This window comes from Cinclus cinclus, chromosome 7 (assembly GCF_963662255.1).
Source record: "Cinclus cinclus chromosome 7, bCinCin1.1, whole genome shotgun sequence".
Classification (NCBI taxonomy): domain Eukaryota; kingdom Metazoa; phylum Chordata; class Aves; order Passeriformes; family Cinclidae; genus Cinclus; species Cinclus cinclus.
Window position 1 is genome coordinate 17,969,100 of NC_085052.1, and position 144,179 is coordinate 18,113,278.

Genomic DNA, 144,179 nt, shown 5'->3' on the forward strand with positions numbered 1-144,179 from the left:
ACTGGTTATGGTCATGAGTGACAATAAGAGTTATGCTGCCTTCCTGCACTCTTCAAACACAAATACAGGAACAAACTCTAATACACTTCCACTCCCAGTTTAGTGGTATTTATTTAATTACCTTTGGAATTTTTTCTTAAAGGGAAACAGGCTGTTCAGATACTGAGCTCTTGTCTTTTTTTCTTTTGGCTTTTTTTTGGGTTTTTTTTGGGGGGGGGGGGGGGTTGTTGTTGTTGTTGTGTTTTTTTCTCTCTTTTTTTTCTTTTAAACTGAGCTTTGAGTTACAAATCAGATGTGATTCCCCCAAAGATACTGCTGTGAAATACCCCTGACAGCAAGGACCAGAACAAGAGCATAGACTCACCTCCCTGTTTTACTTTACTTGCTAAGCTAAATATAGATGACTGGACAAATTCCAATCTGCTTAGAAACCATGATGGAAATTAAACTTTATTTTGTACATTTGGTAGACATAGGAATGATGCATGGAAGTGCACTATCAGAAGTGGTTAGGGTCTGTTGTATGACTTGAAAAGATCCAAAACAAAAAGGGGGATTCCCTGATTTTTCTGAAAGCTCAGTCTGTGATCTGCTCCATGGGACTCCCAACTAAAACAAGTTAAAACTTAGCAGAAGCACTAGAAGTCTCTTTTTGACAGAAACCACAGGTCTGAACTGTGGTTGTAGTTTTGACAGCTTACTTGTACTGCCATCAACTGAGAAGTAAATAGTAATCTTCACCTTTATGTAAACTTTAAGAGCTTCCCACACTTCAGCTTCTGTGGGATAAAAAGGCATTAATGTCAGAGAATAATTGGATTCTAGCCATTGCCGGTTCTCAGAAAGCTGGAAGGAACATAAGGGAGATTCTAAGCCTCCATCTAGCAGTTCCTTCACTGGGGTAAATAGTCTTTCATCTTGTTAACCTTCTTTCATAGTGATCTAGTTACATAAACTTTGCTGCAATTACATTCATGTCACCTTTACACAGTGAGGATTCAATAGATGAACAGAAGGGCTTCAGCTGAAGCTCTCTTACTGTATATTTTGAGTTTATGAGTCTGAAATACTGCTTTGGTTCAAATCAGTAGGTTGTGAGTGATTTTCTAAAATGGCTTCTTTCAATGACTATTTAGAATAAAGAAGGAGCCATGGGTGAGAATTTGATCTTACAAATCTGGAACCGCTGCTTACACCAATAAAACTACAGGTCTGCAATTACATGTTTTCATGAGAAGAATCATCAAGTCTTTTCTTAAAGCAATAGAACATAAAGTCTTTAGGAACTTTGATTAGTTAATCAAATCAGCATTTCTACCTGCTTTAACAGGAGCATGTTCACACAACACATTATTTCTAGCAAAATGATTCAACAAGCCATACACTCTGTTAACTCTGCAAACAACATTATACACACACCAACTTAAATCAAATGTGGTAGCTACAAATGCATCACTAAAAATAACTTCCTATCTCCTCCCCACTCATTACCTGGGCAAGGAGCAGTCACAAACTTCTGTGTTGCTTTTGTCCTGCTAGTGTGATTGTATTGGACAATAAGCAAAATGCTTCCTGAGCTGCATCAATTCTCAGATTTTTTTTTTTCATTAATAGCCTTTTTGCTGATGTGTTGGTATGTGGATCCACAAATTCAAAAAATGAAGAGCAGTATCAGTCTAATGATCACAGAAATAGTTTCTTTTGCACAGTTGGTAAGGTTTATCAATACGTGTTGGTTTGCCAACTCCAGCATGTTCTGTTTGGGACATCTCAGACGTGAGACCTTTCTATCTAGTTTTATTCCTGCCTCCAGTCCTGTCAGACTGCCTGCCAGATCAGATTTACGACTTTTGGACCAAGCCAGATTTTATAAAAAATAGTTTTAGTTTGCTGCTACAAACTAAAGGGATCAGAGAAGGATATGAAAAGATGGGTGATGTACCCAGTGGGAGAATTCAGCAAAATATATGTTTTCTGTGACTTTTTGGATAAGGCAATATTGCACTTCCAAATGTCAAAAGAGAGGGATTTACAGCCATTGAGATAAAAAAACAAAAACCTGAATAAATTTTATTTTAAGATAAATAAAAAAGAGTATAGCATGTATACTTTCCTCAAAAGCCCACATCAACACTCGCACACTGGAAGGGCTGACCAAACTGAATGTGAAGGAAATACGAGACTGGTTTGTTCTGTTTTTCTTCTATGTTGAACTTAAATGACTAGTTGCATGAAGTTAGGCAATGAAAGAAATCCAGGATTTTCATTTTGACATGAACAGAGAAATCTACACTACAGTCATCTGTGAGATATTGCCATAAGGATTGTAGACAGAAATGCATTTGCAAATCCCATTGTTCAGGCACAAAATATAGGGAGAAGATTAAACAAATGAAGATTTGTGGATTTACACAAAAACTAAAAAAAAACAGAATTAAAGAGAAACAGAGCTGGGAAAAATGGAGGATAACTAATATGAGGAGCTTACTGAATAAGTCCAGTAGAGCTCTCTTCTGTTTTACTAAGGTTCTGTCCTCTTCATTATCATACAGCCAGCTCACAGCTGCCCTGCACCATCCCAGGAGCTCCCTCTGCCCTCTGAGCACAGCGGCACCTTGCTATAATTAACAAAATTTTTCAGTCTAGACAATATTAAAAAATGATCAAATTTCCTTCCTTCAGTTTTGAGATGGTTTATTTTCTTGCCAGGTAGACCCATCAAAATCTTATCTGCATTGTTTATTGAGTCTGAAGGATTTTGCTGCTGATAAAAGACACACTGACCCCTCAGACCATCAGCCTCTACTTTGGTTGTGCTGCTGTTCCCTGGATTGGCCAGGAGCTGAAAGTGACATCAGTCTATGGGGGTTTAGATCTAATGCTCCTGTGTGCGTCAGGTAATCCAATTGAGCCCTTGTAAGTCGACGGACCCAGAGATTTATACTGAGCCACTTCCTAAAAGCTGACTCTTATTACCTGGCAAGTGAACTACCAGGGAAAAAAAAATAAAAAGAAAAAAAAGAAAGAAAGAAAAATATATATTTAAAAGAAAGGAAGAAGTATAAACAGCCTTAGCAGACATGACGTTGCCCTCAACTTCAAACCAGGAGCTGCTAGGTTTGGCTTGCAAGTAAGAGAAGGAACCTCACTGTTTACTTGCTTAGCCACTTGCCAGACCACACAGTGCTTAGTTACAAGACACAAACAAAGCAATAGAAAGAGAGGAAGAAAGGGGGAAAGAAAGAGAGAAGACAGAAGGTAAGAAAGAGAAAGAGAGAAAAAAACAAGAAACAAAGAAGTCCAATCAAGACCTGAATATGTTTAATGTTATATTTACAACTAATATGGTCTAAACAATCATTATTGGGCAAAAATATAGAAGATTACAGACTATTCTGGATGCGGCATCTGTCCAACTTGTACAGGTAGGTTCTTACGTACTTCTCTTAATCTCATTATCAATTAAATAAGTATTAAATCACTCATCTTCTTGGCTTTGTGCAGCAGTATCTAATATTTACCTTGTTGTTTGGGTTTTTTACATTAAACCTCATTTCATTTCTCTTAAATCATTAGCTAATTCTGATTAGAAGGCTGCTTGTCTGTATGAGAAATGATAATACAGAGCTGGCTGGATTGTCATCCAGAATGTCTGTGCTCAGTCCCTCCTGTCTTCTTTGGGAGTTAGAAACATTCACCTACAACAGAATAGCACTGTTAAAAAATCAGGGGACTTCAGCTTAGTCTTGTTTTCTATTGAAGACAAAGAAGTAGAAGGCACTAAGATGTTCCTGCTCTTATGGCAGAAATAAATCTTCATTTGCATAACACAGTTGACATGATTCTGGTAAATGTCTTTGAGTGCATTTTTTCCTAATGGACTTGTACTATTATTTTGCAAAGAACACTGAACTCCAAACAGCAGAAAGATTGCCAGTGATTATAACCTGCAACTAAAGACTCTCAATTAAGAAACTGCTTTCCTAATTTCTTCTCTACTGCTCTCCACTGTTTTTAGCAAGTCCCTACATTACAGTTTGCAGTTTCTAAAATAAAAGCAACCTCATTTTATGGAAGTTTTGGCACAGGCTTCATAATCATTACTGATCTAGAAATTTATAGATGTAAATTCCAGAGGAATACAAATACTGATAATTTACTATTTACATCTAAAGTGTATTAATGATGGGAAACCGCATCATCCTCAATGATGTTGTAAAATAAGAGACTGAGTCTTACTCAAGTAACAGAACCAGCCAGCATGAAAATCAAGATTAGAAGCTTAGAAGAGAGATATCCATCTCTCCTCTGTAAGCAAAGGTGTGACTATGGCACTGTCAGAGCTCAAGAATTAGCTTTAACAATAAGCAAGACACAGCAGCATTGATTACAATAGGATTAGCTGTGAGAAGCTATGGAGAGACTTTGGGAAGGATGGACAATATAAGTTAAATCTTAGCTCTTCATATTTTTTTTAGGACTGCATTTGTCGTTGGTACCTTTAGAAGTTGGTGGACAGCCTGCTCAGGTTCTTTTACCCATGCTGTGGTGCTACCTATTAACCTCAGCATCAGCATATCATATGACCCTTCACTCCCTCATCTTATGTCTGGCACGAGGCTGTCTCATTTCAGAGAATTTTATAATGCCTTAGAAAGGACATAAATCAATAAATATAGAAGAGAAACATTACCATGGTGCTTGAGTTCTGCTGCCTGTTTCTGGCACTGCAGCAGCAGAGAGCATGGCTTTGAAGCTTCAATCTTTGAAGCACTAGAATCATGTAGATAATGCATTAGAAGGATTAGATTTAGCTCTGGGCCACCAGTCTGGTCTAATCTCATGCAGAATGAGCTTTTATGAAAGGTGCATGAAAAAAACCTAAGGAAAGTAGCACTAGCTACTTAAGAGGCAGTAGCTGTCTATCATAGACAGATATTCTATGAGATCCTTGGCATTTGGCATCAGCCAGGGCAGAGGAGAAAGGGCATATAAACTTAGCAAGAATGAACAGAGCACCACTTTCTTTTGATTGCAGTTATCCAGTGATATGTTTTTAGGCACTTCTATTGAAAGAATATCTAATTGTAAACTGACTGCAGACAGTGTAATACTTTCCTCTGAAATTCACTGGTAGGTTCCTTTTGAAGTAGAGAGGAAATAGGAATTTGGCCCTTTAAGTGTGATTTTGTAGGATGTTGGTTTTTTCTAAATTTTGTTTTGATATCAATAACATTTTGCGGCTTTAAGGAACAATATCCATAGATTTTGTAACAACATCAAACTTTTAGCACCCTTACCACCCAGCTCAAAAAATTCCCTACAGAGAGGCACATAACTACACTATTCAGGAGCTAGATTTCAACACTCTCCTTCAAAGATTAGACTTTTTATAGAGACTGACCCACCTCATGCAAAGTTTTTCTCCTAGAAAAGAAATCCATCTCTCAGTAGCAGTGAAATTTTATCTCCTGTGCTAAATAAATTGCAACAGTCTGGTTAATTCTCCTATTAAGTATATGTTTCTAGAGAGGAAAAATTAATTTACAATAGAGTGTGAAAAAATACCATAGAACGAAGGCTGTTTCACTTCAGCTATAATTTCTAGGACACAATCTTTCTAAGGCAAGATCATGCTTTTGCAAGAAGGCAACTCCTTCATTGACTTTTCATTGTTTGCAGATTTGGCTCTGCCTCTACTTTATTTGAACAGAAGTTTTTAAGTGTTTATTCCAATTATAAACCCATATATTTCAGAGAGTTAAATTTCATATTTAATGAGATTCATCTCTCTGGTATGAGGAATATATAGTGTATTCTCTCCAAAATTATAACAACAAGTTTACAGTGAGTCAGAGGATAAAATCTGTATTTGGAATACATGTGAATAAATGAGGTTATGACGTAAATTAATTTTAAACTATAATTTTAAACAAGTGTGCTCTTTTCAGTCTTTTCAAACTGTTCATGTAGTTAAAATTTGTTGTCTTTTGATAGGCAAGCAGTGGGTTGTACTTAAATAAGGAATCAGAAAATATTCAGCTTTTTTATCCAGTTACTATGCTTATGTATCCAGATAAAAACCATAATATCATGAAGGAGAGCATGTATCCAGAACTCTTTAAATATATAAAAGGGTTACTGGATTTGGTTCAACATGTATTATACACAGAAGAGGCTCTCAGAGTTTAATGTAGACATTTAAGAAAGTCTAAAGTACACAAGACAGGCACCTTCTGTCCTCAAAGTCTTTCCCTTTTCATTTCTCTAAAATATGCATACATTTATGATGGAGATACTTAAGATATTACATTTATTTTCAATACACTTTTTTTCTGTATTTCCTCTAAGATTATCAGTAACAATTTGGTGACATCAACAACCAACTGAATTACCTTAATCCAATTTGAACTATATTTAAATATATTTTAAGAATTTAGTTGGGTTTTTAATTTTACATGCTCTAGATTAATATTGTCTGTAAAGCAAATATATTTAATTGTCATTTCTTAGTAAATTATTTTTATAACTTTGATTTTTCTTATGGAAGAACACTGTTCTTCAAGAACAGAATACAACCTGAAGTATTAAATCTGAACAATCATCAACATAATAGATGTAATCATACCCTATTCAAAGCTCACAGTTACAGGCTGATGTGATCATCTTCTTTCCTCTTGCATGTTACAGTTTTGTAGGTTGTTGTGATTCAGATGAAAAACAAAAAAGATTTAGAGTTGTCACTTGAAGGCTGGTCACAGCTTTTATTGATTCTTCTGGATCTTCTAACTATCTGGTCCTAAATATTTGGGAGACCAACATCTCTCAGAATCTCAATAGAGTATTCAAATTTACAGGATTTGGGTTGGTTTTTTTTCAGTGACTGGGGGTTTTTTTAGAAGCAAAACACGAAGCCTTGAACAACAAAGAATTGTGATCCTCATGTGGAAACTGTTCATTCAATAATATTTCAGTGTAGACACTGGAGTGCGGCAAAATTATTTCACTGACCCCAAGCCGGCTGTGGAGACCCAGAATCAGATTAACACATATGTGGTGTGGAATAATCTTGTGCCATTGTAAAAAGAAAGTCATATCTTCCCATTTTAATTCAGAAATTATTATCTACATCAAACATTTAATCTGCATGTACACTAGGATAATTTTAAATTTCAAAATTGTCTCTACATTCCTATTTGTAACTATATGATTTTTAAGGGCACAAAGAAAATCAGTTAAGTATTTTCTTAGAGATACCTCCTACTGAATGGAGGCTCATGCCAAATGCTGTTCCTGCCATCATGACTCAGAGGAGTCAGAGGCATTGAGATTGATGCATCATTCCTTTTGGTGACCACATAAAAGCCTCAGGACAGGTTGTTCATAAATTCTGTAAATTTACTTTGAAATTACCACAGATTATTTCAAAACTATGGCTCAATCCCATTTTTATCCTATTTTTTATTCTCCCAATTTTGTATTCCAAATTTGATTTATTTTGCAGCCCGTCTTGAGACGGGCTGCAAGAACTTTTCTTAGAGTATTTGCAATATTAAACAATTATTTTTCTTCCCTTAGTGACATACTATTTGTGTTTTGATTTACATCTATTCCTCCATGAATTTTCAGCCCCTTTTGATGAAGTTTCTGAACTTTTGTGTCATAAAAATGTAAAGATACAAATTTATCCCTGCTCTGAAATATAAGGCACTTCAAAGCAATGTGTTACAGTCAGATATTAAACTTTGATGAGGAGAATCACAGAGAAAAAACAAGAGATAAGACACCCAGACTGATTTTATCTTGGTCGAGGTCCTCACCTGGGTATGGTCAGAAATTACATTACTTGATACGTAATTAACCAACTGTCCAGCACTCGGGTCAAGTAAAAGGATGCTGACTAAAATGCATTTTCTTTTTAACTTTTAATTTTAAAGAGATCTTTCAGAATTAGCAAGTCCATCTTCTTAATCTGTCTCTATGGACCCCATTTCAGTACTTCAAATCAGCCTATTAGCCCTCTCTCCAACATCCTAGAAAAGTGTCACTTCATGTTCCCATATTTCCTGGTATGGAAAGCAGATTGCTTGAAGTCTTGCAGCAGCTGAGGTCCTGTGGCTAATTCCCTTCTTTCAGAAAGTTTTCTTTTCCCCCACTGCATCTTGCTGCCACTAACACAAGAAGTTCTGCCTTTGGCTATTCTGAGGATTGGGGTTCCCTTGGTTTTGGTCATCCATTTACAGAAGGTGCTTTTAGACTATCAGGTAGCACCTGAGGCCTAAAAGGGACTGCTAACAGAGCTAAGAAATTGAAATGAAAGGGGTAGAAGAGTGAGGAAAATACTCAGAGAAAGATGCCTACAGACCATCTCTTTATAGACTTGCATGTAGTGTCCTTCAATGCCACACTAGAAGAAGCAATTCCATGTCTCTAAATTTGCCCCTGAAAATGACTGATGGATACTCAGGCATTGCAGGTAAATTAAGCAAAATCATTATTAGCCAACTCCATACATGTTCCAGGGTAGTGGATTTACACCTGCTTCCATGCACTGTTATGAGCAGAGAACTTTTCCCAGGTATAGGGGTGCAAATGGAGGAAGTTACACTCCAAGTCCCTCTCAATTTCTGTCAGTACACACCCACATTCTTTTAGTGACGTTAGCCACCTCTCAGGTCTTTCAGAGCAACTACTTAAGTGCCTCCTCTCTGGCTCACTCTTGTCAAAATCAATCTAACAGAGGGGCTGTGATAAACATGTATGTCCAAACCATAAATAGGCCTTCCCAGACAGAATTGTTTACAAAATTTTCCTTTATTTACATCTTCCAGCAAATAATGAGTTAATTAAGATTACAGATAGGTATTTTGCAATATGTGCACACAGAGCAATGAAGCAGAACTGGAAGTTCAGTCACATAAAAGACTAGACCTCTGCAAGAACAGCTTCCAGGCAGTACAAATTGAAGGGTCTTTCTTATTTGACAGAGGCCCTTCCTGTTCACAGAATGTTAGATTACCACCAAGGTTAATCCTTTGTTGTTGTTGTTGTTGCAATTGCTGTTTATATACAAATTTGTGTAATTATTTGCTGTAATTTGTGTTTATATACAAACATTTTTTCCAAAGTTCTCATTTCCAGTTGTTTTTCGGACGTCCAGGTGGGACAAATCTGCTCTTGCTTTTACAAGTAGACCAGAAACAAACTTGACTCCATATTTTTGAAAACTAAATGTGATTTCTCCTTCCTCATCATCTTCTTCAATGGTGTGTCCTATGATCTCCTTTCATCTTTTTTCACCATCATCCAGATAATGGATTGACTTTCATGCCATGAAACTTATTGTACAGCTGAACCCACTCCCCAGTATATTCCCTCTGATAAGTGGGCATGAAAAGAGCTGTCATGTAGTTAGAAATCCAGCTGACCCATTCCTCTTGAGGATATTTGATGTACTTGACTGTGATAAGGGAAGGTCAGCTTTCCTATGAAAGTAATAATTTTTAGCTCTTTTGTTTTCTTTACACAGTAAACAAAATAGCAAAAGTAAAGATGAAGATTGACCAAAGCCAAGTTGCTCCTTTGCATTTCACTAAATAAGACTGCCAAATCCAATAAAGTGACCTTGGCATATGAAATTACTGATGTGCAATTGTTGCTAAGTGTCAAATTCAGATGTAAAGCTGTAGTTCATTTACTTTCATGAAAAATTCAATTTCTTTCATTGACTCCAGCCTTCCATGAACAAAAATTTGCTCATATGATAAAACAAAAAGTACCAAAATTGAATAATTTAGAAAAAAATGTGATGAATAGGTGGATTTGCTGGCAAAATAATGGGTTAACCTCACCCAAATGCAACCTTTCATATCTATGCAAGAAGAGAGGGAAAAATCTGTTGACTTCAGAGAGCGACATAATGCATAAATGTGTTGCAAAGATTAGAACAGGGGTATATTTTAGGCTACTTTGGATGGTACTATCTTCTTCCACAGACATCAGCAAAATCAGCCTTTGACCTCAAAATGTGAATTGGCACTGGAAACTCTTTGCTATTTTTTCCAGTCACAAAAACATTAACCTCTATATCCTGGCCAAACTCCAAAGTGGGTGATTACATTCTGCTGCTCTAATTTTCCCCTGCAGGCTCAACCAGATACAGCATAATTTCTGATATGTAGTGTTACTGAAAAAAAGACCCTTTTTGCAAAGCTGCTGTCAATTTTTCCTTCTTGCCTTCTCATTTGTCTGCCTTGTCTTATGAGTCATAGGTTGTTTGAAGGCTAGAATTGTTCGGTTCTGGAACACAGGTTTTACTAAACTGAGGGACCATGAATATGGCCAGTGCTACAATGATAATAACATCTTTCCATCACTTTTACTCTCTTATAATACATATACTGTAGCCTGGTTATAGTTTTTTTCCCCAGGCACTCATGAAGTTAGATTTTTGTTAAATACCATATCATGTTGGTCTTGAAAATCAAAGTCAAAAATACAGCCTGAAGTTACAGGGAATTCTGAGTGTGTTTAAAAACCAGTTTCCAGTTTGCAAATAGCATGTTACTTAACTCCACATTCCTTTAAAGCAGTAATTTGCTTAAGAGATTATGATTTCCATGGCCATACAATCTAATATTTTTTCAAGAAGTTCGCACATTATTGATAGCAGAATTCATTTAATTCATAATTAGCATTGATCTGAGACATTACTTTTACTCTTAGAAAAAACATTCACTACAAAAGTTAAGCATCTCTGGTGTAACTGCTGATTCCACTTTGGTTCTATAAAGCTGTAACACCTGTACTTTGGGTAGTGCTTATTGAGTAACTTAAGATAGTTAGAAATATCAGCACTGAGATGACTTGGCATAAGCACTTCTATCTAAAAAGAGAGGATGCAGTGCTCCTTCCCCCAGCACAGTCTCAAATAAAACACAAAGTGCAATCTGGTGGATTACCTGTATGGAGAAGCCACACAGATTCTGCTCTGGGGATGTGAACTGATTGCTTTGTCCCAGTACCACAGGGTTAAGTGAAATGCTATCACAGTAATTTATTATTAAGAGAAATGGTGATGGCTTAGATTAAGAAGATTTGTCTGTCTCTTCTAATTAAGGTTAGGTTTGTAAGAAGCTTTACTGCCCTTTGAAGCTACAGAGACTAAAATTAGGACTCTGGTTCCGTTTAAAATGTCACTAGGTTGGTCTGTAATACTGTAGTGGTTGCACCAGGACAAGACCCCATGAAACAAAGTCTGAGCAGTCCATTAATCAGCAACAAGTTGGTCCCACAGGACACTGTAATGCTCTTGCAGTGACCCCTTGAAGACTCCACAATGAATGGGAAGCTGGCAAAGCAATCATCTGTAAGACACAAAGAGTTCTGTTTGCAGCAAATGGGGGCAGTAAGCAGGCTGTGTACAGAGAGTGAAGAAATCTGGGGGGGCAAGATCTGCCCTCAGGCTGTGAGTGAACTCATTTTACAGTGGTGTTTACAATCCTGTACAAGACAATAGCATCCAGGCTATGGTCCTCATTTGCTGGTCTACAGACAATGTCAAAACTTAAATCAATAAATGGATCACTTCTAACTTTTTTTATTATTCCCCTATTTACACAGCATCAAATGAACCTGTCTGTTACAGGAAAGGAATAGCAAAAGCTGTTCAAAAGTTTTTAGGAAATGTGAAGCTTGGATTCAGTATTCCTTACTGATGTGTAGAGCAGCTCTGACTAAATAAGCTACAGAAACGTAAAACTCATTAAATAGAAAGATCAGATACACTTATGAAGAGCAAAGCCTTCTCTGAGAATATTTAGCATGACGAAACATTTGAAGGAAAAGCAACCAAGGTGCTTCAAGTCACAAATCAGTTTCTGGTTGGCTGGGATTATGAAAATACTTTACCAGTAGGTAGGACATGGAATGATGATTCACTATAGAGTGCCTTTGTCTAAATGAACCTGATGCTAAGTTGCAACTGAGACAAAACATGATGAGTGTGTGGACCCACATTCTTCTGCAGTAGGCCAGGTCTTACGTACCTGTCAGATAGGACAATGTGCTGGGAGCCCCTAAATTTCTATTCAGCAGTTCAAAAAAAGAGTAATATTTTAATTTGATTTAGTGAAACAAAGCAAGTTTATATGTATATTGGAAGGGATAAACTGCAAGCACTGAGTCTCAGATATGTCAGCAAGAAAATCTCTCATCAATTAATTCAGTAAGTCTATGAGCTTTTACTGATCAATCTGCTGAGCAATCAATGAAATTTAATTGCTCTGTTGCACTGTTCATAAACTTTTCATGTTACAGGGCATATCTTTTGCATTGTATTCTTTTTTCTTAGATAAACCCTGTCATTGTTTTATAGACAGCAACATCCAATTAAGCAGCAAAATCAATCACCTGTCATTCAAATAACCACTCACAAACCCTGAACAGCACATATTCATGAAGGACCTCCTGAGTAAAAACTATTTGCTCCACAGAATCTTATGACTGGTTTCATATGATGAGTAAAAGGGCTCAAAAAGATTACAGGAAGTCACTTAGTTCAGTCCCCTTTATTTACTCAGATTAAAACAGGGATAAACAATACTTACCTATTCTGAACAACAACAACAAAAAAATACACAAAAAACAAAACAAAACAAAACAAACAAAAAACAAACAAACAAACAAACAAAAAAACAACTAACCAGGGTGGTTCACAAAGTGTTTCTTACTGTGAGAGAAGGGTACAGCTATTATCAGTAGGGCTTGTCTTGAGAAGTTTAGTCTACTTTAGTGTGTCCAAAACCCAGCATCTACTGCAGCAGGCATGAACAGTTCCTGTGTGACATTGGCCGAAGTCCTGTGGGCAAAAGAAAGCCCTCTGGAGGAAGAAGAAATATGGGCACTCCTGTACCTGTCCACAATACAGCTTCTGGAGGATCTTCACAAAGGTGAGGTGAAAAGTATCTTACTGTTGGAAATTAATTCTTGAGTTATTTTGATTCTTTTGAGTTTGTTTTGTTTGTTTGTGGGGGTGGGGTAGAGACAAAAATCTAATGGCACTAACAGCATATTGCTAATAAAAGTGAGAAACCTTTCAGCGCTGCCAGGATTACTCTACCTACAGATTGCTCTGCCTACATAGAAGGTCTTCACACAGTTTTGGCTTGTTTTTTTTCAAATTAAACATCAGGTAGTAATTAATCTAAGTACAACTATATGCAAACAGAAGAGTCATTCCTAAAGTCTGAATAACATGCACCCAGAGAATGTGCAGTGCTGGCTAGGTTCATGTCCTTCATGGACTGATAGAGAAGGACAGGAAAATCCACATGGCTCTCCATTCAGATAGTAAGAGACTTTTATCCTTGATGGCAATCATGTGACTTATCATTATGATTTGCCAATCAGGCCAGCTTGAGAGAGCACAGAGCACAGCTAAACAACCTGTCACATTTTGAGAACTGTTTATGTGAATGGGTATTCCTTTTGAGGGGAGAATGGATGACACATGTTCTTACCTCATAAGCATGTAGAATCAAAATACAAATACTATAGCTGGAGGAGCCAGCTAGTTTTTAACAGCCTGGAACACTACAGCAGGTTGACTATACCATCAGTTCTCTATTAATTGGTGTAACAAGGGGACAGAATAGCCCAGGAAATACAAGCACCAGAAATGTGCAAAGGAGTGAAGCACAGAGATACCCACCTGGATAGGTTCAGCCCAGGTCCATCTATTGACTCTGCCAGACACTGAGCTGACACTATGCTCTTCTGATTGCTGACTCAGCAAAACAAAATTTTAAAAAATGCCTGTGTTCCCTACGCTGCACCAGATAAATTTAGGGTATCAGAACATGAAATCTAAACCAAGAAGAAGTAGGGATGTACAACCAAACTGGATTATAGACCAAGTGCAAGGCTGCTAAAACTTGTCTTTAAAGAGCACATGTCCAGAAGTGATGCCAAGCTGGAGTCATTCTGAAGCTGAATCCAGAGTGCTCCAGTTTCTTGGAGCACAGGGAAGGTTATCTGCCTCTGCATAGCATCATCCCAGTTGAGTAAGGCATATCTCTCAATTACAGCTACATTGTTTCTGGAATCAGCTTATTTTCAAGGCTAATACTACCACATTACCTGCATCGTGCATGATGCAATAAATCATGCCAGATCACATGATGGCCTGCACCACTTGCTATAGAATATTCCAGAGGTGCTGGGGCACTGCCAGGTTAGGCAGGAATGCCACTTGTTGGCTGGCCAGCACTACAGAAGGCCAGGCATTCTCCACTACAAGCTGGCTGGCTGTTCCTAAAACAGACAAGCTTCCCAGCATGTATGACTTGTATTTGCATACAACACTACAGAAAGGAACAAAAGAGAATTCTGGCTGAAGGTAACCATGGTCAGAGAGCACAGCAAGCACCAGGCAAAGCCACGGTGACAAGGCAAGTCTGAGGTCAGGCTGGGAAGTTAGTGTGTGGGTCAAGACCAGCAAGGTCCCCAGTCAGGCAAGTCATTCTAGGTACATCTCCAGTGATGAGTTTGGTTATACTGATGAGATGCCAGAAATATGATTTTCTGAGTGCAGTGAATTCAACACTAAGATCTCCATTATCTACTTCAACATTTTTCAGACCCTGACACCTGTGTGATTTGCCCATGGTCAGTACTACTGTCTGCTGAAGGAAATTTGTTCTTCCAAAACAATGCATCTCAGACAGAAGCTGCCCCTTTCAGTCCACCAGAATTGCTTCACCGCCCAAGTAAAAACCAGCACTTTGGACTAACAAAGGTGAGGTACATTGCAAAGTGCATCTTGATAGCACCTCATGAAGACAAGCTTGTGGGTTTTAATGCAACATACCAGGCACCTACTGTCACATCCCATTAAACTAATCAAATCAGGCTATAGTTAGAAAGATTTACATGTATCTTGCAGCTTTTGCCATTAGCATGTATGTCAACATCAAAATCAGTTTTGAACATCAGTCCCACAGGCCTGCAGAAATGTTATTATTTGTAAAGGCCCACAGAAAGGAAGAATATTTCTATGAAACGGTGTTCAAGCAGATATGGTAATTGTAATCCCAGAAGCAGCAGGATGGCAGCATCTGTACAATCAGAGGGTGAAAGCAGTCCCAGGAAGCCAGAAATATGTTCAGCTTTGTTAACAATTTATTTTTCTTCTCTCTGACCGATGAGTCTCTCTGGAAAGACAGTAGATACAACATTCAGGTATCTAAAAGATTTAAATACCACTCAGACCATATACTCCCCTCAGGCAGAACACAGTATGTTCAGATTCCCACATAACTGACTACTTAGACACTAGGCAGAAAAATGAAGCTGTGGAATAGGCAGCCTTATTCCATTAATTATTTTCCTGCACATAACAGCTAGTCAGTCCCACCAGTAGGGGAGAATTTTAATAAGCAATGGAAGAGCTTCAAAATTAAGAACGGAGCTCAGATTTCTTTCCCTTCTCCTGGCATCCTTGAACAGAGGGCAGCCTGGCTCAGCCCCTCCAGCTGAACAGTACTAATGAAGCCAGGATGATTTGTTGCCTTTTCTTTGATGTACCTTTTATATAACTTTTATGTATCCTCAGTATTCTTAGCAAGCATACTTGTAATTCCTTAAGTCTGATTACTTAGCATAGTCCTATTTTGTTGGGCCAGGAGACCAAACATCCTAAAGACCTTGTAGTAGGAGGCTGGAAAACCCTACACTGTCTTTGGAAACCAAGGTCCTCTCTAGAACATATCCTGTAACCTAGAGATTTGGCCCATCCAGGGGGAATTCCTCAGATGGGGGAATATCACACTATCCATCCAGGCCTCCCATTGGGGCATCCTTGGTAGATATGCTGATTTGTAAGGTCTATAAATTGTACACGTGATCTATCAGGGGTGTGCATTGTGGTGCATCCCACCTTGGCAAAGTGGTGCACCATAAGGATCCTTATTAAATACTGAGGTAAAAACCCCTTATCCCTTAACCGTGTCTGGCTCTCAATTTTTTAATACCAGGAAAAGGCATCACTAATTGCATGCAATCTAGTCCATAAACTGTGAGTCACTATTTTACTTTTAGATACATTTAGTCTAATTTTTTTTAAAAAAAATCATCTGTGTGACTTCTGCTATTTTGTGACCAAAGACACAAAAAGATGGTGTGTCTAATATGAGGCTTTTCTGTACTAAGTATTGATTTCACACAGGGTTTCCTTTCCTATTTTGACAGATGCTGGTGTATTCCTTGGGAATGACCCTCTATTGGTCAGCAGATTACCAGGTTCCTCCAAATCAGGCCAGTAACACAAATATTTTTGTTTTCTTTTATTCTGGGAGGTTCAAAGAATGAGAGGCATGGTCTAAAGTACCACTGAAAGGGGCTTTGTATTTTAAACCACCAGAAAAGAATTTAAGAGCTTGTGTCAAGGTCCAAGCTTCACAAAAAATATCAGTTTGCACAAATCAAGGAATATAGTTGGAGCTCATCTGTTCCTTTCCTTTCCTTTCCTTTCCTTTCCTTTCCTTTCCTTTCCTTTCCTTTCCTTTCCTTTCCTTTCCTTTCCTTTCCTTTCCTTTCCTTTCCTTTCCTTTCCTTTCCTTTCCTTTCCTTTCCTTTCCTTTCCTTTCCTTTCCTTTCCTTTCCTTTCCTTTCCTTTCCTTTCCTTTCCTTTCCTTTCCTTTCCTTTCCTTTCCTTTCCTTTCCTTTCCTTTCCTTTCCTTTCCTTTCCCTCCATTTTTTTTTCCTTCTGTTTCTTCAAAAAACAGAATTTCTCTTATTAAGATGAATTGTACCTTGATTTTAAGGGTGAATATTATTTATTCCAAGACAATTAGGAACAAGCTACCCAGGGAAGTGGTTGAATCTCATCCCTGGAGGTATTTAAGAGATGTGTAGTTGTGGCAGTTAGGGACATGATTTAGTGGTGGACTTGCCAGTGTTAGTTTTAATATAGCACTCAATGATATTAAAGGTCTTTTTCAAACTAAATTATTCTATGATTCTATTATTCTAAGATAGTCAGGACTAAAACAAAAACACATCATGTTGGCATGATTGTGGTGCTGTGCACATTTATGTGTTTTTTCAAAAAAGGGATGGAAGAATAAAACTAAATAACTCCCTTATTTCTGAGCAAATTCTATCAGTATCTCTGCTAGCCAAAATTATAAATCTCTTGCTTACCCAGAATCCTTTCAAAAACTTGTAACTTTGCTTCATTTCTATATTGATGCTTTTGGTTGCTTGTTCTCAATTTGGAGAGCACAGGCTTCTGGTAGATTTTACCTCCCATTCACATTCTAAGAGAAAAAGCTTTATAAGCTAAATGGCCTTAAAACGTAAGTATCTGGTCTCTGTGACAACAGTTGTGGCTGGTACAACTCCTCACCTTTTTGAAGCTAATGCTACCACATATCTTACTTCCATGAATCTTTGATTCACGGCCTAATTAACAAAGCTCTGGAGCAAACTGAATTGTCTGTCACCAAGAAGCCCCTAATTGGGTTGATGATCATTCTTGGAGATGTTACTTCCCTCCAGGGGTATCCTGGATGCCACTAGAGGTTCATTCAATCCTGTTATGCTGCTTGTCTGGAATTTTCCCAAAGTCTAAAGAAATTCAGTGAATGTTTCTCACCCAGAGTGGAAGGCTTACAGAAATTCCTGGTCTCAGTTTACACAGGATTTCAGTCCCCTGGGAGATGTCATTTAACAGCACCTCTATTTTGATTCAGTCCCTCCAGCTGAGTGACCAACTTCATACACTCTTGCTAACACTGTGTGAAGATCTGCCACACAGAAGACTTTCTCCCGAATCCATTCTGGAAGCATGCGAAGCACATCAGAAGGAATCTGCTTCCTTACCAGCAAAATTCTACATAAAGAAAATGGTTCAGCTTGCAGTGGGAAGTGTTAGCGAGGTAGGTACTACTCTCATACTCCAGTCATATCCTTTTCTGTGTGAGAGAGGTGCACAGCAACACAGGACACAGGCGAGTGACTGCCAGAATTAATGTCTGTATGGATTAAGGAAGTGAGATTCGGTTCTAAACTTCTAGGCAGGAAATTGTGTGGGCATGTGTACAAGCAAATAAAGCAATGATGCGATCTCACACACCACTCTACACTCCTGGGAAGTGATTGAGCTTTTGTACTTACACTATCTTAATTTCTTCAGTTAGTACTGAAGCAGTCATAACCTTTAAAGAGACCTCATACTAGCCAAAGTAAAGGACTTTACATAACAGCAAAGATTTCTCCATTGCCACTCTGGTTTCAGGCTTTCTTCATGAAGTTTAAAGAAATCTCATTAAAATTATGTTAGGAAATTTATTCACTGTCCTTGAGTGGGACTGAGTATTTGCTATGCAACCAAGCCTGACCACATCAGATCTTTAATAAATGAGCACATAAGTTTTTTCAAAATTTGAAATATCAAAACCCGTTTTTGTTGACATGCTGACTGACAATGGAAGAAAACACACCAGATTTTTTTTTGTTTACAACCAGTATTCATTAAGATTCTGAGAATAATTTTTCCCTTGCACTCTTTCTTACTCTCTTTGCTACTGTAACAGAGGGTACCCCCTCTTAAAGTTAGAGGATAGAGCCAACATACTCAGTCCCGCCTTGTGTTAATCTGGGAAAATGAAGTTGCTAATACAAAGCAAATCAGCAGCCTCTGACAGCCAGAGGGCAAGGATCACTTCACTATGAGAGTCTGAAGTTCACATATCATATGACAGTGGCTTTCAATATTACTGCCTTCTAGACAGAGCAGGTGGTCACTGAAGACAGCACAGCGTCTCAGCTGAACAGAAGTCATGTAATAAGGAAAAGACTGCACGAAAAAATATCGGACACCTCAGCACAGTCATCTCAGATGAATTTTCACCAAGGTAAAGAAAGATTGATAATCTGAACTCTTTAATAAGGATACAGATAGCCTTTTCTGTGTCTTTCCCAAGGTAGATGGATTGTTCAATTTCATGCTGTATTGATTACATGTAGTGTCGGATAGGATAGTTATTGCTTTACATATAAATTACTTCGTAATGGAAAGACTCAGAGGCAAGTCAGTGAGGTTTCTTCTCTGTATTTCTACAAAGGACAGTAGTCTCAGGGCTTATCACTGAAGCAATGATAACAGATCAGCTTGCACAGATTTGACTCTTAAAGCACTTTGCATAAAACCTGTGCGTATAAAACTCCTTTACTTTCAAAACTGCTTTTGTATTTTGTATACTCCAGTGTATTTTTGAAGGTGGGATTCTGTGAGGTTATCCTCCTGCTGTTAAGGAATATATATTCATCTTTCCTATTTGATTACTCAAGCAAAGATTTGTAGTTTCTTTTTTGATTTTAATTTTCTATTCAGAAGATGTTTTACAAATTCACGCATGAATTTCTGGAGTGATTTCAAGACAAAGCTAAATCCTGCTCACTATATAAATAAACCAGTATATACCAATTTTTAGTTTCATTTGACTAAGACCAAGATTTATTATCCCACAGAGTAATTTTGTAATTGTATCCTTTTTCTGGTGTCTACACTGTACTGTTCACTTTGACAGAGATCTCTGATTTTGTGGCAAGGGGAAAGCTGGCCCAAGCTATACAGGATTTTTTTTGGCTATGCTCAACATCAGGCATATGAGCAATAAAATTCCTATTCAGCAAATCACACATATGCTTCATGAAATCAGCCTGAATCAAACAATCTGGAATATTTCTATTAGGTATTATTGGTTATAAGAAAAGGGGATTCTTCTGGAAACATACAAAGTACTCCTCAAGCCATATTGGTTCACTTACTCAAGAACTGAGCTTGTCGATTCACATGTGCAAAAGTAGGGAGAAATTCTGCTGCTGCCAAAACTGATGGTCCCATCTTCAACCCCATATTAGCCACAAATTCCTGCCAGTTTCCTTACACTGGTTCTAGGCATTATGTATCTGGTGTGATCTCTGTGTTTGCCAATGATTCAGGTCACTTGACTTTCACTTGCCAAAGGACTTCAATTAATTAAGGTGTCAATTGCATTGAAAATGTGTGAGCCACACTTTACAAGACAGCATTCCTTTTCTTCTTCCTTGTTTTTTAATTAAAAATTACACTTCAGAGATTCTGTAAGAGGACAAGAGAGAATTCAAACAAAGTAAAGTCAGTGTGCAAGAAAAATATGTACATCCTAATGAATTAGTATGACCCCTTAATGGAATTTCTGCATCTGACTCTGGAGGGGATTCTGTCTGGGCATTGTCCACCCTGTACATAGAAAGAAGAAGCTATAGCTCAAGTTTTTTGACATCAGAGTAGAAAGAATAAGAACTTTGCAGGTTATCTGCACTTTGCAACCTTTCAGTTAAAGCTATAGTACAGAATTAATGTATTAGATTTGTTTTATATGGAATAGTTGAGAACTATAAAAACCAATTTTGGTTAGAATAAGATTATGAAAGTAATAGAATGAAGCTACCAAGCTGTCCTTAGTCTTTAAGGAATTGGAGTCAGGGTTAGAAGACAAAAGGTTGAAGACTATATAAAAATTAGCTGACCCAAATGTTATTTACATTAACATGCAAATATAATGACTTACAATCCAAGTTTATGATTCACCACATTTCCTTTCTGTTTCCAGACAAAGGGCCCAGATTAATGAACTACAGTCAGTCAACAGAAGATTACAGACAACTCTCTGTGGATTATAGTGACTCTAATAGTATTTCTGAAAGTACATCTTTGATACTGTCTAACCGAGGACACAGGAGAGGTAAGACTTGTATAAAAGATTAAGTTTGTGAATTATGTATTCCTCTCTTTTTTCCCCTGAAGTGTGGGACTGACCACGCACCATATGATAGATACTCCTATACAACTTTTGGTTATGTGACTTTGGAGGTATACTTGTGCAAAGTTGTAGAGAAGAAAGATACTTTTACATTAGATTCTTTTTCACTTGTGTTGTCCAGTAAAGCTATATATTCCCTGGTTACCATGTAGTCCCACCACCTCTTCCTTGATGCATGTCCCCTTTGCCAGGTAAAGCTGTTCAGCCAACCACAAAGCCTGACATTATGCTTTTAGCACATGGGTCTTGACACAGAAAAGGTGGGGCTATCCCACAGATGCGTATGGTGAGCAATGTCAAGATGTCAGCTCCGAAATCAATTGAAGCTATAAATAATACCTAAGAGTGAGTGTTCTATGAGGACATAATTCAGAGAGAAATTAAGCACATCCTGGGAAAATAACCCATCATGTCATAGCCTCTCAGCCCTAAGCCCTCAGCCCAAGAATGAGGAAAGTGAGGTTACTCATGTTAAAGCTCTCCTCCTGCAAGGCACTTTTCTGAAGCTCCAGAATTGCAATCAATACCAGCAGCAATAAAAATGAGACTGCAGCTGCTCCCTGAGTGACACATATGTGTCAGTCACATACACAGTCACACACAGTGAAGGGAAACTCAGAACAGAAGTCTAATTTGTAAGCAGTTTTAAAAACATTTTGGTCATAAACTTGACAAAGGCTCATTCCAGTTACTTTGTGCATGTCTCAGTCTCGACTGAAACACTGGTAGCTGTTCATACTCAGGATTTTATAAGACAGGATTCTAAAAATACATGAGTAAGCACAGAATGTGAGAGCTTGTTTGTCACAGGCATTCTTGCATGAAATAATATGTTTTAGAAAAAAGCATTCTTCTCTGAAAGAAATATTACCAACTAGTAGAGTGCCATCATCAAAGGAGATCAATATTTCTATCAAGACTATACATTAGAAGCTAATTTAACATACAGTAAATACACAGCATCAACTTCTTTGAAGAATACATGTTATTTTAATGTCAGGTCTGGCCACTGAAAGTAGCCAAGTTGTCCCACTGCTGTAACAGCTGATACAGAAAGACTAAGGGGAATTTTATGTGCTTGTCAAAATATATTTATAAAATTATATGAAAACCACAGTACAAGCAGAGAATTTTGCAAGGTTTTCTCATTAAAAAGCATGTTGTTTTGGAACACAGGATTGAATCTTAACTTTGGTAACGAGATTATCTTAAATCTCACATTTTGTCACTACCATCTGCAGCTTGAAAAATTCCCACATGTTTATGCTTATTTTAGCAATGCGACTGTAGATTTCCTAGGTTTTAAAATTGCAGTTGATTGGTTGGTACACTAGAATTCAGTGTCACATTTTCATGTTGGAATTCAAAGTGAAGTCTCAGGGTGTAGTGCATGAATGTTTTATCTACATGATTGCTTTCACACACCTTATCTTACCACCTCTATCATCCTACTTATGCAATAGTTTGATATTAAATTCTTCAAATAAGATCAATTAAATTATCCAAGTGAAGAAAAATTTAACCTTCTCATCCTTTCCTAAAGATTTCAAACATCTCTGCTGATGCAAAAACACTCACAGAACTTCCAAAGGCATAACCTTCTCTGGTTCTGCCTCTAAATTTCAACCTTCATGTATTTGGACAAAGCAACACCTGTCCATTCAGTAGCAACAGAGATGATTGCAGTCCTTATTTTCTAAGGACCCACAAACCATCCACTACTCCCACTATGTTTTTATGATGGAAAAACATTCACAATATATTTAACATAGCAATTAACCAGTGGAATAGATACAAGCATTTTCATTTAATTGATTTTATATTCTACTCTGATTAAGCCAGAGAAGTTTCATGGCTTTTTCTGCCCATTTTATGCCTGAAAATAGAAGAACAAAAATTGGGCATAATTTCTGAAGAGAAGAAGCTGTTTCACAAATTACCCCCATACAGATGCAAATGATAATCATTGTACCTACACAGCTGTTTTCCAAATTACATTCACATAAAGGGTTATGAAGAGGAAGTAACAATAACTAGGGAACTGGGAATACTGCTGGTGTATATTCATTAACCTTATTAAATAGCCATTTATCATGTCCAAGCAAGGACACAAGAGAGGAAGTTGCCAGTCTAAATTTCTTCCCTGTTGTAATTGTCCCGACATCTGATGCTGAGTGCTGCTACTATTGTTTGAATTTTGAAATTTCCTTTATTTATTGCAGGAAGAGTTCCAGAGACACACAGATCATGTGATACCACACTTAGTGGGTCAAGGACACAAAGTAGCTACAAGCTGTTCATAAACAGGTAAGCTCAATTCAGATTTTTACAAGATGGAAGATGTTTTATAACAAAGTGAAGCCAGCAACTAGTGTGGCAATGCCAGTATCAGAAAATGCTCGAATTGCCATCTGGGCCTGTTTTGACAATAGATACTATTTATGTAGAATAAATAACTTAATAAATGCATAATACTCTATTATGTAGAATAAATAAATAATGTTCACCTAGACTTGCTTTGGTTCCAAGTGGAACAGTCCAAAAGCTCTAGTGAAATGGAATTTGGGCCCTGAACAATTCATACAAAACAAGCAAATTCAGGATTTCCACTTTTACTCTGTACCACTGTGTCCTGCCAGATGCCACAGGCCTCCCAGAACAGCTGCCCCCAGCTGTGTCTCCACCAGGCAGGGAAGCAACACTGGCCCTCTGTGACTGAAACAACTGGAACATGCTCCACAGAGACTGTGGAAGGATGGATTTGATGATCTTAGAGGTCTTTTGTAACCTTAATAATTATATAACTTTATGAAGGGAAAAATCTGTTGAAAAGGTAAAAATCTGTTGAAAAGGTATGAATAGTCATTGCTTTCCCCATCAAGGCATGCTGTCAGTCCTTATTTGTCCACATTCAGATTTTGGATGTGGCCTTTCCCTATTGTCACATTAAAGTACTGTCACACCTTACATGCTCTGGAGTGGTTATGTCAGACCACATATATAATGCATAATTTCCATTTGCATTGCCACCTCAGTCCTTAGATTGATTTTCCTCACTTGTGTCAGTCATATCCAGCCCTGCACTGCTACGTTACTGGAGAGTTACAAGTAATCCAGGGACACAAGCAGTAAAGACCTCTGCTTTGTCATGAGGATTAGCCTATTTTCAGCCATGGCATGGACAGAAGCCCTGTAGAAATTGTACCACTGATACTAACTCCTTTTCAAAAGCCTGGGTACCACCGCTGCTGCCAAACAAGTTTTCTGGACTAGGTGTTAACACAGTGCAGCTATAATCATGGGTGTTTCCAAACAAAGAAGAGATGTAAGTACTGTCAGCTCTAGGCATCACAAAGACCAGAATCCCATAGTTAAGCACCATGTAATCCCTACAGACATCCCATTTAAATTGGGTTCTTGACCCAGTTAAACAGGAGTTTCTTCTTTTAACCATGTACACAAGTAATTCAGACCCACAGGAAATGCTCAGTTTAGATCAACTCCCAATTAAATGTGTCCCAAGTAAACAGTTTGAACTTCCTGATAAATCAGCCATGATAATCTGGGCAATATGAGGTGTCCTAGTATACCTGTAAAACTGCAACAAGAGAGATCTACAAGCAGATTGCAGGATAGTGGCTGCTTTCATCAAGAAAGAAGTGTCTGTCTACTTGTCTAACTACACACATATACATTTATATGTGTGTTCACAGACATCTATATATGCATCATATATCTAGCAGTTACATGAGTAACAGAGGATTTATTTACTGAGTACTTCAGAGCAATTGCCATGCTTCTGAATAACAACCTGGATATGATCTTAATATGCTTGATCTAAAACCATGCTGCCAAGAGTAAATTCCCCTCTGCTGAAAGACTAACTCTGTTCCCCAAATTTCCAGCAAGCTGTTTCCCATAGAACTTCAAGGACTGCAAACTGCACTCCTGGTTGTAAGCATTTGCAACTGAATTTCTACCAGTCACCATCCTAGTGCAAGTACCATGACAGCAGTGGAGTTGAAATTACTTTGGAAATCAACAGTTTCCCATGTAGGAGTACAACCAACACAAAAATTATTGATGGGTTTTCTATCTATAAAGCTTACTAATATCATCATGCTCATTCTGTAAGCAGCCCATTTAATATAATTTACATCTCACAAAGTGACACTTGTAAACAAGGCTCTGGTCTGTATCTAAAGAAGACACAATGTCAGATCTGGCATCTCTCATCTAACAGGAGTAATAACATGAAGTGTTTTTATACTTTCTGAAGGGACTAGTAAGGAAAAGAAAGCCTTCTTAATAAAGAATCTTGGCTTTTGAGCTAGTAATATTTTTATGAGAAGAGAAAAGAGAAGAGAAGAGAAGAGAAGAGAAGAGAAGAGAAGAGAAGAGAAGAGAAGAGAAGAGAAGAGAAGAGAAGAGAAGAGAAGAGAAGAGAAGAGAAGAGAAGAGAAGAGAAGAGAAGAGAGAAGACTCAATAATCATCTAGTCCAACTACCTGACCACTTCAGGTCTGACCAAAAGTTAAAGCATGTTTATTAAGAGCATCTCCAAATGCCTCTTAAAAACTGATGGGTTTGGACCAGTGACCATCTCTTTATGAAGCCTGTTCCAGTGTTTGGCCCCTTTCTAAGTAAAGAAATGGTTCCTAACATCATCCCTGAACCCCACCTACTGCAGGTTTGAACCACTCCCATGTTCCCTATTATTGGATACTATATATCAGAATAGAAGTCAGAAGTCAGAAGAGATGAGAAACTACTCCAGTTAAATTGTTAAAAAGTTTTAGAAATTTGTTGAATAGTTTCCTGCTGCATGCAAAAGAAAAGGATGAAACTTTGGGATAATAGAAAAGTTTCCATGTTTAGCATTTGTTGAAAAAATGTAATTACCACAAATCCACCTTAATTGAACCCCTCCTTCTGAACCACATAATCATTATTTGTTCATTGAGTACATAGTATATTTGAAGTTTATTCTAAAGATACACATGTGCTCACATGGAAAACACTATTACTTTCTACATTAAAACTATAGAACAGAAACAGCTTTCTGTTTTGAGATTTCACACACCTTTTTCTTAATTAAACTGAAAATTCCCTCAGTTCCCCAGGACATTATCTTAATGAATTGGTATTTAAATAATTTAATTCCAAATCCTTGAAAATTTGGAGTAATGTAACAACAAATGTTAAGGCTTTCTGAAGCTTTTTTTCTTGAGAAAATAATAAATGAGGAATTTGCTTCTTCTTGTAGAATTCCCAGAAGGGAATGGGGCTACACTCTGCCTGTTGGCTTCACCAAACTTAAACCAGCTGGATGTGGCTCACCAAATGAAAAAAAAAAGAAACAAACCTGACTCTATTGAATCAAAGAGTTTAGATTTATTTATAAAGGGCACCAGTAATATTACTCCTGTTAACTTATTTCTCTTTTTCAGCAAAGTAACATTAAGGATCTTATAACAGAAATTACCCTGGGCTTCACAGTATTCCAGTAGCTCTCTGTCCCCAAACTGGTGTGTTGATTGCATGTTATATATTTTTCTGGCTATGACATTTCCTTTGAAGGTCGGTGAGCGCTGTAGAAGAAATCCCAGGTGGAATACAGAAGAACAACCGACAGAACCTGCTAAGCTTGGGCTCCACCTTCTCTGTGTCAACAAAGGACTACTCAGCAGCTGCTGCATCACAGAAATGTTTGTTCCACAGAAAGGAAAAGGTGAATGATGAAAAACATATAAGCTGATTTCAAAATGTTAATATCACTAAAGATAAGCCTCTCGTCTAATTTTTGTTTGACAGTGATGTTCATATTAGCTACTGAGTCATCTTATTAGATGAGTATTCCAAATTGACCAACTCCAAATTAGGCAAGATCCAGTTGTGCTGTCAGAACTGAAGGCAGTGAAAGCAATTGTCCATAAAGACTATGCAAAAGCTCATAATTGAACACTCTCTGACCTACATATGTGATTTCTGTAAGCATCAAACACCATATGGACTGTTTTTACCAACCACTTTGACAGCAGCTACAGAGCAACAAAAAATTTACACAGACATTTAACCCAAATGTTTTCAAGCTAAAGGTGCTCAGAGGACTTTTTTTTTTTTTTTACAGTGCAAATCTGAACAGAAAGCATAGGCTGGCAGTGAATGTGCCCAGACCATAGTTCTCCTAATTATTTCTAGTTGCCAAGTTGTGGTAGGACTCTATTAAATGAAAAGGATATTATTTCTTTAAAAGTTGGATTGCAAAAATTCAGAAATAACTAAATCACAGAAAACTCCACCATGATTCTTCATATGGAGTTTTCTGTTGTGGAACAAGAAGGGACAGGTTCCAGGCTGATTAGCCCTTTTACCTCTTCCCAGTTCAGAAGTTCAGCAGTGACCAGTGACAAATATTTGGTCAAGAGCTTCAGTAAGACACTTTGGAAGATCATCTTTTCTCATACAGATTTTGTTTTAAATTTTATTATTATGATTTTTGTGGGGATAATAATGGCCTTTCACAGGAGTTAAGCAACTGTTACAGCAGTTGTAGCCTAGTACACGGTGTAGTGCTAGTCCCTCTTTAATGTGGTACAAAACTGCATTGTCTGTTGGGAGGATCATATTTTCATTATTATTATTATTATTATTATTATTATTATTATTATTATTAAATAATTTATTTTTTTTAAGTATCTAAATGGGTCAAGTTACTAAGTCGTGGTAGTTGGAAGGATTCACATCTTATTATTTGAAGACATTTAATTATTTCTGTCTGCTTAAGAGATCTAAAAGCATAGATGTATCTGATGAAAACCTAATATATAACATTTGTTGAGGTGGATGCTCAGCAAGAAAAAAAGACCTTAAAAATGTTGAAGTTATTTGAAGTTAAAACAAACGAATACAATGCTGACTAATAAGAACCATCAGTCAGCCTTTATTACTGGGGAAGAAAGCAGCTCTGCATTTCAGTCTAGTTCCTAGGGAAGCTGGGCTCATGCAATCACAGGGGTACGAGTATGTATGTGTCTACATGTGACTGTCCTCAGAGTAATTTGGGAATCAAATGAGAAAAGGTCTCAGAATAAAGTAAGTTTCTGTAAGTGTCATGAAAACAGGCACCTTTCAAAGGAAATGGATCCTTTGGATCAAAAGGAAATGATTAAGTGCCTTTACAGAAGAAAAGGCTTCAGCATGAACTTACCCCTACCCCTGCTTAAACTAGAGACTCTACACAGGAGAGACCCCAAACAGAGAGAAGTCATCAGTCAGCATCTGCACCTTATTAGATGCTGAAGTCAATTAAGTCCAGCATACAGATCAATAGAAATGGGTTTCATTGATACTTGTGTTTGGGATCTTCATTCCATTGAGAAGACTTACTAAATTTCTAAACTGTCTCCTTGCAGTTTTCAGGTCCAGAATTTATTATTTTGTCTAGTGAACCACCAGTGACCTTACAGCTCCCTGGTTCAATTGTGGTAAGTATGAACACTAAGAGTTTTGAAGTAATCCAGTGACAATTTAGTCATGCTCTTTGTAAGTGGCATCTGAGTCTCAATGCAGTATTCTTTCCATGTTCTCCTCTCAAAACAAGTTAGAGTTCCTGCAGAGGTACTGAGACTTGAAATTATGTGTTTTAATTCTTAGTGTTATTTAGTTATTTCTGTTGGTGCAAAAAAAGCTTAACTTATTCTTCTCAGCTAAGAATGCTCACTCTAGCCCTAGACCTTTGAGAAAAAGTACAGCAAATCTGCAATATGACATCCAGTTCCAATGTACAGGACTTCTCCAGCTTGCACGCACATGCTTTACCTTTCATTAAGATAAGGTAGAAAATTGACAGCAGACAACAGTAAAAAGGAGAGCAAAGCAAATTTGGAATTAGGTCCAAATCTAAAATAACCCTGGTGACTGGAGAATTTCAGTATGCTCAGCTGTTTTGTTTTGATTCTCTACATTTAAAAAAAAAAAATAGAAATGTTTGTGATGTTAATTTATAAGAAGGAGGGCAGAGACTAGCATGGTGCTGTAACCAGTTCCATCAGGTTGTATAGGGACAGGCTACTAGTGGGCCTCAGTAATAAAATGCTGTGGAACTTGCATTGCTTGTACTTGGCACTCATTCTTCATTCTTTCTTGCGTGTTCTTAGACTAAAAAAGGGAAATCCTATTTGTCCCAAAGGGATCTCAATGTGATTCTACTCAATGGCCAGTGCCTTGAGGTGCAATGTGACATCAAGACCAAGGCAAGAGACGTTTTCAACACTGTGGTGGCATATGCAAACTTGGTGGAACATTTCTACTTTGGCTTGGCTTACCTGAAAGGTAATGAGAAGTTAAGTGACAGTGACATCTCTGTCCCTCAGTGCCTCTGTAGTCACTTTATTATGAATTCCAGTAAGATCCTTTAAGATCTTTAGGTAGAAGCAGATACAAAGCTTGTGCACAGGTATGTTTTAAACTGCACTGCACTGATGTAAAGCATGTCTGCCCTAGGACTGTGCATCAGCACAGCCATACAACATTTACTGGCTGATATTCCCAGGCAGAAAAGGCTGTGTCCCAGCCTTGCACTCAAATAATACTGAGCCATGCAGCTCCAGCAGAAATTCCAGGAAACACTGCACAGGGTAAGGCTACCTCTGTTTTTCTCCTAGATACAAGGGGGAGTACAAGTTCAGCTGTCATCTACCAGGCCCACATGTCCCTAGTCACCTTCTGATAGCAGGCACAGCTGAGAAACTGGGAAAGAGCACAACTTGTGTGTAGGGAATAGGGATTACAAAGGGGTGCAGAACCTGAATGGTGAGAAGAATGCAAGCCCCATGAACCCTTGAGAGATTTCTCAGATACTATACTAATCCAGCATCTAACATTTGTAATCCAAAATTACATACTAAGTTCTCCATCAAAGGAGCAATAATTTAAATCATGACACAGAGAAGTAAATCTCAGCTGACATCCCAAATCTATTTTATTTTTTATTGCTAGTGATGCACTCTATGAAGACAGCAGAACTTTAAGCTGCTGGAGTATATCCAGGTTTATTACAGAACCCAAAATTGTCATTTCAGGTAAAGAATTCTTCTTTTTGGATGAGGAGACCAAACTCTACAAAGTGGCCCCAGATGGCTGGAATGACCAACCCAAGAAGAAAATGTCCATCATTAATTTCACACTCTTTCTAAGGATAAAATTCTTTGTCAACCACTTTAATGTTATTCAGTAAGTGCACAATTCTGCTGACTGAAGGAAAGCCAGTAGCATTCAGGGATACCATTCAAAGTCCCTCCTGAGCTCCTAAACCTTTTTCTATTCCAGGCACGGCTTGACAAGGCATCAGTTTTACCTGCAGCTTCGTAAAGATATTTTGGAGGAGCGATTATATTGCAGTGATGAGACTGCCCTGAAACTCGGCGCTTTGGCTTTACAGGCAGAGCTTGGAAATTATGCTTCTGAGGTGTGGAGAAATAGTATTTCTCAGAGGTCTCTCTCTACAACTTTTGCAGCTTTTGTTTGTCACGTAGTGTTTAAAGATGAAATGTGAATAGCAGAGAGCTTCAGTTAAGTCCTCAGATAAATCCTTTAGACTTAATTTTAGAAATTACAAAATTTTCCTGGTTATAGAGTAGCAATGAGGCAGGTGAATTTTCCAGGAAATATGGCAAAATGATGAGAGTCTAGTTCCTTCATAATTGAAAATACATCCTAGAAACTCCAGAAAATCTGCAGAAAGTTTCCAACACAGGCCCAGCTTGGATGTGCAGAGGGGCTTAAAGAGATCAGTAAATAGGGAAGAGTAAAGAAAATTAACCCTTCAGAATTCACAGCTATTTTATGTGTAGGCTCAGATCCACAAGCTGCAAAGACAGGGAGGTCTCTGTACATCTGAACTAGCTGTCCTAGTTTTCAGGTGTATAGAAAACACCCATTTATGTTGTCTTCCATACTTTCAGCCATGTAAATCAGTGTAGCTCTGTTAATTGAGCTCTGAGTGGTCTGATCCACGTGGTCAGATCTGTCATGGCAGCGGGTTCCCCACTGTAGGTTGTACTGATGCAGCTGTAGCTGTCAGCTCTAAATGCAGGACACACCTGTAGGCCCAGCTCCTTTCCCCTCTCTGCCCAAAGAAGTGGTTTGTGCTTTGAGGACAGGGGCAAGAGGCAATCTGGCTCTCAGGACGCTGTGTGCTATTCTCACTTTCCTTTGGGAAATGGCAACAGGGTGACTTCTGCATATGGGTCACCCTGAAAATGAAATGCAATGAATAAGAAAAGTCAAGAAAGAACAAAAGGCTCCTGTCCCTTTGTTTTTTCAATTTTTTTCCCCCACAGATGCATGGAAAGAGCTATTTCCGTGTTGAAGACTACGTTCCAGCAAGTCGAATAGAGAAAATGACCCTGGCATATGTACAGCGAGAGCTTGCTAAATTACATCGTATGAATCGCTCCCTGTTTGAGGACGAAGCTGAACTAGAATTTTTAAAGGTAACTTGCCATAACCCCAAACACTATTTATTAATTTTGAGGTAGAAAGCCCCTCTCTATTTACCATTGTCTATTTTCTTCTTGCCTGATACAGTGGATTTAGGTATGATAAAAAATTCTGAATAGTCAACAAAAACCTCCAAATTTCATTCTGCTGTAGATGCTGTCACTTACCACTGAGAGTTTTTATAAACTCACAGTTTTGGTGTATTTGCAGCATTCCAAGGCTTGATCTAAATTTTTGGTAATTTGTTACCAACATGTCTGGGCTCCAGAGGATTATAAAACATGAGAACAAGCACATTTTTTGCTTCTGAAATTACAGCAGCTATTCAGCCATTTTCTAAACATATAGTGATTGTTTGTTTAAAAGTATCTGTGAATGCTGGAAGTGAGGAAGGAGTTACCTGAAGTATTTTCTCACTTGACTATTTCTTTAGTGCTCTAAAGTGTCACGATGATGTGGGATTTAACTTTTTCCTGCTAATTTCTCCTTCTCCCCAAACCTCTCTGCTTTCCATCAAATGGAAAATATCAGGGATTAGATAATGGATAAATACCAGTAGTCATTTTGCTGCAGTGCCACATGCTGTTATTTATAGCATCATTTTAGTTCAGTTGCTATTTAATTATATTAGTTTCTCATTTAACACTGTCAGTGCAATTGAAGAAATAGATTGAAGCTTAGCCTTAATGACAGTCCCATCATGTGTGGCAAATCCAATGGAGAAAAGCAGCTTTGTTAGTATCTGTTTCAGTGAATGAGTCTGTAGAAGGAGCCACCACATCATAGAAAGTGAGAAAGACCCCATGGCAAGAACATGTAAATTCCAAATATGACAGAGATTAAAAATTAAAACCCAGATTCAGCTAGTGATTATAGATGCCCCAGTTTTCAGGATCTGAGCATTTGTACTATGGTTACTTTCTGAAAAAACAGATCTTCTTAAAGTGTTTCATTTTGGTCACTGAAAATCTCTGTTCACAATTGAAAAGCCATTTAAGGATTCTACAGTAGCTTCCCAGAAAGAAAATATAAGGATTTAGGATAAACTCATATTGGTCTGCATATCAGACAGTAAAGCCTAGTCATATTCCATAGCTCTGGAAAGTGTCTGAGTCACATTTTATCACTTTCGTGGCCAAGTACAGGAGGTAGAAAGACAAGCATGATTACCCAGAACCTTTGGGTGAGTTCCTCAGAATATCCCCTGCATGGTTGGATGGCAGGGGCAGACACTGGCTCCTCAGACAGTCAGAAGTAATTTCTCCTCCATCTACCTAACTGTTCTTCCCATGAATCTTTTTGAGTAAGGCATGGTAAAAGCACTTTTTCTCTACAAGGTGACTCAGCAGCTTCCTGAATATGGAGTGTTATTCTATCGCGTGTCCCAAGAGAAGAAAGGGACAGAAGGGGACATAATCCTGGGAATCTGTGCCAAAGGCATCATTGTCTATGAGAATAAAAATCACACAAGAATTGCCAGTTTAAGATTCCAGTGGCGTGAAACAGAGAGAATTTCAGCTCATGTGAGTTAGAACTAATTGAATCTCTACTCTACTACTTTACTGCCTTTCTTCCTGTCGCTTTAATAAATTTACTTCACTTAGAACAAGAATTAGAGTCACTCTATATAGGCAAGTCCTTTCTGAGAAGAGTTTAAAATCAAAGCTGGATCTGGATGTGGATATGAAGATACTGAGTTCTTTGTGAAGTATAGATCTGCAGTATTTATGCCAAGGCCAAAGACAAATTACTATAAAACTGAATAATCTGGTGCTGAATATTAAAGAGACTATGCCAAATCTCTCTAAGGCATATTCCATATTAATTCCTCTTTTGTCTTTACTGCTATTCTGTTTTTCTGCCTACATTGGGTCATGGGATCATGTCTTCCATTTTCCAGATCTCATTACTCCCATTCTCATCTCTTCATATATTGACTTCTGCTAACAAACTAGTATTGGTGACAAGATTGTGACCCATTCCTAAACGGGATTTTGACATTAGAGGTATATCAATGTACTGTTGTACAGTTCAGGCATCAAACTGAATCACACATTTCCCAGCCTGTTTGCCCTCCAAAGACGGTTCTTCTCCCGCTTGAAGATATGTTCCTTTTCATATTAAATTTGTTTAGTAACTTTAACATCTGTAGAGCCAAATTTTGCAGTTTTAGCAACCTGCTATCAATGCATTCAATGTCTTAATGTTCTTGACTTTCAACATAGAAGAGTTATGATCCCAATGACAGAGATCTGGTTTACAAGTGCTGAATTTACAAAAGGCATTCACTGCACGCAAAAGAGATGCAGTCAGGCATAAATACAACTGAACAAACCAACAAGTCTATATAAATGAACTGTCAGTGCCTCAGTGAAATGACTGATATATGAAGCAACTGGTGCTTTTTTCTCCCCTTCAGAGAAAAAAATTCATGATTGAAAGCAGCTTCAGTGGCAAGAAACACACCTTCATTACTGATACAGTGAAGACATGTAAATACCTACTGGATCTCTGCTCTGCCCAGCACAAATTCAATGCACAGATGAATTCTAGGCAACTTCGGCAAACTTCATCAGGTGAGGTATAATTGCACTTTTGTTACTGGGACCATAGGACAAGGTTATGTTTTAGGTAAGGTACATTCACCAAATCTGAGAATTAGAACCTGCCACCTCAGTTTCACTCTGCTCCAGTTAGAAAATAAAGTCTCCTACTACATGGAAAGTTAGAAGAATCTAATTTGTCTGATTAAGTCTAATTTGGCATGTGCATGTGAGTAGGCATGTGGAAGGGGTGAAGAGGGGTTCTCTGATGATAACAACAACTATGTAGCTAAACTCAGATTTAAAAAATAAATAAGCATGATTTAATTTCCTTTCAGGAGACTTCTGCTTGTGATAATTCTGCAGAAATATACCAAACCTACTTCAAATGTAACCTGAAAAATGTTTAATAATGCCCAGACATGCTGGAGCTGAACTTAGTTATTTTCCATAAGACAGGGATGCAACCCAATGATTCACTCCCAGGACAAAGCCACTAAACCACTAAAGGCACATGAGTCATACCCACTTAACTGTATAGCTGATAGCAGTTCTTATCTTAGATTTTGCCATGTCTGTGGAAGAGATGAATAGTGCCTCTTCAGATCTTCCATAGTTTCTGACACAAGGTTCTGCTCCATCCAGAGCAGGTACATGTTATCAGCACATTCTGTAAAGATGGGCAAGGAATATCATGGGGAAACTGAGGCACATAAGAAATAAGAGCCTAAGTTGACAACTGTCATCACTCTTGACTTCAGTGGAGCAACATGAGTTTTTCACTAGCTCATCCACTGCCTTGATCAGAACCATGATCATTTACAACCCCTGAGTGTTTGACCTGGTGAGTCACTGCAAGAGAATCAAGTCTCATGCCTTACCTGCTAGGATGGTCCTTTCTGTAATAAAACCATAACAGTGTTGGCAACAAATACTACCATGGCATGTGACAGAATGACTGATATATTTCCTCCTTACAACTAAAATTATTGCATGAAAGGTGAAATTTTTGCACAAAATTGTTACCATGGAAAAAGGCCCTAGGATGGCATTTAGGTTCAAGGCATCTTGAACCTAAATCTTTGTTGCTTAACATCTCCAGCTTCTGCGTAATTTAGTTGGACTGTACTTTATTGCATTCAAATGAGTGCTAATAGTGCATCGTGTCACATTTGTGTTTCCTGTATCACATTTCCTAGTAGCAATTTATCTCAAAAATTATTACGTTCCACATATAATGGAGTAAAATTATTGAGAACTAAGAAAATCATTACCCAAGTGCTGATTGCAAGTACCAAATCACTGAAACAAGCCAGACTTACACAAGCCATGTGACCACAGGTTCTGGGGTTCAGTGTGTGCTTGCTGTCCCAGGAAAAAAGCCTAGTGAGGCAGTGACATGCAGTAGTTCAAAATTCTGCCTTTACCCCCCCTCCCCAGGGAGGCTGTAAGAGATTATGAGGCTCCTTCTGCACGCTTCTGATGTACAGTTCAGATATATAAGTCACCATCACTTCAAAACTCAAAGCATCCCTCTACTTGTGAATCACCGCGGCAGCTCCCAGGCTGAGCTAATACTCTTCTTAAGCCTTCTGATGCCTTAAGAAATGCCTCTGATCAAAGGCACTGAGGAAAGAGGGAACCTAGATTTAGTGCTGCAGAATAGTGTTCTAGAAAGTTGTATTCAGGCTACCATTTGTTAGGAAAACACACGGGAGTTTAGCTGTCATGTACAAGCAAAAGTTAAGCTCATGTTTATGTTAGCCTGTATCAAGCCGAGTTTTTGTTTTACTTTCCAGTGTGTCTGCAATTGCCTGCTGTCTCTCTGTCCTCCATGTCCCCTCTCCAGCCCACCCACTGAGAACCTAAATAAATTAATGTCTCCTTCAGCACCACCTTGTTTCAGGAAAATGAAATCTTTTGAGAGGACGGATTGGTATATAGCAGAGCCCAGGTGTCATTAAGCAAGTAGTAGATTTCACAGAACGGTAGAAAACTGGATAGCAAGTCTTGCCAGGATGGTCCCCATTTGACTTCACTTGTGCAAATGACTCAGTTCCTTGGTGTCTCTCTGAACTTTGGAGAGTGTGTGTTCTTAGAGTTCCTGTCTTCTCAGATATAAATCTACTGGAATGGAATGCCTGTGAATGATGAGAAACTACCAACCTGGATAACTCAGAGAGACAGATGTTTCTCATACACCAGTCATTTACAAAATACACCACACAGAAATATTCCAGTTTAAATTATATGGGGTTGTACATTTCACCTGTCTTTGTGGAAAGTGCATTTGTAATGTAATTCACAAATTCAGCATATACTTTTTATGAAAGAAAACTCCTTCTACTCACCCCAAGGCCTAGGTATCCTCAAGGCTAAAAGAACAAATATTATCTGTAATGTCAATATTTTTTTCTGGCATATTCAAAAGATTTTATTTAAAGTTCATTTGAGCTTAAAAATATGTGATAATATCAGTGGATTTATCTGTTTCTTCCTCTCTCTTGCTTCTTCTTCAGAGGACAGTAAATTTGTGGAAATAGACAAATCAAATTCTGCATATGCAGCTCAGCGAGAACACCTTGCCCTTATTCAGAGACTGTCTCGCTCAGAGAACGTGCTCTATGGAGCAAATCTGGAAAGCCTTTCTGCTGGGATGATGAGCAAGTCTTGCGATAACCTCAGTGTGGAAACCAACAACAGGACTAGAGAAAAAAGCAATCTTGGCAGGTAGATTTGATTTTTCTCTCCGAATGTATGTAAGAAGACTCAGACATAAACTATTTTTCTTTTTTAAATTCTTATTGTAATCCCACCAAAAGGTCTGGGGCTCCATGGTGCCAGCAGTAGTGCAAATGCAGGCAGGAGTTAATACACTAACAAAGGAGAACTTGAAAAAGAGTGACATTTAAATATGTACCAGACTCAAGAAGAAACCACTAATTAGGTCATAGGGAAGTATAGAAATGAGGGAGAATTAATGTAAAATTAATGTCTGTGTATCTTCACTGGAAATTACAGTTTGTGAACTAAAAATTCAGCAGAAGCTGGTTTTGATCAGGAATGCAGAGATCATGATGTGGTTGATTCCTCCATGTCCAAACGTGCAAATCATAGGGAACAATGCAAGAAATTCTCCCTCTTTGTTTTGATGCATTCACCTGTGTAGGTGGTTACTATAACTGCACAGCTTCAAGGCCTTTGATGAATTCTAAGAGTTAGAATAGAGTCAAGGAGAATATGAAGTACCAGAAAAATTTTCAGACATGGTTTGGACAGCAGGGCTAAAAGAATCACGGCAAAGCTATGCTGTGTTTTCCTGATACCCGCAGTCAGCTCACAACAAAACACAGGTGGAATCAGTCATGGTATGAGTAGTCTAATGACAGCTGTTGTTTGGAAGCAAATGCTGGCAAGGATAAACCACCCCTCCCCTAAAATGAAATATGTTCCAGAAATCAGAATACTCATTGAAAGGCTATAAACCTGTGTGTTCCCAATTTGGCTCTGACAGACTAATGACAATGAAGAGTGCTAAATACCATTCCTGATTTTTTATGATAACATGGTCTTCCTTTCCTGCCATGCAGATCTGTATCAGGGCTATCCCAGTCGGAAATGCACATCAATTTGAATGGAAAACAAAGGAGTTATGACTTCCTCTCTATCCATTCAACTCAAAACACAATTAGTGGTGAGTATAATAATCATAAAGAGAAGCAGTATTCTTCCATGTTTACTGTCTCAATAGACAGAGAACAACATATATTTTACTTACAGATTAAAGACTACCCTTTTTTACTTCCAGTCCTGGAAGTAAAATCCAGAGTTTAGCAAGACCAGCTGTTTTCTTCCCCTTCTTCTTTGCATCAGGTTCAGTGGTAAGGGACTTCATGATAAAATGAATCTATAATGGTGCCTGATGCTCTGCAGAGCTGCAGTTCAGCACACCCAGGGACTCTTAGATGGGGCAATATCCCTGTGGTCAGAGGTCATTGTTTGGTTCAAAACTCAATGCATGGGAGAGCATAGGCTCCAGGTCTTTCCTCTGCTCTTGCACTTGCATGACACTTTCTGGAATAAGGACTGGATATCTCATTTTCCATCAGAAGCCAGGTTCCGTGCACATGGGGAGCCAATCAATGGAATATGAAGCTATGCTTATCTGGTTAGTCTATTTAAAAATTAGAACAGTACTTTAAAAACACTGTGGCAACTGCTCAATGTTAAGCAGTCACCATTGCAATCAGTGTTGGTTGGATTGCACCTTTGGAGCCAAAAGGGCCCACAAGACATAAGGCTAGAGCCCACAGGAAATTTTGTATTCAAATCACCTTCAAATGCAATGAGCACTACATTACATGCCTGACTCTAAATGTTCTAATCTTAATAAAAAACATTGCAGAAAAATGTATATTCTCCAGAAAGGAACATTGTAGGAAGAGCTTGCACATCTCTGTACAAAGTTATTTTAAAGAATGAAAACTTCTGAATACTTGTTTGAGCTTCCTTCCAGAATTGTATTGATTTAAAAGTAACAGTAATGTTGAAATCAAGGATAAAATATATATTGATTTTTGAAACTTCAGTCTTGCATAATATACAAATATACTGTCTCCCTGCATTAATCTACATTTATTCTAGCTGTTTTGTTTCTGCAGCACCTGGATCACCAGCTATCCAAAAGGAAGTTTTGCTAAGTGGTTTAGAAAGAGAAATCATTTGTGTCAGCCTAAAACGTGACCCTAAGAATGGATTTGGTAAGTAAGGAACATAAATATTATGTTTATTACTGGGACTATCAGATGCTGGTGCTAACACTGATGCTTGCTGACTCAGGCTGGGCAAGAGTGTAAACTCCTTTAGTCCATTTATTCTTCTTATAGAGTAAGAGTACCAATATTTGTGAAGGACTCAGAATTTCCAGGACTAAGCACATAAATCAAGACCATTATATTTTCAGAGGATTAACTAAAGCCACAGAAACCAAAGGAATCAAGTGCTTAGAGCAGAATGAAAGAAACATGGTTTTAGTTTGTATCTGAAATGCACTTGTACTGATTTTATTTATCTTAGACCTTACAGGGGGTGCCTGTGGGAGTGCAAAACGTTTACAAAAATTTAACATGAATGTTTCTCAACTTTTGTATTGTTATTTGGATAATATTTTTGTTATCTAATACCTTAATCACACTGTATAAAGTTCTTGTGGATGAGTTCAGACTATCAGGTTTCACAAATGACCATTAATAAAATTAAAAATCAAATTTATAAATGTTGCACGTCTGTGTGTAATATCCTAATCCCAAACCCAACTAATGTAGCAGTAAAAGAATATATTTCAATAGTCAGGATAGTGAAACTGGACTACTGAACAACAGATTTAATGTTCTTAGATCTCTTGCATTAGAAGTTTACATTCAGGTTGAATTCGGAAACACTTCAGATGTCCCAGCTGCATGATGTAAAATGATGTTCACATTTATCTAATGAGCTTTTAGACCATTTTCTTCCTGCAGGTGTTAAATGCTGCAGGTGCACCTAGTTCATGACTCATGCAAGAAAGTAGTTAGTGTCTGTAAAAGTACCAAGCCAAGAAAACATTGTTACTGGTAAATTATATCTAAACAGTGACCAAAGTCACCAGCACACTTTAATTATAATGTAAGTTTAAAGCTCTCCCAGGTCAGGACCTTGATGCCCTGTAAATCAAAGCTCCCCATCCTTCAGATCACGTAGAAAACTTATGCCATTGGAGTAAGAGTCTTTTGTGCTCCTAAGGTTAATCTTTTTTAATACTGACAATGTTTGCATTCTCATGCTATCTCGTTTTTGCAGGTTTTGTAATTATTGGAGGAGAAAATGTAGGAAAATTAGACCTTGGTATCTTTATCGCTTCAATTATCCCTGGGGGACCTGCAGACAGAGCTGGAAATATGAAACCAGGTCATTTTCTGTAGTTTTTAATTAGAATTAAAATACTTGCATAGTTTAAAGTTAGCTACTCTGGATTTATTTCCTTATTTAGACGTGCTTTCTCTTGCTTTTATCTTTTTCTTTTTAAGGAGGACGACTCATCTCTGTGAATAATATTAGTCTTGAGGGTGTTTCATTTAATACTGCAGTTAAAATCATACAGAACTGTCCCGATGAAGTGGAGCTCATAATCTCTCAACCTAAAGGTATAAAGGCAAATGCCCCCGCTGGCTCTGGGATGCTAATAGTTAACTCGGGACACTCATATTTCTTAGGCACTGGGAGGTAGTACTGTGTTCCTGCTCCTGACTGCCAGTTAGAACAACCATACACTAAAAATGCCAACTTCTAGTAGGTATCATGTGATGTCTCTGCTACATCAGTGTGAAAAAATTTATTATGGGCTTCCCTGCTGAACAACAAAGGAATTTGGCATTTCTTTCTCTGACAGAGAGTCACAGTCCTCTGTAGTGAGGAAGCAAACACATTTCTGAGCACTTATAATAGCAGTGCTCCATTTTACATTGACTAACTCATTTTATAGATCTGATTTCACAACCAGTTGAAATAAGAAGTTACTGTGTCCTCTTGTGCTGGGTTATAACATTTTTCTTCAAGTTTACTTCCTATTTGCATTCCACAATATATTATTTTGGTATGGCTTTGCAGACATTTATGAAGAAGGATTAAATGAAGAAAAGAATCTATCAAGAGGAAACAGCACTAGTGGATCTGAGATCTCTTGTGTAGACAGTGGGAGAAAAAAGATTCAGGATTGTCATACGGCTCTCCCCAAAGAACAGGACACAAATACAGATGAACTTGAGAAGACTATCTCTTGGAATTTAACATCAAAATTGGGCCCTAGGATTCCAGTTCCTTCAGCTGATAGCCTGGATATAGAGGTAACTGAGATTTTGATGCTGCTCAGTAATGTTACACTCAGCACACAACATTTAACAACATACTAGATACATGTAGAAAGGAAACTATGAAGGAAAGGAGATAGAAAACCTTGAAATAAATTACACTGGAAATTACAAAATGATATACATGTCTGGAATATATTTATAAATGGGGAAACTATTCTACAAAATGTTTTATGAATTCTCCTTCCTTTTCCAGAGGAGGGACAAAATTTTGATTATTTTCTTGCAATCTTTTAAGTTTTCAAGCCAGTCACAGAACATGCCATGCCTAATTTCCTACGTTCTGACATCCTCCCTATATATACTCAGGTTTTGTGCATTTAGACAGATTGCATTTTGAGTAGCATTAGCTTAAGCTTCCAATAATATCAGGGATATAAATGGTATTGCTCCAGGTTTACAGTGACAGCAGGATAAAACCTTTTACATCTTCTGGAAATACTCTCTTCCTTTTTTAAAATTCCTTCTCTCCCCCCACTCCCTCCCCCCTTATTTTTAAACCAAGATGCTGTAATCTCATTAAAGTTTTTATTTTTGAGACAGGCAGCTGATTCTTCCCACTTACCATCTCCATCAGGATCCAACTCAAAGGAAATCTACATGGTGGAGCTTATTAAAGAAGATGGGACTTTTGGAATCAGCGTGACTGCAAGTGTTACTGTTAATCTTTATTTGCCTGTCAAATTGTTAACTGACCAAGAACAAAGACAGAAGATAGGCTGATAACAGAAACTGTTAGCATGGCACATTTTAAACCTAAGTGTCCAACTGATTGACATAGAATGCTTGAAGTACTGTCTCTGCTCATTCCCTGGTTCTTACCCACACCATCTCTGAAAGAAGCATAAAACATGTGGCAGTACAAACACCTTTTGTCCTTACTCAATCTGAGAACAAGATCTACCACTGAAAGCAGTTTAGTCAGGGAGGACTAGAGAAGGCAGCAGTGAAAACAGCCTGCCACATTTGGACAGCATGTCCTTGTCCTAGCTATTTAAGCTGAATTTACCCCTCCAGGCTGAGATGTCTTTACAGTCCCTGCTGAAATGGAATGTGAAGCAACAGCCATTTAATTTCCTGCAGAAGAAATTAAGGACCATTTTTTTCATCTGAATTAGGCATGGGATGTAGATGGACAGAACATGATTCTTAGGTTAATCTGGAGTTTCTCTGAGTGCCCAAATTCAGGTCCATGCTTGATATATTGTTTGAAAGATTAATAACTGAAGAACGGATATTGCACAGCTTAGAAGCTGGGCTAAAGGATAACTGAAAGACGCAAGACCACTTTTTGTCAGCATAGGGAAAAAATTATGATCATTTAGTTAATATTTTTTACATAGAAATACATTGCATTTTTCTGAGAAAATAAAATAAGATTACTGCCTATGGAAGTATATTACAACTAGATGGGGTTTTGGAGTAATATCCTCTTTCCCTTTTTTTCCATTATTTAAAGAAGAAAGTAATTCCTGAAGCAGTTACTTTGCAATGCACATGTAAGTTGATTTGATTTTTACCAAAGGAAGAATATATGAAGACTCTAATCTGTGGACATGTTTTGCAGGGTGGAATCAACACCAGTGTGCTTCATGGTGGGATATATGTGAAGTCAATAATTCCTAGGGGACCAGCAGATAAGGATGGACAAATAAAGATAGGTAACACATGTGACAATAAAACCCTGGGCTGCAGAACTCACTGCTAGTGTGGAAAATGAAACACATTTGGGATTGGAGGTGTTACAGCTGGGAAATGTAACCTGTGGTCCATCATTCTTCAGCCTGTCCCTGTACTACATGTAGGGATCCCACTGAAAAAACAGAAGCCTCACATCAACACTGTAGAGTTACCCTCTGCAGCTGCCATCAGGCTAGTGACTGTGATCATTGTTACTGTGATAACCAGATGCTATCACTCCATTTACTTACACAACACCCTGGAATGTTTCAGCTGCTAGTTATAGAATGAAGTACAGCAAGCAGTATTGCTTTCCTATGAATTAATATTGATTTGACACGTGTAAGCACAAAGATCTATTGTAACATGCCTCAAGGTTTACACCCTCTGAACCTGAAGATCAAAGTAGCTCTTTTCTTCACCTCAGGTGATCGTCTGCTGGAAGTAGATGGCATCAGCCTCTGTGGCATCACCCACAAACAGGCTGTGGAACACCTTAAGAAATCTGGCCAGGTTAGTAGAACAGCAGAGATCAATAAGATATCCAGTAAACTAAACTGGACTAAGTATGAAGGACAGTAGCCAAGCTTGGCCAAAAGAATCATCCCCCCTCTGCTCCAACCCCATTCCTCTAAAAATAAAAGTAAAAAGACTTATGGCTCACAGTGTCCTGTGTAACTGGTACCTGTTCATCACTGTTTTAGATTGCCAAACTGGTTCTAGAAAGGGGAAACTACCAATTGGCAGAGCCATGTCCAGCTGCTAATGACAGAAAGGAGGACCAATGTGTAGTTGTTTCTGTGGCAACATCCCTCACAGATGGTACCGAGGACTGCTGCTTTTTGACAGATGGTAAGTGATAAAGAAGGAACTCAGGGTGACTTCCAACAATGTGCAGGAAAGGAATGAATGAAAATAATTCTATGAGATTTCTGTGGGTTGGAAGGAAAACTGTATACTGAATAAAATGATACTATTCCATATTAATGACATTATCAAAAATCAATTCTGAACCAAGTACTTCTCATGTTCATAGAGTTATAGTGGCTAGATATAGCTGAATTTATCCTAGGCATAAATACTGTATCTCTCAGCCTTTGTGAGACTGGGCTGGCAAGGGGACTCCCCTGTCTGTACTCCACAGCACTCTCGGGCAGGAAGCAGCTGTGTCAATGTGACCAGGGAGAGCCTCACCAGCACAACTGCTGATGCTGTGACCGTGATGAAGCTGGAGTGAACTGCAGACTGCCACCACTTCATTTCTTAAAAGCAGAAGACCTAGAGAACGCTTACACAGAATTTAGTCAACAAATCAATGCTGTGTCTCTTACTGAAATTTGTCCAATAAACACTAAGTCTGACCCATACTTCTCCATTAGGCAGTTACTCCTCTACACTGGAATTCAGCTATAAGCATGGTGTTTGGGAAAGGCCTGACCTCTCATTCTTGACTGAAAAGAGCAGTAGCTCCAATTCTAGCTTATGCTGTGCAAGACCTAAACAAACACTGGGCAGCTATAGAAGAGCAAAATCTATGCAACACTTACAGAAGAAGGTCAGAAAAAGATAGCATGTGAATCTCTTTATGTTGGTATGAAAAGCTTTTTCCTTTATGGGCTTGTACCAGACTGTGAACACATGGTGGAACAGATTCCAGTTCTCCCTATTATGACTGTGAGATTTCAAAGACTTCCATAAGATAAATGAACACCTTAACTTTCTTTTGACTTTAGTGTCAGTAGATCTACCTCTGCAGCACACAGGGAAAAACGTATTTTGAGAGTATAGTTTATACTGGCTCCTCAGGGGGTATATATGCCATGGTTCCCACTTTTTTCTGATTTCTGATTTGAGCAGATAACACATTTGAAGTGAAATTAACCAAGAATTCTGGAGGCCTTGGATTTAGTGTTCTGCAGATGGAAGGAGATGCTTGTGAACACCTTGGAGGAGCTATTGTCAGGATCAAAAGACTGTTTCCGGGGCAGCCAGCTGAAGAGAGTGGAGAAATTGAAGTTGGAGATGTCATTTTAGCTGTGAATGGGAAACCTCTCAAAGGGCTCCTGTATCAGGTAGCAGGAGGAATTATCACTGGGGCTCCATCTGGGTAACAGGTTAACTACCACAATGGATTTAAACTTCATTATCACCAGAGGGAGGCAGAATTTGCATATAAATAATCTCATTTCTGTGTAGGACTCTTCTCTAGAATTCCTGTGTAGAATTTCCTTTCTAAATGAATTCTGACAGTGAATTTCTTCTGCCATTTAATTTATAAGTTTCTACCACTAATGTATGAATTCTTTTGTTAGATGCACACCAGTTGTTAATTAGTTGGAATCTTTGTTGTTGTTATGCATGATTGGAACAATTTTCCCCCTGTGGTCATCTGTGCTTTGTAATGTCACGCTAAATATAATGCCCCAGATTCAAATTTCTACCAAGAGTGGTAAGTCCTATGTAAGTTTTTAACCTGGAATGAAAAATTAAATTTAACTCAATGAAGAAATTAAATGGTAATGGCCTACAAGTGGATTTATTTTTTTCATTGAATGTGGCAGTTTGTGGAGCTATGCTGAAATAATTGACCAAAGATGTGTTACTGCCACATGTGGTTTGAATGAGTTTGCCTAAAAACTCTGTTTACTTCAAAAAAAGAAAATTATTTAACCTAAACCTATGTGTCTGATGTTGAAACAGAAATTTGTAAACAGATCTGACTTTAGCTACATGTTCACATATAAACTATGGTCTATTTGTATAACAATCCTGCAGTAGTGAATATTGGCCCTCAGACACTGCTGAGAGGCACAAATACCAGAAATGTAGCATTCACAATAAAAATTTTCTCCATCTCAGTTGGTAAAATGACATGTAACATATATCGTGTTCCATCAGAAATATGATATTCCTTCTTCCTGTTTAGGATGTCCTGCATTTGTTAAGAGGGGCTCCTCGAGAAGTTACACTGCTACTTTGCAGACCACCAAAAGGTGCTCTTCCAGAAATAGAGCAGATTCCATTGGTAAGGCAAAGCTTCTGACAGAAACTTGCTTCTGTCAGAAGACACTACTACATTTTCTATCCAGTCTTTAACAAGGCAACTTTTCCTTTTCTCCAAAGCCCTCTATTCAATTTCTTTCCCTTCCTGGTTTCAACTCAACTTGCAGAGTTCAACTGATAATTTCTTAGTAACCAAAATAATATAAATGTGGCAGACATGAAACATATTTTTCCCAGTCCAACAACTTTTGAGTTGCTGTACTACCAGTGGAGTCAAACAGCACATACCCAAGTAGGTCTTCTAGTGATGCTTCTAAAAATGCTCTACCAGATCCCCAGCCAGAAACTGCAGATATTCTCAAATGCATCTGTTTTAACTCTCCAAAGTGAGAAGAAAATAAAGAACTTTTCCTATCCAGACTCTCTCTTAATGAAGTTAAACAAATGAAAACTCTCTCTTAATGAAGTTAAACAAATGCAATAATGGTTTCAACAGGTTATTCAGGTTCTTATTGATAGTTAACAGAATCTGCAGAGGGAAAAACAAAACACAAACAAACAAAAAATACCCCCAAACTGTAGACACTGCAGAAACTAAATCATTGCCACTGCATGTGCTAGCATTATTACTCCTGCTTCTTGAACACAATTCATGGACACGTAACAAGTACTCTTATAAGGAATATGCATTTGCACTACTCTTGCTCCATTCAGCATGGCTCACTCATGGTTGTCATCCCACTAAGATTTATAGCCACCCTCAGGCAGACAGAAATCACAGTCAGAACCATCTCCAGATAACAAACTGACTCCTGCTACTCTGCTGCAGTGTGCCCTTGGCTGACTTCTACAGTCAAATCTGGAAAATATCTTTATAGAATGGAGACAATATAGACAAAACATTGAAGCATGATATGAACAGAAATATTAAAAAATAATCTCTAGCATTCATTGATGAATGTGATCTGATGTAGTAGTTTTGATTGGAACTCTTATAGAACATAAAAAATAAGCATTAAGACAAAAGAGTTATTTGGTGAGAGAGTACCTTCTTCCATGTTTTCTCCTTCCTTCCAGCTACCATTTGGTATTTTCCCATTCAGAAGCTTGTTAATATTGCTTTTTCAAAATACTTTGCTCTTGAAAGAAAAAATGATCGGAGATTAAAAAGGAGCCAGACTAACTTTTCTGGTTTTTTTTAGACTCCAGCACCATCTCCACTTAAGGACTTGGTGGCAGAAGTGCCAGGCAGCACAGAGGCAGGAAACAGTATGGATCAATCTACCAGTGATGGAGGTAGCACCTCTCCAGACCTCGAAGACTGCCTCGATTCTCCAGTGGGAGAAGATTTCAGTGAGCCTCCTGAGGATGACAGCTCAGCTTATGAAGAGCAGGAAGCTGAGTTTGAAGAGAAACCCAAAGAGAAACTCCCAGTTTCCAGAGAGAGTTTCTATAAGCATCTCTGGAAGATTCATCAAGAAGCTTCCAGGTGTGAAGTCTTCCACTCTCTAGAGGAGGAAGTGAAGCAGAACTGCTATTCACCATGTGAACACCATGGACAGGCCAAAAGGTAAGGAATTCTGAAATCTGTTCTGCAGCCTTTCCTTTGACTCTTGGAACTTTGAAAGTTAATTGCTTAGGTTTAAGTACAGGGCACTCTGCTTCTAATCACTCCTGATTACTGAAGATTTTATCATCTTATTCTGACTGGCCTAATCCGATTTCCCTATTTACTCTCACCTTAGAATTTTGCATAAGTCTGCATTGCAAGATACTTGTTAAGAGTTCTGCACCACTGTAATTATTTATGCTGTTCAGCTGAAGGTGGTTGCCATTTGAAACAAGTGGAAAGCCTCCTGTTGACCTAAATAGGAAACAAATACTTTTTAATTGATTATATGATCTTTTACTTTCATTCTTTTTTCAGAGTTGATTTAAATAGGCACACATTTTTTTTTCTTACTGTGTGATTAATTTCCAATTCTTTCATAGGAAATAAAAACACCTCAGAAGACAAACTGTAATAAAGGAGAAAAAATTAGGTTTTTTTATGTTTTCTGGTCCTCAGAAGCCAATAGAGCCCCTGAGCCAGAGGAATCATACAATAAAATATTGCGCAAATGGACTCAGTCTCCTTTTACACTCCTTTGGATATATCAGACCCTGTCACACAGAAGACAATCCATTCCACATTCATCATCTTTCTCATTGTAAAAAGTAAAAACTATCAGAACAGAAAGGATTGATACAAAGACAAATTGAGTCTTCTAGAAGCCTTTGACTTAGAGCTTTAGTAATTTTATTCTCTTTCTCCACATAGTCACTTGAAATAATTTTGTTACTTTTGACACTCATCAAGCACAGCCCCAGACAGTCCATTGTCTGGGGAGTCAGCCCTACCTGACACTGCCAAGTCAAGTGAGATCATAATGGCAGTTCATCATTTTAGCTTCTCTTTGTCAAGTGGAGAAGCTTCACTGGATTAATGAATGAAGCTCCTGTTTAATTATCTCCTTCTCTAGTTCTTAGAGTAAAACCAGCAGAAATATGTCTGCAGAAAACATATTTGCCAAGAGATGATACAGATTCAACAAAACTAAGTTTATTGTGAGGAAAATATGAATTCCAAGAAAAGTTTTGGATTCTTCCCAAGAAGAAAGTTCTGAAATAAATATTTCTGTTTGATACATTTCCAGTATCATTTAGTATCAGATTTTGCATTTTTAAAAGGCAGCCAGAGAAGTTTGGGATGCCATGCATTTTAAACAATATTTTAAACATAATCTCAATTTAAATCCTTCCAGCTAAAGCCACACAAAATCCCCAGAAGGAAATATGAATTAATAAAGGAATTCCTTTTGATTAATGAAGACATTTCTCCAGGTTGCTCAAAATATTTCATGCAAATATATAAATTTTCTGACATGAATTTTACAGAGATCTGTGATTTCATGCAGGACATGCAAATTTTTTTCATTGTAGTTGTGTATGTTTGCTTGGGAGATGACAGACAGTTCAGTTCTACCAAAGAGCAAAATATCCCCACTGACTCAGACATGAATATGCCATTTTAGGTGTTTTTAAGATGAATGAGGTTTAGCAATATTTCAATAAGGATTGATATGAAGAAAACATTCTTTAAAAAAAAAATTGTTTCCAGCATTTAATGAGCTTTAATGGTAAATTTTTGGGATATAATGCCACAGTTGTCTACTAGGGTTCATGAAGAACAACAACTAAAGCTATTAAACACAGCATGTATGATTACAGTCTGGGCTTGAACATCAAAAGTGATGAATACTTTGTCTGCAATATAGTGGAATAGAATCAATAATAATTTAAATTCAATTAATTTACTAAGTCCATTGGTGCTTTTTGGGCAACTCATATGCTTCAAGGCAAGCATAAAGCTTACAAAGAGGAGTAAGGATTTCTACTTCCCATGAAGAAAGAGGAACCACTTCATACTTCATGTTTCTTGTCTGTGCCCAGTTGCCGAGGAAAGACCTGCAGAAGCCAGAAGTGTGGCTGGCTTCCATTTTCCAGAAAAATGCTAATATAAAAGAGTAGTGGTATTTTAATGTCCATACTGCTTACCAGAAAAGCTTCCATCTTTATGGAAGATGAAATAATTAATGGTCTGGGCTTTGTCCAATTTTTCTTTTCAAGAAGCAACCAAAGTACTAATTAATGCCTAAAAAAATTAGAAGATTTAAAGATTTTGCAAAGGTAAATAATAAAAGCTTTTTAATCTTTCAAAGAGCTTTGCAAAATATTGATTAATTATTTGTTTTTATACTACCATTGGAGGGTTCAGACAGCAATTCAATACCATAACTAGTAATTCAGTTAAAATGAAAATAAGGTAATGCATGAGCACTAGACTTTTCAGTGGCCATCTAATAAAGCATATGGAGGAAACCCCTAGCACTGCAATATTTTTATTTTCCAGACGCGTATTTAATAAGAGTCATGATGACCTATCGAACACAAAATGTATGCCTGAAACTTTCTCTCTAACCCCTATTGATGAAGAGTATCTCACTGTCAGCTCAATGTCTGTGACCTCACTTCCACGAGGAGGAAGCTCCGAGACAGTCTCTGCAACCACTGCGACCCCACAGCCGCGTGTCTGTGGTCCCTCATCGTCATCCCTGCCTGCCAGAGAGACACATGACAGTGACAATGAATGGGAAGACTTGGAGGAACCAGAGGAAGAGAAGGAAGAAAATCAAGACTGCACTCAGGTATGTGATGGGCACCAAATTACCAACAGGAGGAATACACGGGAAAAGAAATAATTTGAAGAATGTTACTGTCTTAAACATTAATTTTAACTAATTTTCTATGCTATTTCCATGTCTTTTTTTGTTTTGTTTTTTGTTTTTACTTTCCTGAATATCCACAATCTTCAAATAAAGCAGACTTTCCACTATGCCTGGCTCTCCAGAAATCTTAACCATTTGCCTTAAGGCTATTTCTTTTTTCTTGACATCTTACTATTTCTTCAACTTTCCAAAGTTCTGCATTATTCTCAGTGTAGGAAGGCCTAAAAGCTCTCTAGTATCTTCTAAAATTAATTGGAGTCAGCTACTTGGGGTTTTTTTTGCCATGTTTCAAGGCCAAGCAGAAAATCACTTTGTTACAGTGATACTGCTGTAATGTCCTGATAAGAAAATATGATCCTTGTGCTAATTACTATTCAAAATATAAGGCTCAGTCCTGCCAAATGCTGAACATCTTGCATTCCTACAACACTAATGAGCTCTGAATTACTACTAATTTAGGAGCACTGTGGACAAAATTTAGCTGCAGGCATTTCCTTCAGTGGGACAGCAATAGCACTGACAACAGTAATCTTTGCACCCTGCTATCGCAATTCTCATCAGCTCAGAGGACTCCAAGCCTTTCTTTACACATTCCAAATGCTTAATCCCAGGTTCCGGTGGCATTCTCTGTTTATTAGGCCCTATAAATCAATCAACATGAACCTCCACAATTCTGGGATATGGCAGAACACCTTTTGCATACTCTTGTACCACCTGAGGATCTGACTCCTACCTGGGTATAAAAATTATGGAAGATGTTACTGAAGCAACAGAAAAGCCTACAACAAACATACCCTGTGCTTGTTTTAATAGGAAATGGAGATCTTTGTGACTTTGACGAAGTCAGAGAACAATGGTTATGGATTCTCTGTAGTTCTTAACAAAATGGACACCTGCCTGTATGTTGATGAAATCTTGAATGATCCTGCCCTTTCTGATGGAAGATTGAGAAGGGGAGACAGAATCATTATGGTACAGTAATCATTTGAGTTTATGCAGAGGAGAAAATATTTGCACATCAATGTCATTTAGCTCTGGCATTCTTTGTTTGGCATCACCCATTTATCACATATTTCAGTATGTAAATTAATAATATAATAAATTTAATTCTGCTGACCTCAGCTGGATAAATTTTTTTAATAGATTGTATGACCAGGCAAATAACATGAATTTAGGAGCAATTTGAGATAAGTGAGACATTAAATGCCTTCCCAGTTAAATGAACATAAACTGAATTAATGCAATAAGGTGATAGGTGACACACAAATGATGCAGGAATTATGTCCTTTCTAATGTAAGACTAAAGCCTTTTTTCAGTCTGGTTCATCTTAATTTTTTTTTGCATAAGGCCCTCTTCCTTGTTTTTTGCACTAAGATCTTGAGTTTCAATGGGAAAAAAGCTACTTTTATTAAAGGTCTGGATTGAGAAAAATAAAAGTTCAGAAAATAAATATTACTGCAATCTTAACTGTTTAACTTATTGACATTAAATACCACAGCAAAGCAATAACAAGAAAGTAAAAACTAATTTAAGTTCATATGCAAAATTCAGAGTAGAGGGAGAAGTAAATGATGGTCAATGAGATCTTTGACATGATTTTACTGATTTGTCATTTAGGTGAATGGAATTGATGTTACATCTTTGCCATGCAATGAAGTCCTGACTTTACTGCAGAGCTCTCCTCCAGATCTGCACCTTGTGGTTGGTCGTGCTGACAGTGACCCACGTCCTTCAATTAGGCCAGATGAGATTCCTGAAATTACTCTCACAAAGGGTGCCAATGGACAGCTAGGTGTGTAGTAAATGCTGTATTTGTTATTTTGGACAGGAGTGACAGCTTAAGATAATCATAACCAAATGTGGTCTCAGATCAGTATGATCCAACCTGACCTTGACACATTTACACTCTTCACGATCACCCATGACCAAGGAATGAGAGTTTTATTTTGGGCAATACCTAGGAGGGAAGACTAATCTATATTATTAGACTAATGAAGACAGCTGGAAAAATGGTCTTTGCATTATCACCCTATTAACTGAAGTTTCTGGCAGATTTCCAGTCTCATATTTTTATGTTACTGATATACATAATTTTTGGGTAGTTGGATAATAATGTCTACAACCTGCAGAGACACATAAAGGGGGAAAAAAATTGAAGAAAAGATAAAGTTTAAGAAGGATGAGTGACAGGTTGAGACTACAGTTTGCTTTTCAAAAAATATCTTCACTTGAATCCTTGATTCACCACAGACACCAGGGTTTATCTACATTGTGCAATGCAAACGATTAAAGAAATCCCCACAATGTGAGTATGTTGATATTTCTGTAGCATGGTATGAGTACTGCACACAGATAAAACTGTAGACTCAGGAAAGAGTCTGGCTATATTTGCTCATGTACAACATCCTGTTTCCAGGTAGGAAGTAGCTTGTTCAGAGATTCCTTGAATGTTGTTTGCACTGTGTAGGTACCTCCTCAGCTGTCACAGGTCTCCATTCCCCAAGGCACCCTAAAGACTGCAAGGCATTTAAATGTGCTGGTAATGAGGGGGCTGCTGCTATGCAGCTCAGTGTCCTATTGCAATGACTACTGAACATCAGATAAAATAAAGCACTCCAGCAGCACTGAAACAGAGATGGACACCACCATTTGAGTTTTTCCATACTTGTTTTAACATCTAACAGCATTTCACTCTTTCAGTCCAGCTTATACACCCCATCTTACCGGACCAAGACTGTTATTTATAGTGCCAGTGATTTCTTCAGCATATCTTTCAATGACTCACATTTATTCCACTTTAAGTCACTGAGAGTGAAATTCAAAACACTCTGCCACAAAAGATGCTTTCTCTGCATTATTCTAGGCTTGAAGCTGACAGGAGGAGCTGGAAGCAAGTTACAAGGTATTTATGTGCTAGAGATAGTGCCTGGCTCTCCTGCCAGTGTGGAAGGCAGTTTGCAGCCACGAGATCAGATTGTTTACATCTGTGGAATGTGCACTGAGGGCATTAGCCTGGATGATGCAGTGAGAGTGTGTGAAGCTGCCACCCAGAATATTCGAATCAAAGCCACAAGGTAAATCTGAGCATATTTGATCCTAATGCTAAAGCAAGTTTCTAAATTTTACATCAACAAGTCAGACAACAAAAAACAGAAAAATGCTTAATCTCAAAGGTCTGAATGTTGCAACCTGATAAATAACATTTATAAGATATCTTAACTCCTTGTAATTACAACTAACATAGTGAGTACAAGTAGATTCATACAACACAAATGAGAACTCTTCAAATTTTATCATCCAAAACTAAATGTGAAGCCTTTAACTGTCAGGCTGAGCACCATTTTCATATGTCTTTTTCCCTAGGGAAAATCTTTGTATTTCCATCACTAGTGTCAACTTTCCCCTTACAATCTCAGATTCAGAACAAGAAACTACCTCTTACCAGAAATTCTGAGATAATTCCAACAGCCAAACGTTTTAGAAAGGTACTAAACATGCAGCATTTAACCTGCAGCATGACCAGAAAGTATATCCAGGCCTGAAAAATAACTGGCTGTAAAGGATTTCAGTCATCAGTTCACGGCTGTACTAGATTCATTGTGTTCCACAGTCTGATACCACATCAGCTCAGGTCCTGGACTGATGCAGAAATAGCTTCCAAAGATCTCAGAGGAACAGCAAAATATTAACCCAAAGCATGTGAGTAACTGAGTTACATAACCAGAGAGTGTGACAGAACAGCTGCCACAGCTGTCTTAACATTGTTCAAACTTTTATCACTGCTTTATTAACTTGTGCTTATCTAACAGAAGAACTGCTGCCTCATTATACATCTTGCAGTACAACAAGTTAGTAGACAGCACATCCTGATTGTCAGAATTTACAAACTAAGGAGGTAAACAGGAATAGGGTAAAGGAATGCTCATACAAAAGAGCATTCCCTCTTTATATAGGGGGGAGCCAAAGCTGAATTCAAAATGGACCCGAAAGCAGTTTTGTATTGGGCCAGGTGCTTTAACATGCTTATTATTTTCCCCAAAACATTTCAATAAAATGTTTCACTATAGTAAAATATTTTCATATACTGATATAAATTCTCTTTAGAAAAGCACCACTAACAAAATCATAGAGGGACAACTACTATTTAAACAACTGAATTTCTAAAAATAATTTTCATATGTGCTTTACAAAGCATGCAGCACTTAATGGCTCACATATTTCACTTTTTCTGCCCCCAGAAATGGAAATCCAGTGGTTCCTATAGAGCAGGAAAATAGTAAGTAAGGATAATATTTTTGGGTTTTAGTTCAAAACTTGCTTCTGGTTTTGAAAATAAGCATAAGGTATTTATTCATTGCACATAAAAGTTATTAACAAACTGTAACTTGGCATTCAATATTTCTGTTATGGCCATTTTAAGGGTCTGAAGAAAATTTCATAGCTGTTTAAAGACAGAAATAAAATCTATAGTTCTCTGTTAAAGAAAGTAATTTTTTGCATATTCAATTTCATTTTTTTAAAATTTGTTATTAAATAGGAATTTTATGTGGTCGTATTTCAATATCTGTTTTGACTGAAACTATTCTCTAATGAGTTTTCCAGCACTTCTTGAGCCACTACTTAATATGAGCCACTACTTCATCATCTAGACCACCTTCTAAAACTGCTATTAATAAATCATATAAAATCAGCAGGCAGCACTAATATCTGTTAGTTAATATAAAAGCATTCCTATCAGAGGAGATATTTGGTACTCTAACTGATACAAAACTTCAGTAATCATCTGCATTATAAAGATTTGACCAGAATTGCTCTAGCAGCAGAAGGAATCTCAACAAGCACAGGCTGCACCTGCACCCTCAGGTGGAAGGAGAGGTATCACATCTAGGTCAGCACATAAAAAGGCTGTTAGTTGTGCAAGTAGTGCTTTCCAATGCACACTTGGCTGCAGCATTAAGTCAAGCCTAACCCCAGTTTCATTTACCTGACTGAATATCCCTTTTTTTTTTTTTTTTCTTAAATCATGCAAAGATGACCTCAAAAAATAACCCTGGACTACAACTGTTCACATGCGTACACTCATCTGAATACTGGCATATGGTTACCTGATGAACTTATTCCAAGTCAAGTTAGTTACAGATTTCCTACTTTACCACATGTTGCCACATGTTTCTTTTTATAAACTGTAACGATTTTCTACAATATACTGATAAAGTTATGTGTCCTCTCAGTTAACAGGACAGAACTAAAGCGCAGCAAATGTATATCCTGGCAGGACTTTGTTTACACAGCCTTGTGTGAGCTTTGCAGATTCCACGATTTCTCAAGACACTTTCAGATAGGTAACCAGACCTGATACACCTCTGACAGAGGTGGATCTATGAGCTCTATAAACAAGATGTGTAAGGTCCTGCTCATGGATCGCAGCAATCCCAAGCATAAACACAGGTGGGGCAGAGAATGGATTGAGAGCAGCCCTGAGAAGGACTTAAGGGTGTTGGTTGATGAGAAGCTAAACATGACTGAGCAATGTGCAACCACAGCCCAAAAATTATATCCTTGGCTGTACCAAAAGCAGTGTGGCCACCAAGTTGAGGGAGGGAATTCTGCCCACTGTTCTGTGAGACCCTGCCTGGAGTGCTGCATGCAGCTCTGCAGTCCCCAGCATAAGAAGTACATGGACACAATGTTGGAGCAATTTAAAAAGGAGGCCATAAAGATGGTCAGAGGGCTGGAGCACCTCTCCTATGAAGACAGGCTGGGAGAGCTGGAGTTGTTCAGCCTGGACAGGAGGAGACTCTGGGGAGACCTTACAGCACCCTCCAGTTCCTAAAGGGGTACTGGAGGGGGACTTTTGACAAAGGCATGTAGTGATAGGACAAGGGAGAATGGCATCAAACTGAAAGAGAGCAGGTTTAGATTAGACAGTAGGGAGAAATTCTTTACTGTGAGGGTGATGCTGGAACAGGCTGCCAGAGAAGCTGGGGACAGCTCATCCTTGAAAATCTTCAGGTCCAGGCTGGATGGGGCTTTGAGCAACCTAGTCTAGTGAAAGGTGTCCCTGATCATGGCAGAGGGTAGGAATTAGATGATCTTTAAGGTCCTTTCCAACCCAAACTGCTCCATGATACTATAATTCTTCCCTTTTACAGGAACTTTGAAAAACCTATAGTAATTTTGTATTTGGTGTTCCATTTGCTATCATCACTGATAGATTTATAGATAAATCTGTAATAATTTGATATTAAGAAAGAAAGCCATCATTTTTATAGGCTTAGTTACAAGAACACATAGTAAAACTGCAATTGCAAGAGGTAACTTTTTTTAAACTACAGGACATTGATTAGTTTCCACAATTCACACATTAAGAGTACTTTGTGGAAGATAGCTATCTTCCAGATCACCAAAATACAATAAAGCAAAAACTCAAAACTGGGGGTTCTGGGTAGATGTGGGAGTGTTCCTTCATCTGCTTGATCATTGCCACATGTCTAGAGTGACTCAGTCTGGTCTTTGCTGTTACAATTTTTAAGATAACAATGGCTAAGATGCAGTAGTTCTGCAATTCATTACTGAAATGTTTATATCTCTGTGCAAATTGGCAAACTTAATCATGCAGTGGTCTCACACTGCTTCACACACTATCAATATTGGATATTGATGCTTTGTTTAATCTCCTAAGCACAGAGTTCACATTCCATGAGTACATGAAGTTTAGCAGGAAGCCTGTCAGAACAAACATATGCGTATGTTTTTAGGGCCACCGACTGAAACAGAGAAAGCCAATATTTCTTTGTCAAATGAAAGCCTGAACTCCCAGGAACAGCATCTGCTGCATCAACATGGTAAGGAACTTTGCATTTTACAATTAAGGTTAGTAAAATTGTGTGCCTTCTCTTTGAAAGAAAATAAGTCTATAGGTGATAATGGCATCACCTGGGAAACATTAACTCTTCATTAAAAAAACCTGCCTCCCTCAGAGTTTCAGAGAACATTTGTACATTACTGTTGTCCATCTGGTGTCTGTAGCACGCAGTTCTTGAAGCTTGTTTTGGAACCTGCTCACAGGGAGGTAAAAAGGTCACAGTGTGGTTCACATCTGAGGAGTTTTAGGCTGCATAAATCCACAGGACTGATTTCATATTCACATATGAAATATAAAATGTTTTATTATGTCTCTGAATGAGATTTTGAGTGTTGTACTGTAGAATATTTTACCAGGGCAGCTATCTAAAAATTGTTGTTGCTTTTTCACAGAGAAACATTTGGAGGAAACAAACTGTGATGCTCAGCAGAACACTCCTGATTCTCCAGAATGCAAAGTAAGTGACACTCTGAAGTGTGAGGTGGTTCACCAAGTGAAGAGAGCTGTATGGAGAGAGGTTTTTTTCAATAGTGGTATTTAACTTATTTTCTTCCTCTCTTTGAAAATGTGAATATAATACACTTGGGAAGTGTCTGGTAAGTGTTGAATTGTATTCAGCATTCACAGAGTAGAATGCACTGGGCACTTCCTGGGGACAAACTCTTCTGTTGCTGTTTTGCAATGCTTAGAAAGAAAGCAGCACAGGAAAAAGACATGTCACAGCATGGGATTCTGGGGAAAATATGTGCAATTGTGAAACATTTTCCACAACAATCTTTGAAAGCAGATTAATATGTTTCATTCTGCAATTTTCAGATGGACATTTGAAAAGAGAGTAAAATTAGCCCAACCTTCTCAGTGTTATGAGCACTGGTATAGAACAATAGGGTTTGAATTCGGCAAGAGTTTTGAATTTTTAAATTTATTTATTGTGAATTCCTGAATACACAGGAATGTTGTTGTCGGGGGGAAAAAGTAATTTCTATGCTCAGCATACAGTGCTTGAAAATTCTTACAAGTGCAAACATCACTTCTGTTGGTGCAAACATATGAAAATAATTTTAATTGAAATTATCTAAATTGGAACTGATATTTCATGTGAACAGATTAACTAATTTTCTCTTGATTGTGTTTTTGGTTTTTTTGGATTTTTTTTTAATCTAAATCTTGTTAAAATTAGACCTCCAACCTGGCAAAAAAAATTGGAATAATTTTTTCACTTTCGATTATGTCATCACCATTACTGCTTCTTCTGCATGATTTAATCCGTGATGGTTTGTCTGTTCAACCTGCAAAAACAATTTCCAAGGCTGATATTTGTGGCATTGGAACTAGTCATGCTGCAAGTCATAAACATTTCTAGCTTGCTGCTATTTCTGACATAGCACTTGACCCTAAAAAAGCAGCTGATTTTAAAAGCAAATGAAGTGCTAAAGTAAAAGAGATGGGAATGTTGGGCTTACACGATTAAGATCTAAATTATAGAAAAATAGAATAAACTATGTACTGCATTACTGTCATGTGGGAGATATGAATGCCTTATTGGTCAGTTAAGGTGATTTATTTGATATATTATAAAATGATTGCAGAAGTACATGTTTCTTTGCTCTTAAGGGGTTATTTTCCCCAGCAGCAATTATTAAAAAGAGTATGAAAACAAGTATGTACTATTTTCATTCTGATACATACATGCAGCTGTTTTCTTGATCCCTGTAAACTCTCTAGAGCTTCTAGCTTCTTCTAGCTTCTCAAGAGTGGGATATATCCCATAATTCACATCAGGCAGTGAGGACTGTGGGAATAATGGGAATTTTCAGGAATAAAAATGCAAACAGAATACAGCCCTGAATAAACTCCACTTTAGACTGCATCCTTGTCTATTGCAGGACTTCATTATTAAGATTGAGCTGGAAAAAGCAGAAAATGGAAGCCTAGGATTTGCCCTGGTAGGTGGAAAAAATGGCAGGGCTATTCTAATAAAAGCCATCAGCCCAGAGAGCAGTGCAGATCTAGATGGGAGACTTCAAGTTGGTGACATCTTACTTAAGGTAATGTTTGTTTTTCATTGCTTTGGCTTACAGTTTCTCTACTTTATAATCAGCTCAATAGCTCAGTGAGTTCAATGTAAAAGTGGTGTGGATTGGAAATCCGATGCTGCTTTGCACAATAACACCCAGAAGGTGGTGTCATCCCTCAGCTCCTGGTGGTCAGAGGGCTGTCCTGGGGCACCTGTGTCTTCCCTGGAGTTCACCTCCAGTGGGACTGGGCTCCCCAGGGCTCGTAGTTGGACACAGCAGCAGAGGCAGACCCAGAATCACAGGGCAAGCAGCCAACTGCACCTACTCCTGACTGTAATTGTGCCTGGTGAGGATTCCAGAGAAAGTTCAGGGGAACCAGAGTTAACTGGCCAAGCATGCAGGTCACAGCTAACCAGGAGGCTCCTGGGTATTACCAAGACAAACGAAAAGCACGGGAATTAGGGCTTTTGAGTCTTTATTTAAAATCTTACTATCCTAACCACCCTGCTACCTTTTGATAAAATTATCATTTTTGTTACCCCTAATTATTTTTTCTTCTCCCTCCATGAGTTTCAAAATAGTTTGACTTTCTGGTTTTCATTTACTTCCATTTCTCCTTCATCTTCTCACTGAAGAATGGCGGAAAGCCCACTTACTATCTCAGATGATAATTTTGTGACGACCTGCTGTCTATAAAGATATAGAGATGAAGGATCAAGGGAGTTAAGAGAGAATGAGAACTCTGTCCTGCAAATGGGAGAAAATGATGACACATTTGAAGTTTAAAAGAAATTATATAAAGATTTTCCAGTGCTAGGCTATGTGATTTTAAAAAGGCTTTGTGTTACAGGAATCTGTAAGTACACATGTACATGTACAATGTATTTTTCAGGTGAATGAGACTTTTGTGTCTGGTCTTCCACGCCAAACAGTTACAGATTTGCTGCGCAAGGCTCAAGGCACTGTTCAGCTCACTGTCTGCCGAAGCGTGGCTTTGCACTGGGCTTATTCAGGCAACCAGAGCAACACAGCTTCCACTCCAAACACAAAAGCAGAGCATGGTAAGCAGCTACATCCACTCACCATAGGATAGAAGTGGGATTATGTGTTGCCTGAATTCAACTTTGGTATCAACAAAACAAGTCAGTTTTACAGTTAGTCCTGTTTCATAGCTGTAGGTGCAAACACATTCTTCACCCTGATTTGTAGCTCTGGCTAAACTGCTCAAGACATAGGACCTAAAGGTAGGAATGCCCAAGTGTGATTTTTTTAAGTCTAGGAACAAAGCTGTAAGACCCTCAAAGATGCTTTAACTCTGCTTAAGTTTTTAAAGTTGGTCTGATTTTACCCCATTTTATGCAATTCACTGATGGAATCACATCCTGGTTTTGGTTCAGTTGCTAAAATACTTCTCCCACAAACTTCACATCCCATCACTCCTACTTATCTCCTGAAAGCACTACAACTCCTGTTCTGTCTGGCAGGCAGATCCTCTCTCTCTCCTGCTCCTGTTCATGCTCAAATCCAGAAGCCTCTGCTCCCAGGTCTATTGTTGTTTGTTTGAGAGCACACCCATCTGGCATAGGGCAGTACTTTCAGGCATGATTAACTCTGTGGAAGAACTTTGTGCTCTATGCTCTGCTCTACTGAATATTCAAAAATTAAATACTAATTGAAGCTGGGGGTGGAAGCAAGGATATAAAATCACCGATAGATCATATACTTAGCTCTCAACTTTTTGTACCTAAATACTGAAACATTTCCTACAATGGAGAAACCTATATGGGAAGGATATAGAACTCTTCCTTCTGGCTTGCTGGTTACAAATTGGAGGCTTAATTTCAAGTATTCTTAGTCAAGAAGATGCTGCCTTTGCCATTTCTTATTACATGACATTGGTGAATTACATAGTTTCTGGGAAGTTTAAACTGTTTTCCTACAAAACAAAATGGTATTATAGAAGTACTGGAAGCAAGGTTAATCTGTGGTAGTTTCCCCTTAGCAATGTGAAGGAATGAGCTGGGTTAGGGAGGGCAGATTTAAATTTTTTTATAGCTGGTCTTGATACAGAGCTTTACTGTATTTTCTGGCAGTCTGAATTTTGCTGGCTTCTTCAGTGGTGACATTTGGCATTTGTGCTCTACTAACCCTCCCAGGCATTCACAAGAGGGAGATTCCATGCCAGTTTAAGACACTGTCTCCGTGCTCCATCTGAAGCCCAAGTTCTTTGGTCTAAGCAGCAGAAAAGAAATGAACCTGTATTTTCATGCATTTGATTTTGTTTTTGTTTTCTGATATTCAGCAAGTGGCGGGGAAAACCTGCAAGCTCAGCCTGTTTTCAGTTTCAAGGAAGAAGGCTCCAACCAAACGTACAATAAGGTAAAATAGGAGAAGTTTTCAGAATTTATCAGACCATGTACTCATCTGTTTGTTTACAGCATGGGTTTGCTGTAATGTGGGCAAGAACCACACCTTCTTAATGAAAAAAGTGTAATGTGACGGAAGTGTGCTCCCATGACTGGAGCTGCTAACATTTGAGTGAGTCAGGATGCCACTGAGATAAGAGCATATGATAAGTATAGTACATATGCTAAAAGGGTGGAGGGAAGAAAGGTTGTATATGCAAGTCTTGTTCTGGTTCTTTATAATACTGAAATTAATAACTGATTAATTTTACCATTATTTCAGTATTTCTAAACCAGATACATTAAAAGACTTCTATTCAGCTACCTCCACTGCTATTCATAATTCAGATGCATCTAAATTTCTTCAAACATAGCTATAATTTTGAATCTTAGTAAGTCCTGCAAGACATTCCACATTAAATTTCAGAATATCTATTATTTCTAAATTTAAAACTGTAAAACTCCTCAGTAAATATGAGAAATTCTTATCCTCCAGAAAATAAACAAAAACCCCAAACCCTGATTCAAGTAATATAATTGAACTAGAAAAAGAAAAATTGTAAGAATCAGTGACATAAATAAGCTGAGAAAACCCTGAAGAGGAATTTGTTTGTGGAATTTTAAGCATGCTGCTGGAACGGGTGTTGGAACTAAACTTTAAAGACTGGTGAAATGTTGTATCAAAATAAGGTCATATCTAGGATCTGACACAGAAGTACACCCAACAAATAATATCAGTGAGAGGTAAGAGACAGTAGTAAGGTTACAGGTTACCTCTCAGATCCCCCCGGTGGCAAGGTATTAAGGGAAACATTTAGTTTTAAGAAATGTGGTTAATTCTATCTAGTTCAGCAAAGCACACGCCTACATTTAAGCATGTGCTTAGTGTTTTCCCTGAATTGGTTCCATTAACCTCTCTCTTCTTCATTATTTCCAGCTTGCCTTTAGTTGTCTCTTTTGAATAGAAACTTTCTGCCTTACTTTATAGAACACAGCTGCCATCTACTCCAGAGATAGCAACTTTGAGGATGACAAGCTACTAAATAAAAAAAAAGTAAAAATGAAGCAGCAAAACATATTTTCTTCACAAATAGAAAACAAAATCAATACAGCAGTCTCTGATCTATGTAATCAGTGGTTGCAGAAACTGGGTAGATTAATTCAGGCTTAAATCGGCAACTATAAACATCCCTATTCTAATGGGGAAATATATGCACAAAATTAAGAAAATAAAGTACAAGTGGGACATGCCATTAAGATTCTCTGGGCCATTCAGTATGTGAAGTATGCAGTATGCCAGGGTGCTTTCTGAGTGCATCTGAAACATTAAGTAGTGAAAGAAGAGACATCAATCTGAACTAAAAATTTTAAATAATTATTTATCAAGTGTTACAGCTGAGAAGAAGCTACTTTCACATACTAACAGCAGATATCCTGCATCACTATTTAAGTGCAGTTATTACTCTTTAGGATGGAAAAGCAGCCACCAATACTATTGCTTCTATTGCATATGGCAGGTCATCAAGGGTCTGCCTTCTCTGTTAGTTGAGCGCTTCTTCAGCAGAGCAGCTTCACGCTGCTTCTGCTGTTGGCATCATTGTCTAAGACAAAAACAAGGAAATTATTAACATTTCATCTCAGATGTAGGTGCTTCCTGCTGCCAAGAACTGAGAGGGGAGGAGTGTGACTCATGACTCCTGTGTCTGCATTTTCTTTCTGAGATCAGAGAGGATATAATAAACTTGTCATGTAGAGCTGTCTCTAGTCTGTATTGTTCTATTGTCCAGAAACTTACAAATGCAGCTGATAAGGCTTTTTACTCCAACTACTTACTGCAATACACACTTTCTTCTGAAAGTGGAAACTATTCTATTTTCTCTTTCCTTCTCCAGCAAAGGACACACTTCTGTCAAAAATAAGAAAGAATGTTGATGAAAGTAACTACATTCTTGATGTTTCTCTGTATTGATTTTTCACAGCTTTTTCTTATTTGAAACCTGCAGGATGCAGAGAGAAGAGACAAATCTCTGGAAAGTCAGCTGGCTGGACAAGACTATAAGGATATCATCAGTAACATTTTGGACAGGTAAGTCTTTCAAATTAAGTAAAACTATTAAAATAAATAGAATTAATTAATTATTCTTATATTTCCAGCTCTGCCCTAATAGCAAAATGAAAATGACAAAACACGGGTCTGTTTGTTGGAATGCAGCTCCATCTGCAGGACGAGCCACTAAACAGCTTCCACACAACTACTAAGACAAGAGAATTGAAGCTTCCAGGTGTTAGGGCTAACAGTTGAAAAATGTCATACATGAAAATGGTCTCTAGCTCTGAGAAACCTTACTCCCAGTCGTTTTTGAGTAGCTTTTTTTATCCAGAATATGTTATTACCTCTAAAAAAAAAAAAACAAACAACAAAACCGCATACCTGCAATAGTATTTTTCAGTAGCTATGTTTGCAAGCAATACTCCAGAAAAAATACTACTACAACTCCTTGAACTTATGATTTTCAGAGTTCTGAATAATTCTTGAAAATTGTTGCTCAAGGAAGTTAAAAGTGAGCACAAATAGATTAAACACAAAATTTTTGTGTGGTTCAGATTATCAAAGGTATTGCCAAAGCTTCTGCCATTCCAACTGACATTGTTTTACAGGTCACAGAAATGTGAAGAATGTGAAAGCTGCAGAAGAGAAAATCAACAGTCTGAGTCAGGCAGCTGGAACAGTGAAGATGATGTTATGCCCAACAGGATTCCTATTCTACCTAGAAGTAATCATGTGAAAACTTCTCTTGTTTCCTCAACAATATAGCCCAGCACCTCCATATATGTACATTGAGAACAACATTAGTCCCTTGCATACAAACTAAGGATTTGCTCTTTTAGTGTAAAAGACCAGGGCACTCAAGACACAGTTTTTACCACTGATGCATAAATAGGCCATCCAAACTTTTGTAACTTATTAAAATGAGACATACATCCCGAGGTCTGTCCTCTCCCCCTTACTGTTCCCATACAGCTTCGCAAAAAAAGTAAATGAAACACTTAAAAATGCAGAATGAAGGGTAAAATCATCTCTCAAGACTTTGTTCCCAGAATCACTGAATTTCACTCCCCATGACCATTTCATTAAAAACTCTAGAACTGATGTGCTTGAGCATGTACTGAAGCACTTTCCAAGCTCAGGTGCTAAAGCCCCTCTGCCACCAGAAGTATTTAAAGAATCTACCTAATTGTTCCTTTATGAAAATTAAGCTCCTTCTACTCCAAATGAGAATAATGTGTGAAAGGAATCATACTGAGGATGCTGCACTATCTCACAGCTTCTGTGAAGTATAGATTGTTCTCCTTGCTTCTTCTCACCCGGTGGAAGCAATGAGTTGCTGATGGCTCTTATTAGAAGTAAAACACAGGTAACTTCCTCACAACACCAAGCCTTGCTAGCCAGAAAACAGAAAATTATAATCAATCTATCATCTACTACCTCTCAGAGTTTGGGGTTCTTTAATTTCCCTGATCTGGAAGGAGAAGTGTATGGGAAATAGTGTGCTCTTTCTGGAGTGGGCATCTGTCTTCACTGGCACTCTCAAGTAGGTAAGAGGAGTCCCTTTGAGGGTTAGAAAATGGAATGCAAACAGAAAGTGTCTTAGAAGCTCAGACAAGACAGGGGCAAGTTGTAGCCCGGACAAAAACACAGCAAGCACAAGTCTATTGTAACACAAATTAGTTAAGAATAGCGATGATACCTTACAAAAGGAAAGCAGGGCATTACTTCTTGTCTTCATCCTGCAACAAACCCTGGAACATATCATCAGCTTTTCTTTGAGACAGCTGGTATGTTATCCTTTGCAAACAATAGCCTATGACTAAAAAACCCACATTCCATAATTTCTTTGCCTGAAACCATTATTTTTTACATAACAAGCTACTGGTTTTACTCAATATGGCAACAAAAGCTTTTCTATCACTCCAGTAAAGTAGTGATAATTCTGGAGATGCAATGTTTATCCATTTTCTTAATCTGTCAAGTACTGGATCAGAACATACATTTCAGGATGAGCTAAGTAGTAAAACTGAATCCTGACTTTGGTGCATGAAAGATAGTTAATATCTTTTTCTTGAAGGGCAGTATGAATTAAGATGAGAAGAAAAATATATTTGCTTACTTTAGGAAGGAAGAATTTGCTGCGATTATTCCTAGCAGTAGAGTGTGGCAATACCAATTGTCATGAAAGTGATGTAAATATGAAGATGATTCTCTGTGAAGATATGGCCAGAGTCTCCTTTACCAGTATAAACTAGCATTAAAGTCTCCAATTCTGCAAGAACAGTTTATTTAGAACAGACTGTATTTAGAAACTCTGTGAAAAAATAACTTGCAATAGTTGGATCTGCTTCCAAATAACATGAAATATGGTGCTGCTTGTATCCATGATGTTGACTTATTCTTCTTTCTGCTGTGCATGTAAGCTGAAAATATTTTCTTCCATTTCCTCACATTTCACTTCCACAATATAAGCAGCAAAATATATATACATACACTGCAGCTCCCTAGTTTTTAAAGCCAAGATTCTGCACTATGAGCAATAATAATTTAAAAATTCTTGGTTTTTTGTTGTTGTGTTTTGTTTTTTTTTGTTTGCTTTTTTGTTGTTTTTGATACATAGACAGAACCTTTACTTCTGGAGATGAACTGACTCAGTTAATTAACTTGAAACCATCACAGAGTGGAGTAGATCCAAGGACTGGCATAACAGGTCTTATTCAAGGCCTTCAGCTGCGGATTGCGAATCAAGAGGTGCTAAAGGAGTTTATGGTAAACTATGATTACTTTTTAAGAACTAACAGTTCAGCACAGCTAAGAAAGTGACTTCTAAAAGCCTGATGAATTCTGTATAGGATTTCAGCTTGTATATCTTTACTGAATCCTTTTTCTCTGACAATTTTTCCTGCCAAAAAGTGGTTTCTACTCTGCTTTTGAGCAGTAGTACAGTATTTGCATCTCTCTTTCCATACATATCAGCCTTACACTGTTCCCTGTTCAAAGATACTGCCTGTGTAGAATGAAAACAAATAATGTAACATTCATAATGTAGATTAGGAATCACTTTTTCCTAGACTGCCTTCTTCTTATTACCCCCTCAGCTCTGCTGAGCATCTGCCTAAGAACTATCCTGGGGGCTGCACCTAAGCAAGAAATCTATGCTGCTAAGGATTCACTAGTGTAGAAACAGTTGAAAGGAAAATGTTCCACATAATGGAATACTCCAGTTATCCATGGAACTCATTGCTACAATTGATACTGTTATGGTCAGGGACTTAGTGAAATCAGAAAGAAAAATTAATGAACCTCCACAGATAATGAAAACATAATTACATCTGACTGCATACAAATCATAAAAAAAATGTAGAACTAGGAACACTTGTAAAATCTCTTTTTTCAGAACATAAACAGAATTGCAGTTATCATCAAATTCCCAAAGAACAGATTATTTTGTAATTCTTTAACATAGTACTGGATTTTCCTTTAAAGGACATTCTCATTACCAGTGAAATGCATGCCTGTCTCCTTTCCACAGTAATTCCATTGTTATCAGTTTCTTACACTTGCCTTTGTATCTCTGACTTTCTGGTTACAAAACCCCACAGGCTGAAGTGTACAGGATTTGCTGACATTCCCTGAAGGCTCAAGAGCATTTATTAATTTCCATTCATTACTTTCCATTACTGATGTAGGTATAGCTTACTGTAAGCTGAGTCTCACACATCTGCACAGAAAACATAAAGATCTAATAAGGAAAGTGCTTGTTACCAAAGCCAGTGGATATTTTATCTGAGTAAAAGCTGTAGTAACTGATGAAAGTGTTCAAGAACTGTCACATACACTTCTGTTCGTATAAGTATGTAGTGGCAGAATGTGATGGCTGAGCATTGTGAAATGCATAGCAAATAGGTAGAAGAATTTAAAAAGTCGAGGTAACACAAAAATGTAAATGAAATGAACTTGCACATTCCTGTTTCTGACTACACTGCATTCAATTCCCCTAAACTTGCTGTGAAGTTCTTAATGACTGTATGATGTGCACTTAATATCATTGGTGCTGTTCCCTATATTCACCACTTTCTCCATCACTGAAAATATTCACTGTCATTATTGTACTGTTATTAGTGCAATAATAGTTCTTTATTCATTGTGTTATCAATCCTAAATAGTGACATTTGGCCAAGACAATATTCCAAACATCTGTAATACAGCAATATACAACAGCGACTTGGAATGATAGGGTCCAAGGATGAGGGTTGGAAATGCAGAAATATTTTGCAGGGTGAAGCAAATGCAAAGGAAATTGAATTCCTTGCCTAGAAGTTAAGAGAATTATGTACTTATTCTTTTCTGTAAGAAGTCTATTTGTCAGTCTTGGGTTATGTACAGCAGTAAAGTTTGTTCACACTGATACTGTAAAAGTTGTCTGTTGAGGACGTGAACAACATGGATTGATATTTTCTTTTTGATCCAGGCTTTAGAACATGTGAAACCAATAGATGACTGCAGAACTGGCAAAGCACCAGAAAACCGGAATAAAAACAGATACCGAGATATCCTTCCATGTAAGTATGCACAGAAATACTTTTGGTGAACAAAGTCATCAGAGAAACACAAGAAAGCTTTCTGGACACCCTCGATGTCTTTCTAAACTGCAACAACAGGACAACACATGAAAAAATTTGTAGCATCTCTATATATCAGTGGTGCAGTATATATATTCTTAGAGGTTTTCCTGGTTTATAACACCAGTATCCAGTGACATTCCTATGCGATACATGAGAAGCAGCATTGGGTACACCATTTTGGAGCACTGTCAAACAATTCTATAGCAATTAGAAGGCTTTTCACAGTGTTATACAAGTACCTCAAGAGAAATAAAGCTGCAATGAAGCATACAATTTATCTATGGGAGTTCCTGCTTGTAATGATCTATATTAGTGCTGCTAGTCCAATATTTTCTAAAATCCAGAGGCATACTCTTTTGAGAGACTGAGGTTTCCTATATCCTGAGTACTGGAGATGACAGAACTCTCAGATCCACAGCTGAAATAGCATTTTTCTGTTTCTGTACAGATGATAAGACACGAGTTCCTCTAGGAGAAAAGAGTGGCTACATTAACGCAAGCTACATTAGAATGAATGTTGGAGAAGAGGAACACTTTTATATTATAACCCAAGGGCCTCTGCCATCCACTATGGCCGATTTCTGGCAAATGGTCTGGGAGAGTGAATCAGATGTGATTGCCATGATGACAAAAGAAGTGGAGCTAGGGCAAGTCAAATGTCATCAATACTGGCCTGAATCTCCCTATAACTCTAAAGACCTGGCTAATTTCTGTCTCAGGTTACACAACTACCAGATTCTGGAATACTTCATAATTAGAAAAATAGAAATTATCAACAAGCAGGTAAGTTGACTTAATACTTTCCTATATGATGAAACTGATTATGTAGTTTACACGAGTAGATACAAGTAATATTGTTTGCTTCTTCCATAATATGCGATTGCTATTTTTAGGGATGTAAAAATCTGAATTACAGGCATGAAATTTGGGTTAATGAGATGGCTCTTTTTTGTTCATTGCATAAGCAATGGATCCAATATTACACACATTTGGACAAGAACTTCCAAAAACGACACCTCTAATACTCACAGAATTGGTGCGTTCAGTGTTTTGCAAAATTGCTTACTGTTCTCATCAAATCACATCCATGCCAGAGTGAATTCATATTTTGTAATGGTGGTTGGATGGAAAAAGGGGAAGAAGGTGGCTTTCATCCTAGAATTTAGAAAAAATTATACTTTTTTTGTCCATGAAATCACACAAACACATATAAAACTATGAGTCCAGCAGCAATATTTTAGAACCTGGACAAATACAGAATCCAGGTGGAAGAACATGGAAAACAGGGCAGGTATAAGTCCATCAGTTTTGCCTCGGTATTAAGTAAAGATTTGCAAAAATTTCTGCAGGACATATTCTTTAGTGACATAATTAAACAACTTGTGCCAGACTAAACTTGGTGCCTTTTCATCAAGATAAAATTTTCTCTATTTGAGGAAATTCACCTTATGTCACTGAGTGTGAAGCACTGTAAAGCATTTGATATGAGTCTTCCCAAAAGTGTATTAAAATGGCAAGATGGAACACCATATGTGATATGCTTCAATGAATGTGTTGTTTGCTGTTTGCACTGAACTAGTAGCAAACTACTACAGAAATCCACAATTACTTCAGCAGAAATCCACACTTATGTTCAAATTCTTCTGATAGTAAAAATCCAGGTATTTAGCATTCAGATTTTAACATGGCTTTGTAAACCAGCAATAAGAGGTGTTGATCCAGGAAAATCCAATTAATATTACTCTTTATTTTATCTACATTTTATTTATTCTTGTAAGCATCTTTAGTTGGTTTGCCTATTCAGTATCTAATCACAAGTTATTCTTTTATATCTGATAGCCATCAGATATTTACAATTTTATTAGTGTGGCTCTTATGACTCTTCTATTAGTAAAGCTTAGTTCAGCTAATGGCACTGCAATATTCTAATTTAAAAAATGTTTTTCTTTTTCCTTTCTAACCAACAAATGACATAACTACATTATTTCAAAGCAACAGAGTAACTTCAGTGTCTCAACAAAGTCGTATGAAGTAAATTTCCTAGGCCTGTGTTTCTGAGTGTATTTCTTGACACCTAAAGAAACTTTAATGAAAAGCTAAAGAATTGTAAAGTAAACAAAACATTTTGAGAACGAAGGAAAATTTTCCATGAAAATAGGTTTTGAGACTGATCATTTTTAACCTTTCTGGTCTCTCTCTTCCAGACAGAAGAAAAGCGCATCATAAGTCATTTGCAATTTACCACTTGGCCAGACCACAATACTTCCAAACTGGCTGAGCAGCTTGTAAAATTTATTTGTTACATGAGAAAAGCTCACAGGACAGGACCTATTATTGCTCACTGCAGCACTGGCATTGGAAGAAGTGGAGTTTTGCTGTGTGTTGAAATTCTTCTCAGCCATATAGAAAAAGATTTATGTGTAAGTATCAAACAGGTCATTGTTAAGCATTACAAACTGGTATGGATGTCAACAATGTGGTGGGGGCATCTTAGAACAGAAAAATCCTGTAAGAATTTACTCTAACAAAATTAAATAAACCCAGCTCTCATTGTTTTAAACAACAAAGATAATAACTACAAATATACTGTTTCTAAAAGAACTGTCACAGCTTCCCCATCTGAATACGCTTAAATCTTTCTTTCTAAGTTGCATGTCAACCAGATATAAACTGTTCTCTTCTGACAGTTCAACATCAAGCAGATAGTGAGAGATTTGCGAGATCAGCGTTTTGGCATGATCCAAACTAAGGTAAGTTCTAAATATGCAACTAGATTATTTTTTTTTTTTTTTAAAAAAGCTTCACTGGTGCAGCTCCCCATGGTTTGATAAGTCTGGGGCTTAAAATATTATTTTAGTGCTCTCATTTGAGGAAAATAACAGCCTTCTAGGCAAATGGTGTCTAGTTTTAATTCAGAAAGCATATCCCTTACTAAATAACTGAAATAAAAGCAAAGCAGCAATACAGGACAGATACCACACACCTCCCTTTCTTTTTATAAAGCAAGAAGAAAAGCAAGTGTCACAGAAACAGTGTTTTACTATAAACCCTACCCTGCAAAATTACACCCTTCAACTGAATTCTTGCTGTGTTGTCATCACCAAGTAAACCCTTCTAGTCCTGAACTAAACCCACTCCTTTTTTTCATACAGAAAAAGACAAGATGCAGCTAACACACCTTAGAGAAAACAGGTGGTGAGAATAAAAGCAAGAGAAGACTAAAATAAGTTCTTCCCATAGGCAAATATTTTAGCACATGCTTTGATATATTTTTCTTCAGGGTAATGATTGAGCATGTAACTAAAATTAAGCAAACATATAACCTTCACTGTCCTAAATGAGAGTTGGGCACATGCTTAAACTACAGCATTCCGTACTTTTCCAGTGATGGAACAAAAAGAACAAGGATTCTCTTAAATATGTAATTTTTGTGTCCATATGACAAATAAATGGTTATAAATATGTAACATATAACATAGAAACATGTAACTTCAGCTAGTCCATCCTTATTTGTCTAGAATTTATGTTGAATGTTTCACACTGGTGTCTCCACACACAGGATGAGTATTTATTCTGTTATCAAGTTGTGCTGGAAGTCCTTCTGATCCTCCGAGCAATGGATTCCTACTGAATACAATTCCTACAATATGACTCTTCCTGTTGTTATTCCACTTGGACTCCAGGGACTGCTCAGCAACTGCTTTAAAGAGATGTCAAGCCAGCACAGACAAGTGTTATATTATATGGTTTTTTAGATTACCCAGTTTTCAAGGCAATTTACAAACCTTGCTCAACACGTCCTGTGTAAGTCATTTATTTCTGTGCTCAAAGTATGAAGAAACAGCCAGCCAGCACTGCAACATTGCTGTGCTAAATTGATATGGACAATTTTTGCATCCTGTGTAATAACATGTTAATTATTAGGAATATTTGTTGGGACTGTAGCAAGGATAAAGCAGCCTTTGGAATTGCTTCACTATCCAGAGAGCAGCTACAAAGATCTAGGATTCTGTTGGTGTGGATGGAAGATTAGTTGTCCCTCATCTACTGTTGTGCACTGTTGGCTTCTGGAGTGCAGATCAGTGTTTACTCCAGCAGTTATGTTTTTGCATGGAAGGACTCAATTTGCATGGAAGGACTCAAGCGACCTTTGCTTGCTTGAACAATGTAGAACCATTTCCAGTCACTACTCCAGCCCATGAGTTTATACCACTATCAATAAACATCTTAAACCAATAAATTGACAGAAAAATAGGATGCCTTTAAACCCTGGTTCTCTTCAAAGGAAGAGTGTTCTAATAATTGGATGGAATATTAATTTTTTCCAGCAATATGAACAGATGTGGATCACATCAGTATTTTCATTGTACATGCATAGAAAAAGGAATGCAGTACTAAGGCAGGTGAAAGAACTGTGTGTGCATTGTGGTACACACATACATTTCATCTTTCCCAAATCCTTTGCATTGATTAATTATCTTCTCATTCTTACTGAGGATCTGAAATATGGGATATCCTGCTGGTCTCAGTGGGCTAAAATCAGATCTTTAAATTAAAAGTCTCTCTGTACAGTTTATTTTTCTTGTAAAAAGTGTTCCTGTTCATGTGGGTGGATTTGAGCAGAAATCTCCTGTTCAAGGTGTAAGATTGTATTTGTTTCCATAGTAGTACTTCTAAGTCCTTATCTAGAAAGTGACGTATGGAATTGATTGGAAGTGCATTAGAACAGTAACTTGTAAACATAAGAAACTAAAACAATCTAAATTGTACATATTTTTAAAACTTATCTGGTTTCTGCAAAAGAGAAAGTATTAAGAGGCAGTGGGTATAAAACTGCAGTTAAAGCAGAAAAGAAAGAAAATAAAGAAAATAAAATGCTTATTTATTTTATAACCTATTATGAATTAGAGGTTTATAATTCAGAAAGAATGAGGTATTAAGTAAAAATTTAAAGTATGGCTTTTAGAAAAAAACACTGTAATATAATTATAATTAAGGCCAAGGTCCATTTTTTCATTCTGCCCTCCAATAGTCTGGAGGCAGGAAAATATAGAAATGCAATTGATTATGTGAGACAAATGCTAATTTCAAACTTATTAATAAAGTTCAAGAGCAATGCTAAATAAATCCAGGAGTAACCCTGAGTTTATATTAATATAAATATATACAGAATTCAATGTTTTGTCTTAAATTCATTAAATTTGGTCCTTCCTCAAAGGAAGGAATTACTCTCCATACATTCTGCATTTATTATCTTTACATAACATACAAAGGACTGTTTGCACAATCTTGTCAAATGTCAACAGCCAATTTTTGTCATAACTTTGTTACCTTCATTTGATATTTGGCCTTTAACTTTAATTACTGCACATGTACTACTAGGCAATCAATGCATTACAATGTAATGAATGCACAATTCATCTTTTATACCACTTAATAAGCTTTCTGGTGAAAATATTTCTGTACTTTATGCAAAGGTGTGTTTTCTGTGGCTTAGAACAAGTATTCTGGACTTAGAAGACAATTGTCATAAGGTCATTATTTGTGCATCATCTTTGCAGCTGTTTGACAGATATGTTTGCTGTTTGACATAAGTTTTTCCTGTTTTACAGCAATATTAAAAGTATTTCTGAAAACAATCTGCTTAATTTCAATTTCTTTTTATAAAAAAGCAGCTTCAATTCCTAACTGCTAACCAATACAAGCTCTAGGGAAAATATTTTATTCATAGGGGACTATCTTTAAACTTCCTCTAAAGGCAGATTTTTGTGTTAATGTGTAGTAGAATCTGGCCACATCCAGCAGCTGATAGGCATTTCCCCACACACAGAGCACAACTGAATGTCCCACTTCTGTGTTCTTTGTTCACGCAAAACTCCCAGGAGATCGAGGCTCACTGATGCACATTCATTTGGAACAAAAGATAACCCACTCTTTAAAGAGCTCACACTACTTGACAAATCAGGATAAACTGAAAACAAAGGAAAATCTATTGCTCCGTATCATTGATAGGGAAGTGAGGCAGTGGGTGGTGATTTGTCCAAGGTTTACAGAGTTTTGGAAAACTTGGCAACTAAGCAGATGATAAAATGATGACAAAATATAAAATGATGCAGAACTAGGCAGATGATAAAATGATAACAGATGATAAAATCTCTGATTCTTTGCCTACACACAAAAATATCTTTCCTCAGTCAGAAAAGAGGATCATACTGCTCTGGATTATTTCTGATGAGATATTACATAGCATATAAAGCACTCTGCCTGGAATTTGCACATATCCTAACATGCAAGGGATGTGTTACGGTAGAGAACTTCAGTCTGTGCCTACGATCACTCTTCTTACTTCAGAACTGGTATTGAGCTCACCCTTTGTGCTCTACCACCTAGCTGCCAATCAGGACAAACTGCAGTGCAAATGTGAACAAAAAGGGCCCGTTTACTGAAGACAGTGCCTGCCATAACAAGCACACCAAACAAGTAAACCTATGCTAGACCTCAGATTCTTACCATAGCACAAAACCTTGTCAGTCATACTCTGTGCTCAGACAGCAGCTCTGTCCACAGAAGAGCACAACTTGTCATCTTATTTTGGAGAAGTAACCAAAGGTTTACCAGAAGTAACAGTGTTTCACCAGCACTGAGACAGCTGTTAAGCTTTCTTATAGCTACCATTTTATCTCGATTTAAAAGCAAGTATAGCAAGGACAACCACTGCATAGCTGTAAGATTATGACATCGTGTGTAGGGGAAAGTGGGCGTCCACATTTTTCTATTAACATCTTCATTGAATTCCATGGACTCAGAACTGCTTGATGCTGAGGTCTCTGTGTATTCTACAATGGAAAAGATACCTAAAAATATTCACACATGACAAAACAGGTGTTACTGTCTACAAGAGCACTGACAGCTTTAAACAATTGACTTTAAAAAGTAACAACTTGTCCTAATATAATCATGTTTACTTTACATTTTCTTAGAAAGCCTGAGAGATGAGCCAGTATTTTTTTTCTGTCTTTTCAGTTGAAGTTTATGGCATCATTGAACAACAGACCCTTCTGGGACTGCAATGGGCCCGTCCTGAAAAAGAGCAGCAATCGCTGCCATCTAGGGGCAAATTGCGACTGCCACAGGGCTGATGGCAATCGGTCGCTCCTGCCCTTGGCACAGACACCCTCCGTGTCCCAGCTGCAGAACAAACTCAGCCAGATAAATGTAACAGGGGGCTTGTGGGCAGATTCCACTTGCTAACTGAAATTATGCTGCTGTGACTTCTCGCCTATGCCTACAAGTACAGCAAGAAGCTCTCAAAGGAACATTCTTTCTATGGCATAACAGAAATACTGAATGGAATTATTTTCTTGTGAAAAAATAATACAGTCGTTCAAATGAGCAAAATGGAGCATCCCTTCCACAGACAGGGTCTTCACGGTATGTTGCACTCACACTTGAAGGTTGTTTGGTGTTGCACAAGTCAGAGTTCCCAACATCTGAAGGAATCTAAGTTTATCTACACTATTCTTTCTTCCTTAACAGTGAGAAGTAATAAATAGTACTTTAAATGATGCTTTGTATAATCTGAGTGTCTTAATTATCACAATTACATAGGAACAGCAACTCCAGCTGCAAAACACTCCATTACTAGTGAAGGACAATGCTATTTCTCACAGCTAATAAATCACAAAGCTGGACTCAACATGAAGATTACCTGCCTTCTGCTTGCAGAGTTGACTAAATATTATTATAATACTACAAAAAACAGAAGTCAGTTGAGCTCTTTACACAGAAAAGAGAGCTTGCCCTTGCAGGCTAAGCAGACTAAGAGTTAGGGTCCACTTTTAGCTGAATCTTTAAAATGTCCAGTAATGTGTGTGATGGAAGGCCACAGCACTTTTAAAGATACATGTAACACTGAAGTGTGGTTTGCACATAATCTTGCACAGGTGTACCTTTGTAGGGTTAGAATTAAGCTTGTGAAACCAGAAGAGTACTCTGTATTGCCATACTGATACAATCAGTTTTGTCTTGGTCACTTACTTTGTGTACGGAAATAAGAGAACCTCAGGAATAATAGAACCTCATATTTCATTCCTGCTTCTCCAGGCCCAACAGCATGGAACAACTAACACTGGATCCCAGAACCGCAACTCAGAATAGCTGAGCTTGGAAAGAAGCTCTGGGAACCATTCAGTCTAAACCCTCCAACTCCCTGCAGTGCCACCTTGAGCTCAGGACTCTATTTACATGGGTTTTGGGTACCTCCAGGATGACACTCCTTGATATGTCTAGGCAACCTGCTTTGCTCTTTGATCATCCTCAGAGTAGAAGATTTATTTCTGATGTTTTAAGTGAAATTTCCTGGACTTTAGTTTGTGCCCATAGCATGTTGTCCTGTCTTTGCATACCACTAAGAGGAATCTGTTTCTGCTTTTTTACCTCTTTATTCCCTCCCATTTAGGAATTTGTACATATTGATAAGATCCCCCTTAGCATTCTCTTCTCCATGCTAAACAGCCCAAACTCTCTCAGCTTCTCCTTACACAACAGACATTTCTTAATTCCAATTTCTTAATCATCACAGTGGCCTTAATATGCAAGTACAGCTTTAGAGAGATTATAAGATTCCATCCAACAGCTGCATCCAACAGCCTATTAAAATAAGGAAGTAGAGTTTTTCGTGCCTATTGACAAGTGGTGGCGGCTGTTTAAATACAACTTAAGGACTAATCAAGGCCTGACAAAACAATATGGGAGATTAAGAAAATATGCAGAGAATTGAGCACATCTTGGATGTCAGTCTGAAATATCTGCCAGAGATCATCTCTGCTTTTTTACATAGTCTTAACTCTACAGTGTCCTTCCATATGAAGTAGGTGGCTATTCAGAATTCACTGCCTTTTCTGCACAGCACCAGTTACGCATTCATGCCTGAGGGACAGTGAACTTCTTGCAATCCTGTTCTGAATTATACAGCTATTTAGCTTTCTCATTAAACCACTCAAAAACAAAACCCCAAAAAGCAGTTAAAATGCCTGAGAGCAGTACACCCCCAGCCAGGCGACAGACACAATGGGGACTATACAGTAGCTGTCCAGCACCCCAGCTCATTACACAACCTAGCAATTAACTGAGGTTGCCTGTGCTCCCTCCCCTCCCTGCATTTGTTCTCTTGAGAGATGACAACCCCTTCTTCTCCTTCCTGTACAGCACTCTTGGTAAGACATGCCAATGACTGTAGGCATTCCTTTCCCATCGCACTGCTCTAAAAAGCTTCTAACTACTGCCATTACTACTTCCCTTCATGGCTGAAGCAGATTTATTCCAGCCAAAACACCAGCTGCAGTACCTCTTGGCTCATTCAGTACACCTACCAATAGTTCCCAAGGCAGAAACAACATGCTGTGAGCTTGCTTAATGCCAGCACCTTTGGATAAGTGACAAGGACCCTATGAGAAATAATGAACATTAGGGAAATGTAGCTATAGCAACGCAAGTATTCACAAAGCAAATCCCCACCATGAGCACAAGGAAACCGCTGCTATTGTATTTGTAAAAGTGCTGATAAAGCAGGAGCTTGGGCTACAACATCAGGAGAAAGCACGTCTGGACTGCAGTCTTGCCACAAAAGGTGGCACATGCAAAAGCACCCCTATAGCAGACCAAAACTTAGCTCACACACTTTCAGAAATATTGGATGAAACAACAGATCCAAATCTGAGTCTTTCTAACAAAATCCTAAACTTCCCCAGCTCTTTATTTTACTGCTCCAGATTTTACTGCAGGTTTAGCACCATATCATCAAAGGAACCATCCTGATGACACTCTCAGGCTGCCATGGTTCCAGAAGCAGAAACTGAACCTTGGTCTCTCATTAACCTATGCTGCTTTCACCCTTTTTGATCCACTGAAAGCAGGCAAAACTTGCAGCTGAGTATTCAACAGGAACCCAGACAATGCTTTCTGACTTTTTCTTTAATCCTAAAATGAAATAATTGAATAACTCTTCTGGGGAATTTTGACTTTCTCTTGATACAAGAAATAAAAAGTTAGTTTATTTAACTTGGAATAGCACTACACATATTCCTGCAGAACTCCTGGGTTCCTCTCATCATCATATCTATAATTCATTTTAAGACAGGCTGCTTAACAGTATCATACCTCATTTTCTTTGTCTACTGCTTTGCTGTCTTAAAGAAGATGCAGGAGTCACAGGTAATGCTTGGGAAGCGTCAAGTGAAAGACAATACAAGACATGAAATATTCTTCATGCTTGCACTTTTCAGTTGCCACAATTCCCCTTCATCTCTGTGTGTGAGTTAGGACACATGTAGCATATATCTACCTCTATTATTAGAAAATTAGCACTGAATAATTAAGGGAAAAATTTCCCTAAGGGAAAGAGTAGGATTGTTCTAAGGTATTACTTGAAAACTGAGCAGGAACATTCTGGCATTATCACCTAACTTGAGTCACTTAGCATGGACTCAGCATCATTCCTTTTGCTTGACAGCAAGTTTAGATCAAAAGACCTAAAACTGTTCCCATGGACAGAATCCAGACAAAGCCTGGAATGCCAGCAGCACTGGGGTGACCACACCTCTCAGCTCAATACAAATACCCGACTCCTTCAGAGGAACATTGCTCAAGGCAAGAGCCTCTCCTTCCAGAGCACTCCAAGCCAGCTCCTGCGGAGATTTTCAATGACAGAGATTTCTCCACCTATTCCTCCTCTCATCAACATTCATTTAGATTCCTTGCTAAGAGCTGGGTGGCTGCTGGGTTATGCTCCTCTGCTAGACTTTGTCAGTGTCCCAAAAGGTACAATTATCCCAGGAGTCCTCTTGGGATTTACACAACACTGCTTTGAGCTCTATCAAAGCATCTGATGAAACACAGTTACTTCCTTGGAGTTCTGAGGTCAAACACAGATTAAACTTGGAACAAAAAAAACAAGTATGTCAAAAATATCCAATCAATAAAGCATATTTTTCCTTCTCCTTTGTCAACGGCTATCCCCTCTCAGTAGTTCCATTAATAGGGCAAAAGGTTAACACACCTCGCTTCTGGTTGTGTACCTTGACTCCCAGTTTTTTGTAAAGCTTTTGAGGAATTCAAAGAGCAGCAAGGCTACCTCCAGATGGCCAGGACTTCACTGATCAATGGCCTGTAGCCAGCTGAAGAGATTGGAGCGTTGGCAGGAAAGAATAACTGTTATCAAAGCTGCTGCTCTCTGTAGCTTCAGTCCAACTTGCCCCAAAATCACTACCTGGCATAGATGGGGGTAATGTGCCCATTACTCCCAGGTCTATATCCCCATGGAGGAGCTATGTCTTCTCCATAGCTGTCAGTCAGAGGTTTTACACATGTTCATTTCCCTTCACAGTTTCCTTCCCAAATGCCAGCACTTCTGTTCCTGTCTGGCTGTTCCTTGAACACTGATTGGGATGTGAGTGATCTGCTTTTAAGTCTCAGTTACTTCTATAACAGCTGAGGGCGCCAAGCCTGTATATTGCTACTCTCTTAACTTCTGGAAGAGGTAGAATATACTCTCTCCAAATTAATCTCATGTCACAAACACACATGATGTGTTCTGGTGTGTGAGAAAGCTGTCAAGACTGGGAAGAGCATCCGCATTACTGTGGATGCATTTACCTGCTATGGGAGCAGGCTGATAATGGCTACAGATTGCCAACAAATTATACAGGAAATGGGGCTAGCCTTGAGAATTTCCACCTTTCTCTAACTTTCCGTAATGTTCTTTTGCCCTTTGTTCTCACCTTCTGCTAAACCACAGAATAAACTACACTAATATCAGACTTCAGTTCAATCCTCAAGACACAGTAATATATGTGTTTGCATGCAAGTGCATGTATGTGACACTGCTTTCTACAGTACACAATCAAAAATATTCAATCAAGTGTCCTTTCACAGCTAGTAGAGACTTTGTAAGTGTGGATTTTACCTTCATTCCTGTTGGGTCAGGAGAATCTTTCTGATCCAGAAGATGTCATGCGTATAGCATAGTGTTGAACAAGGCTTTCTGTGCATGGACTTAAAAGCTTACCACTGTGTCAATAATAGTTCCATAACCTCCTCATTATCAGCAGAACTGCATCCAGCTCCAGCACTGGTCAGGGAAACTAAAACCATAGTCTTACTCTAAATAATGGTCAAACTAAACTCCAAAGATTTCATATAGTCTACCATGCTGAAGGCCTGAAGTCTCCCCAGCTAGCTTTAGGTTTGTGTCCTGTGCTCACTATGCCTGTGCAAACACCCACTCACCAGACCAGCTTCCAGCTAGAGCTGTGTGTAGCTCTGTGCTTGCATGAACACTAGGTGAGGGCTTGCCAGGGCAGGATAGGTCCCAGTGAGAATAACTGTGATGGACCCACTGGAGTGAATTAGATCACCTCATGCTGTCAGAAACAATAGGGACAGAGCTCATACAATGGCAAACAGCCTCACACACGAAAATCTGTGGACAATTGGTTGTTCTAAAAAAGGTTATCAGCAGTGATACTACACATCATGACATTACTGCAGAGATGAACGGGCATGTGAAGGGAGGCAGATGTCTGAGCAGCTCAAGGCACACATCTGGAATGCCTAGAATAAAAAAAAATTCTCCTAAGTAGCTAAGAGGGCATCTGCTTTGGACTTGATAGGCTAAAATCCTCCTTGCTTTGTGCTCTAACCTAAATCTTCCTCACCAAAGAATGAAAACATAAATAAGCCTCAGCAGAAGGCTGCAATTGTTTAAACTTACCAGTGGCTTTAAGGTCTCATTTCAGCATCTATCAATGTGTATCCACATTCTGAGCTCTCAGCTGCAGCTAGATCTACGGCGTAGCCTTCATAATCACTCCTGAAATCTCTGACCATCATTTTACTGATTCCCTCCTAAATTAACTCTTTCCCACTAGAAATCTAAAAAGGGAGGAAAAGGAAAAGGAGATTGATTAATAACCTATTGATTCAGACTTTCTTTATCAAAGATCTCACAAAACCTCTGACAAATGCAGAGAATTCTCTGTTTTTCAGGGGACATACTGTTCCAATATCTAAGACACTGGGAGAAAATCTGCTGGTTATTATTTGCTCCATGTTGTGAAGGAAGCTGCCAAAATGCTGTACACAGCTAGATCCAAAAAGTGTGCTTGCAAAAAACGAGAGGAAAGGCAATAGTGCTTCCATTTACGGGATTTAAAAGATGCAGAAAAAAGTGGAAAACCCATTCACATACATATTTATGCAGATCAAATGGAATAATTAATTTGTGCAATACCCTTCGTCTTTCCTTACCAGAATTACCCTGAATATAACTTTAACTCCACTATCTTTCCCTTCACTGAAGTTTTGTGCCCATTGCTAGACCCACACCTCATCCTAACTCTGGGGACACATATCTAACTGCTCACTAGTGGGTCACTGAACAAATCCACAATGGTACATTCCAGGCTAAGGTACTACACTGGGCTTCTTTGCAAATTTAAACACGATGCAGACAGGTTATATCATGGGGGCCTAGAGCTGCATGATGGGCAGTTTCAACCTGCATAATTTGGGTTTTATACTGATATTCTGACCAGACCGATAGAATAGATTACATTTACATTCCTGCAAAAATCCAGTGATGAATTCCTTGTATTTCAGCTCTATTATGTCCCACCAGCATTTCAAACCCTTTGATCTCTGAACTATACAGTGTTCAGCATGTATCATTATAACATCATGTTTAGACTCTGTACTCTTGTGATTCTGAGCATAAAACCAATAAAATTCTGTTGCTTGTTTTGGGGGGACTGTTTTTAAAATTTGATTTTATATATAATTTTGCAGTCATCACAAAAGGCTTGTGATCCTTCCCGTTCCCACCAGATGTCACCAAGCTCTCAAGGATCTCTGGAGTTAGGGCAGCAGAAGCCTCTTGCTTGAGTGCCAATCGTGTACAGTGTCTTTCCCTTTTCAAGAGAACAGGGTAAGGAGCTGAGAACAGTCTCTCCTTGTCAGTGGATGAAACACTGCTGAATCACCAGCGGGCCAAAGCTGTTATGATCTCACTGCAGTTGAACAGTTTTATCTCAAAGGAGTCAATCTCTTTTCACTTGCTACCAGGGAATAACACTATCACAATTCTGCTCTTCTCTACCTGAAACATGCGTCAGGGCAGGAAGCAGATACAGTAACATGCACAAGAAGTAAGCTTGGGTTGCTGCCTTCCAGGCTACATCCACCGGTGAAGTGGCCTGCTTGAGACTGTATAGGCAGTACTGAACTAAACCGGGCACTGAAGCCAGCTTTCCATACCTATTTTGAAAAACATTTGCCAGTAAGCATTTTGTTTTTCTAGGCAGTGGTTCTCTTCTGAGTTTTACTGAGTGCTGAGCATTGTGGTGTCCTGCACAGTATAAATGCCTGAGGTCTCACTAGTCAAACATGTCTGCTCCCCAAGAATGAGCCAGCTTGCCAAGAGGCTCTCCTCCATGCATCACAGTTGGCAGAATAGCACTCTCAAGGCTCTGCCATCAGAGGAAATGTTCAGACTCAAAGAGATTAGATGCACAGACTAAGTAAGATGAATAGAAGTTGACAAATATCCAAGATGTATTTTTGAGAATGAAGAAGCTGGGCTGAAAATGAATGGATTTTAATGAGAGAAGGGAAGGAAATTCACCATTAATTGCAGACATCTCTTGTCCTGAAAGGACATTGTTCCCCACAGCCCCAGAAAAAAAACATTAAAGGAACACATATCATGAGGTACTGTTGGGGCTGGCTTGACTGTGGCAGCTTGGGCTTGGATAGAACTTTTCATGGAGGGCTTCAAATCATTTAACTTCTGAGAGCATTATTTATGGGCTTTTTACAGATACAGAAGTACAAATTACTTGGCCATACGGTGAACAGATCTGAGAGCTGGGAAAGTGAATCCTGATCAGTATCAATGAACCTCTGCCCTAGTGCCTTATTTCTGCAATCTTACACATGAGGAAACTTGGCAGTTGTTTTTTTTGTACCAGCTCTCACAAACAACATCGTACTGAAGCATTGTCCATTAGAACAGCAGAGTCTGTTTGTCCTTTGTAGCTGGGAATAGATTGCACATTGCTCCCTGCAGAGCACAGAGCAGCCAAGGGCATGCAGAAGAACAAACACCATTTGGGCACACTTGTTGGTGCCCTGACAAGCTGACAGTCTCAAGGTGATTCAGATCAGGAGACAGTCTCATGTGTTATTCCTGTGACTCAGCAGGTAACCCTAGTTAGTCTTGTGTCCTACCCACTGCAGCTATCAGTGTTATGTTCTCCTCCTGGCCTATCAAAATAGCTTCCAATCAAAACTGGAATATCCTCATTTTAAGGTGTGAGTTGTCTCTAAGAGATATGTATCTCTTTTGAGAAGTTCACGACTGCAGATGGAACGCACACCAACTACTCACCACTTCACGATTACATAGCCCCAATTCTTATTCCTGAGAAGGAATAAGTAGAATTCCAGCCTGGGCTTTCTCTCCACTTTTTTTTTTTTTACCACATCAACTAAAGTGATCTATATAGTTATCACAAACATCTCTTCTGGGAAATTTTTATTCAGCTGGGCCAATGACTAAAACCAATATCATTGTATTTCCAGCGCTTTATTTTCTGACAGAATAGAAATTTCTCTTCCTGCCACAAACATGTTGCTTTGACAAGTACACAGAAACAACCACCATTTAAAAGGCAAGGTAGACATTGTAACTGTCATCCAGTATAGAATAAAATTGCTTCTTTTCTCCCTCCCATCAGCATCCATTGTCATGACAAACTCTACTTAAGCACATGTGACTCTGGGATCAGAAGCACAAACCTCTGCCATTTACAGAAAATTGCTTTTCTCCTTCCCTACAGGCAGACATGATCACAACTGACACAATGCCTTTGCTCACACAACAGCCAGCCTTGTTCAGTTTGTGGTGCAGCCCATGCTACTGAACATCCACTAATTCTGGTACCCAATGCAGTTACACAGTAATTCTAATTGATGGCAGCTCTTTTGCAGTGGCCTGATCTGCAGTCAGATCCATGACCACATTGTTGCTATGAACTCGAAAGGCCATCTGAACATTTTGCTTTTTATTTGTTTTTTGTAACTGATGGGAAATTTTCCACCTTTGATGCTATTGTGAGGAATTCAAGCCATAAAGCAGAAGGGTAGCAGGACTCTGATCAGATGAACACTAACTTTCAATTTAAAACGCCTGCATTTCACTTCTGACTCTTTTCTTGATCCATTTTTCCTTCTCAATATTGTTCTATTTCTCATCTCTTAATTATAACTCATCATTATTTTCCCAATTTAAAAAAAAAAAAACAGATGAAGGGAAAAGAATGGGGGGAAAAAAGCAACAATGAATTTCAAAATGTATCTGGAAAGCCAAAACTTCTGAAATCTAGACAAAATTGTAAAGGCCCCCCAGGAACAATTCCTGATTCCAAGCACTTCAGTAAGCAAGTTGAGCCAGAGATTACTTTAATTCTTCGTTAAAAAAGATTCCTTAGAGATCAACTTACCTTGAATAGCCCTGCTGTAATGAATTATTAATAGAGAGAAATCAATTTCCAATATCACTGTCATATCATGCTGTCAGAAACAAGTGCACCTACCTACCACGAAGGTTTAGTTACTTTAGTCCTACTGTAGAAAGGCAACCCTACTTGTTGCCTGGCCCTACTGCAAAGAAAAACAGCACATGCCATCCCAAGACAGCACACAGAAAACTCCTAAGTTGCATTGATGGTCCTTATTTGCCTGTGTGTACTTTCTTGACAAAGAAATGAGTGTCACAGCAGTTGACCATAGAAATCTCCTTGTAGTGAAGATTTGTGGTTTCTCCCAGTCATGTAGTCCCTTCAGGCTTAGTTGCATTCCAGTCTGGGTTTAAAAAATTGCTAATGGAAAATACTTCCACACCCAGTGGCTAATTACTTTCTCCCTCAGAAGTAAAATCTTCGGTTTGTTATGAATTCACTACTCCTAATGTTAGTCTCAAGGGATAGCAGAAAGGCCTAAAAGGGACAAAAGAGGTCCTGTAGTACCTATGGTATTGTTCTTACACTTTTCCCTTCTAAATCCTACTTTTAAGTAATTGAAAATCAGGATTGAAAACCCAGATTTGTGTTCATTCATGTCTGCAAACCTAAAGCATGAAAAACATATCAGTGATATTCACTGAACTTTCCATAATTCCCCTTACACCCCATAAGGTTCAGTGTTGCTGACATCAAACATCTGATAATGAGAGGCCATTCTTCAAAAATTGGAGATTCATTAAAAAATAAGCATTTATTTTTTATTCAGTAGTATTTCATTTGTTCAAAGTGATATGTTCAGATTTTCTTCCTCAGCCACAAGCATTTTTTACTTCATAAGCAGATGAATCCATGACCAAGTTTTTCAAGGGGAAAGAAGAAAAAGAAGGCAAAATGCTTCTCTTTAAAGCACAGGACTTAGTGATGCTGACAATTCCTACATGGTTCCAAATGAAACTGCACATACGCCACAAGCAGTAGGAAATTTCTTGCTGGCACCAAAAAGTTCAGAGGATATTCTTTCCTTCATGCCCTAACACCACCAAAAAGGAAAAAAAGGAAAAAAAAAATATATATACAAACTGTGATTGTGTTCCTGGAAGGAAACATATTAGGTTGGCATGCAGGAAAGGAGCCTTGGCATTCTCCAGAAGGTTCCTCAGTTTCCAATATGAGAGGAATTGGCTGTCATACAAACTCCAATATAGACAAAGCAGTAGGAGCCATCTAAAATGCACAGTACAGCCTGGAAAGCCACATTCAAATCCATAGTTAGGGGCAATACACATTAAGGGAAACTACTCTGGTCCTTCTTATTCCCTCACTGGACTCTGAGATATTTAAGAGCCAGAACCTTATGGACCTCATCTCTGTCCAGATTTTGGTTCAGCTGCCTCTTTGACACAAAACAAAGCATAATGAGCCCAAACAGTCCCTCAGTTGCCCATCTTGTCTGAAAGAAGGTCACTCCAACTGGGACATCTGGCAAGCTAAAAGTAGCAGCACAGTATTTTGAGTGTGAAAGGCAATGCTGAGAAATTAAGTCATTTGGTTCCCAAGCACAGCTGGCTGCCTTCGTGTCCCTGAGAGGACTAGGACTTAAGGGAGGGGTAAAAATTGCATGTTTCAAACTGTCCTTATTAACTAGGCATTTCATTTAAATTGTACTTAGCACCTGCCTCCAATTACCTGACTTCAAGGCCCATGCGTGACAGAAGCTGGAGCTCTGATTAAATCCATGCTTCGTACTAGTGAGTCATTAAGCCAAATCAAGGCTCACTGCTCCTTTGAAGGAGATCATTTGTCTTCATTAAAAGTGTCCACCCTTGATTGCCCTGACAAGAACTTCTCCCTGAAAGATAATAAGGTCTGTTATTGTTGAGAGGTAAAATAATGTATTGCAGCCCTCTAGAGAGTGATTTGTATTTATTAATGCTCTCACAAATTACTGTACCCTGATTAACCTGTGAGTGTGACAGGCAGCAGGGTGTGCTGCCCATCACGGCCATTCATGCTGGCCACCATCTCTCTTCAGATCACTAAGTGGTAACAACACATAAGGAAGTGACCTCCTGCCCTTCAATCATGCCTTAGGTCCACCAGGGAGCGATGGACAAAGCCTTAGCCAGGTTGTGAAAACCCAGCTAATCACATCTTTGATCAGGTCCTAATCTTCGGTCTGGATACAGAGGATGACACAACTTTGATATTAATATGACTATAATACTACACATTTGAACCAGTCTCTTACACTTCTCATCCACAGAGTTTCAAGTATTTCAGTTGTGAGGAAAAGGAAAAAATGGAAATTCAAAACTTTCTCACAATCACCTGAGAAGCCAGGAAGAAAAATGCAGGTGCAGAATTCATGTTTTTTTGAACCACTAGCCATGCCATTTGGCACGTTGAAAACTGTACAAATCCTAAATCACTGCTCTTTTGTGACAATCAAAATCAAACTAGAATCAGTGTTCTTCCACAACGACATCGTAAGTAAACCTCCTCCAGAGGTTCTGTGCACAGTTGACAGGAAACACGCAGGAGACCTAGAAGTAGTTAAATAACTGCAATTCCTACTGCAGTGAGAGTGTTTGGTAGCTCATCTCTGGGTTCAGCCCTGAGTCTCTTTTGTCCGACCCCCAGGAATTTAGAGTTTATAGTTTGCTACAATAGCCAGTTCTGGCTAAACTAAGCCTATTCCATTCCCTGGCTGTTAGGTAATTCTCATCAGGCCACGATGCTGGGGTTCACTTTCTGTGAGAAAACAGTGTCAGACAAACACTTCATAGTGCTCAGGTCAAAAAAGGAATGTGTCTGAAGATCTGCTCTCATCTGTGCTATCAAACTTCTGTTAGTTCAGCAGAATTCAAATAGGGACATTTGAGTCAGTCCTCTACAAATGAAGGAGATACAGCTTGGAAAGAAGTTGAAAGCCAAATTTCAGAGCAAAATCAAAAGGGATTTTCCACTGAAACTTCAATTCCAGTTGCTTTTAGTATATCTCCAAGTCAGAGAACTCTGGGGTCATATTAGTCCCTAAATTCACAACCAAACTCAGCTTTTGATACAGTGACAGAAAACGGATTTGTGCTCTAAAGCAGACAGGAACTTCCCAAGCAGAAAGGGTCCACGACCTTATTATATTATGGAAGCAAGGGTTGTCAGGCAACTGCAACAATGGCCATGGAGTGAGCAGAAGCCAACAGTCCCCAGAGGAGCAGAGTCTGCAGAGTGTGCAAGAGCTCTGCTCATGCAGAAAACACACCTAGGCTCAGATTAGGTAATACTCTGCTACAGGACGTGAGAGGCTAGGGGACCCATAGTATGCTTTCTGTAAAATAGTCTTTTGGTCTGTAATAGGAGAAAGCACTTGGTTGCCAAAATATTTTAGACTGTCTGCACAGCTGAGGGATGGCCAGGGAGAAGTTTCAGTAGCCTGGAAACTGGCAAAATACTCTTGCAGATTGAAGCTCCAATGTTTTGCTAAACTTTGGATCTCTTGTTTTGGCAAGTCTCCTCCTTTCTTTAAATACACACTTAAACAGTCATTTGTTTAGACCTGATTTACTAGTGACATTAGCCAGACAAAGAAGCAGAGCATGTGACCCTAAAATTCTTCAAATGTCTCTTTAAAGCTCTCTTCCATAAAGATCTATACAAAACACTGGGTTATGTTTAGACAGTTGAAATATCCTCACACGTGTTTTAAGTATCCAACTGTCAAGCCACAAAGAGTCCAAATTTGCTACAGCCATCCCTTCTGAGTATGGCTCTAATTCATTAAGCCTAGCAGCTCAGCAGCTTTTATTTCTTACAATCAAATTCCCTGTCAGATTGGCCACAGAAATAGCCAGCACTTTGTAACTCCTTTTACTATACATATTCTTTACCTCTTACCTTGTACATCATTCCTGGTATTTCACTTTACTCATGCTTCACAAGTGATATTTAGCTGTCACATAGAACTACTTACACCATTTCCAGTGAAAGTTTCATTGTTATCCAGTGACTTCAACAAAGTAACACCTGAAAAGTTCCCTGAAAACCTTATTTCATAATTCCAATTTCTAAATTAAAGAGGTTTGGACTTGAAAATTTGTATTAAGTTCATTCATCTTATACAGCACATACATATCTCTAGGTGAACAGATATGTGAAATAATTTAAAAGTTTTGTCTGATAAAGTATGTTTACTGGTCTGCAGTGAAATTTTGTATAATTCTTTCTCCTGGAATTTTTGAAATGAAACCTAAGTGACACCCAGGGATATAGACTGTCTAGCCCATTTCTATAACAAATCATGCATATGAATATTCTGCAGTTCCATTTATTAGCAGTAGAAGTGATATGGGAAGGCATTTAATCTAAAAGCACACACTGAAAGGAACACAGACTTCACTTTCATCCTGTATTTTACCTTGCCATCAGAGCTCTTTGAGCCAAGACAGTCAAACAACTGAGAGGTCAGAAAGCAGAAAGAAAAGTCTGACAAACTCACATGTGGTCTGTCAGTACCTTACTGAGAGCAAGCTCTCTACTCTCATAAGCACTCTGGATTCCTCATCATTTCTCACCTGCAAGTAAAACCTGCCATCTCTCTTAATGTGTGGCTGAGAAGCTTCTTGATGTGGCAGAGGCATGTTTGTTGGAATGTAATGTTCAGGTGGCTTTGATGATGCCAGTGTCACTTAAAATGGGGTAGTTCTGTGTATCCTGTGATTCTCTCCAACACCACAGCATTCTGGATTTCTCTAGTCTGAGCTTGAAATCTTTAATTAGTCCATTGCACCAACCCTCAGCCATTTTCTCTCAGCCCAGGAATCCTTTGGTATCCTGTCCTGTTATCTCTAAGGCAAATATGAATAGGGATTTTGATGATTGGATAAATAGTGCAGAAAACAGATGTGAGGGGCTGCAAAGTGTATACATTATGAATAGTACTGCAATAACATCTTTAATCCCTTAATGAGGGCACTTTGTCAAGGTAAGGGAAGATAGACAGACTGAGGGATTTTGCTGCTGTACACAGAAGCCCAAAGAATGTTCTTAAGCTAACAAACTTAACCAACATCACAACACATTCTTACTTACTATCTTCATACTCCATGAAATTTGCACTCATTTGCACGCATTTTCAGAAATGCTGTTTTTATTTTCATGGAATGATCCTCTTGCATATAGTAATATATTTATTTGCTTTAACAAGAGCATAGAAGGATAGCTACAAACTGAACAATTGAGAACAGCTGAGATCTACACACCCTTTGTTGGGCATTTTAGGTAATACCTTTCATGACCTGATTACAGAAGTTGCCACAAATGGGCATGGTGCTGTGTTTGGAAGTCCTCAAGTGCTGCCTACATTTACATGGGAAAGTCTGCGTGAACCCAGTAGCCAAGAAAATACAGTCTAGGGAGCTGATGGTCTGACACTGCTTTACTTCCCAGAGCTTTGGAGGATGCCTGCTAATGCTGTAACATAAATAGGCCCTTCTGGGGGGCAGGCCAGATTCCTGTCCATGACCAGAAATAGCATGCAAGAGGCTCACCTTGTGGTATTCTGGCATTTCTGCCTCCAGACCCAGACGGAAACCAAACATGAAAGAACATCTTATTCCAATAGTTTAGATGCTCCAAAGGTTTAGGTTATGTTTGGTACTAAAATTGTGGGATGAAAGCAGGCAGAGAGAAGAGGGCTGGCATAAACAATTTTTTCCTGTTCCCATCTAGACTTGGGTTATGGAAAGGTTTTTGCTTTCTGTATTTAATCTTTCGTCCAAGATGTACACCTGACATGTCACAGAATTTAGTGCTACTGATATCTGTGGCTGCTAGTGCGTACTCATTTATCCCTGCTGTTATACGACAAATCAGCACTTAACTCCTAACCTTGAAGGCAGCAGCAGCCTAACACTAGGCATACTGCTGGATAGAAGATGCATAAAATGTTGGAATAAAGAAATCAGAGCAGCATTTTCTGTAACAAGACAACATCAAAATCCAGTGTACTATCTGTGCAATTGTTTGGAACAGTGGGGAAAAATGAAGTACTTACAGCTTCTTAAACTCTCAATGCAGTAATCGTTAGAGTAAAAGGGCATGGAAAAGATGAGTTCTGTTTTCTCAGTGCATTAACCAGTATAAAGGATTTGGCACAAGAAAAAGGTACCCAGAAAAAAATGGTTGGTAAAGTTAAATTGTAGGGTAAAAGAGAAGAAGCACAGCCAGTGTTTCCCCTTCAAGTGACAATCAGTTCTCAGCCTTGGCCTTAACAGCTTAGTGCCATTCCACTCTCATGACACACTGCAACCTGCCAGTACTAATCTTAAGTGGAGAGAGTAGAGTAAAAATTGGGGAAGTATCTAAAAAAGTTGTATCTTTCTCTCTAGATCCTAACCAAACCATCTAAATCTAAATGTGTGAACAGAGGCCTAGTAGGGGACATCCAGGCCATCAAAGCCAGTCCTCCACAGCTGTAGACAGCCAAGCAACAACTGAGCTGGCAGATACGTGAAGGCTCTTTAGTAAGATTTCCAAGACTTCCAGCATCTGGCTGGGCTGCAAAGCCCTAGCCTGTGCTGTGGAACATTACTCAAAACTTTTATTTTTGACTCCAGCTGGAACTAGGGACCATAGAGACATCCATAAAAAGAATCACTGTTAACAAAACAGGAACCCCCTGAACTAAGCTTTTCCAAGCTGCCAAGATGAGCCACAGAAGCCATTTGAGCAACCAGTGTTTCAAGCAGAACAGAACTGTAAAGATGAGTCTACATCCATTTGGGTACAATACAGGCAGGTGGAATATTGCTACTTCATAGCAATATAGAATAAGGCACTTATATCTTTTTAACATGACAAGATTTGAGGAATCTCTGTTGTATGTATTATTCTGCCTGCTATCATAAGAAACTACTTGATTTCACTGTGAAAATTGTCTTCACCAGCATTGAGACTTCATTTTAATGGGGGCTGTGCAGTCCCTGCCTTCTAAAATTTAACTGTAAAACATAATATCTGATTTTATGTATTTTTGCTCTGGCGATATATCCAATACTAAATATATCCAATATACCCTGCTCCAAAAACTTATTAAGTTTATTAGAAATTATCTTCGACTTTCTTTGATTTGAAGAATGACCAAAAGCAAAAGAGATGTAGGAAAAAGCCCAGTAACATTTAATTCATATGTGATGAGGTGGCTTCACTCAGCATAACCCTTCCTGTTGCTAAAAGAAGGATTTCCAGTTAGTGCTCTAAGTGACATTGCAACAATTTTTTTTTTAATTTGTCAATTTCCTATTCTCATGGCAATACAGTCTTCAGAGGTGAGTTATTCTAAGTCTCAAACCTCTTAAATTCAAACCAGAGATTACAACTCTGTTTATATTCTATTAGCACTTCAGGGGACTCAGGTGAAATTCCAAGTGTCCAGCACTGTCCAGATCAGAAAGAGAAACAAAAAAACAGTCCAGTCATCTGTACTATGATGCATATCATGAGAAATAATGAACTTTTAGGGGTTTTCCACATTTTATACAGTCAGTGGCTGTTCTGAGTAGCACCTGATCATACATTATTTAACCTCAGGTTTTGGTGGGGTTTTTGCTGTGCTGAATCCATACACCATGAGAAACAAGATAATTGTAAAAAGTTTTCATTTATTCTATTGAAAAGGGGATTGACAAATCTCAGAGCAGCAGGCCTTTTTATTACCTGTAGTAGTCAACAACCTTCACCCTTTGATCTTCCTCCAATTAATTCCAAATGGCATGAGGGAATAAACAGGATTAGCCAGTCAGCCCCATTTCAAAGCTTTAATCAGTTTGTAAATGAACTTCAAGACAGCTAACCATTCTCCAAGTGGGGAAGCTCAGCATCACCAATGATGATTGCCTATATTTCGTGACAAGGTCTATTTCCACTTGCACTGAGACTTCCTAATAGCACACATGTGGCAACTTGTGCAACTGCTGCATTATGAATTGGATTGGAGAAATTGAAAAGCTTTTCACTCCTTCTATGTACAGAGTGGGCACAATGCCAGACCCGGAATAAGGGAAGGTGCCAAGTTTCCAGTTGTCATGAGTCACTACTGCTAAAAAAGAAAATGTGCACACATATACATGTAAGTGTGCATGCATATAAAACATATTCTGCACTTTCTCACTGATACACTGCACTTTCTCACTTTTACTCAAAGTAGCCAAGTTCAGGACAGTTAATTCCTGCCTGAATTTTCTGAGGGGAGAAGGAGGTAGTCTCTTCCTTCTCATTCAGTTTTTTATTCCACAGAAGTGGGTCAATAGCACCTGTTTCCAAATGCTACAAAGCAGTCACGGAATAATCCCTTATCTGTGATTTCATGGGACTCATCTGATAAAATTACACCTGATACATCTGATAAAATCAATGAAAAACTATGACTGCAGCTTGATTAAGAACAGCTGTAAATTTAATTCCATTCACACTCACTTTTAACTTTATTTTAACTAAGTGCCACTTTTCCATGGCTTTATTGCTTCCTGAAGCTGGCTCAAATGTTGCTAGCTTTGGGTATAGAAAGCCAGCACAGAAGGGTGTGAGAGAAACGCACACTTAACACTGTTCTGAGTTTCACATCTGTAGAGGTATAAAATAATTTGTCTACTTGGGACATCAGATGATAGTAAGTTATTAAATTAATCTATACATACTATAGCAGAATTCAGAATTTGAACATCATATTTATTTGTAGTTAACATCAGTTGAGGCTCTCTGAAAATGATAACCACACCAAGCTCCAGGGTTCTCCACCTAATTTAGCCCTCTGTGTGACGAGCATTAATTATACTGCATATAGCTCTGGCAATGTCATGCCTTGAAGTTACCTTGAAAATGTGACAATTTAATGGATCGCTACTTAAACAAAAAATGTGTCTCTCTGAATGTTTTGACCCAGAAGCAGTACAAGGAATCCCTCAGATTAAAGTAAATAAATATTTTCCTTTATTTCTGGTACATAATCTCTTGGACTGTAGTAAAATGGGACTTGAAAACTAAGTGACAAAGTAGAAGAAGGTGTTTACTGAGCAAAGAGAGCTGCACTGACAAGGTGAAGCAACCAGTGATTTTCATCAACACACAGAACGCTTACAGCTGCAAAGCACCAACATAAACAAATAAATCCCATTTGCTGGGAATTTGTAATGAAGCTTTATACCACACCAAGGAAGTCTGTAACATTGTTGGAAACATAGAACAAAGAGAAAAATATTTTTCAGTCTTTTTTATATACTGTAAACTTTGCTGGGGGGGGGGGGGGGGTGGGAGAGGTGGGAGAGGAAGGGAAAAAAAAAGAAAAATAAAAAAATTGCTTCTAAGGATGAGAAGATGAAGGAGAGGAGGGGGAATGGATGGGTGGGACCCCATACTGAGTGTCTCTTCCCTTTAGAATTTGTTGCACATGTCAGCATACAACAAGCCAGTGGAATTGTTCAGGGCAGAGCTTATTAATTACTGTTCAGCTGGTGGCAGATGATAGTGCTCACAACTGCAGTTGTCATTATGCCACCAATCATCCCACTCCATGCACTTGCCAGGGCAGCAGCCGCTGAAAAAAGCAAGCACAAGCAATGAGCAGGCATCTGTGATGATTTACAGGGGCTGCCCTAGGAAACTGCTTCTCTTTGAATTTTCCACCTTGAATTTTAATGCCTTAAGAAGACTATCCCCTTCTATCCTACTCTGTTCTTTAAACTCCTGCACCTTTTTCTCCTTGGGTGCCACACTGTGCTGGCTGGATGGATTGGCACGATAAGCTTCCATTCACATAAACCTGTACTGTTCATATAGGTAATATCCTTCCACAACACTGGCATCTAGAGGAGGAAGCCAAAGCAAATGGAAATTCTAAATACTATTGTTGAGTGAAAGTTTCCAACTTTTTGGCAGTGGAACTGGGATGCTTATTTTTAGAAACTAAAATATTGACTCCATCCTGCCCCCCTCCTCCAAGCAGATGGAAACAGAAGTCATGCCAACCTATACTGATGAAAAGTATGTCCAATACTTTGGGGGAAAAGCTCAGGAACAGTTTATACAAGGAAAACACTAGTCTGGCATTTTCTGGCCAAGTAAGTGGCAGCTTGGGTTATCTGCAGCAAACATGCCATTTAGACATACCCAGAGAAATGTCAGGCTTATCCAGTCTGCTAACTCATAAATGTAATTCTAGTCAATAATACTGATTTTTCACTTGTTTATACTAGGATCTTTTTGCTTAGCCCTTCTGTCTTCTGCAGTCAACAATTTGTGCATTCTGAGATGTAACTCCAGGCTCAAGTCTAAATGTCATACCTGTGTCAAGACAGCCTTCCACACTGGAATGGAGTCTAACTGAACCTCAGGAGCAAAGTTCATAATGACCTTGTTCAGCATGCTACAGGAAATGTTCAAAACACCCTGAAGACAGCAGCAGATGGTGCTATTTTTTTTTTTTTATTGCTGTACTTCTAGTTTCAGGAATTAATCTAATACAATATTCTAAGAAGAACTCTGATTCTCAGGTTTTGTGAGGTTAGGCATTTTGGAGATAAAACACAGACATATGATTCTGATAGCTGGAAGATTCCAGCTGTTGAATTCTTAACCAAACTCAGGTTATTCAGAGGTTCACCCACTACTTGCAGACAAGATGGGGTGAGGAATTCATTTGCCTTGCCGGAGAGCTCATGCCCTGGGAGCTGCTTGTCATATTCACCTTTTTATTGCTAAGCTGTTCTTCCAGTTCTCAGCATGCTTTTCTGCTGTATTCCAGGAACAATAGGAAAGTTCTATTGCACACCCAGTGCATGAGTTTCCATGCTTGCAGCCTAACCCCATAAAGCCTAGAAAAAGTCAAGCTGATGGGACCAAAGATTGCCTTGAAATTTACAGCACTGCTTAGATTCTAAAAAGCAGTTTCTTAACAACAAATTTCTTGTTTACTGATCATGATGAACGACATCACAGTCAAGTTTGTTCTTTGTCATAAGACAGACACATGCTATTGCTGGAGCCTGCTTTTACTGTCCCACACACAGCTCCTAATCCAGAATCTTGTGCTGGTGAAACAGAAATGTGAAGAAACTTTCTTTTCCCAAGTAATACAGTAACATGTGATACAGTTCATAAGAGAGAAAAGGATGAGCGAACAGTTTGCCAATGCTGCCCCATTACAGCACACAGCCTGTATAAAATCCAGTTACACCTCCACAGTTCTTTGCTTTACTTTTGATTTTATAAGAACAAACTCAAACTTCCAACTGGAACTGACTTCTCTTTCGGGATCCTTTTGTTCTGACTTCTTTTTTATCTGCTTCAGAAACATTCACCACCCCTTTTAGGTATTGTGGGGGCAGTGACAGGACCCACCTTCTGTGGATGTCTAGATAAATTTTAAAAAGGCCTTATTATCACTATAGTATTTACTAACTTGCCCTATGCCTCCATGTATATATACATTACATTGTGATCAACACCTAAAATGGTTTAAAAAGACAAGGAGGGGCTGATCCATTTAAAAATAATACTCCTCCTCTTCCTTTATGTTGTTTTCAGAAATCTGAGCATTGGAAAAAGGCAGGCCATGAACAAGGTGTCTGAGTCAAAAGATCAAAACCAATGCTGAAGTGATCCGTGATGTCTGTCTTTTCTGAGGGCAACACAGTCCATTCATGTTTAACTTCTATTGCAGTAAGAACAATTAACATTCTTTTCCATGCTGCTAAAGAGTACTAATGTGTACCCTTTGAGAAACCTAAACCTAATCTTTCTCTTAATCTTTTATTCTGCAATGCAGCCACAAAGAAAGGTGGTACAAACTAGATGTTAGTTTGCCAGTCATAAAGTTCTGTCCAGATCTACTCCTGTATCATGGACACTTTTACAGCCCAGTTAAAAATGTTTTCATTAGTCTACTAAATTATCTCAATCCATATATGCATATTGTACTAAAAGAACTTTTGAAGCTATTTTTACCTTTAAAAGACTAAATTTAAATTAAATTTAAATTAAACAAATGCATGTAGCTATATTTCACAGATTCAAAAAATGGGTAAGGTTGGGAAGGATTGCTGCAGTTTATCTAGTCCAACCTCCCTGCTCAAGCAGGGTCTCCCAGAGCACTTTACTCACAATTGTGTCTAAATGGCTTTTGAACATCTCCAGGCAAGGAGACTCCACAACCTGTCTAGGTGATGTTCGAGAGTTTAACAGTTATTTTAAAATAAATTTTTTAAAGAATGAATTAAAAACAAGGAAGATATTAATACATGGAAAGTATTAATTAGAATTTGAACAAGCTTTTCAAATGGCACGATACAGCTTTTGTGTCATTGAAGTGAATGTTATGGTACTATTGCACAATCTGACATAACTGAACGATTCACCACTTAGGCATTCTCAGACCTGTGTGGAGGAATATCAGAGTAGGGAAAAAGATGGATACTGGCCCAGTATGCCAGTGGTGCCTTGGTCCAGTTGAAACTTCACTGATAAGGTCTCTTGTGCCATAAATCTGAAGAGAGATTATTGTATGCAATGCACAATCAGAGGGCAGCATTCACTACTGCGGTGGACACAGATAACAAATTTCATATTTCGGGACGTGAGCTGATTATTTTCTGAACCCTGCAGACTAATACACCCTCTACAGCACACAGTATTCTGCTGGATTCCTTAGCCGGGCTTAGGTCTGATTTTCCAGAATCACAGCTGAAAAGGAGATTCTTCGTACATGACTAATGTACAAAGAAGGAGCAGAATACACCGTGATGAACTTTGGCATCCTCTTCCAATTGTGAGGGCAAAACAGGTATCATGTTCCAAACCTTGTTGCTACTTCCCTAATGAAGTTAACTTTTCTGGCACACAACAGCACTTGGAGGGGGAAAACCTCAAAATATGTGCAAGTGTGACTAAGCTTTTCTAATTCTGTTTTTCTTCTCAATGTGAAATTTTGTTTTGAAAAGTTAATTTCTGAGTTCAAAGTGCAGGAACTTTGAAAGATCAAAGTGAAGCAATGTTTTTAAACTACTGAAAAAATGATTCAAGAAATCCAACCTTTTTTTTTTTTGACTAGCAACTTTCAAGATTTCACTTTCTCACTCCAGTAAACAAAATACCCAGCTTTTTTATTCTCTCATTTTTCATGGGGAAAAGGCACCAGAAAACCCAACAAAACAAACACAAAAAATACCACAACCCCAAAACCCAAACCACAAGAGAAATAAATCTTGCCAAGTCTATATAACTGCTAAGATGATAAGAAGTAGTAAGGGATTTTTTTATAAGAACTACACTGCCATAAAGTTGTCACAGAAAGGCTGGCAGGAGTTTAAATAGCAAGCATTATTAAGCTCCAGAGAAACAAAAGGAGGTAGTTTTTGACATTTGGAATATTTATCAAGCATATTTATCTGTTCTGAATCACTCTGAATTTCAGAGGAAGCAACCTCTTCCTAGGTTTCAACAGTGATCAAAACAAACTAAATGGGACATTGTGAGCAGTTCCCATTTCAAAATATTTGAAGGTTTTGCACCCTGAATTTGATTCTGCTTAAGTAAATCTCCTAAAATGGTAAAACATCTTGTAAAAGCTGCTGTACTGCCCTCCAAGTCCCTAATTGTGTTCTGTCCCCATGATCTATCACAATGTCTCCACAATCTCCCAGCCTCTGCAGGAACAAGGAGCCCCAGTCCAATTCTCATGTACTCCAGCAAAGGCTGGAGAGGTTTGAATATGGGTCTGTCAGTAAACTTCATTCCACATAAATAAAAGTTTAAAAAAAAAATAAATTTACATTTTATCATTACTGAGGTAAAGAGAGCTAATTTGTTTCTTCCAAATCGTCCTCTGGGTAAAGCCAGAATTTCCAAAATTTTTGTTGTTTGGACAAGAAAAGTGGGAAATTGCATGATCCTTCTCATCTTTATGTTCCAGGAAAGGACCGTGGTGAGCAAAAGGAAAAGAGACAACTGTGGTAAACATGGTTTGGAACAAGCTTCCACTAAGAGTCTTTGGCAACAGATGAGAGCCTTCTACCACAATATCATTATTTCCAGTTAGCAAATTCAGATTTCATGGCTGCTCTCAAGAGACCACAGTCCTGCTACTATGAATCACTAACATCACTGTATGACCTTCTGCAAGTCCAACACCAAATCTGCTCCTTGCACTGAAGCAGAAAATAAGACTTCACTGGCCACTGTTCATGTCAAAACCAGTAGCACAAGAACTGCAAGGCTTACTAGCCATTTATATACTGTATGGACCACAAAAACATCCCTTCGTTCCTCCTCCCTCTACCATATCAATCTAACATTACTTTTTCTCATTTAAATACTACCTGTAATACATTAGGAGCCTATAGCTCCAGTTGAGAGCATAGTCACATTGCAATAAATGGTCTGTAAATGTACGTATTAAATCTTCACTGTACACTTAACTCAGACTTTTATTCACAGCTGCCCCACACTGGACCTGTGCCTGTACAGCAATACTGTGGAGTTATCAGTTTAAGCTAACAGGCCTAACTGAGGCTCCTTGATGGATAAGGCAGATCCTAGAGGGGATCTTGTGTGCTAGCTGCACATAATTTGCATTTAGTCAGCTAGTTGAAACTGGTATGGAAACTCAGTTGCTCTGGAGAAAAAAAATCAGTGGGTTGCATTGCATATTCACACAGCTCTTTCTGCATGGAATCCTCTTTATAATCTCTCTCAACCTCTCAGACTCCCTATTCACTCTCTTCCCATGCAGAATCTTTTATTTCTTGTCTCTGTTTCCTTCCTCCCACTTAAAGACTTTCTCCTCTCATTGTCTGTTTTTTATCCTAAACTAATTTAGCAACAGCTTTTTTCTTGTCTTCCCATTCCTGCTCAGCACTGATGGTCACATTTGTTCTTTCCAGTTCCTGAGGGTCCCCCCCACACACACACGGTCACATAACACTCTAATTGTCTTGCTCTAAGAATTCTTGGTCAAATCCTTGTATTTTTCTCCTCATTCTGGGTCTTTTCTGCCTGGGCCCAGTGATTCTGCTTAAGTGATGCGGAGTAATGCCACTGCATCCAATTTCTTCCTCAGAATTTGTGTATGAAAAGAGATGTCTAATAACCAATTGCCAGGATGGAAGAGGAACATGTATAGGTTTCCTCCTTACACTCTTTGTCTCTACACTCTACATTTGAGGGGACATTTCCTGCAGAATTGATTTGGAACTATAAATGAGGTACAGAATGCAAGACTTTTCATTTAGACAGACTAAAAAGTGAGGAAGCAGAAGGTGCCCCCAGCTCCTTCCAGAAGTGACAAGGAGCTGGCATCATGCTTAGTTCTGCATCCCCACAGAAACTCTGCTGACTGAAAGGGACAGCAAAGCAGCCACATGGTTTTTGTTTATTTCTCTTTTATCAGTCTCTGTCATGAACCTCTCCCACCCCACAAACAATTGAAGTATCAGAATTTCATCTAATGCTTTCCATCCCCTCTTTTCAAAGGCTCTGCTCTCTCAACACCGTCCAGCACATCCACAGATGAAGGTTCCCCTGGGTCAGCTGCCAGTCTGCTCAAGTCTGAGCCTTAAGTCAGGCATTAGAACTGGTCACAGCTGTGGTAGGGAAGCAGGAAGAGTGATCTGCCTTTTCTGCTTGCTTGAAACCCAGCCAGGAAGCTTAAGGCAGGGTCTACTCCATAACAGTATTTTGGAAAATCTTAAAAAATTATCTTTCTGAGATTGTTCTGCAAAAAATACAGACTATTTCATTTTGTATAACAAAAACATTTCAAAGCATTTATCTGCCACCATAGGGTTATATGTATCCCTGTGGTCTAGATCCCATTGCTTGTGTAATTTCAACAAAGTATTTCAGATAAGTATTTCAGGGAGAGGAAAACCAATTTGACCAAGGAGATTCATATTATAGGTTAAAGACAGTTGGAAAATTAATGCCCATTTTTATATTGTAGTGAATTAGCATGCTCATTAGGTAAAGTGTAAATTCTTGTGTGCGTATTTTTTTCAGGGAATGCTCTTGAAAATCCAATTGTATTAAAGCAATAATAGGATCTGAGATTTTTAATGGACCAAACAGTAATTGTCATCAACATTTTATCACTGAGGCACAAGATGAGGTTGTTGTGGGCCTGTTTTTCAACGTCACATTCTCTAATGCTTCTGAGCCTTCTACAGTCATTAGGAATTATCCTCAAACTACCCCTGTTTTCCAAGGGAATACTGAACATATCCCAGAGACATGAAGCAATCAGCCAGTGGTCAGAAATTGAATTTCTGTTGTCTGGAATGCAAGGCCAGATTTCATTCATAATTATTTCCTTTCTATTTTGAACAGCTTTCATGTTTCAAATTCCTTATCTCACATACTTTTACTCACACTTAAAAACAAAGTTTGGATATATCTCCAGTATGTAGACGAAAACAATCTCCAGTATGTAGACGAAAACATTTGTCTGCTTTTTGGCAACTAGTGTCATCAAAGCATTGAGATACAGAGATTTTCTTGTATTAGAGAATGATCCCCGTCAAAAATTGGTGTAAGGTGCGAGTGGAAAACAAAATCTGTTCAGCTGTATGGTTCAACATCTCAGCAGGCTTGAAAATATCTATTTTTCTCTTTGAAAATAGCTCATAAATATAGTGCTGGCAAAGAACCACAGGTTGTTACAGACAAGACTTCTGATGTGGCTGCAGTAGAGGGAGCTGTTTTACCGGCTAAGGCAGAGAGAGCAGGTTGGGACTCCTGTCTTGGTAGGTACTAGGGAGCATTTTCACAATTAAGTACATCAACTATTTCATGAACTATTTCCTTAGACAGCTGCATTATTCTATAGTGATAGACTATCTGTATCTAGACTAGTAGTATCCAAAGGCTGTAATTAAGCACTGATTTCTGCTGAATCCCTACTCCCTACTCTTTATAGGGTTTTTGTCTAGAATGCTCTACCCTACAAATTAATCCCATAACATCCAAGGGCCTGATATGCTAGATAGTAGCTTTCAAATATGAACCTAGAAGTGCTCATCACCCCAAAAGGATGGAACATCTTCACAAAGAGACTACCACACAATGAGACCAGGTTCTGCAGGTGTATACGTAGTACTGTGATGAAAGTTCAGGAGTGATGGGGGATTATTTGGTAAATTAGATTAGATTAGATTGTGCCCCAAGACAAGGCACTAGAAAAGCAAAGTGTATAACTTGCCTTGACAGGTGGTGATTTTAATCCACCATTTGGATATATTGTACTCATGAAGTCAGAGGTTAGTGGATTTTGTTGGAAGCAGTGCACTAAGAACAGTAATAGATCTACCCCTATACTATGCTCCTAAGTAGCACATTTGATACTATTAAATTGTCATGTCATCAACTGATAAAAATCAATTCTAAGATAAAATTACAGGAGCCAGCCAGGATAGAAACAAAACAGAAAAAGACTTGGAAAAGAGCTGGAGAGACATTCTTTTGTTGAAGTATTGCCACATTGCATCTTTGTCATGTCCTCTCCCATTTCTGGGCACTAAAGTAGCACCAATGGCCAAAAATACTTTCTTTATATCATGTGCTGCCTGGTAGGATATACCTCTTTTCCTGGAACCAGTCACACCACAATAATCCAGGATTTTGTCTGAACTGCTGCAATACATCTACCTGTGACCAACTGCACATGGGCCACCCAGGAGCTCCAGCTGAATCAACAACGCACAGCAAGTTACCTCTTTCAGAGTAAGGGAAAATGAGATGAAAACACATTGCACTGGGGCTTCTTGCTATATATTGGTAAAATATGGACCCACCTATAGGCCCTGCTATTGATCTTCAAGGGGTCAATAAGTAAGCTACTCACTGCCAGCTGAGGATAATAGCTACCAGTGAAAATGTTCAGGCTCTGCAGTGGAAAATAGAGGTAAGTCACAAATCTAGAGTTCATCTAATGGCTTTCTTTTAGAGGTCAGAAGGGTCCAAAGATGCTATGCTCTAATCTGTGATGAACTGGAATCACATGAAAATTTTATGTCAGGTGTCCTATTAACTACTAAGAATAGATAGCTGAAGAGACTTCTATTCATAAGAACAAAACTAGGAATTTAAATTGAATTCAGCAATATGTTTAATCTGAAATAGATATAGAAGGGGGGGAAAGGCATTTCAAATAGTTTAGATTTAACAGAAAAGAAAAATCTTACTTCTCACTTTTGAAAGTGTTACTTTTCAAAATTACCTTAAGGGTTCCATACTCAGAGCAAAATTAAGATATTTCAAACAAACAAATATTATTTGGATCACTTTACTGCATGGCCTCTGGGCTGGGGATGTTCAGAATGTGGTTTGCTTCTCTCCCCACCCTTCCTGACCTCCTCCCTCCATCTATGGCATTTCCCTTCCTGGATGTGAACATGGTGGCAGAATTCCATGTGCTTCCTGCTGCTTGCCACCTACCAAAATGGTAAATTACAGACACCCCCACAAACACAAAATTAATAAGAAACAAATTTGGTTGATCACATATTTTTCTAATGGCATTGTGGCTTAGTCCTTAGGGCAGAATTGTGAAACAAAAAGGAAAGACCCAAGCTGAAATGACTAATTACTGGCCTGTACAGCCTGATTCCTATCTTAGTGTAGATCTGGAAGGAGTCCACTGGAATCCAAAAACCTGTTCCAGGGACACTACATATAAACAGCTTGTGAAGTATAATGATGCACTTGTGGCTGTGGGCAGCCTGACACCTCCTCTCCTGTGAGCTAAAACAGAAAAGCTGGGCAGGCTGCACATAGTTTCGTAGTAGTTACCCCCATTGTTAAGATGCTGTTCATAGGTAAAAAATCACTATCCAGTTCCATTCACAACTCTTTGAAGCCATTTTTTTGGTATATTTTAAAGTCATTGTAATTTTTATCATTTTCAACCTGGAACAGAGGCTCAAGTTTCACAGCACATTTATATGTATTACTTAAATCAATTTGTTCAGCAAAATATATCAACATATGTTTAGTTCTAAGTATTTTAGTCTTAGCTGGATTTTCAGCTGCTCCAAGGCATGGCTCTTTTCTGAATGCTGCTCTTTTGCCTACCTGTGATCACAGAAGAGCATTAAAGCCTCTGTCACTTTGGGGTGCTATGTGAGTAGCACATAAAGAGAAACAACTTGCTCCTGGCCAGACATGTACATGGAGATCTGTGAGGTACATGGTCTGATATCTGGTACCTGATAAAGCACAGGGCTTGGGGGTTTCCTGGTGTTTCAACTCTCCCTGCACTGCTTGAGATAGTATTTTGTCCTAGCAAAGCCTTGAGCCTTTGAGCAAGTAGTGCTCCTGATTTGCAAGCATACTTTTCTCTTCAGAGTGAACACAAAATATATTTCAATATATTTTTCTGGAACTGGAAGAAAAAGCCTCAAGCCACTCTTCTGTGTAGCACTCAGATTTTATATTAGCTTTCATCACTTGTATGTGAAAAAAATGTGTATATGCCATTTCCTTCCTGTTTAAAATTGCATCACTGGTAGAATGGAATTTAACTTCCTTAATTTCTAAGAAATAATTTGCTTGTATAATTCCCATAAAGACCCAAAGGTTCTGCTATGTAATTATCTCATACCTGAGCCTGAATCTCTAAGAAATTAAACTTAATAACAAAATCTTTAATCAAACCAAATAATATCTGTATCCTATACAATAATAGTGTATTCTGTCAGGCAGCATGTAGCCTATGAGATCCTACTTAATCACAGACCAACAGATAAGTAGAGTAGAATCACTGCAAAATTTCCATCTGAGAGGGAAATTTTTGCTGCAGACAGTTTTAGAAAAAAAAATTTCTGACAGTATCTCATCTTTAATCAGTCCTTAGAAAACACCTCTTCCCTAAGTTTTAACCCTTGCATAATTCTGCTTTCACCAATTAGAAAAATTTTGTGTGTGAAATTTTAACTTTATGGTTCTTACATGATTTTGAGGCTGGAATTCTGAAGAGAGAGAACTGGTAACTTTCATTAGTAATCCAATAAAGTTTATAAAATCCTATTGATTATTAAGAAGAGGGTTTAAGCACTGTCTCTTTTTAAAGATATGTTTTATGATCCAATGCGAATTTAAAAATCAGATTGAAATAGCATGAACACTAGTGGAAAATTTAACGAACAGTTTGTCATTCCAACTAATTTGCCACTTCCAAGCTAAGTTGGCAGCTGTCCCACACCCTCCCATACAATCTTTATCATGACAACTTCCATTCATCATCCTCCAGCTACACATCACTGCTGTGGAAGGAACTGATGTTAAAATATAACCTCTCCAAACATACCTTGAGTTCACTGATAGTAGCAGCTGTTGATTGCTGGCACTCCCAGAGACAGTGAGTAAGAGTTGGCTGCTGTTGCTGCCATCTCTTTGAAAGAGGAATCTCTGTGTGCACACTTCCCATCTTTCTACCCCAAGCACCAATTACAGCTCTGCAGTGGTTTCTGGAAAAGCTGGTCTTAAGAGATCAGCTCCAATACTTTGAGAGGTGGTACCACTTCAGATTCTATTCTGCATTTGGAAATTCTTGCAACTGAACCAACTAACCTATTATTAAACAAACCCAAATCCATATAGGATTTTTGGATTGGTCACCTTAGTAAAAGTTGCAGCTGCTCAAAACTTCTCCACAACCTTAAAGAGATATGACGATCCATAGCTACAGAGAGGCTTGATCACCTTTAGAAAAGAGGGGTTCAGTGACACCAGCAGCTACAAAAGTGTGGATTTCTTTAGATGCAGAAGAGAGCACAGCACCTGGCACCAGGGTTACCTTGACTTTTCAAATGTTTGCAGCTGACAAGCACAGATGGCCAAGATATGGGGAAATGTCTGCAGCAGGGGCAATCCAGAATGTATCAGCTGCTATTAATGGTCCTTTTTCATTTGCCAGGTAAGAAGAAGCAAGTAGAAGGCAGTGGTGAAGGGTAGTGACTTAATGATAATGCTTACATGCATATTCCAACAAACAGTAATGGTGTACATGGTCCAAGAATAGAAGCAGAGCAAGGAAAGGCAAAGATACTCATCCTGGGATGCACTGCCATGATTTTAAGAAATTTGCTCATGGTATATTTGTAAAATAGCACTGTAAGGACCTGCAAAGAACACAACGTAGACTAGATGAAGCTGAATTGGTTACAGTTAAAATGTACTCCAAGGACGAATGAGCTCAAGAAGCCCTATTTACTTGCATCAATAGCTGTAAAATAAATATAACAAACATGTACACATATACCTATGTATGTACATAAATGCATGGTGAAAATATTTCACAAACATCTACTTCAAAAATTTTACAGCAAGACTGACATTTTTATTCTCCTCCCATCCAACCTTTTTTCAACTAGAAACAACACACTTCTTGAGAGATAATTTTATTTTATAAAAGTAAATTTTAAAGAAGCTTAGAAGATTAGATACATTATTTGATTAAAAATACATATTTGATCTAAAAACATCTCCACCTTACATAATTAATATTAGAAAAAATGCTGGAGGTGGGGGAAGGCAAGACAAATTTTGGCTTTGTGTTGTGGAAACACTCCCCACTCCAAAAAAAAAAAAATCACAGGACTAAGAAGGTTGAGTTGAACAGCTGTCATTTCTTATTGCAAAGTGTCCTTCAGTCCAGTTTTTTGCCTTAGCAAATGGGTTTCTTCAGTAGACAGTATACAATGCTACCTGCTATCATGCTTCACTGCCACCATACCTGAATCCTGACAGCTACATTTTATAACTGGATCTTTATATTTGATTTTTGTAAAACCACAGCATCTCTTTCCCTTCCAGGCTCAATAAACAGCTTAGTCAAGGTTTTGACTATCTGCTTCATTTAATTACATATGCCTTGATTTATGGTTCAGGAAAGGCTGTAAATGAGGACATCACATTTGCAATCTAACCTCAAAATGTTTTCAAAAACAGCAACAAAAATCCTCACATGAAATCTTATGAAAACAATCCTCAGGGGAGCCACATGCAGTGCAGCCTGGTTAGCTTCAGTGTTTATCAAACAGGAGAGATGAATGGCTGACTTTGATTTCTTTCCTAGGTGTGCAAATAAGGAGTATTAGATTTGCTTATCCCAAAATGTTTACCTTCATCTGTGAGTGTTGGGAGCTGAACAGGTCGCTCTGTGCCCCAGGGGAGGCACAGGCCAGGAGATGTGAGGCTGAGCTAATGTGGCTTGGCAGAGCTACATGGTACCAGAAGGGGTGAAGGCTGTGGACTGTCAATTAACAAGGACACAAGGCATCAGAAATCATAAACCACTTTCCAGGTGCTCAGTAAACCCACCTCATTCAAACATCAGAGATACCAGGGAGCACATAAAAATACAACAAAGAAAGAGAGGCAAGACCCCTAAGGAAATGAATACCAAAGCCTCTCCATAGCACACCTGAATTTTGGAGCCATTGAATGCAAATTCTGCCTGGGGCTCCATATTTATCAAATGTCCTGTTATATTTATAATGGGCAAAATTCTATCTTTAAGCTTTCTGTTTCTTAAGTGATTCAAGGCTAATGACATCCAAAACAGCAGCAGATCTGCGATCTCCTGCACCCAGAGCTGGAGCAAGACATCTTATGCACTCTCACAGACACCCCCAGTGTATGTACAATTGTCAGGAAAAAATGTAAGGCAGGAATAATCTCAAATAATTTATCTCATGAACAGCAGTTCTAAGGGAAGTTCCAAGATATGTGCTAAATATGGAGAAAAGGTCCTGCAGGATATATAATCTTGCATTATGTGAAGCACATTTTGGTTCAAAGATAGGAAAACTTTTAAATCATATGGGAACACCATGATAATTCACACAAGACAAAACAGTTATTCCTGTAACAACTTTACAGTACATGGTTAATATGTAGTGTTACTTTAAAGTTATGATGGGTGTCTTTTCAACTACTTGTCAGTGACAGAGAATCCAGCATACTTTTGGCAAATTATTGCATTAGGGAATTATATTCTGTTCCTGAAACTGTCAAAATCTTTTTTATCAACAGATTAAACACAAATCTCCCCTTCTTGTAGGTGTTTTGTTTTAACTGCAATAAGATTAATATTTTGAGTTTTTTGAAGCCTTTTGATCTAAGGCAGGTCCTTAAGACTTCCAATCATTCTTTTCAAACTGTAAAGGAGTGGAAAAAGAGATACAATAGTACTAAACAAATCAGCACAAGAACTACTCACACTTTGAGCTCGTCAATACACTTACTTTCTTTTCCTGCTAAAAGTGTTGTGCTGGGTTTCACTGATCCACCTTCACACAGTGCAGTGTTTGAAACACCAAGCAGGAAGTTCAGGTCCAGGATGGAATTTCTGATCAAACTGTAAAAGCACCCTTTAGCATAGGCAGTGGTCTGTAACAGGGCAGTCAATGCATAAAGGAAAATGACACTGAAGTTTCTGCTCTAGGAAAACCGTATCAGTGATGTGAACTTGGGTGTTCCAAGCCCTTGGTAATTTTTTTTTTTATAGTTGATTTTTAAATATTTAATTTACATAGCAAAAAATGAATTTAAAATATCTATTTTAAAAACTGGAATTCTTATTTGCCAATCAGCCCCAGGTGTTTTGGTGACTGTTTCATTAGGTAGTAATTCAGAAGAACAGAAGCAATAAGTTTCCCTTATCCTACTTTCAATTCCTGTGACTATATTTGGGCAGCAAGCAGGGATTCAAACAGGAAGTTTAAAACAACACTTTCCAGTCAAAGGTTTTCTCAAGAAAAATGTCCTTTCTATGTCCTTTCTATGTTTCTTTCTAAAAATCACATACACTGTTTTTGTCTAAGTCACCCTGCACTTAATCACTGGGCTCACATCTCCACCAGAAAGAGTGGAGAGGAATCTGATCATTCCCACAATGGCTCCCTCACCCCTAGGCTGACAGGAAAACTTAAGCCCTTTTCATGAGCCTTATGAAATGGCTTATGGGCAGGAGGTGCAGAATAGAGGCCAGGGAGTGGGATGGCCAGGGTAAACCTGCAGCAGTGCCAAGCAGCTCACTCTACCCAGTGCTGTGCAGAGGCTTTGTACACAGTCGTCTGGAGATGGAGGCACCCTGCTTCTGTTCTCACACACTCTTTATTAAATGGGCTTTTGTTAAGCTTATAGTTAAGATTAATGCAGCTCAGTGAAGTACCAGCTTATTGATTCCACATTTGATGGGTAAATTTCAAAACCAGACAATTAATTAGGATATCTTACCCCCTACAACTTAATGTCTTTACAAAGTTGAAAGAAGGATTAAATAGCAAGCAATTGTTGCTTATACTAAAGTTATTTCCCATATATTGAAATGCTTTTGATTCATATATACAGGAAAAATGTGACTTAAAGTACTGACTACTCCGAGATAGGAAAAGCTACATTTTATCATTCCCTTAATACCAGCCACTGTAGAGCAAAGACTTATGCAAACAGCATCTTTCTAGGATTTGCATTCATACCACATTCAGGCACAGAAATATTTGGATCTAAAATTTCATCCTATCTCTTTTTTTTACCTTATAAAAGACACAGAACCCACACTGGAGCTAAGCTTTTACACCATGCAAAACTCACATCTCCCAGTTGTGGCAAGAGAAACCTGGGTAATTTCTTCCTCTGTTCTATACCTGCCCACTATTAGGAGCAATTTAACTTCTAAAAGCTTTTTTTGATTCAAAGTGACTGTGATAATATCATAAGGTGCCTTCAAAAGAAGACTGCTATTTCAGGTGAATGCCATCAATTGCTGCATTTCATACTGGGCCTTAAAACAAGAACAGCAAAAGTATAGCTAATACAGGATTTACAAATCTGAGGGGCTTTTGTGACTCCTGCAGGAGAAAACCCATTATTTTCAGAAGAGCAAGATGCAAAGAAAACAAATGCCAAACTTGTGCTCAAAAGCACTGTAGTTCTTTTGGTTGTCATGAAAAGCCAATTTTATGATTTTGGGCGGTTTGATTTTTGATTTGGGGATTTGACAACACTATATATATTCTCCCAGTAATGAACAGAAAGTAAATTCAAGTAAAGATCCCTTTTGCTTACTGAACCTCTGTGTGCCTTAAAGAGGTCATCCTCACCATCCCTGCCACTCTATACTCTCTGCTCTACCCCAACTGTGCTCTGTAACCTCTATGGCTGAACCAGCTGCTTACTGAACTGCAACCAAACAGTTTGCTTTCCCCAGGAATACGCTGGAGACTGGCATGCTATTCCAAAATTCATAGTTAAATCACTTTCCAAACATTCTTTCCAACAGTCCGAGGACTCTGGTTCAATGGGCTGTTAGAGGCCATGTATTAGAGGCCAGGTATTAAGAGTTTACCAGATTTTACATAGAACTCTAACATCATAACTCAGTCTGACTAATTGGTAGGCCAGGGCAAAGTGGGCAGGAAAAAAAAAAAACACAGAAAAAAGTAATAAAATTCCCTTTTCTCTCCCTTACCAAATATTGCAACTTTGAAACAGCTTGTTCAAATAACTTCAAATTCAGTAAAATTCTCAACTGCCTTCAGCCCATGCATGCCACATTTGAAATTCAGCAGAGTAGGAAAGCCAGTTCTTCAGTAAAGATGCCAATAGAAATTGGCATTTTAGGATTTATAGAAGAAAGCAAATTTTGCCCTCACATAAAGAGTATAAGATTAGGAAGTAGACTTACAGAATGGTATTCACTTAATTCTGAATCATCACTATATCCTCCATAACAAATAAAATACCAGAAAATGCACCCAGTTCTACCAGCTTATCTTCTGAAGACATTGCAAGTGGTTGTTTCTGCTTCCAAGTTCCTGCAGTACAGATACACAAGATGCACAGAGGAAACCTGTATACACTTGACTTTACATCCAGGCACAGGAAAACTAAGTGAATCATCCATTGTCACTGAAGGAATGGAATTAAACTCAGGCATATTTAATCCTGTGACTGAGCTTTGTCTGCTCATTTGTGTCTGTCCATTTGTAATCTTTTCCTTAACATTAGTCAGCATCTGAGCTACAGCAATTTGAGATCTCTTGATGAAAATATTGGCAAAATAAAAACATATTCTTATGCTATAGTGGAAGCATAGATTTATCAAAGGGGTAGAAAGCATTACATGCAGATTATTCAGAAGTTACGAGCATTTCTCACATTTCCTGTTGATTCAACTTTTGAGAAGTCAGTGAACTGATTTTTTTGGGTATTGCAAGACCTACATGAGTTGAAGCTTTACTAAAGTTTCCAGAGGGATGAATCCACTCCCCTTTTGACCCTAAAAGTATCTGTAACCTAACAACTACACAAAACAATAGTGAAGTGTGACTAAACGTGAATGGCAGTGTACCGCTGACAAGCTCGGACCATTAACATTTCTCTTTCTGTTTAACTCAGCAGGCGAAAGGCAGCAAACAGAAGCTGTCTGCTGTTATGAGCACTCAGAAGCATTTCATTGTGAGCACGCAAAAGAAAACGAGTGCAATTCTCTCTCAGAATGCTACTTTCTAGGTTTTTATTATTTCTTTTCAGATTAATTGTGGATAAACGCAAGCAGCGTATTTAGAAACGGAACACTTTCTTCTGTTGAGACCTTTGGAGCCTGCAATCCAAGCAGGTGAAATGATTGAGACATACAAGGCCAACATCTGTTGTGCAATTGTAGTAATATGATTAGTTTTGCCATGGTGTTACTAAAGGAAGAATGTAGTCCTTTTATAATTTAATTGATCGCATTTAGATGTTTGGTGAAGTCTGAATGCAATTGGAAAGTTTCTTCAGGGGTCAAAAGTGAGTTTCCTTCACATTAGTATGTAGCCTCATTATTAACTGATATGCTAAACTCCCTTTGGCTTCAGCACGGTGTGAGGAGGCACTGAATTCAGCTCTCCTCCTTTCTGGGGGAAATTATGAGCTACTCTGTTCTCATGTAAGTGGTGCATCCTTCTTGGCTTGCAGGGCAATAAGCCCTGCTCAGCTCTCTGCAAAAAGATTTATAGGTGCCTAAATTCAGGAGCTGATTCCTGGCATGGATGGATGGATGGATGGATGGATGGATGGATGGATGGACGGACGGACGGAAGAACCTGGGTGCTGTCTAGAATACAAGCCTCTGTTTCAGAGAGAGCCCTGTGCTTAACATCTCCATCTGGTTACACTGTGTGGCTTCCAGCTCCTAGCACTGGTTGGTTGGATTCTCATTCTAAAACATGTACGTTGGCCCACCAGGTACCAGGAGCCTTCACACTTAACATTAAATTATGGATTCAATCAAGACATGTGAATTCCTTCTGTGCCTTGATCTCTTATTAGCCTGTGAGAGAGTGGTTGGTTATTACTTTACTCTGTAATATTACAAAATCAGTCAACAAGAACTATTCCAAACAAGTCAGCCAGATAATAAAGGGACAGTTCTAAAAACATTTGTACACATTTCTCTGTCTAAGGTATAACAAGAATCAGATTAGACTAGCCCTTTGGCTGCTGTAAATCATTGTTAATACTGAAATTGATGCAGATTCCCATCTGATGAAAATCTGTCTGGTGAGACCAATTAGAACAATTATCTTAGGAGAGAAATAAAGATCATATGGAAATTTCCAGGTATAAGAAAGCCTCTTCTTGTAAATGTCATGTTGGGATTATTACTGAAGGGTTCTAAGGTACTTAAATATAAAGGGGCACTTTTAAGTACAAAATTTAAATAAAGAAAAAGCAAAGCCCATGCTCAGTGAATTATGAAGAGTCCATGAAGGGTGCTAAGTGTGAGGACCCAGTCCCCACTCATAGAAAGAGCCCTACTGTATGTTCCTACAAATATTGATGTTTGAAATCCAAAGCACATGTGATGCATTAGTGTGAAACAGCGATTACACACATGCTTGCTCTCTGCCCTGCAGTTCAGGAAAAGTCCTTATGTAATGAAGAACTGAAAGACTTATGAGGGAATCCAATAGACTGTTATCGTGTAAAAATACCAGTGCTCTCCAAAGTCAACTCACAGTTCCTCAAATGTATGCCGGTGTGTGTTTTGTTTTCCAATAGGCCTGAGAGAGAAGGAGCTCCATTCATGTCAGACCCTGTTAATCTCATACCTCCAGCCCAGTCTGTGTGAATGGAACAGTGACTTGGGAAACCACTGCTTTTCTTTCCAGTCAATTCTCAAACATATAAAACCTACCACAGGAGATCCAAACACACTCAAACAATAACAGGAAATTTTGGCAATTAGAGAAACTACTTATGGCAGTAAGAAGGGAACTTTTCATCCAACTCTGATTTTGGGTGATGGAAAATTAAGAATGATTTCTTGATGTTTCCTTCATCTGTTTCTGCCAATAGCCTTCTGAATCCTGACAGTTTTCGTCATACATTATCCAAATGACTGGAGCAATTCTTGATTTAAGGATTTAAGAATTTAAGAACAAAAACTCAAGCAAAATGTAACAAAAAAGCTCTGAGGCTGTATAGCCCCAACCTGTTGTAGATGAAAATTATTTTATTTAATGGACATCCAAAGAGTAGGACCAAGCCCAGAGTTTTTCATGGGTCAAACTCTGAGTTCAAAATAAGATCTTTCAAACTGAGTAAAGCTCCCATTAACTTAATGGCTACTCAACAGCAGTTATGGCTTCCTAAATGTTTAATAGGAACTACTAATGTAATATGTTCTCCAGATCTAGAAAATGGTTACTTCCAAGACTTTGGGATTGTTTTATCCACATGCCTTATCCTACACATTAAAATCTCACTAAACCTAAAGAACATTACTGCTGCAGAAAGAACACCTCTGCTTTTGAGAATTTCTCAGGAATTGTGTGCAAATATTTGCTCTGATTCAGATCTCCAGTAATACATGATTGGTATTGTCTCCTGCAAACTTTAATATAGTGTATAAATTGTGCCATCAATATCACAGAGTTGTTTCTGAAGCCAAGTTAGCAGTACTATCTGTGCTTCTAGACCACCTGTGCCTCAGTAATATGGTGCTGGTATGAAAAAGATATTTCCACCTGGGAAAATGTGACCTCTGACTCATATACATATGGAAATATGGAATAAAGAAAGCAAGAGTCCTTTATATTCCATTCAAATAGATTAAGTATGCTTTCATTGAAGTCTCAATGTGGAGACTAATCTGTCTTCATTTCCAAATGGCTTTTGTGAAGACTTGTGAATTTTTATTTGTAAATATACTATTTGTAGCTCCAATAGGGCATTGCTAAATCACAGTGCTCCTGCAGCAGCAGCTGCTTGATCACACCTTTTTACAAGAGGAAGGGGCAATTTATGTCACTGTTACATCCAAAGAGCACGATATGTATGCCATGTCAGAAGACTTACATAGGTAAAAAATTTGAGAAATAAGTCCTGGCTTTCATTCTGCTACCCTGCAGGCCTCCAGTTTCTTTGAGACTGATCTTTATGGCAGTTTGTACATGTGATTAGATGTCCAAACAAAAGATTCTTTTTAATTCATTCAAATCATGTAAAAATAGAGGGCTCAAAATAACGATTTCTTGTATGGTGGAGATCTGTGGAAAATTGGTTTGGTATAAAAAAAAAATACTGGAACATTTCCCAATGCTGGGAAAAAATATGTTATATACAATATAAATTATGGTATTGACATGGGGCTCTCCAGATAAGATTATATAGCTTCATTCCTCAAGTCACAGTTGTCTTAAAGTCTCATCTGGGGCTCCACGGAAATCACAGTACTTCTGGTCGTGCTTGAAGTACTGTATGTGAAAAAGAAAGAATGCAGGAGAGGAATGATCAGAGCAGAAACTAACCAGCTTTTCTTTGACAGCAAAAGGCAGTTGTAAATTGAAAGAGAACTTGCTATTACAATTGGCTTATTCTACAAAGCACAAGAATTTCACATTCTTCATAATTTGCCCTGGATGTTCACATTCATCTAACTGTTTCTGAAAACCTAATAAACTTTCAGTCTCCACAACATCTGTGCCAATGAGTTCTTCAGATCAATCATCTACTATGTAATTTTTACTATGTTGACTCTTGATCTCTGCTTTCAAAGAAGTGTCCAATATATTTTCACTAACTTCTTCCCTAAACTTTTGCCAGGCCTTTCCTTGCTCATTGCCTCTTGAAGTTTACAACTCTAAAATCTTACAGCTAGACCAAGCTATTTTTTGGTAGTTCAGCTTGAGTTTGCAGAAGTTCATTTTCTGGTTTGTGTGAGTTGTCTGTCAGAATAAAGATGGATCATGAACAAAAATCAATCATGTATCAGTCTATGTCCAAGGCCTTAGTTAATTTACAGCCAGTGGGTCACTTCAGACCAGAACTACAATAAGAACTTATAGCTTATGTGGAAAACTGGGTCAAAGTCTTGCCCTAAGGTAGCATAACGCTATAGACATAGTCCAGCCCCTCCATAAAAATAAAAACTCCTGCCTTATAAGAATAATTATTTCCAAAAATATATTTAAATTACCAACACTTGCAAATAAAGCATGAATCTTTGTGGACAAGAGATAATCAGAAAAAACAGGACATGCTTTCCAAAAAGCTTTCTGCAAGTTCCTTACTAATCTTGTACCAGAAGAAAGTGAAAAAAAACACCTGTCTCAAAACATTCAGAAATATTTATGAACAAATAGCTCTGAGTAAATAACTAAAGACAGACAGAATTCTAGGAGCATCAGGCAGGAAAATAGTGATGAAGAGAAGTACTTTGAGCAAAGTAAGGAACAAGGGAAGCAACAGGACTGGGGCACCAAGATGAGACTCTTTTGTGAGTTGGACAACACAAAATGAGTGGGACCACTCTGACAAAAACCTGGTATTTCTCAAATGTGGAAGCTGTTTGTGGACTTAAAGAAAACCTGTGTCTGAGATGGAATTGGGAAATATTAGGCTTAGGAAACCTTTCATGTTTTTTCTTGTTTGCCTTCTGCAAAGTCCTATCAGGGCACTTCTTCCTCTCAGCACCAGAAAAACATTCGGAATGGCATCTGCCATTTTCTGTAGATGGGCATCACTTAAGTGTCCTGCTTGACTCTGACCCACAGCCCTCAGGTCTAGATCACAATCCTCCAACCTACAGCAAAGGGTATTGAGTGAGTGCTCGGTGGCCTATATCTTAATCATAGGCAGAGGTGTTTATTGTGGCTACTACAATACTGGCTTTTGTCGAGGCTCAGTGCCTCCCTGCCATGCTCACCCTACAGTAACAGGAACTGCTCCAGCCTTATTACTCCTACTGTCATTAGCTGCTCTAGGTGGGTGGCCCTAAAACTTCCAAGGACCTTGTGTCTGTAGCTAGGGAAAGATCAGGTCTCCTAGTTACAATTCTGAAGGCTTTTAGTTGCATTATAGCTGGCAGGAGAACTTCCTGCTCTGGCTACTGCAGGATGGGCTGAACATCCTTCTGCCCCTGACAAGGCAGGGAGACAATTCCAGTGCACTGGGCAGCTCACCAGTCAAGGAGTTTTAAAGCCAGGATTGAGTGGGAACTGCCAGAAATGGAGGAAGGAGAGGCTTGTGTGATTATTAGGATTATTAGAGCCTGCCCCTTCTGAATCTGTGCACGTGCCTAAGAAAACTCTGCCATCTGTACTTTAAGCTCATAGGAGATAAGCAGAGGAAGAAGGGGTTTTATCACATGTGCTGCAAAGCCTTTGTAATGAATAAAAACAAACTGTGGTGCTGACTTTGTCTATGAAAAACAGCAAGATCTCAACCATGCCAATATTTTGTCAAAAAATATTGAATGAATTAGTGACCGTAACGTTTTTGCAATGGCTTCCAAACAGCAGAACAGATTTTGGCATAAACAAAAGTCCTCCTTCTTTATTAAATCCTTATATGGGAAGTTTCAGAGCAAAATGAATTTTTAGCATCAGAGTCACAAGGCTGGACCTTTGCAGCAAGAGCAACTTTGGTATCAGATAAGGCACAAAATGCAAAATTGTCACACCACAATTCAGGTCTCACCTTAAGGCCAACTGGAGTTGCTAAATGGGTAACAGTGAGTTTTCACCTATGGAAAGCACATGAATGTTTACACTTGGTACGCTGACTGTAGAGATTAGGATTTTGTGCCCCAGCCCTCCAAGGTAACTTTGCAGGGGTCTCTAACTTGGCTTCAGTCATCCTTTGTCAGTCAAAACCCACACAGTAATTCACATGGTGATTTGATCTTCTGAGCTGATTCCCAACTGACTTTCTTCCATCTTGAAGGCAGCACTCAATAGCCTCCAGCGTTAAATGTCTCTCCAAGAATATTTTAGGTTTGTTAATTCTGAGGAGTCCATTCAAGACAATAAATATATAATAGCCCCTATTCTTTCTTCCACCCTAATACCTATAACAGAAGACAACTTCCTTCCTGATTCAGATACTCAGTCATATGGTTGTCTCTTCTCAAGAAAATAACTATCAATCTTCTAAAAGTACAGCTCAGGTATTCTTCAGTCCCTCTAAACTTTTCTCTCACTTTGATTGGTGTTTTTTTTAATCTCCAGCTTTGGCAAGGCCTGCAATCTCAACTGAGGAAACAGCTCATCTTGAAATGAACTCCATATTTTGGATATAGGACAGGATAGACACCTAGAGGAACAACTACACCCACTCTGAGTACAACTGGAGCATGGAAGATTTAATTTGCACTTCTAAATTGTTCTGAAATATCAAAACAAAGACAATATTTCAAAGCAGTTTCTTTACTCTAAGCTGTACAAGGTGACTAGTACCAAATGTCTTACAGCCATTAGGCATATCAATACCTAACATTTTTTTTGGATGCTTACAGGACTTTGCCAAAATTAACTATTAGAAAATAAATTTCACATGCTAAATGTCTGCCAGAGAATTATTATTTTATGTTGCACATTGTGCTGCAAAAGATTAGAAGTTTCTAACAATGAAATTGGTGAGAGATATTGTTTGTGCATGTTAAATATATTCTTACAACTCTTTTTTTTAGAAGGTTCTGCTGAAAATAGATTTGAAATACACTGAGTTTTTCATGTCAGAGATGAGCCTTATCTTTCTCCCTAAGCCAATGAAAAGTTGGCCAAACCCAAAGTTACTGGAGGCAAAAATGAAGGTTTGCCTACACAAAATAATGAGGTGGAGCTGTGGTGAGCATATTTCAAATGAGGGATTCAGAAGCTGGCCAAAATTGCTGGTTTATTCTACTCGCTAAAACATAAAATCCAAGATTAAGGGAAACCTTCCCCTTTTATCTACAGGGCTCATTTGTGCCCAGATGTCATGGGGCATAGAATCATAGACTTAAAAAACTATATAATCATTTTGGCTGAAAAAGACCTTAAAGATCAACAAGTCCAATCATAAACCTAAATCTGCCAATTCCAACTCTAAACCATGTCTCTAAACTGCCACATCCACACATGAAAATAGCCTGACTCATACAAAAAGAGAAAATCATGCATGAAACTAGAAATACCCCAAGAGACAAGGGCATGTGGACAAGGAAATGAGGAACATGAGGAGAAAAGTGATGATGATGTGATGATGACGACGACGACGATGATGATGATATGAAAAGGGAAGTCAGAGCAAATCTGACTCTTGGAGTGATAAACAAGCAAGAAGTACCTGTAACCAAATTTTCCACAAATCACTGTTCTTTTCATGTCAGCAAACATTCTCAAACTACTCTGGCTGTTTGGTGGATAGAGCTTTGGGCATTACTGTCTTGCTTTGTTCAGGTTTTGCCCTTATTACCATTGTTTAAAAAAAACTGCCAAAGACATTTGCAAGAAGACTACATGTAGTGTCCAAGGCCTGCAGAGCCAACTGTCACGGAAGGATGCTGAGGCTTGGCTCAGACCTCTGCTTGCCCACCTCTGTCTTACTTTGCTGTGTGCTCCTAGAACTGCTTTCAGGAAGGAGATCAGTATTTCCCTGAAGGAACTGGAATGAACACAATAGTGAAAATTCCAGTAAACAGGATGCAGCTGGCTTCAACTGTGTTGGCATCTAAATTTTAAATTAAAGAGAAGCAAACTTATGCCAGGTAAATGAGTCTGCTGGTTCCTCTCTTCTTTTCCCAGCTACATGCAGTAGGAGTGCTATACATGTAAGAGGCCACAGAATCCAAGATTCAAATAGAATCCAAGATACTCAAACCAATTTTTTCTAATTGTTCTACTGATGCCTAAAATATCTAAGAATCACTTGCATGCTTTAGCTTTAAAAAAGTAGTAGCACACTCCCAAGTGTTAGGGTTTTTTTCTTTAAGGTGTGTTTATCCTTCTGTTTTCTATTCCATGGAGCTTTGGTATTCCTGACCTGTTCATGTGACGCATTTATGGTCACATTTTACGCATTTACTGTGGCAGTATTCTAGCATACACACCGCCCTGTGCTCACATATGGTCAGCTTGAACCCTGGATATGCAGATACCTGATCTGTTTTCTAGAAACTTGTTACTTGGACAAGATTGTGACAAACTGGAATGTCGGCCTACGTTTTTTGGCAGAATGCCTCCGTTTTCTGTATCCATAAGAGGCCTTACTTTCCCAAGCTCCTTGTCCCACTGGTAGTTTTATAAAAAAGCTCAGCATGTCCCTGGAAGTTCACAAAGCCTTCTTCATTCATAAACAAGTTGCTTGCGAGCCCATGAACAGAATGGCTCTATTCGTGACGTCTGATTGACCTTCAAGAACTGCACACATGACAGAAAAAATAATAATAATAAAAAGGGGAGCAGAAAGTTTAAGGAAATAGACAAATGAAGAACAAGGGACCCATCAGTGTGTTAGTAATGTGGTGAATGCAAGAATTAAAGATATAAATATCATGACGGGCTGTATTTGCATTGCCACAGTCTGTTTAAAAGAAAGAACCCCAGAGCTAGGAACCGATGCCTCCTGCATCCCTAATGGCTTCTATATAAAAATTGTCATTTTCTTTGTATGATTAAAATAAAGAGCATCGGCAAAATAAACTCTCCCTTCCTAGATGTTTCTTTTAATGACTCTACTGCTGATAGAAGACGCCAGATTAACAAGTCTATAGACAGAGGCCTTCTGTCTGCAGAATAGGTACAAGACAAGCCATGGCAAGGAGAGGGTCTCTGCCACACACGCAGCTGCCTTAGACCAGCAAGACCACCCCAAGAGGGAAAGAAGCATTCAGTCCTTGGCCTCCTCAGCAGCAGCCTGGGAGCCAATCAGTGTCCTTTGCCAGAGAAGTTCCAGGCGGTCTGAAGTCTGAGCACTTGTCACTAGCATGAAGTTAACAGTTCGTTTAGCTTCATTTTCTACTGGGTGCTACTGACAGCTGCTCCTGAGAATGCAAGGCATGTCATTGCTGGTCTCTACCATATGGGTCATTCACGCAGTTGCCATTTCTAGTTATTCCATTAGTCACTATTCCCTGTCATCTCCCTATTTTATCCTTCCTGGCAAGCTCACTTGCTCTCTGACTCCTACCTAGTGAATTTTTTGTCCCTATTCCCTTCCATTTGGCATTTTTCTTATCTTCCAATGCTGCCTTTCCAGTGGAATCCCAACAGAGCAGCAAGGACTTCTTGGCTTTGAGTAGCTAACTGACCATCGCCCTCTTTCTCCTTCTCTGAATTCTATGCCCACAAATTTCTAACTGTACATTTTGAAAGTCAGAACTTCTAATTTCTTTCACCTCTGCAGTGCAAAGCTTCTGATGGCAGAGGGTCACTCAGTCACCTCCCAAGTACTGTGGGTGTACATATCAGCTTTGTGAGTATAGGAGGAGACACATGTTCTCTCTTGTCTCCCACAGGATCTCATTTGTTACAGTGCCAGAAATGATTTTGTGAACTTTCTTTTAGTGCTAAATCTCAACTGAGCAACTTAAAAGACCAGCAGTGGAACAGAGTTCCGTTCAGACTAAGGGTGAACACAAGCAAGGATCAGGGGCTACCCCTAAGTGGCCTTATCATAATATATTAACTTTTGCACCATCTGGGTGAGTTTCCAACTAACTAAAAAAAAAAAATCATCATTTTATGTAACATAACTGATATTCTCCATCAAGATGCCTGCCAGTGAATCAGACATGGAGACTAAATTAGGCTTTATTACTCTAGAAGCAGTTATTCCAGTTTAAGTAATGCTGGCAAGGCTCTGCAGAGGAAATGCTGGCAATTTCCTAAACTGTGAATGTTCTGTGGGTAAACACGAACTTTCACCTTTAGAAAAGTGAATCCAAACTATCTCAGTAGTGTGCTCCTTGCAATAGAATATCCTGCAGGCTCTGATGACTATAGGCAAGGTCGGGTAGCAAGTCAGTGAAAGTGAGGTTAGTGGATACCTCACAGTGACTCAGACCATGGTCTTTGGTGCTTTGCCAGCCTGGTCTCTAGAACTGTAGGCACAATAAATTTCCCTAAATTGCCCTTCAGGCAAACTTGCTGCTACTGAGATTCAGCCAGTGTATGGCTGGTCTAAGAGGGCTAACACACACCTGAATGTGTTCTTTGGTACTACCCTCAGCAGTCCTATTCCATGCTACTACTATCACATACCCTGTAACAGGGTGGCCACATCTGAATTCTTCATTGCTAACTGCTAACTTTTAAAACAAAACTCATTGGATTTTTATCTGCATTGTATTTTCTTTCCATTCCATAAAACAATTTGTCCTGTTTCCAGCATCCAATCACACCAAATATCCTAGGTAAGTATTAATTGCAGGCACATTTGGTAATATTCTCACAGCTTCTGATCATCCAGTAGAGACAATAATGCCTTATCATTGGTATACAGGAAATTGAATTGATATTCACTAAATCCCTTCAATGTCACATAGAAGAAAGGCAAAGAAAGCCTGGTCTAATTGTCTGACTCCCCACTGATGCCAACAGCATCCCATCCAGACATAAACTGCAATTCCCAGGAACTCTGTTTCTTCTATCAATAGATGACTATTGCAAGCTCCCTGACACACATAAGAGTCACCGTCTTGGATATTGAAAGTTAAAAGTCTTAGAAACAGATTTGAAACACTTTTGTTTGTGCAAAACACCAAAAAATATCATACATAGAATCAAAAGACATCTAAATTCTGGAGTGTTTTAACTGCATATAGAATAAGCTGGTAGGTGAACAGCTACTCACAGTTAGAACACCAATATTTTATCTATTCCTTCCACTCATCATTTTACACACTACTCTTCTGCTGATTGTGATTGGAAAAATTAAGTACCTGAAATTCACAGTGTTAGTTTTATACTTGGCTGAAGTCTGGTTCATAGCTACTTGGCATTTTTTACTATCACTGGAAGTGTGGCTCAGAGTATAATTTAGGTGACCATGCAATTAGTTTTAATATGGAGGTGGAGATCACCTACACACCTAGTGTAGCAACTTTTCTGGTGCACCACTCAAAAAGACTTCTCATTCTTTCCAACCTCACAAAAAAAAAACATCAGAAATTTTATATTCTACAGGCATCTTTTGGTTGCAGTGATCCACCACCCACTGCCTCAGAGTCATTGAGTTTTATAGTCTTGTCTTTAGAGTACTAAAAAATGCTATGCAGTTCCATATGCAATGAAACAGGCAAAGATTGTGCTTGATTTTTGTATCAGATTTTTACCATCTCAGTTTGTGTTGATGCACTAAAACTGTTCCCTAAAGCACTGGAAAGAAGAATTCTAAGTTCTTCAGAAGTGTGCGTAAACTGAAATGTTTGAGACCTCATCAAGCACAGACAAAATTGATTGGCACTCTGACATGGTCACAGTTTTCCCTTTGTGTATTTGTGGAGCAGAATGTGTACATTACTACATCCAAGTCAGAAAACAAAGATAAAGACAGGAAAAGAGCTGTCTTAAAGGTATTTTCCAACCTAAATAATTCTATGAGTCTATCTTAATGAGGATTTCAAGACTCATTAAGGCCAGATTTTATGGACATCATAAATTACTATATTTGGTAAGAACCTCAGTATTTCAGCTATAAAGTCTATTGTTTTGCTTTAAATATTTTTTTAATAACAAAACATATTTCAATTATTTTCTATTGTTCCGCTCTCTTTCTGAAATCTGGGCTTTGACATCTACCTACTGGAACTATCTTAGCTGTTGGGGAACAAAGTCCAGACACACATCTGTTTTTCCCAGATGTTCAGCAGTAAGAACCCTACAATTTTTAGCATCTTCAGCATGAGCTTCCTAACTCTGATGTTTTCTAACAGGGGTTATGTATACATCTGCTTTAATGTTAACTTCCTATATCTCCTTCTCTAACCCCCTTCTTCCCTCTCCTGGACAATGAGAAAAAAATACAAAGGTCATGAACCTAACTGCAAGCATCTCTTCCTGCTTCTTGTGTGGTTTTCACCCTGACCTTGATACTCTTTTCTGTTTCCCTAGCGGTATGTCATGAACCCCCTTGTGCTCCCTTACGAACAGGAACAGCAGAAAGAGGGAAAGAAACTCTGGCAATTAGAAACATACCCTGAGATTTCCTGCTTCTAATGCCTATTGCAAAGAGGCTGCTGCTTCTCAGTTAACAGAGAGTAAAACAAGAGAAAATTAATGAGCTTAGCAAATTGAGGACAAATTGAATAAAAGGGGGCCAAATTCATCCCTGATGTGTTTTATTGGAAGGCAACAGATGGGTAAATTTATCTTGATATTTTAAACTATTTTTTAAGTACACAAAGGAGGACTGGGGGGGTTGTTTTGTTGTTTTGGTGGTAGGGTCTTTTCTTAGCCATGCATCATTGGTATTTGCAACCTAAACTAGTTAATTAATCTTCTGTGACTAAGTATTGTTAATATATTCATGTAGCCAATATGATAGAGGGAAGAAACACCATGATTAAATGGCTGACTTACTCTCACTATGGAATGAAACAGCCACTGAATAGAGAGAGGCATGACCTGATACAGGTCATTTTTGCTCTCGGAGCCTTTGGATATCATCAGTCTAGATCATACCCTTTACACAAGTTCTTCAATACAGATATCATCTCTTCACTATGCTTAAGTAGTTATTTTTAATCCTTACAGACTTGACCTAAGTGAATATTTATTACAGTGAAATGTTTTCATGGCTAGATTACCACAGAACTATAACAAGGACTCTTCCACAGTACTCAGGTGCAAAAAAGTGCTATATACTACATTCAGTGCTAAGAGGCGTTGACAACACTGTCACCTAAAAGATTTACTTGGCCTTGGGGGGAGAAACATTTTTGGCATGAGATTGTTTCCAGTGAATAAAATACTAATTTTCATTAACCACATTTAAACTGTAAATTTACTATTACATAAGTCACATGTAAATGAAAAGCCTTAAATCAGGTGTGGAACGTACTTGTAGACAAACACTTCTTGGTAATAAATTTATATGAAGCAGCAATTGCCCTGCTGTGGCCTAGGTGGAGCATTTGCAAGTGCTGCACAAAGAACTGGCTATTCACATGGTTCTGGCACTCCTTCCTAGTTTCCTGCTGCTAAATTACATTAAGAGACTCAAAACATACTTTCTTAATATCCCTCCCCCCTGCAGGGAATTACTGTGCTTTCCACAAGAAAGTTACTTGATCATGATGGGGCAGGAAAAGAGCTTGGTACAATCCTGAACAATTGATCCATGTAACCATCTCTGGGGTCCCAATTCAGCCTGCTGTCTCTACTCAGCAAAATACATGGCCTCTCTATTTTACTTACATAAGAGGTTAGGTAAGATGGACTGCAATGAGAACTAACACATTTTTAATTCTCCCAGTGATGTCAGTGGAGTGTTGGAGGTTACCACAGGCTGTACAACTTTATAACTAGGGTTACTGACAGTAAGCTCTGCAGAGCATTGACTGCTTTTAGGATTTTCTTTTTCTAAAATATTTCTTATCACTAGGGGCTGAGTTTTAACTGCGACTCCTATGGTGCTACTGTAATACAGCATGACATTGGCATACAAATACAAACATATTAAAAGATGAAAAGAGAAAGCCACAGTATTCCAACAGTTTCATCACTGAACTGCTGTGATGCCAGCCAGTGAACTGACATGTTGTTCAAATTAAGTCATGTCTCTGTTTCTGGGTCCCAGCTTACCCATATCCAGTTTTCATACTCACCATTCTTAAAATCTATTGGTTTTAATTCATGACAGTACATGCAGCAGAATTGACTCAGACAGTGCTATTCACTGAATTAAAACATGAAAATGTGGCTATATCCCCGTTTCTGAAAATGCAGATCGTATATTTACCTCTGAAACGCACATTCCTGAAAGAACATTCATTGAAAATTCTGAGTAAATAATACCCAAACCTCCATTTGGGTTATGTTTCCTGACTTAAATGCACTTGCTAAATTTTTGTATTTCACTAAATATAAGCTAGCAACTTTAAATCCATATCACAAGCCAGGCAGCAGCTACTGTTCTGTCAGTAAAAACAGTACTGGAATACAAAGGGCAAAAATGTGAGTTTTCAACCTTTGACCTGTCGGTGCTCTCTCAAATTATCTTTGCCCTGGTTACTTACATTGATCTCAGCTGGTAGAATCTCCTGAGCATTTTGTACAGCTCAGTACACAAATTCATACAGATTATCCTTCCCACTGTATCTCAAGTCAGATGTGAACAAGGCAAAGCAACTACATCTGTTTTGCCCAGAGTCAGAACTGCTCCTTGCAAATCTCTTTACAGCAGCTCTCCCAGTTGCCAACTTGTATAAGCAGACCACATTTTGCACAAATTCCCTTGTATTCTGGGACTTATGCTGCCAGACTTGAGCATGCTTTCCTTGTTCATGTTGTCCTTGTTTTTTTCCATGTCTTTTACCAAGTACTGACAGAGATGTGCCTGACAGAGATGAGGAATAGAATAATCTAATCCCATTCTGTTATTTTTATCTGATGGAGAGAACAAGCATATGATTTTCACAGATGCAGCTAGAGAAAAACAAAGGCATTACTCAAAGGCTGCCTCGGAGGTTGATGCATTGGCTCTCATATTGCTGCTATTGGATTCTGGCAAAGATATAAAACAGCCAGTACCTGCATCACATTGTCACAAATACCAAGGCCTCTCCTCAGCTCTGATAGTGCCTGATCCTGAGTTTCCAAAATAGTTTCAGGGAATTAAAATCTGCCCATTTTTAAAATCTATCCACTGATATTTACTTACTTTACAGGTAAGTATGGTACATGGTACAATGTTTAACTGACTAATATTTGGAAATTTCTTTGAGGTCCTTGGCTTACAAGCAAATTTGATTCTTCTAACCGGGTGTAGCTGCAACCTACCAACCTGTGTTTGGACCAAACTCAAGACGAACCAGCCTACTAGCTGCTAGGACAGGCATTTGTCAGTCTCCAACAAATTTTTGTTGTTCAGACTCCTCTTTGCTGGGTCTGAGTCCCCTCACTCTTGCTTCACTCTCTACAGACCACAGAAATGAGGTTCAGGAGAGTTTGCACAGGCCAATCCTCCCCACACAACTTGAAAACACTTATAAGGTCTGTGTTCCTGCTCTGTTGCATAAACAGAACATAAGGAGGAAAAAAGAAGTTGGATCTAACATGTTTTTCAAATTAATTTAAGCCCCCCTTTCTTCTCAAATCCATTATTCAAACTGTCATGTTTTCACATATCAGAAGAACAAAAATGCTTAAATTGTTTTGCAAATCATGCTCAGTTGGAAGCTTTTCAAATCAAAGGTATGAACTTAATAAAAAAGCAAGGTACCCCAAAATGAGATTTAGCAATATCTAGATGTTGACTTGCCTATTAACAACAGATTGCCATATGCTTGTGGAGCTGAATGCCAGACTTCTCAATTCTGCTTCACCAAGGTATTGTTTCATAGAATGTGGAGAACTTGATATTCATGTACCAAGTGCCACTATTACTGTGACAGAATCAGCAGATTTATTGAAAGCACCCACTCTGGTTGCAGAGTTAAATCTAAGCATTAATTTACACGCACGCATTCTGGTATCTGTTCATGATGACCTCATGCAAATCATCATTGCTGGGCTCTAAAGAGCCAATTCAACCTTCATTTGGATTAGGTCTGTCTCACTGAGTTTTACAGTGTAGTGCTAAATTTTCAGGTTTTGAATATGTGTGTGTGTGTGTGTGTGTGTGTGTGTGTGTGTGTGACAGAGAGACAGACCAATTGACACTATCTCTGATTGACTTAATCTGGTACTCTGCTACAGATACATATGATTGTGCACAGAGAAAGCCATGAATGTCTGCATATAAATATAGATATTACATGATTTTACTCACAGTGAAGCTAATAAAGAAGGAAGAAAATACTTTTTGATGACATTTTAATATGAATAAAGCTTGTTAATGAATGAAAAGAGCCTTTTCATGAAAAGCTATTCCTGATAAAAGAGATGTTGCTTTCTTTATGAAAAGTCATACAATTGCTTTTGTGTGACATACTTTGTAGGAGAGATATATCAGGAAATCAAAAAGAAACTACTCACCCCTTTCTGTCCAAGCAACATGGTGTGTTGCTCCTTGCCATGTGAATGAAAAGAAGCTGCATCAGTGTGCAGCCCACTCACTTCATCATGAATACAGCTGCAGCTGACCAGGGATTGCACAATACTTTGTAAGAGAGTGATAATTTGCAGCTGGAATTCTATGGTTGCTTTATGTAGGAAGTTGGGTGAGATAAATACGATTGCTTCTAACTTAAAATAAAATAAAAAACAGCACCCTGGGAGCTCATACGTCTCAGCTTCTAATTAAGACATGGCAGCACAAAGAAGGAAGGTGATTGCTTAGACTCATAACAGGCCTGCAGGAGGTGGCTAAGTAAAATCTCACTGTCTTGATTCCTATCTGCTAAATCTTGCACCTTGTTTCTTTCAAAGCAAACCATTATGAAATCAACACTTTTCATTCAGGGAACAATTGCCTTTACAACAGCTCATCCCAAGCCAGATGTTTGATTTTCTCTATTTACCAAGCCTAATAGGCTGCCATCATCACTGCTGATTCAGCATATTTCTATACAATGCCAGTCGGACCTCTTGCACTTCATGGGGGTTAACTGTAATTGCAAAGGTGCAATGCCCTGCAGCCTCTGGTCTCACTGCAGCAATTCCTTCATCATTACACAGTCAAAAGGATAAGTAACTATGCTGGCCTTCCACAGGAATTTGCATGCAAAGATCCAAATCCATTGTTGAGCAAGTGTAACTCTTTAGAAATTCTAACCTGGAATACAGTGATGGTCAGTTAAGTGACAGAATCATGCCTTTAGCTGAGTTGCTCCATACACTACATGGAGCACAGTCTTGATCTTAAACTTGTTGATCTAGTTCCTGTGTTTGAGATAACATAGGAAGATGAAAATTACTCAGAGCTGGCATAAATGCTGATACCTTTTGGTCCCATACAACTTCTGCTAAGTAATGCTTAATCTTCTAGTATTGTTCTGCAAATAGTTGAATATCACTGATTCTCACTTCAGAGCTAACAGAGTCATTTATCTTTTGCAAGAGGGATATGAGCTGAGGAGGGAACAAGGTCTTTGGTGGAGGCTGACTCATTGTCTGAGCACTGGCAGAAAAGAAATTGCCATAATGATTTTGACATTCTGTTGTAGAACTAAACATCTTACTCCCATAAGATGGTTTGCATCTATCCATAGACAATAACTATGTGATAACAGCTGAAATGCAGGTTATTCCATAATGCGTAGTACCCTTATCCAGACAGAAAGAACATCATTTTGCTTACCATACATGCCTCTAGAGCTGAAAAACAATCTGAGTCTCCACAGCACATTCCAGCATTGATACTTTTTCAGAAAGAACTTTCCTCTTCCTCTCCAGCTTCAGCTTGGTACGTATGTAACATAAGCATTGTGCCCTGAAAATATAAAACAAAACAAACTTTGGAGTGCCTTTAAACTAACATAACTATTTCATCCTTCTAGCACATGCCTGTGCGTAGATTCCCATTCTGCAACTGGTATTTATTGATGTACATTCATATGATCCAAGGAAAGCTTGACTGCATTGCCTTGTGGTAAAATTATAAGGGGAAAAACTGGAATGTGGGGGAGAAGGAAGGAGGAAAGCCAAGCTTTTATAACTCTTTGTAAACCTAGTTTATGTGAGCCTAGCCAACCCAGGGTCTAAATGATCTGTTACACTTAAGAACTGGATGTGAAAGGCAGCACTGTTGCTTAGCTGCTGGTGCCCCACAGAATCAAAATATTTCTGCTGAGCTACAATTTAAACAGTCATACTCCAAATATGGGAAGCAACCCCTGTGAGGAAGTATGTTTTCCTTCTCAAAGCACTTTACCTTCAGTGAGTAAACATTCCTAAGTGTAATAATAAAAACACTAAAGTTTAGGTGCATTTTAATTTTGTGCTAATAGAGCAATCAAAAACTCACTTTGTCTCAATTTTTCATTTTTATTCTAAAGCGATTGCAATGTTTTCCTGTAGTTATAGGTCTGATCAGCATATCCCTATTTATCAAGAGAACAGAGACCTCTCCTGCCTTTTTGCTTTTATTAACAAAATAATTATTATGGGTTCTCAGTCTGACCAGTTTCTGCTTAAATTATCAGATTGCAATTCCCCATTACTGTGCCTTGCTCTGGCACAAAACTCCAAGGAACCATCTACCAGCTGAATGCCTTCTACCAGTCACTTGTTCCTCTGCCTGCCTCTCACATATAGGTTGTACTTTTAATTTTCCTTACACCGCCAAATCAATCTGAGTAAAATAAGATTTCGTAAAACACGAAAACACATTTTGATCCAGACTCCCCACCTTCTTCCTTCTCCATCCCATATAATGAGAGCATCTGTGAATTTGGCAGATGATAAAACCATACTAGTGGAAAACTCCAGGCTTTCTGACAGTGGTGAAAAGACCAGAGAAGAGTAAGAAGACTTGTACCAGCTGTCAGGTGATGTGTCCAAAGATACAAACATAATGGTTGTTAGAAACCTGTATGGTGGTAGGTGGAAAGGGGGACATTTACAACTTTCTAGTGAGTCTAGTAGTGTAATAGTTTGGGTTTGCCAATTGTAATATATTTACCTTTTGTTGTGAAATAGAATTAGGAGTAGAAGTAAAGCAGGCCTAAAACTTAAAAGGGAATAAGAAAAAACTATATTAACAACACTACTACTACTACTACTACTACTACTACTACTACTAATAATAATAATAATAATAATAATAATAATAGCAACAACAAATTCAGAATAGATTTTCAGACCAGTCCTTCTTTCCCCCTTTGTTACAGGGACACTTCAGTCAATTCCTTACTTAAATAATCTTTTTCAGTTCACTTTAGGGAGAGGAATTTCTTCTTGTTTAGCTATAAGGATCTTTTACCAAGAGAGGAAATCACCAGTTCTCTCCTGACTCCACTTCTTCATGATCAACAGCCGCCCGGGGTCTGCTATCATGAATTTCCTCCCACTTCACAGTCTTCCCAGAACTGAGTTGCGGGCCATGTTAAAAAGTCATGGGGTATTACTTTTAAGGATGAACTACTCAAAGGCAAAAGTTCTCTTTAGCTCACTTCTCTTTCTGTTCATAGGTCATTCCAGATGAACAGAGATCCCCCTTTTGTTCTTCGGGGCAAAGGATTCTTCAAACACTTTACACTTGCTCCACCCCATCATGTCTCTCTCTTTTTTTTTTTTTTTTTTTTTTTTTTTTTTGGTTTAGGTGAATCCTTTCTGTTCTTCCTCTCACCCAAGGAAAGATGAAAGTCTGTAAGTCTTATCTGAGCATTGGTAAAAAAGTTAAAATCTCCCCCAGAAGTTGCAGGGGCTGTGCCCGGCCATGCCGGAGCTGTGTCAGGATCTCAGGGTGCCCTGGCTGTGCTGGGGGGCTGAATGGAATCCGCAGAGTCCATCCAGAGGAGAAATGGGTGCCAAGGCCGTGTGTCCATGGCTTTCCCCCGGCGCTGCCCGCCCCCAGCTCCAGCCGCAGCCCGGGGGTTCTCCCTCTGCCCTGCCCAGCACACAAAGCCCTGGGGGCTCTCCCGAACCGGGCCCGGCTGCCTTGCATTTTAAACGGCATATGGCTTCTCTGAAAATAATTCATCCATTATGGGAAAGAAAATGGAAAGAACATCTGGTGGTCTGTTGAAAAAAAGGGTTAGCAAGAATTAATTCAAGCTTATTTTTCCCCCAAAATTTCATGTAGGTTAGTGTCTGAAACAATCTCAGCTGAGGCTCAAAAGTAAGGTGATGTTCTCCTCACTGGATCTTCAGCTGTGTTCAAAAATGTAATGTAAGATACAGTAAGGGAAGAAGCCAATACACACTGTGAGGATGGCTAACAGCTGGAGTAAAGTTCTGAGGCCACTAATTAAATTTTAATGTCTGAAGGTCTTCATGCAGACATGCAGAGTGGAAGATATGCTTTAGTCAAACAAAAACATTCTTGCACTCATTGCTCAAGCAATCAGATGAGGTTCTCTGGCCGAGTACTCCAAAAGGCCAGGTGACCTAATGGTCCCTCCTGGCCTTAAATCCGCGAATCTAGAATTACACAACACTATAAAGCTTATGTAAGGGATGGGAGAATAGAGGCCAAAGAATTACAAAGAGTATTTACAAGCCTGCTACAGTCATCACTAATGTACATATAATTGGCAAAGCATTTACATCAGAGGCCAGTTGTAACACATGCATTTATTGAAGGCTTGCACATTTCATTATAACTGAATTACTGAATATATCTAAGCCATTTATAGTGAACTGTGGCAAACTCTAAAATAAAGTAAACACATGTGCAGGGATTATTGATGTGGTATGGCTGTTCTGATACTTAAAGGCATTATAAACCATTTGCAAGGCATTTAATAAAAGTGACCTACATTTGTATAGCGCCTTTTATCCTGAGGTATTCCAAAAATTCTGTACAAACTGCAATTACAACTGCATTACTTCAGGCTGACACCAGTGTGGCTATTCTGAAGCCTGTTGGGTCACAGTGCCATCATACTGGAGTTAGAATGCAGCTATCCAATCCTGCATTTATAAATGGTGAAGGGGAAGCAGCAGCTGTTTCACAGGACGTGAGCTCCTAAGAACCTATTAGATCGTCCAATCTAATACTTCATATTACTTAGGGTGTCTAAAAACAAACAGGCAGAGGAAATGGCATTTTTCCTTACATGTCTGAGCATTGCAACTCTCAAACCTCACACCTAAGCTTGTCTCTCAATAATGCCTTTCTTACATATTCTTCTTGAAATGGGGGCACTAAGAGCTCTTGCTGGGATGGTTATTTACAACAACATCTCACTCCTCTGAATTTCCAAGACACAGCCTCACAGCATGTGGGAATACCTCACCTTCTTAGTCAGCAGTCTTTAAACCCTGTTTGCTGGAAGACAGCATGCTCAGATGATTACAGTCACTTCACAATAGAATCTTGATTTCTTCATTATTTACTATTTCATTAATCTTTATTACAAAACTATTATTCAAAACTCTATTTTATTATTTTGTTTGCTGAAGAAAATACGAACTTATATTGGAGAAAAAAGGAGTCTCTGGAGATCCTTCCCAGCATGACTTAACAAAGAAATGAGATTTATTGGTGATACAGCTTCTAATACAGCCTTTTAATTCAAACAATACTGACTGGTCCCTTCAGACCTATGTTCTTCTGTGTCTTGTGGAAAGGAAGATAAATGACTGGGAAGGGACCTTCCAAGCACTCTACTGGGTGTTCTCTTTTGATCATCGTAAGTTAGGACTGGACTTGACCAGGTGATGGACATCACAAAAATGCCTGCCCTGAAATGCATCCAAATTCTATCATTACTAAGTCAAAAGCTTTGGAGAAAGTCAAGCACGCTCTATGAGAACATTCTTCATACCAAATAGATCAACAATCCCCTTATAAAGAGGTGGATAATACATTCACTTGGGGAGATAGAAAATAAGGAGTCATTCTTTTGACCAAAGCTACAGTGTGGTAAGCCACTGTGGAACTAAAGCAAAATCCAACCACTAACATTCCTGAAAATGGCATTAGGCATCTTTAATTGACACTAAATCACGACATAGTTTTAGGTCTCCTCCAGAAACATTACCTGTAGAAGACCAAAGCCCATAAAACTCTGGCCTCTAATGCATCAACATTTTTTCCTAGCACAAGAAGGATCTTTCTAACAAAACCTCAAACCATGTGCTAACACCCTTTACACTTACTTTGTGAGATTGTTGTGTCATAACAATGACTGATGGCTGATATACAGGTTTGATAAAGAAAATTAAATTCTGAACTTGTCCATTTTCTTAACTCTCTGAGCCTAATTAAAGATACTATTTCTCCCTGAAAACTATGTCTGTTGTATCATTACATCTTCATCACTACTGCCTCATTAGTTGTGTAGTTTGAATTCTGCTCTATAGTCAGATTGCATACTGCTGAAATTTATGATAATGCATGTACTCACTATAATCTGCAATTTAAATTATGTACTTCACCTATAATACACTCACCCTCATCTAAAGCCACCTGTTTAGAATACTCTTAAATTCACTGCATAAATCACAAAACTGGTTGTACAGGCTGAAATATCCTAAAGTGATCAAAGCAGAAGACAGTGATGGACCTTGTACTTGTGTATTGTGAAGATGCTGTGTTATGTAACATTCATGAAATATTTTCCCCTCTCACTCTCACAAGAGAAAAATCTAGCAAAGCAAATACACCTGGAGTGATATGAGGTTGTTTCATCCCATTTTTTGGGGAAAGATTGTAGATTTTCCATTTTGTGCTCTTTTAAACTGATCATTTCTTATATAGCTTTAGATCACATTTACACAGACAATTTCACCGATATGACCACAGGGCTGTGGTGTCTAGCAGGTGGCAAGAATAAACAGCTGACGGATGTAGGCAGGTTTGGCAGGGACAGGAACAGGAACCCCTTACACTCAGCTGTGAAAGGATTTGTAAAATGGAACTGCAATCTCAGGAACTTGAACTTGCTAAATGCTAATGGCAAATCAATGAGAGACTCAGGATATTCTCAGATAAATGCTTTCTCTGGTGCCAAAGCTGACCTAAGAAGTTCCTGCCCTCCCCTGCACCTGCTCTTTTTCTTTCCCTGAAGTATTACCCATTCCATCACAGAAATGTGTTGGATGAAATTGAAAACTTTAACCCTATTTCAGTTCTGGTCTGCAGAGTGGCTCCATGAACTGTTGCAGTGTAAGTGAAGCACTAGAATGAAGGGGCGGAAGCATGTGGGTACTTGGGCAACATAATTATAACAATGGCAAATACACATCTTCTGAGTTTTAATATCTTGCTTGATACCATATTTCATCTGATTAAACATTTCCTGAGCATTCATGGATAATTCTGAGTTCAATTTGAATGAGGCCCAAAAGCAGGTATTGTGTGAGAACCATTTTATCCCTCTCTGGCTAAAAGATTTAGTTAAAGAAAAAACCCCAAAATTTAGAAAACATTCAAATTCTCCAAAAAGTAGATCTGTCTAACCACTATTATTTTCATTGTTCCATATAATTCTATTGCTACCTTTAAATTTCAGGTTTTATCTGTATTTCTCTGTTTTCATTTTACACTTCTATCCATAGATCTATTATATAGATTCATGTGGTTTTGCAGCTGCTTCACACAGTCTACTTGTTTAGACTATGAGCTTGTTTATTCTGGACTACGATAACTAAATATACTCTCCGAAGCTAATGTGATTAACTTGGCCAAGCTGGTTTGTAAAGAAGAATGTCAGGAATTCCTCTTCCAGATGTAGCCTGCATTGCTCAGAACTTTTCTCCAGCAGAAGCACATTTCCCTAGCTCCACCTAACTTCCCATAGAAGGCGAAAATCCCAAGATATAAAATTAAGGAGGCAGAAGGAGGAGTGGGAGAAGGCAATGATTGCCTTCGATGTGTTCACACTTCGTGGAATTAACAGTTGCTGATACAATAGAACCTAAGGAGGCAGGCACATCGTTTCATGTGTTAGACTTGCAGACCTTTGACTCTTTTATGGTTAATTAGCCTTTAACTTAAGTAAGCCCCCAGGTCATAGAACTTCCATCAGCTCTGAATTCAAAGCTTTGCCCTCTCTCACCCTGGCAGTTTACAGTGTAATGATGATTGATAGCCAGATGAAAGTTTTAGCTGGGGCCTGTCTTCTTGCATTGTGCTTGAAGAGAAGTGTAATGATCTATAGCTGCAATGGTTTCAGAAACCATTTTGGTTAATTGTGACCTTAATTATCCACTTAAGCAGGTTTGGGCCAAATTGATTTTATACAGCTTTACTCTACAGCAGGTTAAAAATTAACCCTGCAATCTTAGATGCATTTTACAAGGTTTCTATTCACTTATTGCCTAAAAAGCCCCTAGTGAATATGATATCAAGCTGATATTCATGAACTCAAGTAAAAAGGAGGAATGATACCTTTTAAAGGTAACAGATTACTGCTGACACTTAGCTGCTATCAAAGATATACAAGTGACCAAACAAGCTCTTATAGCTGGTTAATGAGCAGTATGTGAGATAAACTCCCACCAAAATGAAAGCTTTTTTGGTTTAGACACAGGAATTATAGACAGCTTTAAAACGTGTGGAGAAACCTGCCCATCTACAGGATCAAAGTGGCTGACTTTATTGGCCCAAGTAGCCTAGAGATCAGACTGGCAGGGTATTTGGAGCAGGAAGCACCTTACTTCTCCTCAAGTTCAGCTTTGCTCACATCACATAAGGAACATTCTGCATGAAATGTTTCTAGACAGAAAAGGAAGAAAGGATCATAAAGACACACTATTCTTTCTGACTTAAAGAGGACCCTTCAGAGAGAATTTGGGTTTACACTGCCTCACTGCAAATTCCACATGGGAATTACTCCACAGTGGGGAGTGGATATGGTAAGCCTATTCTAGACCTGTTCTTACTGTTTTTATTGTTCAGACAGTGAGAGCAGACAATGTCTCAGTATTCTTCCTAAGGGGCTCTTAAGACTGTTTCACAAAGCTCAGTATTTGCACACAGTCTGGGCTCCCATGGGGACACTGGTAAGCCCACAGAGCTATAGGCACTCCACATCAAAGTGCTGTGGACAGGTGAGGCTGCTGAGCTCTGACCTGCATCATAGTCCAGCTGACTGCCATGCACTGCAAACATAACTTCACTCCTGTGCATCTTGTATCTTGTATAAATCCACAGTGTGCCTCATTTCTTCTCTTTAATGTGATCCATGATTCTTAAATCTTAACTATAAACCATTCCAAAACCTTCTCTTTTACATTGATCACATTTCCTAATTATAGGAAACGTGAAGAATAGCTGGCACCCCCAGGTTATAGGCTAGGGACCAAAGAGCATGTTTAATGTAAATTATAGCCCGCTCACATAAAACTGACTGCCTCAAGCAGAAAGATTCATGCACACGTTCAGCTGACTCACACACAAGAACTGTGAGAAATTCCCAAATATTTGCTAGCACAACAGGTGGAAGTGAGACAGCAAGGACCAAAAGAGGAAACAATTTTGTGGGTGCAGCTTTGCAAAATAGCTGTTGCTCACAGCTAGAGATGCAAAGGGAGGCTAACATCCAAACTAACTCCCTAGCAATAACACACTCCAGCTGGGGCAAGTGCTTGTACACGTCTTTTCAACAAAACCTCAGTAAAGTGACATATCTTGTCATAGGAAGACATCTTGTTCCATAGAAAAATGTCACCTTTTGGCCTGTGCTCAGAAATTTCTGCATGATGCTTTTGCCACCTCTGTTTTAAGGATAAAAAGGTATTCTGTTTTTTTTCCACTTGACACTGATCTCCACGTGCCCTCTGTGAGAAAGAGCAGTTATTTGATGTGAGGAAGATACCTTCATTGGATGTTATTTGGATGCACTTGTAGCTGACTCCCATCATAGTTTCCAATTCATTTTATTCCCACTATCTTCTTCTGTATTGTTTTATTTTGTTTTGTTTTGTTCTAACTCAGCATTAGGGGATGTTCTATTTAAGGGCCTGGAACAAAAGCTATGATTTGGCCTCTCAACAGAAAATCACTCTAGCTATATCCTTTGCAATACTGATGATGAGACCTGAACAGGTAGATACCCATGAGGGCATTCTTATCTGGGGATTCTTAGTTTTACAGTGTGCAGTTTCCTTGAAGATTAGTGTCTTTGTTGAGCTATCTTGCAATATTCAAATTTGCTAGAATTTTGTTCAGTTGTATGTGTCCCTTTCACCAAGTATCCCAGAAAAATAGCAGGTAGTCTGAGGTGCTTACACCTTAAAGATACAATATTCTGCATCATGGCTGGTGTAAGTAATGAAAGATACTTGTAAAGCTGCTCTATACCATCCAACCAGAGCAAGAAAGCTTTTTGTTAAAACCACTGAGATAGGCACTGGAATTATTTTGCTATTGTTCCCTCAGGCTCTTAGCCTCCTCAATAAAATGGCCCATCCTGGAAAATTATCCAATTCAAATAAAAGTCCCTTGCATCTTGTTGGTGGAACCTCATTAACATGATGGAAATCCTTGGCTCTCTCCACTGATCAGTCCACATGCAACAGCTCTTGAATGTCATTTCTTCAAGGACTAGAAGCTACCCTCACCTAATGGGACAGATGTACACATACTTGCATACTCAAGTTCTTATTTAATTTCCTTGAAATAAGCATGAGTTTCATTTTGGATCTCCCAGAAGACATCAACATCATCTTCCTCTTCTGCTTCTAAGTCAAAAACGATGGACTCAGAATATTTATTTTCTGGAGTCAGGAAAGGACCGCACAGCAGACGCATACAGATTAAACTGCCTTTATATTGGAAATTTTTCTATTTAAAATGCAGTTTTTGGTTAGAGTGTTCTCACATGTGCCATTGCTTCCTTCACATAAAACAAGGAGCTTTGATATTCTCATTCATGAAACACATCACCAGGCATCTTAATAATCCCAGCTCAAAACTGCTAAAGTTAAACCAGCCCCCTGGTCTCTATATTGTTTGATTACTGACACATGCTGTGATTCCGAAATCTGCTTGTGACTTTATCTGGATGGGATGAGGACCAGATTTGCTTAAATTCTTGGTGACACAATTAGAAGAGGGATAAAGCAGTTATTTTCCAATGTAACTGTTATTTGCTTTAAAAAGTCTTCCCCAGAGGAATGTTATAATGTGATATCTTGAAAGAAGGCTACTCCATTCTTTGTTCAAACACCCTTTAACTTCACATCAGCAAGACAGAATCACATTAGCTAGCTAAAGAATCTAAAGATACTGATCAGATAGTTTTAAATTTCACTGAGGCTAGAGCTGGGAAAGGTTGAGATGCACTTCCTTGCAAGAAAAGAAGAAAAACTTTGCTGCCAGGATAGCCAAAAAAGCTACTATAATGTTGATAACAACTTATTGAATCCAACAGCTACTTTGATGAAGGCACTTCTTTTATTTCTGCAATCCTGCTGCTGCGGGCTGGAAAGGTAATGCCAAAGGAACACAGTTGGAAAAATATTCCATGAACATAGGAACATTCAGCAGAGAGAGAGAGAGAAGTGTGTGATTGAAACCAGATGAAGCCAGCTCATGATCACAGCTTCCACTGCTGAATAACTAAGTCCATGTAAAACTGCCAGGCATTTCCCTCTGCTACATGAGAAATCCCAGGAAAAGCCAAGCCTTTGTCTTCTTTTGACACATCAAGCAGTGAGGATATTATTGACTAATAGAACATCCACAATATACATCATTCCCTTTGGCTCTGGTGAATGTTAGATTATCTTGCCATTTTCAGACATGGGCAAATTATCAGGAAATTATTATGCCAGAAGCCTGCTGCTGCAGATCAACAAGTACCCCGGTGCTAATTGTGGGCACCTAGTAGGATTTTCTGCCCATGGGATAGCATATAGGAGAAATCCCTCTCTCAAAAGCTGCATAATAATTCAGATGCAGTTGGGCTTATAGATTTATCACTGAACCATCTGGACCCTAGCAGAATTAACAAACAGTATGTGTGCAGTGTGGTAGGTGGAGAATTACAGATGAACTCTGAAGTTTTGGGGCTTTTCCCATGCTTTCAGACTTTAAATAATCTTGGAGATGTCACTTCCTGTCCCTATGTTTCAGCTACTGTATTAAGAGCTACCCAGGTAATAAACTATCTAGCTGAAAGCTAATTTATCTGTGTACACACACGTTGCAGTCACAGCCTTCGCTACAGATAAACAAGGTTTAAAGTTGTTGGAGTTAAGATCCAAGAGCTTTTTGTTCTGTAGAGCACTGCACAGTGGTTCATGATGAATCACTCTGAATGCTACTACTGTACAAATGATAACAGTGGTCATCTGTCTGCAGTTATTTAGAGAAAACCAAGCAGCCAGTGCCCCTCGTCGAGACACCTGTAGTGTAACATGATGTACGGTCAGATTCAGACAATGACACTTTCAGAATTCCTCCTACAACTGAACAGCTTGGTGAAAGCTGGAAAATCAAAAATCAGTAGTCCAGTTGATTCAGAAGAATACAGGAACTTACCCACAAAAATCACTACATACATTATTCAGCAATGGCATGAATATTTGGGAGAGGAGGAGGTTCTCCCCATACTGGACCCTTAAAATGACATTCAAAAGAGCATGAAAAAGTGAGACAAAATGTGATACTTCTGAGATACATCAGAGATGTCCAGAACACCATACTTATGACATTTCCATCAGTGAACAGCACTCCATGAAGATTTAGTAGTTTTTGTGCTTTGAAAAGGAGAAAAAAAAAAAAAAAGCAATAAAAGCCAGAAGGTTGCTCTGTATCTTCCCCTGCAGGAAAGCCAGCCAAGAGCATTTCCAAACCTTCTTGACTTACCTGCCACTGCAGATTTAAAGGAGATGAGAGCATATCCTCACAGTTGTCATGCTGATAATTTTGTAATTAGCATATGATTATAAGTATAAAAATTCAGAATCTAAATGGATTTGGCACTAATCTCTTATAATTTAATGTTTTACCTCCATTATGACAATTGTTTCACTTTGTTGTGTAGTGGTAGTTAGGAGGTGTTACGTAACCCAATCCAAAAGTGAAATGTAACCAAGACAGCAATTCAACAGCAAAGCAAGATGACATCCCTCTTCATTCCTGCTGTTTCTATCCAGCAGGTTTTCAGCTAAAGACAACTTCAACATTCAGTATTTCAAAGTAAAACCTTTCAAAGTAAAGGTTTAACTTGCATCAAGGTGCTTCAAAATACCAGCTAGATTATATTCAGACAAGCCAAGTGAATGAATGCAATGCATAATGTAGACCACTGGAGGGATCATATGAGTGGCAGATGGAAAGGTCAATATGGTAACATATTTGTGAACCAAAAATAACAATTTCCTTAATAAAACAAACCAGTAGTACAGCTACTGAAGTGATATGCTCTGAGAAGGTCAGACAGGACATCAGGTTTCCTCAAGTGATCTCAGAAGAACCACTTCTAATAATTAAATATTGCTCAAAAACTGCTTTTGCAGCTTGAGGCAGATGGCTGCTGCCCACTCTCCCCACAGCCTGCAATCATGACTGCCCTCAGTTCAATGACTGTAGGAAAGGGGAACGTGCTGTAAAGACCTGTTGACACATTTGGCTTCAACGTTTCTTCGATGGAACATTACATCAATTGAATGTGTATTTCTTCCATGGAACATAAGCTGTAGTCATGACTCTTTATTCAATATTTTCTGATTTTCTCACTTGCACTTCTCTGTTTGAAGGAGAGGAAACAGAGGAATAATTTCACTCTAACATATTTTTACTTAGTTTAGGTTTTTTTAAGAATACAAATATCAGCTGTTTGAAAGTTAAATAGAAGCATTTTTCTCACCTTCAGGTTCTCACATAAAATAAATTTGCCTTTTTCAGACGACTGCTAGTAACAGAAGTTACAATTGATACATATCTTGGAAGGTAAAGGCTTAACACTGCAGGCACACTGTAAAATACATGAGAAAGGCTTGAAAGATGAAGAAGGCAAGAGTAAGAGGTAAGTAGGAGAGGCAAGGGGATATATCCTATTACTGTATCTCCTTCTTAAGGGCACAGTCTCTGAACTGACAGAGCTCAGTGGCAATTTTTCCTGTGCACATCTGGAGATTCTTATCTTTCAAAAGAAAAGAGATTAGACCCTCTATCCTTGCTTTCTGGCTACAAGAGGGGAACTAGTTTTGTTATTCAAGGGAGCAATATCTTACATTCTCCTTTTGTCACAACCAACAGTGTGTTCTCTTGCAGAAGGTGGCTCTGCCAGATCAGCTAAAACAACAGCATATGAAGAAAAGAAACAAGCTAAGGAAGTGTTTGGGGGTTTGATGCTGGAAGTTACAAGACTAAAAATGCCTGGTCCTACACTGTAATGTTCTGGTTATGTTTTTGTCCTTACTAAGTACTGTGAGGGATGACAGAACCTGCTCCACAAAAATGCCACTAAAAATCCCCTCCTCAATCTCAAAAACATCTGGCTTGCATGCTACAAGAAGAAACTTAGGGTTTTTTCTTATTTATTTATTTATTTTTAAGTGGACAGGATATTGAACCAGCATGAATGCGGAAAAGAGATGCAACCAAGAACTTCAAGCTAAATCCCATGAGACAAACCCACAGAATTGCTGCAATCAGAGAAGAGTCAACACCGAGTTAGCTTTTACCTCTTCAGTTTCCAAGAGGAAAGACATAGGATGGTAAACCAGTGTTGGGAGACATTAAAGAGAAACATGTAGAGAAAATTTGACCTTTTTTGTAAACTGATGTTGCAACTTTTGCACTGACATCAATTTACCATCTTAAATTAATCTTAGGTCACACAAAAACCAGAGACACATAAGGATAGTTTCTCCTTCTTAAGGTTGCTTTCTGAAACACAGAGATACAACACAGAATTCTGCCAGGTCTGAAAGAGGTAAACCCTCCAGCACTGTTACAGGATTTCTGGGAACAAAAAATCGAAATTGGAGATAAGAAACCTTACTGAGTTTTCCACCTTGCCTACATACTAATATAGAACTACAAAAACCCCTCTGATACAGTCTCCAAGTTGTGAAATTCCTTGACTGGGATGTCTGTGGTATTTTTCCATGCTTGTTTATTACCATGCAATAATTTGCCACAATGTGGACAAAAGGAAATAAAACCCATGCTGAGAGTACCAAGAACATTTTCCATTTGGGTTACAAAGAATTTGCAATCTCCTCAACACAGATACAAACCATCACCTCAAAGACACCTTCCTAAAGTCTCCATCTTAATTTCTATGAAGCAACCTGTGGGCTGTTTCTTTTTTTAACAAACTTCCAGCTGTACTGGCACATTCAATATATGTGTCTCATTCCCATGACTCAGTGTGCTACCATTAGGTCGGGTCAGGTCGAATCACAGGTGCCACCCCCTTCACTCACTGCTCTCCCATAAAACAAGTATTTGCACCTGAGATGCACTGATGAGGGATTCTGTTTTGTTCTATATCACAGCTAAAACAGGAAAGAGGAAATCCCTGCCCAACCCAAATTTTTCCCTCTTACCTCATTTTCCTTTCTCTACCCTGTTTGGAAAATACTCTAGCTTGAAAAGATCTATAAAAACTAATTCCTTCCTGCTGGTAACAAGCAATGGAATAATTTCTGCTAGCAAAACAAATGAAGCAAGCAGATAGTGAGGACAACAAATGTGCTCATTTACAATCAGGTATCATCGGTACCAGTAGCAATGCTCTCCTTGACTTTCTGTGGCAGCAGTGTGGATACCAGTGCTGAGGCAACACCCTCTTTACTCCACACACAGTAAGCTCGGCAGAAAGGGGAAACAATATCTTGCAAAAGTGGGAAGATCAATGAAGAAGACACAAGAGGTATTTCTAAAAGTGACTAATGTTCCAGAAAGAAAATTATGAATTTCAAGTCAAGAGTAGTACTGCAAAGTAAAACCAACCGGAAGTACCTCAATGAATATTTTTTTTCTCAGAACTTGCTGATTTAGTCAAAATATTTTTTATAAAAAGCTTTATTTCCAATCTCTGAAAGTTTTCTGTTATTTTGGGACAATAGATTCTGAGGACTCAAAATTATTTCCCAGAACTAAAATTAATTTTCAGAGCCAACCTTATTGCTGGCAAATCAAACATGCTAAAATCATGAGTCAAGAATTTATAGGCCTAAAACTGTATTATGTGAGTCTTAAAAACTGAGATTAAGTGCAAAAATAAGTTTTAATTAATTTGGTTTTGAGCTTTGAGCCATCAGAGTTCAAGGGGTTTTTACACCCAGAAAAGCAGGATGTTTTTTAAAATAACTAGAGATGAAATTTCATATGACTGTGGGAGTTAAAGAAAGACACCTTGACAAACATGAAAAAAAAAATGAAGCTATTCAATTCCATAAAAATAAGATGCATCCAGCAGTGAGCTGTGTAAGATCAGCCTGTATTATTTTTGTTTTATATTAGTTAAACAAAAACGCTCTAAATGACTCAGGAAAACAGTGTGGCATTCTTTACTTTAAATAGGGTGCACATCCACTCTTTTTACTAGGGGATTTAAGAAGATTTGACCTATTTGTATGCCCGTCGCTTAGAGACTGTGATAGCTAAACATGCAGCTGAGACAGCAAATGGAAAGAGAATTTCATTCATGTAACATCTGGCCTCATTTGAAATAATTAATGCTTCTCTGGAATGACTGCTTAGTCAAGAAAATGAAATAGCATTGAAATATGGTCTTGTTATTGATCTGTCATCCTTTGATACAAAGATTAGTTTAGGTGACCAAAGAATTTAAGTACACAATTTCAACAAGCAGATAAGACAGCATACATGTAGATTAATTCTGGCAAATACAAGGCTAGTTTAAAAAGATATTGATGCATGGGCATGGGGACCATGTCCACCATGTAAAGAAGTTAAGTCATTCTGAACCAAGAGATTCCCACACCTCATAGGGGTCAGGAAGGGCCACATCTCGGTGGTATGCCCACAGAGACAGGGAAAAGCAGCTGCCTGGAACTGCTCAGAAATATAAAACTGCTACTTGGAACTCCTCAGTAGGCTTGGGCTCTGCTGTGCTGTGCTCTGCACATACAGACCACAACAGAGCAGGAGCTCTTCTGAAATTCCCATCTCCAAATAAGAGATGCACACAGAGGGAAAAAAGAAGGCGATGCACAAAAATAAGCAGCCTGAAAGAAAAGGATGATGGAATGCCAGGGATCAAAGCATTCCCTGACTTGAAGCAGCAGGATGGCAGTTCTGTTCAGCTCCCTGCCCTGAGCCAGCCTTTACAGTGGTCAAGGATTGTCATTTAGGGTCTACAGTCCAGAGACCTCCACTTCCCACTGTGGATCTGTGCCCACCCTGCCAGTATTGAGGTGGTTCTCAGTCAAAGGACATCCCTGCTGATGCTCAGGCCCCACAGCCTGGCTAGCCAGGATGGGCAGAGATTGTTGATCTGACACCTTCCTGCCACTGGTGTGGAATGTTCTCTGGAAGGTCGGAACTAGGATTATTTTGGAGACAGAGTTACTCTGGAAAGAACAGGCCAAGTACTGTGCATTTCATAAGCTATTGCCAAAATCTTCTAAAACTTATTCATCAAAAGCTGGTTAGGGTTTTGATTTTGTTTGGGTTTTTTTTTTAGCTGAAACCACCTAAGCCTCCTCATCATGAGTAGGACGTGAGTAAGTAAGAGGGAGGGAAAAGCCCTCGTTACCTTGAACCTCAGCTCAAGCACAAACCACAAAAAATAATCAACCATTGGACAACAT

General features: G+C 38.5%; 1 protein-coding gene across 1 annotated transcript; it reads left to right on the forward strand.

Moving 5' to 3' along the window:
• The first annotated feature begins 12,826 nt into the window (after positions 1 to 12,826).
• FRMPD2 (FERM and PDZ domain containing 2) lies at positions 12,827 to 71,426 on the forward strand. The gene is made up of 38 exons (XM_062496891.1): positions 12,827 to 12,950; positions 20,661 to 20,792; positions 27,724 to 27,746; positions 28,285 to 28,356; positions 29,029 to 29,203; positions 29,953 to 30,103; positions 30,200 to 30,338; positions 31,213 to 31,365; positions 32,710 to 32,895; positions 33,792 to 33,948; positions 36,435 to 36,645; positions 37,506 to 37,609; positions 38,577 to 38,675; positions 39,754 to 39,861; positions 39,981 to 40,121; positions 40,561 to 40,796; positions 41,364 to 41,468; positions 42,388 to 42,481; positions 42,928 to 43,013; positions 45,427 to 45,525; positions 46,706 to 47,073; positions 49,456 to 49,750; positions 50,645 to 50,803; positions 51,450 to 51,624; positions 52,696 to 52,906; positions 54,071 to 54,108; positions 57,090 to 57,154; positions 58,584 to 58,745; positions 59,608 to 59,776; positions 61,018 to 61,094; positions 63,124 to 63,206; positions 63,779 to 63,894; positions 65,791 to 65,939; positions 67,642 to 67,732; positions 68,244 to 68,578; positions 70,000 to 70,215; positions 70,483 to 70,545; positions 71,355 to 71,426. The coding sequence occupies exons 1-38, from the start codon at positions 12,827 to 12,829 to the stop codon at positions 71,424 to 71,426; spliced, it is 5,439 nt and encodes a 1,812-aa protein (XP_062352875.1).
• Positions 71,427 to 144,179: the final 72,753 nt, after the last annotated feature.

What these genes read in the sequence shown, in the direction of transcription:
- FRMPD2 (XM_062496891.1), top strand. Translation starts at nt 12,827, where the DNA reads ATGAACAGTTCCTGTGTGACATTGGCCGAAGTCCTGTGGGCAAAAGAA. An exon ending in TCTGGAGGATCTTCACAAAG is followed by an intron (nt 12,951 to 20,660) that starts GTGAGGTGAAAA and finishes TTCTGTTTCCAG; the next exon opens with ACAAAGGGCCCAGATTAATG. An exon ending in AAACACAAAAGCAGAGCATG is followed by an intron (nt 59,777 to 61,017) that starts GTAAGCAGCTAC and finishes TCTGATATTCAG; the next exon opens with CAAGTGGCGGGGAAAACCTG.